The sequence below is a fragment of the Gopherus flavomarginatus genome, chromosome 7, assembly GCF_025201925.1.
Source record: "Gopherus flavomarginatus isolate rGopFla2 chromosome 7, rGopFla2.mat.asm, whole genome shotgun sequence".
Lineage (NCBI taxonomy): Eukaryota > Metazoa > Chordata > Testudines > Testudinidae > Gopherus > Gopherus flavomarginatus.
Genome location: NC_066623.1, coordinates 96,567,060 through 96,711,238, shown reverse-complemented (window position 1 = coordinate 96,711,238; position 144,179 = coordinate 96,567,060). Strand labels below are relative to the sequence as shown.

Sequence of the window (144,179 nt, the reverse complement as noted above, 5' to 3'; positions counted from 1 at the left end):
CCTGGGGTGCCATTTGATCTAGGGCCAGCCTTGGTGGGGGTAATTAACCAGTGGAATAAATTATCTAGAGACATGGTGGATTCTCCGTCACTTGAAGTCTTTAAATCAAGACTGGATATCTTTCCAAAAGATGTGCAATAGCTCAAACTGAAATGATGGGTTTGATACATAAACTACTGGGTGGGTTGTACGGTCTGTGTTACGCAGGAAGTCAGACTGTGACTCTAAAACTCTGTTATCTTAAGATATGGTGTAAAAGTGGAGGCTGGATTGGGGATGGGCTGGAGATCTCCATGACATAGGTAATCAGAAAGAGAAAACCTCCACGCGTCTGGGCATACATGACTAACCCGTGTCACTATATGGACATAGTCAGCTTAAAACCACTTGGCTGGCTGAAAACTTTTCATGTACTAGTATTACTGGTAACATCTATAGAAGGGGGACCAAACTTACTGACCCTCCAAGGCGCATATGACAACCTTCAGTTCGAGAGCCAGAGTGCACCTGCCGGAGCTCGGTGCTTGAGCCCCACGGGAGGCATCTGATGGGGCTCAGGGCTTCAGCCTCACTCCTGCTGAAGCCCCTATCCCTGGCAGGTACACCCTGTGGTGCTGAAGCCCCAGACCCCTTTCCCCACTGGGCAGAAGCCCCTACCCCATCACCCCGCAGCAAGGCAGAGGTCCCAAGCTCCCCCCCTGCACCAGTCTGCTAGATGGAGAATGGGGAAGGGGCTCTGCAAGCTGCACGTTAACAGTAAAAGAGCCACATGTGGCTCAGGAGCCGCAGTTTGGCCACCCCTACTCTATAGTTTCCAATAACAGAGAGATTAAAGGGGGAAATAGCTCTGTATTTTCAGTTTGTTTACATTATGCATTTGACAGTACATTGTGTATAGGAGTTTCTCCATTCCATTCCCCTGTTCTTTGTATGGGTCTTCCACACAGCAATAAAGGAGAAAAAACATAAACAAAGATAAGAAAGTGAGATTGTGAAACCAGAAACTTTGGCAGGGGGATTCAGGGACTGGAGTAATTCCTGAAACTGCTCTGAATCTCCTCTTTAAACTCACTAGATTTTAAGCTGATGATGATGTCCCTTCAAATTCTCTGGGCCTAGTCAAAAGGCTGGACTTCATACAGAGTTATAGCAGTTTAACCAAAGGTGTGGTTTTAAACCAATTTAATCAAAACGCTGTGCAAATACTCTAATTTTGGTTTAAACCAGGTTTATTTCAGGTAAACTGAAACAAGAGTGTCCAAGCAGCCTTTTGCAACGACATAACAAATCTGGATTTAGGATTCATTAACACTATAAGCTAGGGGTGTTCCTAGCTCTCACTGAGCTAATGCAAGTATCAATAGCAGGTTAGCTGTGGTAGCATTGGTAACGGCAGCAGAGGCATGGCAGATCTGTGCCCAGTATAAACCTGCCTGAAATCGGTGGGTTTGTGCTCAGCATGGCTGAGCTGCGCCTCCGCTGCCAATGCCTGTGCAACCGCCCTACACTGCTGAGATAGCAGGGGTCTGTGTACAGGAGCAGGGGAATCACACCTCTAGCTTGTAGTGTCAACATTGCTCTAGTTAGCAACTTTCACCTAGAGATAAGACCTAAGCTGATGTAACTTACATCTTCTTCTGGACCCGATGTATCATGTGAGTTATACCAGCTTAGGCCTTGTCTACGCTGAAGAGTTTTTGTTGGCAGAAGGCAGCTTCTGGCAGCAAACCAGTGGAGTGCAGTACACACTGCAATACCATTTGTGGTGACAAAACTCTTCAGTTTTGGCAACAAAATAAAACCGCCTCGACGAGAGACATAGGGCTTTTTGCACAAAAGTTTTGTGAACAAAGTGCCAGTATAGACGCTGCCATTCCTTATGTAAACATGACTGGCCTTCCCCACATCCCACAACGCCTGCTGTGCTCACTTTTTTGAACTCAGCTGCCCTGCAGGCATGCACCCTCCTCTTTCAAAGCTCCAGGAAGCTTTGACATTCCTCAACACAGAAAGCTCACAGAGCTGCTCAGGATGCAGCTCCCGGTAGCTGAGAAGGATGTGGGAGAACTGGAGACAATCACAGAACCACAGGTAGAGCAGGCTGCTGCTGATGCAGAGTGGAGGGAAGAAGAGACTGCTGTGCAGAGCTGGGGGCTAATGTAGGAGATGTCCTCCTCCCCATAGGCGCCAGCTAATTTTCCCAGCTCCCACTCCACCCCTTCCCCCAAGGCCCCACATCCACCCGGCCTCTTCCCACCCCCACTTGGCCCCATCTCTTCCTGCCCCCTCCCCCAAGCACACCCCATCCCTGTTCCTCCCTCTCCCTCCCAGCACCTCCTGCACCCCGGGGAACAGCTGTTCTGTCCTGTGAAGAAGGCACTGGGAGGGAGAGGGAGGAGTTGATGGGCAGGGGCCACCGGCGGGTGGGAGTGAGGGGAACTTGGCTGCAGGTGGGTGCTAAGCACCTGCTAATTTGCCCATGCTGCCCCCCTGCCTCCCAAGGATTGGCTGTTCAGGTTGCTATCTGAAAAAGTGATAGCACACTGACACACTCACTCTTCCCCAACACACACACCCTGTTTCTGTCTCTCCCTCCAACACATACACAAACACCCTGTCACACACACTCCCTCTTCTCCTCCCCTACATACACTTCAGTTGAAAAGCAGCTGGCAATCTAGTAGGATGTCTATGGATAGATGGGATTGAGCAACCTGCATCATGTAACTCTGTACCTGCTCCATGAGGCATTGCAAACCCTTCCCTAAGCACCTTGTGACCAGTTGCACACTGGAATAGCTACCACAGTGCACTGCTTTCTGTGGCGATGCAAGAGCTGCTACTGTGGATCCGCTCTGAGCATAGTGTGGACATGCAATAGTGGTTTAATTTAAACGCTTTAATAAAAGCACCATAACTTTTGTCGACAAAACTCTGCAGTGTAGCCAAGGTCCTTGATTCTGTTAGGCTGAGAGGGCCAAATTCACAGGTGATGTGTTAGTTACGTGATAGCAAATGGGTGTGAATCTAAGGGAGAATTAGTAGGTCTCATTTACAAGCATGAAGGGGCTAGAAAAAGGCAAAAAGTTACCTCAGCTCAGAGCTGCCTCTCAATCTGTCTCTCTGTGTCTCAGTTTCTCATCCATACAACAGGGATGTTAATACTGACTTACCCACCTGACATGGGCGTTATGAGGATTAATTTATTCATGCCTGGCAAAGGGCTAATTATTGCTATTAGATTTTCAACGGAGTGGTCCTTCCAGGTCAGTTCTGAGTCACATTGGTGGGGCAGTGTGAGGAAGCTTGCACTCCTGCTGGCCGTGCAGTACGTGCACCTCTGGGTACACATAAGACTCGTGACTCCAGTGTAGTCCTTTCCTGGGAATTAAATTAACTGAAAACAGACGAGCCCTCACTTGGCTACTAAAGGAGCATTAACATCAGCAGTGAGTCGAATGCAGAGTCATGAAACACTGCAAACTCGCCCTCATCCTGGCAGACTTCAGCAAATCATCACCTGAAGACTTGGCCTGTGCGCAAGGGTGCACAGAGGAGCTCCTCTACAAGGGGCATGTGTGGAGAAATACTCGAGCAGATGCATCTCAGGCTAATTGCAGTTTCTTGACAGAGCTATTAGGGAGACCCATAAAGAGGGAATTACAAGCATCAACCTGGCAAATTATGAAAGTAGGGATTAAAGCTCAGAGTTTGTGTGAGAGTAAAACGCCTTCAGCACTTTTTGGCAGGAGATGAAAGGCAGATTTAGTGACAGCTGCCAGATGAGAATCAAGGGCCAACTGAGTCCATATGGATCCCTAGCTTGTTGGCAAGCTCTGAATCTTCTAATGTATCATAGTGGGAGTAATGGGGGAGCCTGACTCAGATAGCGCTTCAGGACAGTCAGGATCACATCAGCCAGAACCAATTTAGAAACACTCCATCTAGACCAGCTGATTTTAAGACAGCACTGAGTCTACCCTTCCCCCATTCCCTTAGCCACTTTTACAAGATAAATCTATAGGCAGGTCACAAAACAGAGGAATCCCAGAATACTGAGCCAGTTGAAATACATTTAAATGGAAATTGATTAAATTAGGTAACGACAGTACCTCATAGGCCATCCATGTGTTCACGGGGGTGAAAGAACCCAATGATCTAGTACATCAGGCTGGCTGAAAAGCTGAATTTCTGTTCTGTGGGAAATCCTGACATTTCAAGATTGGTCCAAATCAGAACAAAACAACTAAAATTTCAAATTTCCTGCACAATGAAATTTCAGACAAATTTTGTTTCTGAAATATCAAAATGACCTTATCTAAACATTTCCTTTTGATGGGGTCAAAGCACTTCACTTTGAGTTAGAATAGCCTAGAATAGAAAAATCGAAAGAATAAAGTCAAAACAAAACTCTTTGATCTTATCAAAATAAAATGGTTTGCCATTATCAAAACAAAACATTAATAATTTTTCATCAAAAGTTTCCGTTAACTCAATATGTTCCTGTAAAATGTTTTGATTTTGTGGAATCAGCATTTTCTGAAATGTTCCACTGGAAAATTTTCAACCAGCTCTAGTCATGCCTAATAATACAACGAAAATAAAGAAGGACAAGGTGAAACCACCTATTTGCTGTGGCAGTATTTACAGCCCCGTATCAGTCTGTCTTTATGCTGTGTCTACTTCTAAAAATAAGTGGGAATTTTCATATGAGCAAAGGTAGATGGGATGCATTGCTACGCCTTTCCCTAAAACCTTGCTCATAAATCAGCAGGTCTGAAAGGATCTTAGTCGATACAAGAGAGAAGGGGGAGAGGTCTTTTCAGCAAAACAAATAGTGCATCTAAGTACACAAAGAGATGCCACATTCTTCAAGGGGAAATGAATTATCTTGGCCAATATTTGACCCAGGATTAAAAATAATTGAGTAAGCAATGAGGCTGATCATGGTCCATTTGACAGAGGGCAAGGGTGCATCTGGTTTATCACTTTAAGTAAATCTGTTTTGGGAATCAACTTGAAAGTTTCCCCAAGTTCTAGCCAGCAAACTCAGCATGAGAGGGGGCCCTGATTCTGAAAATGCCAGGGTAGGGCTATAGTGGAGAAGGATGAATCTGTGTCACTGTCAGAGCTTTTTTGAGCTTATCAGTAAAAGAACGGAGGAGAATTGCCCTGTGTATGAAAATCCTGAGAAAAGACACATTTTTACAGCCCTGCAGGGGGTTTCTATTGTCCTGGCTTCAGGGGGTTACTGACACCCAGAAGAGAGAAACCGGCGTTGACTTTAAGACAGATTGGCTCTACAAGCAGTCACAGATGGACTTGCACTGACAGTTTGTCTGCAAAGTTTAAACCTGATCTCAATCTCGTGCAATGAAGTCTGAGATTTTAGTTGCTAGGGACATGTAAAGATATAGTAAATTAACCGAACTTAATTCAGATCATCATCAAACAATGGTTCCACCTGTTTTGCTGTTGTCTTACCATCTGCCATCCCTCTACCTGCTGCAAAAGAAGCTTTTCCCTTTCCCCATATGTGATACATATTGTTAAGTCACGTCATGTCACATCTGATACACTAAGTGCCACCTTAGAAGTGAGAAAAGGACAATACAATATGCAGGCTGAGCTAAGCTAGTGAAATGTGCCCACAACTGTTTTCTTGCCCATGTCAGAAGCAATTAAAGATCTACAAATGTTGTATTCAATTACCCTTTTATATTATGCTATGGCAGATAATAAGAGCTGAGTATGAAACTAGCAGATGCTCAGATAAATGGTTCTCCGTACAGCATACAGCATAAACCTTTACCTCATTTCGCTGCGTGCTTCAAGCTATGATTTCAGAGGGTTTCAGACATGCATTACACTAGATTGACTTAATGTTCTGAAATCCAAGTTGCCATTTATAGCAAGCAAAAAGCAAATCTGAAAACAAACAACAAACCATATTAAACCACATTGCCGAGAAATCTTTAATAGATTGTTCAGGGCCAGATCCTTAGCTGAGGTCTGTTGAAGTCAAGGGAGCTATGCTGTTTTACACCAGCGGAGGATCTGACCCTCCAGTTCTGTGTTTCTGTAGATAATGTACAATGAATGCAGGTCTTCTGGAAAAGGGAGGCTTGCTTCTCGGGGCAGCAGCTGAGAAAGCATGATCTCTGACATAGTTCTGATTATAATAAACCCTCCCCTGTAGGTCTTACAGGGTGAATGGGAACATATGGCAGCAAAAGTTCAAAGAGAAGCACTGGGCTGACTACTGTCCTTACAGGTCAACTGTAGAATCTGAAAGCACAATCTACCACGTTACAGAAAGCCAGTACAGTTTACCAAATGCAGGAGTAAAGCCTAATAGCTAGCCAGAGAATAGCCTGATAGAAGTAGTCTGTGTTAGCTAAAGATGGTGGATTATCTTCTCCAGGAGCCTAAATTATAAAGTTTTCACAGAAGGTAAGCAACTAGAAGATAATAAGATAATAAGTAACAGTCAACATGATTTGTCAAGAACAAATCATGTCAAACCAACTAAATATCCTTCTTTGACAGCGTAACAAGACTTGTGCATAGGGGAAGAAGCAGTAGATGTGACATATCTTGACTTTAGTAAGGGTTTTGATACTGTCTCACATGACCTTCTCATGAGCAAATTACAAAAATAAGCCTAGACAAGCCTACCATAAGGTGGGTGCACAAGTGGTTAGAAAACTGAAGGATAGTTATAAATGGTTCATAGTCAAGCCGGAAGGGCATAACAAGTGGGGCCCTGCAAGGATCTGTCCTGGGTCTGATTCTATTCAATAGCTTCATAAATCATTTGGATAATGGAATAGAGTGTACACATATAAAGTTTTCAGATGATACCAAGCTGGGGGAGGTTGCAAGCACTTCAGAGGACAAAATGATCTTTACAACCTAAAGAAATGATTTGAAATAAATAGGATGAAATACAATATGGACAAATGCAAAGTACTCCACTTAGGAAGGAAAAATCAAGTCCACAAATACAAAATGGGAAATGACTGCCTAGAAAGGAGAACTGCAGACAAGTATCTGGGGGCTATATTGGATCACAAACTAAATATAAGTCAACAATGTAATACTGTTGCAAAAAACCCCAAACATCATTCTAGGATGTATTAGTACATCTGTTGTAAGCAAGGCACGAGAAGTAATTCTACTGCCCTACGCAGCACTGATAAGACCTCAGCAGAAGTATTGTGTCCAGTTCCGGGCACCACACTTCAGGAAAGATGTGGACAAATTGGAGAAAGTCCAGAGGAGAGCAGCAAAACAGATTAAAGCTCTAAAAAACATAACCTACAAAGAAAGATTGAAAAAACTGAGTTTGTTGGTCTGGAGAAGAGAAGACAGAGGGGGGACATGATAATAGTCTTCAAGTATGTGAAAGGTTATTAATAAAGACGGGGGATAAATTGTTCTCCTTACCAACTGATGACAGGACCAGAAGTAATGGGCTTAAACTGCAGCAAGGGAGATTTAGGTTAAACATTAGGAAAAACTTCCTAACTCTAAAGATAGTTAATCACTGGAACAAATTTCCTAGGATGGTTGTGGAATCTCCATCTATGGACGTTTTTAAGAAAAGGTTAGACAAACAACTAGATAATATTTAGTCCCGCCTCAGTGCGGTGAAAAAAAACCTATTGAGGTCCCTTCCAGTTCTACACCTCTATGATAGGCAAGTATCAGATAAAAAGGCGATATATAAACTAAGCTTCCAAATTGGACTAGTTAAAATAGATAAAAGAGTTGCTCTAGCGTAGAGGGTAGTGGGAAGTCTCCTCACCCCCAACTGCCCAGACCACCATCTCCTTTCCATCAAAGCAAGAATTTCAATGGAAAACAATCACATGATTTCTCTACATCTCAGTAATCACCAGCAAAATGAATCCCAGCCCCTCCTGTAGGGAAATAAGTGGCAAAGGTGGTGGCAACCTATTAAAAATACAAGTATAATTCAAAGGTAAATCCAGCACCTTCCTCAAAGCCAGGGGAAAAAAACAAAACCCCAACAGGTTAGCTACGGTAGAGAGTGAAATGCAAACTTGAGCCCCAGATCTCTGTCCAAGCTGAGCAATATTCCGTGCAGAACAAGAGGAGGAAGAGACATAGTTGGTTTTAAGCCACTTATGAATGGGGAAGTCTGAGATTGTATGCAGCCTTTTGTTTAGCTGCATGTAGGAGTACTTCTTAGGAAGTCCAAAGGTAAAGTATACATGTAAATATGTGGTGTAATATTACAGAACAGAACAACAGAAAGGGACAGCGGGTTTTGGTGTGGTATGGTTATACGTAGCTATGTGTATAGCTATTGAGTTTAACTATTGTATATTCAGAGGTATTCAGTGCAGCAGGGTTATACACAGGTAGGGTAGGTCTGAGATTGTTATACCCAGATACATGGCTGGTTTGTGCAGCACTGTGTTCAGGCTGAATTTATTCAGTGATTGATATTTTTTGAGAGATAATACAGTGGAACTTTAGCCCTGAGGCACTGCCACTTGTTTCCTATGTGTTAGCTCTTCAAACAAGTTACAGATTGTCTGATTTAAGAAGAGATATTTTCCCTTTCCTCTTTTCATATTTCGTTTAGCTATGTTGTAATTTTCCTATGAGTCACAGTCTTTGCTGTTTCAGTTAATATCTTTTGTTGCTTTTTTGTAGGTTTGGGGTGTATCTCCGGGAATGTAGCAGTGTAAGGTTAGTGGAGCTGCACTGATTTATACCAGCTGAGGACTGGGCTGTGATTTTTTATTAATCTCTTTGGTTTGTCAAAGGTTTTATAAAGTCTGATTAAAATGGCTGGATTTGGGGGCAGTGCTAGAAAATGTGTGTGTAGCAACTGAAGATGCCATCCAGAGCTTAAAGAGACAAGACACTGAACAAAATGGAAGGCTATTCACAGTACCTTTTAGAAAAGTTATTTTGTTAATATTGCAGCGATTGCAAATAACTACCTGGCTTTTGGAGAGAAGTATAGCCTGAAGGGCCAAGCCTCAAGTTTGAAGTAACTAGATTCCCTAGAATGAAACGTTCACCTCCCATCAGTTCTACCATAGATCAGTTTGGTTCCATGCAGCTTGTTGTGTGGGGTCATTCGGGTCAGGTCTGACAGTATGTATCCACCTGTGAGAATTACCATTTATTTGGGCTTATTTAAACCATACATTTAAAAAGTGCCATGCTGCTAGGAGGAGGACCCAACCCTAAAAACTTCTGGAATATGCTGAGCAGCCTCAAATCCCACTGAGGTAGGGTGACCATCCGTCCCACTTTTAATGGGACAGTCCCGTATTTAAGCCCTGTTGCAGGTGTCCCGCCTTTTTTTAAAAAACGGGCAAATTCTCACGTATTTTCTGCTCCCCGTGCTGGTCAGGCAGTGGTCAGTCAGTGCAACCCCATCCATGTCTTGTTTGTGGCTGCTGAGTGAGTGTGGGAAGGCGGTGGCTCATCAGTGAGAGCACGTGGTGGCCTCAGGCCGGGTGGAGAGGTGGGAAGATGACACATCAGGTAGGACAAGAGGCAGCCCATGTGTGAGGAAGTGGGGGGGTGTCACCCCTTGCCATGTGAAACCTTAAGCAAGGGTTCTCAATTGGGGTCTGAAAGCACTTTCAGGGGGGTCACTGGACGCCAACGCTGAAACCCAGAGCCTGATCTCCAGCGTCCCCCATGGGGCTGCAACCCTGATCCCCAGCGCCCACCATGGGACTAAAGCCAAAGCCACAGGGCGTGGGGGGTTACAACCTTGATTCCCAGTGCCTGCTGCAGGGCTGAAGCCAGAGCCGGGGCAGGGGGCAGAAGCGGTGGGGGGAACCGAAGCCCTGTTTCCTAGTGCCCGCCATGAGGCTGAAGGCAGGAGCTGTGGGGCTGAATCTTGGATCCCTGGTTTTCTCCATGGGACTGAACCCCCTGGGCCCATGGGCAGAGTTGAGGGGCACCAGGAATGTTGCCACCCCAAATGGCAGCTCCACACCCCCCACATCTACTTCTCTCTCTTCCCTCTGGCCAGTTCAGAGGTGGGAAACTGGAGCTGGGCAGTGCGGGGCAACTGCTCCTCTGGCTGGTGCCAAGGAGCAGGCAATCAAGATGTTCCCTCCTCTCCTGCTGGCTGCTCCTCAGTTCCCAGCCCGCTTTTCTCATGCAGCGGGTAAGTGCCGTAGGGGTGGGGCTGGCAGAACCCTCAGGGAACAGTGACTGCTCCCTGCACCCTGAGCTACCTCCTGCCTGCACACAGCCTCTAGCTATCCCCTCCCTGCACCCTGAGCTACCCCTTCCGCCCGCACTGTCCCCAGATACCCCCCTCCCTGCACCCTGAGCTACCCCTTCCGCACACACAGCCCCCAGATACCCCCCTCCCTGCACCCTGAGCTACCCCTTCCGCACACACAGCCCCGATATACCCCCCTCCCTGCACCCTGAGCTACCCCTTCCGCACACACAGCCCCCAGATACCCCCCTCCCTGCACCCTGAGCTACACCTTCCGCACACACAGCCCCCAGATACCCCCCTCCCTGCACCCTGAGCTACCCCTTCTGCACACACAGCCCCCAGATACCCCCCTCCCTGCACCCTGAGCTACCCCTTCCGCACACAGCCCCCAGCTACCCCCTCCCTGCACCCTGAGCTACCCCTTCCGCACACACAGCCCCCAGATACCCCCCTCCCTGCACCCTGAGCTACCCCTTCCGCACACACAGCCCCCAGATACCCCCCTCCCTGCACCCTGAGCTACCCCTTCCGCACACACAGCCCCCAGATACCCCCCTCCCTTCACCCTGAGCTACCCCTTCCGCACACACAGCCCACAGATACCCCCCTCCCTGCACCCTGAGCTACCCCTTCCGCACACACAGCCCCCAGATACCCCCTCCCTGCATCCTGAGCTACCCCTTCCGCACACACAGCCCCCAGCTACCCCCCTCCCTGCACCCTGAGCTACCCCTTCCGCACACACAGCCCACAGATACCCCCCTCCCTGCACCCTGAGCTACCCCTTCCGCACACACAGCCCACAGATACCCCCCTCCCGCACCCTGAGCTACCCCTTCCGCACACACAGCCCCCAGATACCCCCCTCCCTGCATCCTGAGCTACCTCCTGCCCGCACACAGCCTCTAGCTACCCCCTCACTTCACCCTGAGCTACCCCCTCTGTGCACGCAGCCCCTAGCTACCCCCTTCCCTGCACCCTGAGCTACCCCTTCCGCACAGTCCCCAGCTACCTCCCTCCCTGCACCCTGAACTACCCCTTCCGCACAGAGACCCCAGCTACCCCCGTCCCTGCACTCTGAGCTACCCCTTCCGCACACACAGCCCCCAGATATCCCCCTCCCTGCACCCTGAACTACCCCTTCCACGTACACAGCCCCCAGCTACCCCCCGCCCTGCACCCTGAGCTACACCTTCCGCACACACAGCCCCCAGCTACCCCTGTCCCTGCACTCTGAGCTACCCCTTCCGCACACACAGCCCCCAGATACCCCCCTCCCTGCACCCTGAGCTACCCCTTCCACGCACACAGCCCCCAGATACCCCCCTCCCTGCATCCTGAGCTACCCCTTCCGCGCACACAGCCCCCAGATACCCCCCTCCCTGCACCCTGAGCTACCCCTTCTGCACACACAGCCCCCAGCTACCCCCTTCCCTGCACCCTGAGCTGTTTTCAAACTTTTTGAGCTGAACCCCCCTCCCCCTGCCCACCTTTGAGTTATAATTTTGGTTGTCCCTCCCTCCCGTCACAACCAAGAAAGGCTGGGTGGCCTGCTGAGGTGAAAGGCCAGCTCCAGACACCAGCACGTGCTTGGGGCGGCACTTTGGGGCTCTGGAGTTTTTATAGCATGTTGGGGGGGCTACTGCATAGTTCTGATTAATTGCTGTTGAATACGAGCAATTTTACAAGGTATCCCATATTTAGCATGGGGAAATATGGTCACCCTACACTGAAGCCAATGGGAGCTGAGGTGTGGCTCTCAGCACTTCACAGTTATCAGTGGTACCTTATCAGCAAGGGGCAGATATAAAGTGTAGCCAGGATGTCCTCTGTAGAGACAGTGTTGTTATTTTAAGACTCTGTGCCATATTTAGGGACCCTGTGCCCTTCAGAGCCCAACAGATCCAAATTTATGTGCATCAGAGAGTAAAGTATTCCGAATCCAATAACTGTCTAAGACAGAAAGCATGTTCTCTAGGAGAAACATCTAAGGCAACTACCAGCCCCAAGACTCTCTGTCTAACCATCTGATTTACCACACAATTTAGTACAGGAAGCTTCCTCCAGTTAAAATCTTTGGTGAAAAGATCACACCAGGCACATGCACGACTTACAGAACGTGCAGGACAGAGTTTAGCGATGGCAGATGACACAATTACCACATGTATAATTAAAAACCATGTTATAACAACAACGAGGAGTCCAGTGGCACCTTAAAGACTAACAGATTTATTTGGTCATAAGCTTTTGTGGGTAAAATCCCCCCACTTCTTCAGATGAGGTTTTTTACCCACAAAAGCTTATACCCAAATAAATCTGTTAGTCTTTAAGGTGCTACTGGACTCGTCATTTTTGTGGCTACAGACTAAGATGGCTACCCCTCTGATGCATGTTATAATAAAAGTTATAGACACGAGAAACCTGTAGGTGCCTAAAAACAAACCCAAATGTTCCACAAAGTCACTGACAAAAGCTCCTATATTCTTTGGAGGACGATGTATGGAGAGGACATTAACCCCAGCACTTAAATGCCTAATAAGGCCAGATGTTCAGAAAGCCATCAAGGCTGCGGGATAGGCTGCATTGTGTAATCAGGATATACAGTATCTGCTGCACACACGCCCTTTCCACCTTCTTTTACTCACTCTTGGCACTTTATTAGTATAAGTAATTTGAATTGCTGCACAATTAAAATGATAAAATAAGCAGAGGGGATATTTCTTTACCAGCTTCTTGGAGAAAAACAGACATAAACCTATTAAGTTGTGGCTGCATCTTTCACTTCAGAGTTGCCAGCTCTCTGTATTGTATTGGAAGTCCTGCAATATTTTGTGCTTTGTTCTTAAAGCCCCAGCTGTTGGAGTCAGATTATGACCCGAGTATCTCAACTTTCATTAACAAAAGCAAAATAAGTCTCTACCCCCCCCCCCCCGGTTGTGAAGAATAATTTGAAATATGTGACCTGAGTGTACCCTAAAGGCCTAGAAACGATGGCAAATTAAAGAGAAGCGCAATTTTATTTTATTTTTTAAAATTCATTATTTTTAAGCTAGTGTTATGGTTGGGGGGGGGGCTGACTTGTGATTTTTGAGTGCTCTGGGTTGGCACTATTGCACTGAAGAAATTCTGATACAGAAGGAAAAATGATATCATTGGGCCAAATGCTTCTCTCAGTTATCTAAGTAGAAACCAGAGTGACATCCTCAATCCTGGTACTAAGCACATATCAAACTAACTCAGCCTAAAACATTCCCAGTTATGCAGCGAAATGCAGCGCCCAATGGCCTCATTTTAAGCACCAACTCACCTCCGTGCCACCCATAGTTTCTATCTCACTTTTATCACAGTGAATTATTGACATAATGCTGATTCATGCAATGGATATGATAGAAAACTTTGTACCTATGCTAAATCAGAGGCACCTGAATGTAATGTCACTGAGAGCTGTATTGGCAATTGGCCAAGGGGATAGACCTGGCTTGCATGTACATTTATCCCCAGTAGACGATGGAATGTGGGCCTTAAAATGATATGAGAGTCATTTCTTTTCTCAGGGGCTGCTCACTGTGTGACACAAAGCCTAAAGTGTGATTTCAGTCAACGAGCTATCACTGCTCCCCTCTCAAGGAAAGTACAAGTTCAGGCACTTACTTCTAATGGTGACATGACTTCATATTTTTCAGGATTTTTTAAAGCAGATCCAGCCCTGACCCCAGCTGATTGCCAGCACAGATGTTACTGACTTTACCTTTGGGCACCTTCTTGCTTTAGCCAATAACAGCAACCCCTTCCCCCTACATATCCCTGAACCTCTCCCCACTGACCCCTATGCCCAGCACCACCTGCCAAGAGACCCCTCCACTGAGTGGGGACAGGAGCAGAGCCCTGGGCAGGGGTCCAGGCAGCAGGGACCCTGCCGTGCAGGGCCGTATGGCAGCCCCAACCTGCTGGACCCCACCACGTAGGGCTGGGTGGCAGGGCAGCCAGGCAGCAGCCCAGACCCCGACCCCACAGAGCTGGCCAGCATCCCTGATGCCGACTCCAGACTCCAACCCCACAGGGCTGGCCAACAGCCTCAGACCTGGACCCTCTGGGGCTGTGTGGTGACCCCAGACCTCTGCTGTGTGGGGCTGGGCAGCGGCCTTGGAGCCCAGACTCCCGCTGTGCGGGGCCTAGGGTGACCAGATGTCCCGATTTTATACAGAGAGTCCCGATTTTTGGGTCTTTTTCTTATATAGGCTCCTATTACCCTCCACCCCCATCCTGCTTTTTCATACTTGCTGTCTGGTCACCCCAGCATGGCCTGCCGGTAGCCCCAGACCACGCTATGTGGCCTGGCAGCCTTTAGCACACAGCTGGACCACAGCTGTGCAATAATTGGACTGCATGCAGGCCAATGAGCTGAGAACCGCTGGCCTAAAGACAAAGCTTTCTGTCATTTCTACTGCATGAGTCAGCATAATCTTACGTCATTAACTTACTGTAATAAATGTGAGATAACAGATTTGGGTGGTACAGAAGTGAATTGGTCTCTAAACTGAGGAAGAGTTGAGAAATGCATTTCAGTGCACGAGTGGGAATACTTACAGTGATTTGGTCTAATAGGCACTTACCACTTACTTATTTCCAGTCTACTGTTTTTCCTCCAGTTACCATCCCTTAACTAGGGAGATCAGATTTCTGAAGTGGAAAACCAGGGCAGTTGCCATGGTAGGTTGTGGATGGAGAGACCAGTGCTCTGCCTGGACATTAAGAGGCACCTATGACACTCCCCTCCAGAGCTAGCCATGTGTCCCACCTCCAGAAGAGGAACCAGGACTGTTACCATAAAGGATGAAGTGGGAGAAAACAGTCCTTATATCCCAGTGCTCCCTTTAGTCAAGGCTTCAACAGTCTCAGCCCCACCTCTTGCAGGCTTTGCTCCCTTTTTAATTTAGTCCAACCTTATTTCCTTATTGCTGTTCTGAGTTTCTGTCACCCTAAGTTCTTGGTGCTTTATCTTCTCTCTCTGTTCTCTGCTCCCTGTGCTTTCCCTCTTCCTTCAACCAGCATTACTTACACAGCTTTCCTCTTCTCTTGTACCAGCTCTCCCTCAAGCTTCTTCTCAGTCTCCCACTTATCCTCCTCCAATGTCTCTTTCCTCGCTCATTCTCTTCCCACTTCTTGGCAAAAAGAGAGGGGAGACATCTTGACAGGGGAATGGGGTACCTGAAAGTAAAAAAGGAGCTGTTGGAAGGGGGAGGGGGAAGGGCAGAAATCAGAAGAGAAGTAGCTGGAGAAGGTTGGAAGCCAGAAATGGAGGCCCTAGTGTGGAGAGAAGGAATCTAAAAATATGCCTGGAGTCCAACAATAGATAGGCTGGGCATGAGGGGTGCAGGAAAGTGACCTAAAGTGGAGACAGGAGACAGAAATGGAGCAGCTATGCAGCAGGCAGGAAATTATGTCAGAGTGCACAGCTGAGCAATGGTCCTCAGGAGCTCCAGAGCAGCACACAAGGCCAATGAGGCAGCCATGTCTTCCAGTACTCACTCAGAGAAACTGAGACTAACCCAGCCAGCAGGGGAAGACAGGTCTTCTAAACTGGAAAATTGCCAGTAACCCAGCTCCCCCTGACTGTAACCATAATGCTGGCTAGCCAAGGGTTGGATCTGCCAGATCAGCATGCTGCCCCTGACCTAGAAAAGGACATGCTTAAACATTAAGTGCTTTTGTGGATTAGTGCCAGCGCATTCAGCACCTTGCAGCATTGAGCCCTCAGCGGGTGTTTGTGAGCGTTGACAATTTTTGGCTTACTAAGCCTATGGAGTCCTGATTTTTAAGGTGTCAAGGGCCACATCCTGAGCTTGTGTAAATCCACAGTTACTTTGAATTAAATGGAGCTATGCCAATATATATCAGCTGAGAATCTGGCCCCTACTTGCTAGTTACACCTGCTTCACAATCATTGTCTTATATTACAAGTGACTGGTGACCTCTCTTCTGATGTTAATGAACACTAGTAACACTTACAATGGCATTTTTCAAACGTATGTTAAAAATGGGTATGCCTTAATAATAGGGTGACCAGATGTCCCGATTTTATAGAAACAGTCTTGATTTTTGGGTCTTTTTCTTATATAGGCTCCTACTACTCCCCACTCCCTGTCCCAATTTTCCACTTGCTGTCTGGTCACCTTACAGAATAATCACACTCCCCATAATACTGTTTTGTGTTTCCTAAGCACCTTCCATCTGAGGTCCTCATACAGCTTTCACCAGCATTAATGAACCAAGTCTCACAACACCCCTCTGAAGTGTTCAGATGGAGAAACTGAGGCACAGAAACCAGATTTTTTTTTTTAAACGTGCACTGGGCACCCTCAGCTCCCATTGCAAATCAACAGCTACAGGGAAGTCAAGGTGAGCAGGGGGTACTTAGCACCTCTCTCAATGGAGCCATATGCACGCCAAAGTCATACAGCTGCTGAGGCGGATACAGAAACCAGGTCCTTCCCCTGCCCATGCCCTGTGACATCTGGGTGGCAGGTCACACTCCCCACTACTGAAATGCTTCCCCCTTGTACAGCCGGCAGCACCTCGCAGCACAAGGCAGTTCAGTGAACAGCAGCTGGAAGGGACAACGTGCTGCACGCCAGCAGCTACACTTGGCTTTTCCAACCTGCTTACTAACAACTACTATTGTCCTGGCGCTTTGCGAGCGCTAAGCCCTGGCAACAGCTTTGCCCAGCAGCCCCCTCCCCCACACAAAGGGGGGGAGAAATGTGCACCGACCAGAAAAACAGCTGAAGCAGCCCGCTGCAGAGATGATCGACAGCGCCCTGCCACCGCAGACCCCGCCTCCCAACCCGTTTGCCCCGCCAATCGGCAGCAGCGGAGCCCGCTGTCGTCCCGCGCCCGGCTTCCCAGCCCCATCCTTCCACCGGCGGGGCCCGGGCAAAAGGGGCAAGCGGGCCGCGAAACCATATTTGCATGGCCCAATGGGGCGCCCGCATGCAAATGAGGAAGGAGACGGTTGGCTGGATGTTGGCAGGATAACCCCGGCCGAGGCCGCCTTTGTCCCTCAGAGGCTGCGGCGCTGCTGGCGGGTGTAGCCGGCGCGAGTTCGTGTGAGGCTCGCGGCAGGGCCGGCACGCTCCGGCGCCCCCCGCGGCTGCGCTATGACTCTGGAGGAGCTGGCTGGAGAGCAGCAGGCGATGGGCAGGTACGGCGGGGCGGGGGGCTGCTCGCGGCGGGGCTGCCTGTCAGCCGATCGCACCGCCGGGGGGACGCGGGGATGCCGGGGCGGGCGCCGCGCGGACTCTGCCCGGGGGCGGCTGACAGGAGCCGCGGCTTGTTCTTGCTGCTCTCAGGATGGAGACGCCGGGGAGCGCGCTGGAGGAAGTTCTCAGCAAAGCCCTGACTCAGAGGAGCGTCACCGTCGGGGTCTACGAGGCTGCCAAGCTGCTCAACGTGTAAGTGAGGAGGCCAGAGGCCCCCGGCTGCCTTCTGCTGTTATCTGGTAATCCCCGGGCACAGCCTGCTGCCAGTCCGTGCGGCATGCCGGGGGGGCTAACCGCCTCACACGGCTGGTGCGCGGGGAGCACACCTGCGTGTGCGTGTGCAGCCGGGCCGAGCACACCTGCGTGTGCGTGTGCAGCCGGGCCGGGGGGGGGGGAGCACACCTGCGTGTGCGTGTGCAGCCGGGCCGGGGGGGGGGGAGCACACCTGCGTGTGCGTGTGCAGCCGGGCCGGGGGGGGAACACACCTGCGTGTGCGTGTGCAGCCGGGCCGGGGGGGGGGGGAGCACACCTGTGTGCAGCCAGGCCGGGGGGGGAGCACACCTGTGTGTGTGTGTGCGTGTGCAGCCGGGCCGGCGGGGGGGAGCACACCTGTGTGTGTGTGTGTGCGTGTGCAGCCGGGCCGGCGGGGGGGGAGCACACCTGTGTGTGTGTGTGTGTGCAGCCGGGCCGGCGGGGGGGGAGCACACGTGTGTGTGTGTGTGTGCGTGTGCAGCCGGGCCGGCGGGGGGGAGCACACCTGTGTGTGCATGTAGAGCGGGGCCAGAAGTACACCTGTGTGCATGTAAAGCTAGTAAATAGGGATGCATCTGGATTGACTACATGTATGTACTGTGTGTACACAGGCCTCACCTTGTGAACATATGTGTGCATTTGGTTGCTTGTCGCTCAGACTCATACCATCAGCCTGCATAATAGCTTCTGCATATGTATAAGCTGTGACATTGTCTGTTTCATCCCTGTGTGTCTGTGTTAAATATGTAATTGTGTGTTAGCTGTGACTAATCAGGTTGTATTGTTTCATCCTTCAGGGATCCAGATAATGTGGTGCTTTGTTTGCTAGCAGCAGATGATGAGGATGATCGGGATGTTGCTTTGCAAATCCACTTCACCCTGATCCAGGCTTTCTGCTGTGAGAATGACATTAACATTCTGCGAGTGAGCAACCCAGGCCGACTGGCTGAGCTGCTGCTTCTGGGGGCAAGTGGGGGAGCTGAGCAGCCTGCAGACCTGCACTGTGTGCTTGTCACAGTAAGTGACTATCCCCTCCTTTCTCCCTAGTAGCAGGAGCACAAAAGATTCACTGGCACAGAGCTCCCTTTCTGCTGCTTAAGCTGGGTCTCCGAGGCCTGTTTCTCACCTGATTACAGTTGGGTTTGCTTTAGAGATAAGCTAAGAGATGCATTTTGGTAAGATATTGAACACACCCACAGCTTTATGGAGTTTGGAATCTGGTGTGCTGCCCATTATAAATTCAAAATTGGGTTTATGCCCTCACCTCCAGATCTGGGAGCACTCGGATCTGAGATTTGGAGCAGGCCTATCTTGAACTTTCTATGGGGAATGACATACCCTTTTCCCTACTTAGTTATTTCCTGTACTAAGGACATTGCATCAGAGCTGTTCCTGATTTGATCATAAAGGTTTTCCCCAAATGGGCATGTTCAAGATCCTGCTAGCAGCAGAGAGATCCTCATGAGTCACCTTGCTACAGCAGCCTCCTCTATTTGTTTTTCCTTATTACAGATTGGCTCAGAGTAGAGATTAGATAGAACAGGTTATTTGCTTTTAGAGGGGGAAGAAACGTTCATTGACGGTTTTGGCAAACCTGAACACTTGAATAATTTCTTAACTCTAGCCCATCGTCAAAAGTTACTGTGTACATTTCTGTGGAGAAAAATAGGGAAATAATTTAACTCAGTTGAAATTCATCTGCTCTTTAGAGAGACAGAGCAGGAACTGGATCAATAAATTTGTTTAAAAAGTAAAGACGTTTATATGCATGCAGCTCCTGTTTTAATATTTTTCGCTATACTAAAAGTAATCCTCAAAACACTTGTTCAGTATCTCCATTATGCCCATACTGCAGAAGAAACATGAAAGGAATCTTAAGTGTTTGCTTTGTTGTTGTGGGTTATAGGTTTAGATGCAATAGTATAGGTGCAGTCTAATGTTAAAGCTATTTTCTACCACTTCTCTACAATATCCTGACACTCTCATGGAACTCACTGAAATCAGTGGGAGTTATAGCCCATCATATATAATCCTGTATTTTCAAATAAGAAGCCAGATTATTAATGGTTGTGTGTGTTTTTCAGCAACATTAACACTAGAATGAAACAATTTCAAGCCATCAAGAAAATGCCAGTACATAAAATAGGAATGTATTTAAAATGCTCTGACCCCTAGATCACACCTCCACCACAGCCAAATTCTGAAGCCCTTACTCAGCTTTTAAATGTTGAATCCCTGTTGCAATGTAGTCATGTATATAGCATAGGATTTCACAAAACTTCTAAAGGACTTAAGGAGACTATTTGTATCAAACTACACTCTGGAGTTCAAGGATCCACTTAGCTTTGCATTTGGATGTTAGTTGTATGTTAGTTAGTAGCATTGTCTTTTTGCACTAGTGATTTAAGACCATTCGGTTTTGTTTTGAACAATTTTTTTTTCCCCAGAATCCCCATGCATCTCAATGGAAGGATCCAGCACTGAGTCAGCTCATTTGCTTTTGCCAGGAAAGTCGCTACAAGGATCAGTGGGTCCCAGTGATTAATCTCCCTGAGCGATGATGGCATTTGGATGAAAACTAATTGAACAAAATTGCACTGAAATTTTGAAATACTTTAGCAGTTGGTCAGGAAGTAAATCCCTATACCTGACGAATGGATTACAAACAACTGATGTCAAGTGGGTAGACTGAGATTGAACAACATGGTGTGTGGGACTGAAGGAAGTTGACTTTGCAGCCAGAAAGTTGTGGGAATGAAAAAAGAACCTGTGCAGAAAGTTATAAGCAAGTGTGTCACTAAAGGAATTAAAAACCAGACAGGAAGATTTTAAGAAGCTGCATGGTTGAGTTACTTTCAAAATGAACCAAACACATTGAAGTTTTAAAAGTGCAACTAGTAGTTTCTGGTTTAAAACAGCTTTAACAGGAAAGAGCAAAAAGGTTAATCAAAACTTTTTAACAAATTTATTGTATTTTGGGACGTTGATGCTCAAAGTTTTATTCTAAGGTATACTAAGTTATTTTATGATATTGATGAAGATTTTATTTATGCTATGAACTTCAGAACCAGAATACCCTTAAGCAACTGGTATACAACTACACCACTTTTTTTAATAAAATAAAATGTTAAAACAGCTACATTAATATAATTGGTTTGAAACTGGATGGTGTTTATTTTACTGAAATAAAAATTTAAAAACCTCAAATCCTAGTGTTAACTTTTACTTTCTTGCCAGATTCAATACCCTGCGATGCTAGGGGCTGATTCTGCAGCTATAGGTCATTTTAGCAGACAGGTATTTTATATACACAGAAGTTACAGGACCAAGCCTGAATGTAGGTTTAATTCCTAAACCCCATCATGGTTCCAAAAAAAAAAAAGTGAGAGTGGGGCATGTTATGTATTATTCAAGCACTTCAAAAGCATTTAAGTAACTTAGGAGCCCAGGTCCTATTGAAAGTCAACAAGATAGGTGCTTTTGAGAACTTTACACCAAGGTTCCTACGCTGAAAAGCAGTTCATGTCTTGGTCCATGAACCACTTAGCAACTCCTACCTCCTTTGTAAGGGTAATACTGAGTCAGCAAAACCCACTTAAGACTTTCCCTGCTGGATCAACACCTGTTAGCAGGATGGAGAGATTAGGAGAAACACTGCCAGTTCTGTTACAAGGAATCTATGCTTAGATGGTATGAAGCAGCCACCAAAATCAAAGAGAGACAAAAGGGTGGGGGGTTAGCCATTAGAATATCTCCATCATCAACATACTCCCATATTCCTTACAGCCCAGCTGTACAGGACCTGACGAAGAAGGCCTTACAGGCCAAGAAGGAATTTAGAGGCTAATCCATGTTTGACCAGGGTCATTGCCCAGAAACCCTGGAAGGAGTGTCTTTTAGCATTCCTACCTGGGAAGACTCTCCTCATGCTCTCTCTATATGCTGCTTCTACCTGGTTTCAGGCCTAGTTACACTTGACCTTTGGACAGCAGGGCATCTACTTCAGACACATGGCCTGAGGGTTACATAGGCAGCCAATATAACCTTGCAAATGGCATTCTTTCTGCAGCAAGCCTTGTGTCCAGATTAACTGCATGCAAAAGACGACTGACAGGCAATCCACAGAGTCCAACCAAATTTTGCCCTCATTTACACCTGTGGGTTCCCCCAATGACCAGACTGAGTTTGCACTATGGGTAAAGCAGAGTAGAATATGGCCAATTTTAGTATGGTTCTGGGAAACACAGACTAATTGTAGGGCCATACTACATGCAATACAAAAGTTTCATGTGCTGGTTCATATTCCATTAGGGTCAGTTTTTGGTGGGAGACAACATCTGATACCTAACTTTAGAACCTTTTTGATGCACTTGCTATCTCAGCGTGTGAGAAGCTTGCACTATAAGACAGCTGTTTTTAGCTAATTGCAAACTTGAGCCCTGATCCAGCAAATGTCCCTACACACATTCTTTACTTTACTCCCAGAAATGGGACTCCTCCCAGGATTAAAGTTATTTACATGCGTAAATTTTTGAAGGATTAAGGCCTCAGTGGGTTCACCTGCCCCACTTAATATCCCTTCTGATTACTGCAGCAAAGAATATACTCCCTCCATGCCTCAGAGAAGTTCCCTATAAACATCTGCAAAGTTACCTCATAATCCACTTTCAAATCTCACCTCAAAACTCTCCTTTGTCCCAATGCCTACACAAAAATTGACAATATTGAGACCACAGGTGTTCTGAGACCACTACCTGTCATGCTAACGAATACTGTCTCATTGTTTCCTTATACTTCCCATCTGTTGTCTTGTCTTCTACTTTTACTGTAAGTTCTGTGGAGCAGGGACTATCTTTTTGTTCCATGTCTTTCCAGCACCTAGCAAAACAGAGTTGTGTGCCATGACTAGTCCTAATGGCTACAGTGATACAAATAATAAAGTTAAAAGGAAATGATTATGGCCCCCATTTACTAATTTTTTTCCAGACTTAATAGAAACGTTTTGTTATTTGAAACAAAGCCAGTAACAGTTTTTTAGTTCAGGTTTAAACATTCCCCTGCAGTGTCTGCATCCAACATATTACGTAAGTGCAGGATCACCAGAATGTGACAGTGATTCTAACCACAAATGATACAAATTTACACCAGAAAGGGTGAAGAGTAAATAATTCTAAGATAGCATTAGTGACAAAGGAAAGGAATTTTTGGAAAACATTATTTTTAACTTGACAATGTCTCTTTAAATTCTGATTTGCTGCTTTACCATGGCATTTAAATTTACTATCAGCATTTCAAACATAAATACACACTGAAGACTGAAATGTGTTCAAGATTCCCCCCCCTACTCATGCCCATCTCAAAACTCCCCTCTCTTTCTGTTGTGCTGGAGGTAATTTAGAAGCAGAATTGTAGATATTAAGGAAACAGTTTAGTCATCCCTTAAATATATGTGACTATAAACACGTAATTGGAGGTTGCTGCATCTTTAACCTTTCTTCAACTCCATGTGCCAGGTTTTGTTCCTAGTTCCTGAGTCAATAAGGTAAATGGTGTAACGAATGTGGGAATCAGTATCTGGAGGGTGTTATGTATCAGAGGGGTAGCCGTATTAGTCTGGATCTGTAAAAAGCAACAAAGAGTCCTGTGGCACTTTAAAGACTGACAGATGTATTGGAGCATGAGCTTTCTGGGCAACACAAAAGCTTATGTCCCAATACATCTGTTAGTCTTTAAGGTGCCACAGGACTCTTTGTTGCTTTTTACAGTATCTGGAGGATTAGCTACGATCCCTGTCTGTCCCGAGCCAGTAGCTTCATTTTATCCTGATCAGGCATTAAAGCCCCATCTACACAATCAATCTAATGGTGTGAGCGGAAATTTGTCCAGCACTCTTAGGAGCATCCACTTGGTCTAACACTGTCTTTTTTGTTGGTAGTGTTATAAAATATTATTAGAGAAGCACAGCACAGACTGACAGTGTGTTAGAATACAGACACTCCTAACTGTACCAAACCACTATGAGTGGGCATGGATAGACTTGTAGCATATTTGGAGTCTCACATTAACAGTGCCCAGACAACATGGCAACTGGCACAGTATAAAAGCATAGGTAGAAAAAAATAGCATAGATCTTAAAACTTACTGCTGTGTGAGATCTGCCCCAATCACAAATCTGAAGGGCATGGGAGCAGAGCTTCCATGTCCAGCCACTTTTCCCCAGAGTTGGAACGTAAGAATGGACATACTGGGTTAGACCAATGCTCCATCTAGCCCAGTACCCTGGCTTCCGACAGTGGCCGGTGCCAGATGCCTCAGAGGGAATTAACAGAACAGCGCAATTTAGCAACTGATCCATCCCCTGTCATCCAGCCTCAGCTTCTGGCAGTCAAAGGGTTAGGGAAACTCAATGCATGGGGTGGCATCCCTGACCATTTTGACTAATAGTCATAGATGGATCTATCTTCCATGAACTTTTAAAGTTTTTTTTTGAATCCAGTTATACTTTTGGCCTCCACAACAGCCCCTGACAATGAGTTCCATAGGTTGACTATCCAAGTTAGTTGTTTTGTAATCACACACAAAAATCTCAATTTCCCACATAATGTCAATTGTAGCAGTTATTCATTTCACCATCTGAAGCTTGTGCAGTGTTAACTGATGCTGAATAGTTGCCCTGTTCCAACTCTTCTCAAGGCTGTGTTTCAGCAGAGGAGATGGAGAAAATGGTTACTAACCTCCATAATTATTATTCTTCAAGATGTGCTGCACATGTCCATCCCACCCACGGTGTGTGCGTGCCCCGTGCACAGCCATTGGAAATTTTTCCCTCAATGGTATCCATCGGGGGCGGCTCAAGCACCCTCTGTTGCTACGCGCCAGCAAAAAAGGGCCTAGTTGCTCCTGAGCTCCCTCAGTTCCTTCTTGCCAGGCAACTGTGATGCAGAGGAGCGGGTCATGGAATGGGCATGTCCAACACATCTCAAAGAACAACAGCTACAAGAGATTAGTAACTGCTTTTTCTTCTGAGTCATTGCACATGTGCATTCCACTCCTGGTGACTCACAAGCTGTAATGTAAAAGGAGGGATTGGAATTCACATCCACACAGACTGTAGTACAACTTGGCCAAATTTAGCATCGTCTCTGGAGTACTGAGTAAAAGCATCATGGGATGTGAAGATGTGAACTGAAGACAAGGTTGCCGTGCTACAAATGTCCTGGATAGGGACTTGTGCAAGACTTCCCTTGAGGCTGCTTGCAATCTTGTGGAATGTGCCATCAGCGTGCCCAGCAGCAAATATGAATGCAGGAAATCATCCAAGATGAAATTCTTTGCGAAGAGACCAGGAGATCCTTCATTCCGTCTCCTAATGCCACAAATAGCTGAGTCTGACAAACAAAACTGTACTGTCCTGTCTCTGTAGAACGCCAACACTCTTCTAATGTCAAAGGTGTGCAGATGTTGCTTCTCTCTATTCACATGTGGTTTGAGATAAAATGCACATAAGTAAATTGACTGGTTAATATGAAAATTAAATACCACTTTAGAGAGACACCTCAGATGAAGGTGCAAGTACACCTTATCCTTAAAAAAGATCGTAGAAAGCATTTTGGATGTCAGAACATGCAGTTTGGCCACTTTCCTGGACAATGTGATAACTACCAGAAATGCCTTCTTCAGAGACAGGTGTAGTAAGGAGCACATTCATACAGGCTCAAATGGTGGCCCCATGAGCTTCAACAAAATTAGGTTAAAGTCCTTCACAAATCTGATTCTCATATCACTAGAAAACACAGAATGGGTATCCACATGGGGATGGAAAACTGTTATAGCTGCCAGGTTGACCTTGATAGCAGATATCACTAATCACTGCTGTTGTAGGTGCAACAGATAATCCAGGATATGCATGGTGGAGAACTGCATTGGCAAGACCCTGGATTGAGGAGACCAGATAGAAAAACACCTTCGTTTTGATATGGAAGCAGGCCTGGTGGAGGGCTTTCTACTATTTAACAAGACACGGTGAACTTGCTCCAAGCAAAACTCCTCCCTAGGATTTAGCCATAAAGCCTCCAGGCCCTTAAATGAAGGTCCCACAGGTTTGGTGGAACAGCCAACTATGATCTTGGGAGATCAAGTCTGGGTGCAACAGGAGTGAAACTGGAGGTGCCACTGACAGATCCAATAGAGTGAGTCCCAGTGCTGTCCTGACGATGCTGGGGCTATTAATGTAACTCGGGCCTGGTCCCACTTGATCTTTAGCGCCACGCTGTGTAGAAGTGGGATTAAAGGAAAAGCATAGTAGAGCTTGTTCATCCAGGAAAGCCTCTGTGATGGAACTGGGACTGTTGCCTTGGAGGGTGCAAAATTTTTGGCAGTTCCCATTGGCTTTGTTTGCAAACAGGTCTAGCTAGGAGTCCCCACTGTTGAAAAACTTATCTGGCTACATTCAGGAGCAGAGACATCTCATGGTGGTTCATAAATGATCTGTTTAGGCAGTCTGCCAGCTTGTTCTGCACCCCTGGAAGGTAAAAGGCTTTGAGATTGATGGAATTGGCCCACACAGGCTGAAGCGGCTCTTCCTCCACTAGCTGTCCAGCAGGGTCCTCCTGAACTACCTCTAGCTGCTCGGTATCAGGCTATAGAAAAGGTAGTGCCTGATGAGTAGGTGCCCCATGCCTCTCTGAGGACAAAAAACAGGAACGTCTCATGTATGGCCTAGAAACCAGGAGGAAAAACCACAGGTTCCAATAAGGCTGAACTGGTAGTGAGTCCAGTGACCTCCTGGCCATTCACTTGATGGTACTACTCCTGCTGAATGTTCCCTAGCAGGGGAGTAGTGCCTTAGCTGAGAGTAGGGAAAGCAGCTCCAGGGCTGGGAAACATAAGAGCCAAATCTCCAATTCAGAGGACGACTCTCCCTCCCCTGACTGAGGAGGGGCTGCTCCCTGTGATGTTGGAGTCCAGTGCAGAGTTGGAAGTAGCACCACCAACATTGCAGGCTTCCCTTTCAACAGTACTGGTGGACGTGCAGTTTGAGGCAACAGAGGTTGACATGGTACCAAGCACTGCACCGATGCTGCTGCTGCCCTCCTGCATCTGCTCATATTTCGAGCGCGGGCTCCTGCACCGCTGGGCATACTGGCACTGAAAGGCTAAGCTGCTCTCTTGCTGCAGCAAATGCCGCCCATTTTTTACCGGCCGTAAGGGCGAGCGATGGGTGGAGAGGACGAAGAGGAGCAAGCGGGGAGCGTGGTCTTGAAGGCAAGAGATGGCACAGGAGCAGGGCCTGGGCCTCAGGGGAAAGGCCAGTGTGAGGTTGGGGCTCAGCCTGGTGGGTGGGACCACAGTTTGGGCACCTGTGGCACCCCCACTTTTAGAGTGCTTCCGCCGCTCCTGTATCTTCCACTAGGCCGATGCTGGTCTCGGGGTGGTGAAGTGCCATAGATGTAGAAGGCACTCCCTCATTCTCTGAACAGGACTGTGCCCACCTCACTGCCAGAGTTAGCTGTGCCAGCTTGAAGAGGAGTGCTTAGGTGTCGGCTGCACTTTACTCTTATGCCCATTCCTAGATGACTTCGGTACCAGTGACTATCCCCTCTTGGTGGTCTGCTTACAGATCTTGTACCTCTTCTTAAGCACTAAGGAGGGTGAGCAGTGTCAGGACTCAGGCCAGCTAGTAGGCACACGTCTAAACAATGCTGAGGCATTTGCTGCTGAGCCTGATCAATCAGACTCTGACAGAGGTCTCAAGGCTGCCTTCATGAGCAAAAACTTTAGCCTGGCTTCTCTGTCTTTCCTTGTCTGAGGCTTAAAGTCTTCACAGATCTGGCAATGATCCTGAATGAGAGCTTCACCTAAACACTTCAAGCAGTTTGAGTGTGGATTCCTTATGGGCATTGGCCTAGTGGAAGATACAGGAGCAGTGGAAGCACCCTAAAAGTGGGGGTGCCACAGGTGCCCAAACCGTGGTCCCACCCTCCATGCCACCCCAAGCTCCTGCCCTCACCCCTTCTCCCCCAGGTCCCAACCTCACACCACCCCTTCTCTCTGAGACCCTGCCCCTACACCACCCCTTCCTGAGGCCCCGCTCCTGTGCCATCTCTTTCCCCCCGCTTCAAGACCCCACCTCCCACTTGCTCCTATCTGCCCCCTCCTCCCATCACTTGCCCTTACAGCAGATAAAAAAAATGGGCGGGGGAATGGACATTATTCCCCCCGTTCTGGTGCCACCTGGCAAGAGATGCAGGCCTTGAAGCCCAGTGACTGAGGCATCCCTCACTACTGAGTACCAGAAAAACACTCCAGTGGGGACCAAGAGAGAAAATAGTGTAGATGGTATAAGTTTAACTACATGCTATCACTATAAACCATCTACAATTAATTTATAATGAACACACAGAACACTTGCTAAGGCAAGCACAGCAATTCCAACAACTGTCATGGGTGGTAAGAAGGAGCTGAGGGCGCTCTGGGGAAGCTTGGCCCTTTAGGCCAGCGTGCAGGGGTGTGCCGCAGCAGGCAGTGCTTGAGCCACCCCAGTGAGGGGAAAACATTATGATGTGTGCAAGTCCGGTGTACATCAAGAGCAGAATGAGTGTGTGTAATCCCTCGGTGAACAGGAAGTTTTTTGTGGCTCTTCTCACTGAAAGGCATTTTAGCATGTATACAAATATAAGCTGTTTTCTGGAAAGGTATTGTATAACCGTTGTGGCTACCTGCAGCATCACTGCTATCGCTTTGCAGCACAATATAGCTACATTGAACTTTGTGGCAAGAGTAGGGCTCTAACACACATCCTTCCACTCCAGAAACACAGATCTCTAGTACATGATCTAAAAGAGAATCTCTTATCCGTTTGCAGTACATGGCCTATGACACAACTGAATAGTTTGGAACCCACCCCATACAGGCCAGTGGTACACAGAGGCTAATTCATTACAAGATGGAAGTTTCAGACTAATTATTACAGATTCCACATCCTCCCAATCATTGTGAAATAATGTCATGGAAAAAGACTTAAGCATTCAGGTGGGCCTATTAGTTTCTATATGACATCTAATGATTAGAGTACAGGTCTGGGAGTCAGTATTCACAGATTCAATTTGCTGGCTCCAACCTCGACTTACTAGGTGACAATGGGCAGAACACTTTCTATTACTAACTGTAAGCATGCAGGCGGGAAGAGCTGATGTAGGACATTTTGGATCATTCCTGCAGAATCCTAAAGTCTTCTTTTATTTATAATGATGAACTTAACCACACTCCGCCTCCATGCATGAAATGAATGTATTTCTCCTACATGAGTACTATTGGATTTAGTGTGTGCGAAGCACTTTGCACTTATCAAAATTCTAAAACCAAAACTTTTGGCTGAGAGCAGTAGAAATTCTAAACTCTTTCATGGCAGGCTCAGGGCTCTTACTTCATAAAGCAATTCCAAGACACTTTCTGACTTGGATGAAACCCTTTGGCAGGCACGATTTCTCACTTTCCCATGACTCACAAGGCATTAGATGTGCCCACATGCAAAATGACCAGAAAGCAGCACAGTTAAAGCCAAAATAAACACATCCTAACCCCACTGACATCAATGGAACCAGGTTTTCACCCTTTTTGTGTCCCCACCTATGATTTCCAATCATTTTAATTGGAGAGAGTAAGCATCAACAAATAGTAATTAATCTGCAGCATTACAAAATGCCCAAGTGAGTTTGTGAAAATAGTAAAGTAAGTAGACCCCCCTTAAGTGTAGAAACATTTTCCATTGCATTATATGCCCCAGTCCTACAATCAGGCCCATGACAAGTCCCACTGAAGTTAGTGGGACTCCCTGCAGATGCAGGGATCTGCTCACATGAGCCATGATGTGGAATGTGTCATATTTGCAAGTGTCATGCCACCAGCAGTTTAAAAGGAGAGCACTGTGATAATGGCCTGATCCTGCTCTCACTGAAGTCAACAGTAGTTGTACCATTGACTCCTATCCAAACAGGACTGGCCATTATGTCAGATCTCTTATGCTCAGGGACACTGACAGATTGTTTTGACTCTCTGAGCCTGAACTACCATACTGAAACATTTTCTTGATGTTAAAAAAAAAATCCAATCGAACAGCTTTTCGTTTGGATTTAAACCTCCTCCTTCTGTGTTTGGAACTCAAACACGGAACCAGTGCCTGAGAACCAGAACCAGACTATAAAATGATTATAAAGTAAAGTAAAATGGGACTACTCTTCTGTACTGTACAAATTGAGTGAAATACAAGGAGCAAACAGCAGAAATACACCTCTACCCTGATATAACGCAGCCCGATAAAACATGAATTCGGATATAACGCGGTAAAGCAGTGTTCCAGGGGGGCGGGGCTGCACACTCTGGTGGATCAAAGCAAGTTCGATATAATGCGGTTTCACCTATAACGCGGTAAAATTTTTTGGCTCCCGAGGACAGCGTTATATCGGGGAAGAGGTGCACTGTGAAGTTGAATCATCTTTTTTTAAAAAAAAATCAGTTTTAATAACGTTGGGCAGTAATTCTATAGAGAAGTATTTGTTTTAAAATAGTATTTTAACTCAAAAGAATTCCTTTCCATTTGAATTTCTGCTGTCTCATTTCTGCATGCTGCATCACACGGGGGCTTTTGCAGGATCTGTGTAAAGGAACATTAATAGCCCTTAGGTACTAGTCTAGATGGGGCCCTGTAACTTGCCTTAGTGCTCTGCATGCGCTCATTGATGAAGGGCATGCTTGAAAGTTCCCCTCAGTGCTGTGTTTATCATCATCTGTATAGCAGTAGCCATGTTGTGGCTGCCAAGTTGTTCAATGAATTTCAGCAGCTGCTGCCTCCTTCTGGAATGGGCACAATCTGTGGCACCAGCACAGCAGCCCCAGAGGGAACATTAATGTAGAGGAGCTTTTTCTATTAACATATATGAATGACACATGGATTTGGGATGAAGGAAGGATGGTGTTCTATCAGCGGGGTAAGACATGGGAGATCTGGATTGTAAGCATTCAGGAGACAGAAGTGCTTCATACCTTTGGGAAGGTGAGAATGATTCTTCCCGAGTCCCCTATTCCAACGGGAATATGGAGTTTATTTCTAGCCTGGGCAGACTTTGAGACATCACCCCTTAAAAGTTAATAATTTTTATGGATTTTAAAAGTTTACTAGTTATAATTTCTCTCTGCCTCTGAGGGCTGTGCAACTGGACTAAGACAGACCAGTTTTGCAACTGAAAGGACATGAAAAAATATTAAAAAATTGGTATGTACTCTTACTTTGAGTTTTTAATAACAAATAAGCATCTCAACCAATTTTCCAGTAAAATATGTGGCATTAACAAAATGCCTGATGGTTTGGCATGAAGTTTTTACTACTGGCAGTCAGATGCGATGATTTGCATAGCCCACTGGTGCTCCCAATGCTTGGGCCAAACAAAACATTTATACAAACCTGCTCATTGAGAGTGTGTCAAAGAGACAGATCACACTCACACAGGATAATCAGGAATACAAATTATAGCCTCAAATTCTATTTCACGATAGTAGAACCTCAGAGTTACAAACACCTCAGGAATGGAGGTTGTGCGTAACTCTGAAATGTTTGTAACTCTGAACAAAACTATATTAGTTCTTTCAAAAGTTTACAACTGAACATTGACTTAATACAGCTCAAAACTTTATTATGCAGAAGAAAAATGCCCCCCCCTTTTGTTTTTTAAAAAATATATGTTTAAAACAGCACTGTACTGTATTTGTTTTATTTTTTTTTTTTTTGGTCTCTGCTGCTGCCTGATTGCATACTTCCAGTTCCAAATGAAGTGTGTGGTTGATTGGTCAGTTTGTAACTCTGGGGTTTGTAATTCTCAGGCTCTCCTGTCTGAAAGACTTAATAAAAGGGAACTAGGAAAATAGAAACAAGATTTAAAGAAGCCCAATGGGTAAATTTCAAGGATATCAATAAGCCTGTCTTATAGTCATGTTTGGGTTTTGTAGAAAGACATGCTGTCATGGTACAATTCCCCACTCTGAACCTTAGCGTCCAAAAGATGGGGTACCAGCATGAATTCCTCTAAGCTCAATTACCAGCTTAGTACTTGTAGTGCTGCCACCAACCAGGAATTCCAGTGCCTGGTACACTCTGGTCCCCCCAAAACCTTGCCCCGGGACCCCCAAGACCCAGTCCCTCTGGATCTTGACACAAGGAAAGTAAACCCTTTCCCTCACCGTTGCCTCTCCCAGGCTTCCCCTCCCTGGGTTACCCTCAAAGATCACTGTGATTCAAACTCCTTGAATCTTAAAACAGAGAGAAAAATTCACCTTCGCCCCCTTCCTTCTCTCTCCCCCCCCCAGACTCTCCCTGAGAGAGAAGGTAATCCTAACACAGAGAGAAATTAACCTCTCTCTCCACCTTCCCTCCTTTCTCCCCACCAATTCCCTGGTGAATCTATACCCCGTCCCCTGAGATCTCACACCAGAATAAAAAAACAATGAGGTTCTTAAACAAGAAAAGCTTTTAATTAAAGAAAGAAAAACAGTAAAAAGTATCTTTGTAAATTTAAGATGAAATAGGTACAGGGTCTTTCAGCTATAGACACTGGGAATACCCTCCCAGCCTAAGTATACAAGTACAAATTAAAATCCTTTCAGCAAAATACAAATTTGAACTCCTTCCAGCCAAATACACATTTGCAAATAAAGAAAACAAACATAAGCCTAGCTCGCCTTATCTACCTAATACTTACTATTCTGAACTTAGAGCCTGTATCAGGGAGATTGGAGAGAAACCTGGTTGCACGTCTGGTCACTCTCAGAACCCAGAGAGAACATCAACCAAATTCTAACAGCACACACAAAAACTTCCCTCCCTCAAGATTTGAAAGTATATTGTCCCCTGATTGGTCCTCTGGTCAGGTGACAGCCAGGCTCACTGATCTTGTTAACCCTTTACAGGCAAAAGAGATATGAAGTACTTCTGTTCTATTAACTCTCACTTATTTGTTTATGACACATGCACTGACCTACATGTCTCCCTCCAGAATTTAAGCAGAGGTCCTTATAGCTCCAAAGGGATAATACTGAGCAAGTTAGAAATACTTTTGAGCCAGGGGAGCATTTGAATCAGAGATCCTCATGCAGGGCTGAATCTGGGCTGGCACAACTCTACTGACCCCAGTGGAGCTCCGCAAGAATAGAACAGGAAAAAACAAAACAGTCCTACTCTTCCTTGCTCTGCCCACCTGAGATACCACTCACTAGAAAAGCATGCAGATGTTCCAAATACAATCCTCCATGCTCTGCTGGGCTATGACTTGGTTTCCCCTCCGTGCAGATCAGGTATCTATTAGGCTCTGCTAGCTTAATGGGCTTGGCTCCTCCTCGATTGTGGAGTTAGGAGGGGAGAGAGACACCAACTCTTCCAAATGTTACCAATTAATGGCACCACACATTATGTCACTTGAAGTTCACCATGCGGATCTTCATAACATGATCTTCCCTCTCCTTCCCTACAAGCTTTCATCAACAGTGAAAGACAACATTCACATTTAAATTTATTCTCATTCGGCAACCAAGTTAACACTCCTTTGAGATGAGCAGTCATCGTTTGAGTTTCTCTCAGAGCTTTTAATTCAGGTTCTCTGCATGAACAGGCAGAGCTCTCTATCTGCTACATTTTCATGTTTTTTGTTGTTGTTTTGTAACCACAAGGTGAGAGAGACTTTTATAAAAAGAGAAAGCTAAGACTTGGCGCATAAGATTACAGTTGGTAGTAACACTGCACATACACAGCCAGCCTCCCAATTTAAACCCTGGTGCTTAGCAAAGTTGACCTACAGAGTGAGTCATTCCTTTCCCTCCACCTCCACCCCAACCCCAAATTTACATCTAGTCTGTCTTTCTTCCAAGAACATCGTCTTTGTCAGTGTTTGACACCATTGTGCTGAAAGACTTCGGACCCTCTGGATGGTTGACATTTGTCTAATTCCTCAACAGGCTCTGTGCATTGGAAAGTGAACTGAACTACAATGACAAGCTGAGACAATATACAAAGTAGTGATATTTTTAATAAAGTATTTCATATCCATGATATTGAACATTAGCCATCCATCAAATTCTCTTGGTTAATAGTTTTTTCTCTCATAAGAAGCCCTGTTCCATACAAAGACCACAATGAACTACTTTAAGAGGCTTACTGGTGAATGGCAAAATCATGTTAGAGAAAACAAAAGGATTTCATAAAGCCATTTGTAAGTCAAAGGCAAATCATTGTGACAACATTCATGTGAATCTGAAGTTACAATTACGATACAAAACAACAGTATTCAAACAATCAAATCAGTAAACCTAGGTGGGGAAAAAACCAAGCAAATGGGCCTTTTAGTTTAAGAAAAAGAACCCTAAAATTTTCTGGAATAATATCAGGTTCATTTTACATCACAAAGATTTTACATTTGAGGTATCTGCACTCAGAGCACCAAGTAAGTTGCAGTACTGTGGTTCCGGTTAGCTAGCCTGGCCAAAAATCATTCCTGCAACCTCCAGTATCCCAACAGGTATGAATTTGGGGTGGTTTGGTTTTCATTATTTCATCTCACTAACTAGAAAGTCCATATATCTTCACAATTCTTCCCAATCTGCATGACTCATTCTCTTCACAAGTTCATCAAACAAAAAGGTCTACTTTATACTGCATTTTGTATACTTAAAGAGTAATATTATAAAAACATAAGTAGCTGTTTGAACCTTCAGATGACACTACATACTGTGTTTAAAATACAATACACAGAGTTTATTTAAAAACCTACACAAAAGTAATCAGAAGCAGTCAGTTGTATTTTACTGTTTTATTATAGTTTCTGTGTGTTTCAGGCTAAAAGTTAGAAGGCATCTGAAAGAAGTTGGCACCTTATTTCTAATCATATATATATGTGGGTAAAAGGGCAATTATGTTCCAATAAAACTCTTTTGCTATTTAAATGCGTAAGTTTAAGAAGGAATTAAACCGCAGCTATTTGTCCTTGCATTGCAAAGATGTCAAAAGTGTATGAAAAAAGTAGAAAAATACACTTCAGATTAAACTGGGGGAAATAGATCACTATTAACTCATCCTTTAAAAACAAGCATACATTGTGGCACTACGAACATTTAGAATCCTAATATTTATGAAAATGCTTTCAACAGGTTACAAGTACGGTATGCTAGTAATCCCAAGTTTCATCATCCTTCCACTGAAGTCAACGGCAAAATTCTCATTGACTTTAATGGGCACTGAGTCAGGCCCGAGTTTATGAAAATATTTCCAGTAGTGTATGTTTTATGGCAACATGTTTGTGATAATACTTTAAAATGTATCATTTACATGTTTTGATTCAGTAACTTAAAAAACACAATCATGGCACTTATGACTCCAGTTGTAAAAATACTGAATAGATTTGGATATGGAAGTCGTAACTGAACAAAATGGATTCAGGTCAAAAGAAAATCTGCATTTTAAAAAAGTCTGCAGTTAAACTCATTACTCAAATTAATGCAACGTAAGTAGTTATAAAACAAGTTTGTAAAGTTCTAATTTAGCTGAATACTTCTGACATGAAATTCTATGCGTATGAAGGATCATAAACCAATAGCTTAGAAATGGCCAAAGAGAAAGAGCCAGGTATCAAAATGACCTTTGTATCACCATATGTGCACACAGTACATTTCCATATATTCATTTGGGTTCTAAATGGTTCAAACATTTAGCCACAAATTGCTGACAACACGGGCCATAATAGATCAACAGAAGGGCAATATTTTGGTTTTAAAAAGTTACTTTGAAAAAATCAAGATATTACGGAATTGAAGAAATACAGCATGACTGCGGCTAGTAACTCAGTTATGAAAGCATATAGCTAAGTTAATTACTGTTTTTAACAAGACGCATTACAAAATGACTGAAATATGGTGAATAAAATCAGTGAAAATCTAGATTGTTTTGAATTTATTAGAAAAATATTCTAATTATAAAAATAATTTGAATGTCAGCACAGAACAATCCGTGCATTTATTTTTTCTTACAGGAAGTCTCAAAATTAGATTTTTGAAAGGAGGTGTGTTAAAAACATAACATATTATTAGTAGTGTCTATATAATTTAATACAAAATTAGACACATGCAACATAAAACAGTAAATTAAAAGTGGTTAATAATTTCTGTAAATATCATTACAGAAGATCACAATTGCAGGTATTGTATAGCTGGCTATAGGGAAACACCCACACATACAAAAGAACATTGGTAACCTACTAGAAGTCAGTATTGTTTTCTTTCCACTCATTTATTCCATCAATACACAAGACTTGTATATAAACTTTATTAGGCTATTTGTACTTCAGTGATGTTATGGAAAGGCCATCCAATTACAATTGCTTGATCATAATCTGGATAGGATTTGGCTTCTTTTTCCTTAAAAAGAAAGGGGAACTCAATTATTAAAAGAATCAAATCCTGGATCACTGCACAAAACCTAAATGAGACTTGCACAGGTGACCCATGTGGCTTGGAGTGATAGAATCCTCCCCCTCACCTTAGCCGTGGGGCAAGAGAAATGCTAGTTCCAAAGTGTTGGAGTCTTACTGTAGCCCTATTAAAGGAGCTACATTGATCATAATTTGAGGAGAAAATTTAGAGGGGCAGAATAAAAGGATTAAAATTCTCCTTTATTAGACCCTCTCAAAAATGAAAAATTACATAAATCATCAGAAATATATGGATTCTTGACACAAAACCAGATTTTTCACTTTTTAAAGAGTTAAGACATAACTGAAGGTAAAGACATGAACCTATGGAGTTTATGTATAATTGCAGCAGCTGTTTGCAAGGAGTCTTGTCAGAGAATGCACTTTGGAATGTGTATATACATAAACACACACACACACACACACACACACACACACACACAACACCAATACATAAATACACTAATTGAATACAAATACACTATTTTAAATAAGCTACAGTAAATTAATCTTGAATAAGAGTCGAATTACTTGTCTACCTTGCTGATCTATAGGTGAAGATCAGGCAACTTTGGTCTTGATTGTGTAGCCTAACACCTTAAACTGAAATGCAGATATTACTCATTTTAAAAAAGACCTTCACCTCATCCAGCCCTCTCTTCTTAGGGCTAGTCTTCACATACAGCACTGCAGCAGATCACTTTAGGGTAGTTAATCCAACTCCCAGAGAGGCAGGAACAATGTTGACGGGAGAAGTTCTCCCGCTGACAGAGTTGTCTACCCAGGGGGTTAGGCTGGTATAACTACGTCACTTGGGAGGCATGGATTTTTCACACCCTGAGCAACATAGTTATATCGACATAAAAGCCAACACAAGGGAATTACCAGCTGCATGCCACAGACCCCATTCCATTTTACAAGAAATAGGATAATTTAGTTTACAATCTTCCTACCTAGTAAAAGATACTATAAAGAAAAAAATAGTAAGCTTAAAAATTCATTTACACACATAGTAAATACACTGCTGTTTTACACCGCTGATATCAGGTGACCATAAGGTTATTTCTCTAATAATTTGCTTGTAGTCTGTTTTGCTTGGGAAAGCTATGGAGGTACTTACTGCTCTGCTATAATATAATGCATGTTTTTTTATCCTTGAAAGGGTTTTCAGAAGCAGGTATGCCCATTAGTAAAGGATCTTTCCTGGCATGTTCTTCACAATAGCACATGAGATCTGCTGATGCTTTTGATACCTGGCAAAAAGACACAATATGGTAAATATTCCCAGATCATTTGCAATAGGATGGAATGGGCTGTGGGATGCATCCATAGCTACAGTGAATTAGTTCTGCATATGGAAAACAGAGTTTTAGGAATCCATAAAATCTTCAGGTCCAGAGCTAAGGCCACCGAGCATAATGCAAAGGTTTCTGTGCTTTGCTTCTTGGACTGGCTTTGGTGAGGTTGGTAGAATGGGAAAAAAAGTAAGCAAAAACAAGGATAAACCAGGATGCTGTGTCTTTAAAGGTAATTTGGGGTTAGTTTGGGAAGATAGGCATGAGTAACTTTACATTTTGCTGAGATTTGAACAGCAAGTTCAGAACAATCGAGCAGGCTTCTAGTAAAAAGATTTTGTATCTTTAGACATCATTGTTAATCATCACTGAGACGTCATCAATTGACTTACAGTTTCTAGGAAACTGATTCAGTCATTTCCTTGCAAGACATTGCATGTTCCTAATCTGTAGCTGACTGTAAGAAAAGTACCAACGTCAGGTGTATTAACCAGTCTGCTGACCTTTGGACAGTTGGTAGACTGCAGAGAGTATTAATAAAATGAAGAATGAAGGCAAGGAAAGGTATGGTTAGAACAACAACAAAAAGCCAAATCTTAATAGGTGATATTTTAGCTTAATCAAATTCCTTAACCACTGGGGGGGGGGGGGGCAGCAGGGAGAAGTTTGGGCTCCTTGTCCACCATAATTTAGGTGCATCCTGTCTCAACTCTTCCTCTTTCAAGAGGGCTACAAACCCTTGATCTACTTGCAAAGATATATACAGTAAAATTTAAACATTCAAAACTAACATGCTCAATTGGAAATAAAACTGTTTTACATAGCATCTCATCTTCCACCCACTACATATTATAGATTTAGATTATAAACTCCCAGTAGCAAAGATCTGGTCTTCTCACATGTCCATAAAGTACGTATTATACTGTTGGTACAATTTTTTCTATAACAACAACAAGGAAATCTGTAAAGTTCAGTACCATAGGTATGAGTGAAACTACCACATTCAGAGATAACCTCTGTGACGTACACTGCATAATAAAAAAAAATATGTACATATATATTGGGAGTTTAGTAAAATATACATGCAGTAATTCACATGGTTCATATTAAAAAAAAAAAGAGAGAAATATCAGTAAGAACGTTTCTCACCTTTATTCTTTCGATAGAAGCTTCAATTCTTAACTGCTGTACAGTTCTTCGTGCCTGAGCTATATTGTTTGTTGTGCTAGTTGTTTTGCTAGTCATTTTCAATGAAATCTCTCAAACTCTGTTAAGAAAAACAATTGGTTATTTTTCTAAAAACTGCATCCCTGTATAGAGGCAATGCCATATGCTGAAAAAGGAATTTTAGTTCTTTTATGTGAAATGTTGACAGATCAGATATTGTACGTAGAAAATACCAGCAAGAAAAAAAGTGAACACTGTTGAAGCTTTTATGTATCTTTTTTCTCCCTAATTCCAAGCCCATTAATATGAATACAGCCTCCACTAATAGTTTCTCCACTTGTACTTCCCCCCAACCGCTTTTTATTAATCTATTTATTCCCTTAAAGTTGAAGACATTCATAAAAGTATTCCTATGCTCATTTTAAAAACAGACATCTGCAAGAAGATTATGGAAAGTTGTATACTGGGCCAGATACTAGCTTTAGAGCCACACATACCTCTCCAAAGCTAGAGTATTATTACTGATTATCATGGGATGAACTTTGCCCTTAGGCACAGCCCTGAGCAAGGGGAGGTTGTGGAATCTAGACTGTGCCAGGAGGCACTATGTCAGAGACAGATGCCATTTCTCTCCTGCTGGCCTCTGATTCTCTTGTAGGAGGAGGAGTATTTTACAACCGTCCTTACATGGCACAGCATCCTTTCCCCAGGCAGATCTATAGGTCAGCAGAGAAGGAAAGGGGCAGAGAAATGGCCCACTTGCTCATTAGGAGAGAGCATGTCATGTGTGCACCTCCAGCACCCCCTACTCCACCGCCCTTTGCCACACACCCACATAAGGTTATGTTTGGATTTAGTAGTGACTTAAGAACAATCTTCCAGCTTCTCACAGAAATCAGACATAACAGCTGCCAAAGTCCAGAGAAATACTGCTACTCCACACCCCAATACCCCTCCCAACACCGCCCCCCCGCCACCCACATGGCTGGCTCAAAATGTGTTTTTGGTAAAAAGAGTGAGCAGCTTTGAGACAGATCATACTTTTCTTCTCAGGATGAGAATCTGAAGCAGCACTCATGCCACACAGTTTTAACAGTGCTGCACTTGGAAACTACCCGTTGTGTTCAGTTGATCTCAGCAGCAGCACATGACTGCAATTTGATCAAAGCTTTTGGACATTGACTCTATAGTGTGTAAAGTTAGCCTCTGTGAAGGCATGTGAGTGATTAGAGTGCAGGTTTTGATCACAAATAGTTCAAGCCTGTGACTAAACCAGTGCCACTAAATCAGAGTCATGCTCAGAAACACCAGATTTGCTCTCAGCATCACAGACAACCAAATCCTAAGAAGTAGTTAATGAGAACCCTGTGTAAGGCCACACTGCGACAAGCATGAGAGCAAAACTGTCACTGTGCCAGATCCAACTCAATGATAATGAAGGAGAAAAAACGAAAGAAAACTGCTGTCTAAATCAAAATTGCTCCAAAAAGTAAATAATTAAGCATAACTGTTTGCTCAGACTGGTGTTTTCATCTGGCAGGCATAATGGTGGTCTCTTTACAAAGACTCTTAAAAGATTCCACTATCATGGCCACAGACGTGTATTTCATAATGTCTGTCTGCTCATGATACTACTCTGTCATCTTGACACCATTCACACTTCAATAGCTATCAAATCACAAGGTGGCCTCTGACAATTGTGTAATAAGCAAGTTCGAAAGACATCATGTAATCAAGTCACTTTCAGTTTGTTACACAGGCAGGCAGGACTACAGAATTGCAGAGGACTTCACTGCTCAACTATTGTTTCCCCAGCCTCCATACAGGGGCAGCTCCAGGCCCCAGCATGCCAAGCACGTGCTTGGGGCTGCAAGCCATGGGGGGCACTCTGCCGGCACTGCAAGGGCGGCAAGCAGGCCGACTTTGGCAGCTTACCTGCGGAGGGTCCGCTGGTCTCGCGGCTTCAGTGGACTTCCCGCAGGACCAGCGGACCCTCCCCAGGCAAACCGCCAGAGGCAGCCTGCCTGCCGTGCTTGGGGTGGCAAAATCCCTAGAGCCGCCCCTGCCCCCATAAGTCCTCCTGAAGCATAATCTTTGCAAAGTCTTCCTTCTAAAAGACTTCTGTACTTTGATTTACCATCATCACTTCCTTATTACAATAATACTGTAATAAAGGTGTAAAACACTGGAGTGCTGGCAAGAGATGGATCTTTGTTTCCTGACTCTCATCATAGGCTAGGGTCATGGCCACAAAAGGTAATACTTCTGTTACATGGCCAGGGTCAGTATCCACTCTCAGCTAGCTGCAGTTACACATTTTTTTTTTTAAATAAAGGCAAATGCAAATGAAGCATATCATCAGTCAAGACCAACCACAAAACAATGTGGCAAATTAAACAACACATGAAGAGAGACATCTAGGATGCATAAGGGTACTCTTAAAAAGATCAATAAAGATGGGTCCAAGGAATTCGCCTATTTCACGATGGATTTAATCACTACTGAGGCTGAAGTGTCATTTTTTGAGCAGAAAATTTTGAGGCTTTGCTAATGGTAGAATGTGCTGTACTGGAACTCATAGCAAAGAAAGACAATCCCGGCCCTTATGTTCAAAAAATTATCCTTGATGAGCAACTGCAGCTCCCATTGAAAATGCTGGCCTAAGGTGACGTGCCGAAAGCCTCAAAGTGAATTATTGGAAGAGCTGGGGAAAGATCGCTTTGACCTAGTTCTCCAGGTGCTGAACACAGTTCCTGTGCACTTCGGTTGGAGCTAGCTTGTGCAGCACTCCCAAAAAGTAAGACTGAATGAGTCCTGGCACCTAGTTCTCTGCTCTAACCACTAGACCATGCCATACATAGTAAGTGTCCTACATAAGAGCGAAATATAATTATTATTTATTTTAGGGCAGCAACATTCGTGCCATTTGTCCTATGGAATCTAAGTTGTTTCTCATCTCTGTAGGAAGTACAGCCTACACTTCAGAAACAGGCATTATTTCTGCTGAAACAAGCACTGATCAGAGACCAGCATGAGGATAAAAGAGGCAACTTGAGCAGTTGGCAGCATCAAATTTGAAATAATATGGTCATTCCACTAATTCCTTATGCAGCAGCCAAGAGATTAAACTAGTAAATTTTACCCTCCACAAATACTTCTAGAAAACAGAAAAACAAGTACAGTAAAACCTGCCAAGAGCGACCACTCATGTGAGTAAGCAAATGTGGTTGCTTGTAAGAGTGGTCTCTCTCCAGAGGTTTGCACACAAGAGAGCGGTGGTGTTCCGTGGCCTCTGCAAGTAGTCACTCGTTCCTTCATTTAGCCCCTCACACAGCAGGGATGACAAGTAAAAAAGCCAGAATTTAAAGAGGCACAGGTTTAGCTCTGTTTTTTATAGCCAAAGGGTATTTCTTCTGCCTAGTGAAGACCTTAGCCTGTGGGTCATTGCAGATGGCAGTTTGGAGAGGGTTGGACAGGGAAATATTAAGGTAGAGGAGCACAGCTAATAGAACAAAATCAAAACAAAAAGATATTTGTTTCAGCAGTGCTACGGCAATATACTGAATATGCCTTTACGGTGCTTCTATATCTAGATAAGCAAAAAAGAGGTAGTTAGGACAAAGCCACTGTGCCAGGCTGTAATTTAAACTATGTCACTCTTCTATGAAAATACTGGCATGTCTCTAATTGGATTTGTATACAAACTCAGCAGTGACAGTCTTTATTCACCAACATCTGTGGAGAATAATCAACTACTGCTGTGCTGTGTTTAAATTCACTTATAGGACAACTCAAACATATTTAAAAAAATCACCTCCCAAAGACCCTAAATATAGTATATCAGAGGAAGTTTCATATTTCTCACCTTTGTGCAGCTATCCAGACAACCCCATTTTCCCCCCTCTTGAATCTTGCACTTGACTAGCCAAACAAGCATAGCATTATTTTATTTTATTCTAACAAAAAGCATACCCCCCCTTTTTTTGCACATACTGTAGTTTTCAGCCTGTTCAGCAGCACCCTGCTTTTTAAAAAGCCCTCTTTGCACAGAATAGTATAGAACATTCTCTCCCTCTCTGAATTTAAATAATATCCAGTACTTTTTAGATTTGATCAAACAATTCTACACTGCAAAGCAGCTACGACATATCAAGATTTAGACACATTAACAATAGCTGTGATATGTGCAGAAAGTATATGAAGTTATGGTATTTCAAAACTCTCCTTGCTAGCTTCTTGCCAGATATGTACTCAGAACTCCTTACAGTCAGGGCCAGCTCCACGGTTTTTGCTGCCCCAAGCAGCAAACAAACAAACAAATAAAGCAGCAACTGCGATCTGCAGCTCTACCACCGCTACTTCATTCTTCGGCGGCAATTCGGCAGCTTGTCCCTCGCTCCGAGAGGGAGTGAGGGACCTGCTGCTGAATTGCCGCCAAAGACCTGGATGTGCCACCCCTCGCTGTTGGCTGCCCCAAGCAGCTGCTTGCTGGGCTGGTGCCAGCACCGCTTACAGTGAAAGCTGGGCAAGCAAGCAACAGGCTCAGATCCTGTCCCAGCGCAAACAGTCTCCTCCCAACTCCCTTGGCCTCTTCATTAATGTCACTGCTCTTCCCAGACAGTGACATGAATAATTATCCTGTATTTTCCATTAATTGTGAATTCCACGTAATCAGGACTAAAGGCCATCTATAGTGGCATTCTAATTTAGCTGATTCTACTATAAATAGTTAGCTGAACATATATAATAAAGATGTAATAACACTGAGGGCTCCCAGTGACAAAAAAGGAGCAAAGAGTGTGTGTTATGTTCATGCCATGAGTACAAAGAAAATATCAAAAGTAACTAATCTTCATTTACATATATTTTGATAGCTTCTTGTTTAGTAAAATACAATCACTAGTAAAGAAAAAACACTCTTTACAAGAGTAAAGAAGGTCTTGTGGCTAAGGCACTGAACTGGAAACCATAAGATCTCTATTCTGTTCTGCCATGGACTTCCTGAGTGACTTTGGGCAAGTAACTTAGGCTACGTCTTCACTACCCACCGTATCGGCAGGTAGCAATCGATTTCTCGGGGATCGATATATCGCTTCTCATCTAGACGCGATATATCGATCACCAAACGAGCTCCTATCAATCCCGAAACTCCAACCCGAACGGCGGTAGCGGAGTCAACATGGGGAGCCGCGGACATCGATTCCGCGCCGTGAGGATGGTAGGTAATTTGATCTAAGATATTTCGACATCAGCTACGTTATTCACGTAGCTGAAGTTGCGTATCTTAGATCGATTTCCCCCCATAGTGTAGACCAGCCCTTAATCTTGCTGCACTCAGTTTAAATAGTAATACTTCCGACCTCACAGGGGTGTTATGAATGTAAATTTATTTTTTCAGGTGTACAGATACAGTGAATGCCACAGAAAGGCCTATAATCATCATATCTAGCTTTATTTCCCTTAGAATTTATTTGTATTACCGTGGCACCTGGGAGCTCCAGGCATGAATCAGGACCTGACTTTGCAAGGCACTCCTCAAACACAGAACAAAAAGACAGTCACTTGCCTCAAGTCACTTACAATCCAAGGCAGCGATGCCCAAACTTTTCCTGTTGCACCTTACCAGTAATGGAATCTGTCCATGCTTCCCCTACATTACTGCACAACTGGCTCAACAGAAGAGCTAAAATTGAATCATAGAATATCAGAGTTGGGGAAGGGACCTCAGGAGACCATCTAGTCCAATCCCCTGCTCAAAGCAGGACCAATCCCCAACTAAATCCTCAAATGGGCCCCTCAAGGATTGAACTCACAATCCTGTGTTCAGTAGGCCAATGCTCAAACCACTGAACAAGCAGAGCTGGGGACAGAACTGTGGCTGAGGGAGGAGCTGGCACAAGAGGCAGAGAGGGAATGAGGGCAGAGAAGGGTTGGGGGAGAGGGAATGAGGGCAGAGATGGCCCCGCCCACTTCTGCCTCCTCCCCCAAGCGTGCCGCCTCCCCACTTCTCCTCCCAGCGCTTGCCGCCGCAAAACAGTTGGTACAAAAATGTGCTTTCAATAATTAAGTGCCCAGTTTAGCTGCTAAAGTTAAAGCAAGGAGCCCCCGTAGCCATTCTTCTGCCTAGGAACAGTAGAGATGTCACCACTTTCAGGGAGCCATGTGGAGTCAGGTAGGGAGCCTGCCAATCCTGTGCCAACCGGACTTTTAATGGCCCGGTCAGTGGTGCTGACCGGAGCCGCCAGGGTTCTTTTTCAACCAGGTGTTTTGTTTTTTTTCAACCAGGAGAAAACTGAACACCTGGCAACCCTACTGAAGATCAGAAATGTCAGTTTATAAAGCTTTCCGGCTGATAAAGAGCCGGATAACACAGCATTTACTGTATAATCACAACGATGAATCAGGAGACAATGCAAAGATCATCAAAAGCCTGCTGCCATTCCCACTGAAGTCGGGAGCAGAACTCTCATCAACTTCAGTGGGAGCAGGAGTATGCTGCACGTAAGCAGAACATAAAAAAGTGAAACAGCAGAGTATAGAGCTTTAGAATGAATGCTGTCAGCCTTCAACAAGCTACACACAATACAAAAGCTTTTCCAGCTGGAAGAAAGCCAAATGCACAATGTGGAAGGACTCTACTTAGCATGCTGGTGATTAGCTTAATTAGAAAATGACAGACAGTGCCTCCTATTTAAAAGCAGGCAGAAGGGACATTAAATAACAGATTTCCAAGTATCATTTCAAACTTATTTCCTGGATCATGCATGTTAAAAAATAAACACACTCATAAATCTCACATATCTAGATGAATCTGGCCATTTAAATAATCACCTGCTTTCACAACACTGACCTACTTTTCTAGTAACTCCCTTATTTCCATCAGGGAAAAGGAGACTAGAGAAGAATGAAACAGAATAAATTTAAATGATGCTACCACTCTAAATGGCTGACTTTCAGCAAATATGACTGAAGGAGTTCTATAAACCATCATGACAGTTCAAAGATTAGGATAGTTTCTAGTGCAGACACTGCATGCAGTATTTTCAGAACTGAACTGGCTGTGGGTTGCGTACTATCCAATTCACACAGTATTTCCATCAAGGGTTTCTGTATTTCAGCTTTCCTTGGCAGAGCTGGAGCAAAGATGGTGCAATTTGGAAAGAAAATGTATCTCTCACGGTTGTATGCTGGGAAGGCAGAGCAGACAGCACACACTGCCAGTCCTTTCAAACACAGATCACTACCAGAAGGAAGTCATCCAAATTCCGTGATAGGAAAAAAAATTATTAACTGATTAGTTGCAGTACAGGTTGCTCCCTCATCTCCAAAGTTTACTGTATCGCTGACTGTCCCTAGACTTTTTTCAAATTTATGAACACTCCATTTTACAGAAACTTATTCAGCTTTGACTGTCCTCAAGATAAAATCTTTCCAAGACAAAAACCCAAATGGTGATAGTGCTTCCTTTGAAACAGTTGTTTTCAAGGGTTTAAATGTGTTATTTTTTGTAATACAATAGCATCTAGAATCCCCAACTGAGATCTAGTCCTATTACGCTCATATTGTGCACTGCCCATACACATAGTAACAGACAGTCTCTGTCTTGAAATTCTGAAGCATCGTCATTAATCTGCAGATGAAAATCTGGTCAAGTAACAATGCATTGTGACCATTTTTATCCTGAATACAGAGGTGTGATCCACAGAAACTACAGCATACAGTGCTCCATTTGGGATGGAGAAATGCATGCTGGGACGTGCTATCTCCCCAGGTAAAACTTTCCCACTTATGATGAGTGTGACTACAATAGGTTCCATCTTTTGCAAATCAGCAGCGCCTATCAGGCTCCTGTAAAGTTGTCAATGTGGCCCAACTCCAACGCCCAAACTGATTTTGTCTTTTCATTTGGTAAATATTGATTCTTTCCTCATTTGCAAAAGAGCTGAAAATCAGCGCGATTTCTGGACCAGGGTGGGGAAGGGAGGGATGGGATGGAATGGAATGGGGTGGGATAAAGGAAAGGTAGGTGGTGCAAAGCATTAATTCCCTAGCCTTTCAAGCTCTGTGGACCTATATTAAATTCCTGATTTAAGTCACATGAAAAGTGTCTTTGGTCACAATTGGCAGACAATGCTCAAAAGAGGTGCAGGACGGGAGTCGCTGAGGTACTACAGGTCAGGGCTGTAGTAAACTGGCAGAAATGAGTGGAGCAGCTCATACAGCACCTGTAAGGTAGAACTCACTCAGTCTGCCCAAATCCCACATTTACAGGAACAAAAGTTTATCTTCTTAAATTTAAAAGGAAAATAAGCCCGAGCATTGTTAACTGTTTAATCTGGTATAAGCAGTGTTTAATGTGCTCTGGGAACAGTGTCTGTTTTTGAGAGGTGAGAAGTCTTTATGTAATTTGGCTGTGCAGAAGACGGTCAAGGGTTCACAGATGGCTGACATATTATGTGCATCAACATTTTGACACAAAAAAGTCTAACATAGATACTAAATCACCTTCCAGTCTGGCCTACCATCTATACCATATTAAATTAAAATATCAGCACTATTTGGGAGACATTCCTGGTAGTAGTATACAGTTTGTGCACACTGAGGGAAACTGTGTTACCCAGCTATTAAAATGCTGTCAGTATGGCAGTATTTCTTTTGCAAAGAACTTGAGGAGAAGATTCTACTGAGAGATCAATTCATTTGTCTGAACATAGTGACAATTCGCATAAGAAAAATATTCACAAGGTAGATTTTTTTTCTTTTTGGCTGGGAAAGAGCATGCTACTATTTGAGCAGGAGTCTGGTTTTGGTGGTGGTGAAGTGTTTCCAGGTGCACTTTTTATTTTTGGAAAATACATCCTAACTGAAAATTGCTGAGAATTAAAAAAAGTCAAGAGACTTTGTTTTGGTTTATTATGCGGTGAATTAACCATCTGTTGACTCATCATATTTAAAGGCTCACACAGCAAACAGACTATTTTTTACATACAAGATAGTCATAGCCAGCTCAGTAAGGGATATTTTTAAGTGACATTGGTCATCCAGGAATATATTATATAGTCTATCACAAATATGGAAGAAGATTTTTAAAATGGGACGAAATAATTTAACACTGAAAACAGCTTAGTCTAGTTTAAAATCTTACACTTAACTGATGCCTAAGTGAAAACGTTTTAGTTCCACACAATCATAAAATAAGCTGTAGTTAGCAATCTAAAGAACTCATAATAGTTCAGATTTCCTGTTGTGCAACTACAAAAGAGAAGCCAGTCCCATGAGAGCACTGGCTGTTTTGTACCAGACATGTGTGAGCAATATGCTCTTTAAGAGATTGCTTACCAGAAACTTACAACAATGCCCAAATCAAAGTTCTTATGACACTATCGCCCAGACAGCACCTGAGCTGACATGTTTACAGCTCTGCCAGTAAAACTACTCACATGACATAGCTACACCACTGTCCAGTGAACTGAGCCAGGAGACTGGAACATTACTGGACAGTGACTCGCAACTATTTAAAAAAAAAAAGAAAAAAAAAAAAAAAAAGAGGAGTTGGCTTAAGGACTTAGAAAGCCAGAACTAACGTACAACAACAAACTGCCTTGGTTTTACAGCAGCATGTTTAAGATTAAAAACATCATTTAAAAATAAAATGCAATTTTAAAGAAAGAGAGAAAAGACTTCTGTTAGGGTCTTACTCAAAAACCCATACATCTCTCTTTCACCCATACAAAAAGCAATTAGAACTTATACTACACGAATCCACTAATACATTCAGGGCCTAAACCTACATTCTCTACTGAGTCAAAGTTCCCAAAGAGTTCAAAGAGGAGTTTTGCCTAAGGACCACAGGATCAGACTTTTAATTTATAAATTAAATAAATATAAATATAAAAAGAATCTTAAACTGTTCACTTCTACTGGTGCTGCAGTTATAAAGAGCTTACCAAGCTTTTTTTTTTTTTAATTTACACAAATCATTCCTCCTTCACTAGAAATGTTACAAGTAAAATTTGACAGTGAAGTTTTATATTTAGACGAAGCCCCTAAAACTAGGACTTGATCACTGACAGAACCTTAACCATAGCAGAACAAAAAGGCACAGCTATTATATCAGTTTTCCTTTTATATGGGTGGAGAGTTTACATTATTAATTTTTGATAGAAATTTTTGCTATGGGGCCGGGTTCCCCTTCACTAAATAGATTATTTCATCATACTGTGAGACAATCAGAGAAAGAAAAGAAACACTAGAGAGATACGACTCAGCTCCTGTGCTGGAAAGTAAGGCTGTTTTCTGCAAGTAGTCGTCATGTACAATTTCAAAATAATACTAATTGATTTCCCTGCAGTTAAAGTATGACATTTTTAAAGCCACCAACTCCCATTCAAGAGATTCTCTATGTTAATACTATTAATAATAGAAATAATACCCAGAGAAGATAGTAAAAATGAAAATGGACCAACACTGAAAATTAACTCAGCAAAAAAGTATGATAAGGAATATTAAAGGCCATTTTTTCCAGGTTTTAGTTTTTAATCAGAAAATGTAAAAGTCATACAGTAAGAGAAAGTAGGAAAAGTTGACATTAACAAAGAACATATTTATTTGGATAAATGTATTTCACACTTCAGGCAATCTCAATGCATTTGAAAAAGATCAATTGATATTACTCGTCAGACAGGCCAATACGTGTGTAATTATTGCAGAGAATGCATTTTTTATGTGCTACTATGTCTGCAAATCAAAAAACCCAAGATACACATCATATGTGGATGTTTTGAACTGAATAGAGATTGAGGTGTTAAAGATAAATCTCTGGAGCAAACAGATAAATTTAAGAGCAACAAGTCACCAGAACCAGCTGCTGTACATCCAAAAGTTCTAAAGGAAGTGAAGAGTGTGATGGCTGAATGGTTTGTAAAAATATGCGTGCACACATAAAATCAGCAACTGTGCTATAAGATTGGACACAGACTTGGGAGAGTAGTTTGATATTATGATTGGAGTTAGACAAGGCCATGAGTTATCACCAATCCTCTTTGGATTAGCAGTAGACTGGGTGATGAAGCAGGCAACAAAAGATATCATGGATGCTGTAACCTGGGTTAATGGAAATGAGCTAGATAACTTTGATTTTGCTGATGACGTTAATTTACTAAGTCTAAAATGGAACAGAATGACTGTCCTTGCATCAGAGGTAGAACAGGAAGCAGCAAAAATTGGATTGAAAATAAATGTAAAGGAAACCGATTTACAAAGGTAGGACAACGGATGCAAAAGGTGTATGTGGATGGAATAGAAATTGAACAGGTAGAAGAGTTCTGCTATCTGGACAGTGTGTGATGACATTCAAAAGTGGCTGTGAAAGAATAGGCATATGAGAGTAGGAGAAGCAAGCACCACTTTTGGAGGATAAACAATATGTGGTCAGACAGAGGTCTCCACACCAAACTGAAGGTCAATGCACTGTACTGAGCATGCTACTGTACGGAGCAGGGACTTGGCCAATGACAATCGCTAACAAAAAGAGATTGGAGGCTGCCCATCACAGATGGCTGAGGAAGAAACTACACATTTCGTTGAAAGACAACATAACAAATGGGAGTAAGGGGGCTAACACAGCAGGATGTTCAAAAAAATCGTCACAGAAAGAAGACTCAGGTAGTTGGGACATGTCTTCCATCTTCCATACGGTGTACACGCTAAACAAGCATTCAACTGGGTACCGAGGGAGGAAAGAGAAAGCAAGGAAGAACTAGCAGAAGACAATGAGATAGGATATTGAGCGTGCTGGCATCACTTGGGAAGTACCACAACTAGCAAGTGACTGTCATCAGTGAAGGAACTGGACTACCCAATGTGTCAGAGGTACAGGAGGAACTAAGGCCTAAGGTAAGGACTGTACTGAAAGGGTACAAGTTAAACGTAATACTTTTACACAAACAATGGCTGTTGTTGCCACAAGGATATTATGTGATTGTAAAGGGGCAGGGGAGTGTGGTCCAACTACATTGCCTGAGTTTGAGAACTCAGGTCCTAACTAGACTTCTCGCAGATTTTTTAAAAACAATTTAAAGAATCTAGCCAGACTGAGAGTTGTATTGTCTAGGTAAGTTATTAATTAATTGTCTTACAATAGCACCTAGAAGTCCCAGTCATGGGCCACAACCCCATTGTCCTAGGCCCCATGCAAATGCCTAGCAAAAACATGGTTCCTTGTTGCAAGAATAAAATGTGCTTGTTTGAACATACTGTTTTTTGTTTAAGACAAAACTTCCAGCTGCTAACCTGCAACACGTGCTGTTAGATAGGACAAGCAATACAGCCATTGAATTTGGTATTAAGTACATTATATCCATATTCAAAGATTTATTGGTTATCAACAGAGCAAACTGATAGTATATTTTTAAAAAAATGTTTGGAGTAAAGAAGAGGTATTTGCTAAGTGGTGTGAAGTCCTTTCCCAGAGAGCCTGGATCCATTCCAACAAATACAATCCGAACTTTGGTTCAATGCATCTCAATTTTTACTTAATATACTATAAAACTTTGTCCTATGTTTGTATAGTGCATAGCATGGTATCCTGATTCATGACTAATGCTCAGAGGTGCTACAACAATACAAAAAAAAGTTGCGGGGGGGGGGGGGGGCGGGGGGAAGGAAAATCTTTTCTTCTTAAAATGGAACACACACTTGATGATTTCTCTACCTTTTCCATTAAATCTTCCTTGGCCAAAAGAAAAATAGGTCAAAGAGTAGCTACTAAAAAGTTTAAGAGCTAAATTTTTCTCTCAGCTTCACTGATGTAAATCCAGATTAGCTTCATTGAAAAATAATTTCTCCCATTTAAAAAAATGGAGTTACACTGGATTTACATTGTAAAATTTGACCTTAAAAAGTACTGGACAAAAGAAAATTCTAATAATGACCTTATTAATAAGTTCCACTGTCCATTTTCTTAAATAGTTAGGCTTTTTGGTAATTCAGACATACAAGACATTCATGCCCTTTGGAAAATAAATTAACAAATTTGGTACTGAACCGATACTATTTCTTCGCTCATCTTCAGATAAACATAAGCAGTAGCACTACTTTACATAGTCCTCTCAAAACTGAGCAGATCTCTTCTGCAGATTTTTTGAACAGAATACAGACTAGTTAGGTGATTTTAAAGGTGGGCTGGCTGCCTACATAAATTCCTAATTTTAAGAGGAGTTTTAAACAACCAACCAGAGTACTACCCAATAATCTTCTTTTCCTTCAGAATCAAGGGGTATCTATACTACATAAACAGCCACAAAAATTCTCAATGGTAGTATTTGCCCTCTACTTCAGACTATGGTGATGAACGGTTTGCAACTTTATATACATTTTGAACACAACTCTGAAGAATTTATATATTTATTTGTGCTCAAAGTTTAGGAGAAGGATTTTCTTAACGGGCTATTAAGCAAATTATTCTTTAAAAAGCTATTCAAAGAGGTAGAAATAGGTCATGCTTCCAATTACCAGTAAATGTGCAGTCATATAGACTAAGACAGTGCAGAAATCCTTCTTGAGGCACTCTTTGCCGACAACAGTGCCCTCATGGCTCACACTGAAAATGATCTTCAGCACATTGTCAACAAGTTTCCCAAGGCCTCACAACTCTTCGGACTATCAGCCTCGGAAAGACAGAAGTTCTCCATCAACCTGTACCTGGATCAAATGCTTCTGTCCCAAGTATCTCCATTGATGGCACTCAGCTTAAAGTAGTGGAGAACTTTAAATACCTGGGTAGTGTCATATCCAGTGATGGATCACTGGATAATGAGATCAACGCACGAATATCCAAAGCAAGCCAAGCACTTGGCTATCTGTGTGTCAAAGTTTTAAACCACCACAACATCCGGATGTCAACAAAACTGCTTGTGTACAGAGCTGCTGTTCTTTCATCTCTTTTGTATACATGTGAAACATGGACACTATATAGGCATCACATCAAGCAGCTCGAAGCATTCCACATGCGTTGCCTCCGCAACATCATGAAGATCCGCTGACAAGACAAAGTGCCCAATCTTGAGGTACTCGAGAGAGCCCAGATGACAAGCATCAAAATGATGATCATGAAGTCACAGCTACGTTGGACCAGTCATGTCAGCCGCATGGATGCCAAAAGAATCCCCCACCAGCTTCTCTATGATGAGCTCTCCCAGGGCATCCGGCATATAGGTCGTCCACGAAAACATTACAAGGACACCATCAAAGCCAATCTGCAGTATAGCTGTATCAAACCCAGGGACCTTGAGGACACCGCCAGCGACAGAACACAGTGGCATGCAACAGTCAAATACCTGCATCGCCTTTGAGGAAGACCGCTGCGGGCATCTACAAGAGGCACGTGAATGACATCACAGAGCACCAGCAGCGCACAACCCACTGACTGCGAACTTCCCTGCACCATCTGCAGCCAAATGTGCACCTCTAGAATTGGCTTGTATAGCCATCAGAGGGCACACCGCGAGACCAACAATAAATGATTTGCTCAGATTTGTCATCATCGGATCGATGGACTACCAAGACTCCCATCAGCAGGTAGAGCATTACAGTACAAGGACAAAAACATCAGGAGATTCCAAGTTTTCCTAGTAATTTTCTCAGTAGAATACCCATTGATCTGTCATTTCCTGCTACATTTAGATTCACCTTACACCAGGTGGAGGGAGTTTTTAAGTACTGTGCTTGGTAGTGGTTTGGGTTGCACGTGGTGTAATTGGAAAGAACGGGTGTGTTAAATATACACCTCTACCCCGCTATAACGCGGTCGTGGGGAGCCAAAAATCCATACCATCTTATAGCTGAAATCCCATTATATCGGGGTAGGGGTGGCAGGGCTCTGGCGGTGATTGAAAGAGCTCCGGGCTCCAGCCGCTGCAGGGAGCCCCAGGCCCTTTAAATCATCCGTGGAGCCCTGCTGCCATAGCCCCAGACTAGGGGCGGCAGGGCTCCTGCGGTGATTTAAAGGGTCCAGGGCTCCCCGGAGCTGCCGGAGCCCCAGGCCCTTTAAATTGCCAGCAAGCCCCGCTGCCGCAGCCCTGGGGTAGTGGCAGCGGGGCTCCAGCGGTGATTTAAAGGGCCTAGGGCTCCCCACAGCAGCCGGAGCCTCGGACCCTTTAAAGCGCTGCCAGAGCCCCACTGCTACGCGCGAACCCATATATCGAGTCGTGTTATAGCAGGGTAGAGGTGTATTCTCAAAAGCTTGCTTGAACCCTGGCATTGTTGAAATGGACATATTGTTTTCTACTCATCAAGAAAACTTTGGCATCATTGTATTATAAAACATCTACATGCAACTGTAAAATTGGAGAGAACTTTACAGAACATAAGTAGGACACATTTCCTACCGCAAAGACCTCACGGTACACCATCAATGCAAGACAGTTATTATTTAATATAATATTGTGTTCGCACCTTGATGTCAGCCACGTAAAGTCCCATTCTGCTAGATGCTGCGCAAACATATAGCAAGTGACAGCCCCTGCCCTAAACAACTTGCAATTTAAGGCAATGTCTATACATACATCACTGCTGCAGCATATCTGGTGAAGATGTTTTATACCAATAGGAGAGAGCTCTCCTGTCACCATTAAAAAACCCACTTCCACGAGTGGCATAAGCTATGCCAGTGGGAGCTCTCCTGCCGACATAACACTGTGCACACAAGCTCATGTCACACAGGGGGGTGGAATATTCACATCCCGAGCAACATAAGTTTTGCTGACATAGGCTATAGTGTAGACATAGCCTAAAACATTAGGCATAAGCAGCAGATGAGATAAAGAAGTGAGTGGGGTTAACAAAAATGATACGATGCATGCAAGTTTTAGCCAGTCAGGAGCAGTAAACCAAGTCGCCACCTATTTAGCCATAGGTTAAGGACAACAATTGAAGAGAGGGAGGGCCTGGTCTTTACTAATGATGAGATGAAGGATTTTCTGAATAAGTGGAATTTAAAGAGGAATTTGAAGGAGAGTGAGGACTCTTGGTGGCAGGGAGCAAAGAGACTGCTGCACTCCTGGGGCTGCAAGAGAGAAGGCATGAAGCTGGAATTGGGAGATGGGAACAGAGGGAGGAGTAGGGAGAGGTTTGGGAAGAGCATAGGGAGTGAGATGTGGATAAGAGGAAGAGAGACCAGAGATGTAGGTAGGGACAAGATTACGTACAGCCTTGTGGAAGAGTAGCTTGAATGCATGTGATGAGACAGGAAACAAAAGAAAGGATTCAAGGAGAAGGTGATGTGGAATGCAAGCATCCTTCCCATTCCTACTCCCCCCAAAAAACCTGGCTAAACACTACCATGACATTCAATTGTCTTAGGGTTTGTCTGTGCCACTGCAGTACTTCAGTGTGGACACACACTACTGAAATAGGAGGGGTTCTCCCATCAGCGAAGGACTGTAAACCACCTCTCTCAGAGGCAGTAGCTAAGCTGATTGAAGAATTCTTCTACTGACCTGGTGCGGTCACCACCAGGGGTTGGATCAGCTAACCTATGTCGCTCAGGGGTGTGGATTTTTCACATTCCTGAGAAATGTAGCTGGGTCAACCTCACTTGTTAGCGTTGACCAGGCCTTACTTACACACTACAAATAGGAATAAGAGAATCAGGTTTATCTGTAACCTTTTCTGTCAAATGTGTTAAAGACAGAGCCCTTTCCGATATCTGAAAGGGCTCTGGAGACAATTCATCTTCCAATTTGACGATGATCATTTCTTGCTGGGGGCGGCAAATCGACATCAAACCAATCAGCAATGAAATCGTTCAACTTGGCCTCTTTAAACTGTGACTAACCTATACCCACAATCTGAACCCTCACACCACTCTGTTGAATTGATGCTCCCATTACTTCTGAACCATGGATCCTGAACAACCTTAATTCTCCAGCTACTCCCCAGAGCAGCATTTTCTACTTTCTTGTGCACTCTCTATCATGTTTTGTCCTTTTTAACCCTGCTGTCTCTTCCCCTGGCTCAGTTGTTTTCTCTTATTGCCTCCACACTTCAGCTTTATGGCTGAATGATGGAATCTACTACCCACTGGGAAGATGCCTTTTTTAAAAAAGTGCTCTGCTCCAAAAGAACCTGCCCTAGGGCTCATGATTTACAGAAATATTAAGCCCTTTTGAGCATACAGTTGGATATTTAAGGTCAAACATGGACACCAGGAAACATTTGTATAGATGTACTGGTCACACAGATTTTGTATGGAGCCATACTCAGCGATTGAGTACAAACCAAATCAACGAAAGAGTTCAGTCACATATTTGCACTGCAGTTGTTATCTGCATCAATCCGTCCTAAAGAAGTGCTTCCCTTAAAAAAATAAGAACTTTTGAAAAATAAAATAGATCACCTAAACCAGAAAAGAAACAAAGCTTGTGAAGGAAAATTAATCAGCACTAGAAACTAGCAAAATCGCCTGCCCTTTTCTACCTATTTCAGAACTATAGAAGTATCCACTGTGCTAAAGCTCTTCATTTAGCAAGAGAATAAACAAACACCCAGAGCACACCAGATCTGCCAATGTGCAGGCTTAACTCAGCCTCTGGGGAAAATGTCTGTTTTTTCCATAGAAAAATGAAGAGGTTTTAGTTTGTTTCTACAATGACCTCTACCAGGAGAGAATTACACTGGTAAGAAAAGGTTTAACAAACAGGGGAAAAATGTCTCTTTTAATGTGCATTTAGTGTGTTATGCATATTCACCCTTTTACAAGCGATAACAGAAAAACACATACACAAAGTTAAAACTTTTCTCCCCAACTAGAATGCATACACTATTTTCAATACATCATCCTGCTTCTTTTTGCAGACTTGGTTAAATGCCGAAGCTACAGTGCTGTAAGTATTTAAAACAACAGTCTGAGCAGGAATATGGCTCAGCCTTAAAGCCAAGTTCCAGCTGGGATCGTTAAAGGCCAATCTATCTTTTTTTTTTAACTGACTCTTAGATCTAGGATTTATGAACAACCTGCTGAGTGAAGTGTAATTAACTTACTCCTGTAAAAGTACACAAGGGAATTCCATCTCAGCATTCCTTTGTAGATAATTTGCTATTCTCTACAGTTGCATAAATTCAGCTGATGCTCTAGTTTTAAAAGAATACATCAAAAATTCTAGTCTAATAAAGACCTAAATAAAGGTTAAGAATAAAATATTGAGTAATTTGCCACTATTTCTTTTGACAGAGAACTGCTTATAAATTGACTAACTTAACAACACAGATCCAGCAATAAACCAGACTGAACATAGAACCACAGTGAGCATTACAGTACTTAACACATGTAATCTTAATACACCAATTAATGGTGATTTTATCACCATGCACTGTGTCAACCCACAGTATGAAGCCAACTGTAACATGTATCCAAAGTCACAGTCTATGTGTGGTCGCAAGTTTCTAAGAAATGTTTTTATACAAAAAGTAGTAACAGCCCGAAGTAAAACTAAAGGCCATACCCTACACTGCTATAGAAACACCACAGGTGCAGCAGAATTACCAGGAAGCTCTGGGATAAAGGTGTCCTTTGAATACACCCCTGAATACACTGAGACTCGGGAGGCTGCACGGTGGAAGGGGATACTGCCTTCAAATTGTGTAAATCCCAGGAACTGTGGGAAAAAGATACCCACATGATATGCTGCACCCTCAGTGTACTGCATGGCTCCCCATGACAGTGCACTACCTTGGCCATGCTGCTATTGGCTCCTCACTGAGGGCACGGGCGGCTCCAGGCCCCAGCATGCTAAGTGCATGCTTGGGGCGGCATGCTGCGGGGAGTGCTCTATCGGTCGCACGACAGGCTGGCTGCCTTCAGCGGCATGCCTGCGGAGGGTCTGCTGGTCTCGCGGCTCCAGTGGATCTCCTGCAGGCATGCCTGCGGATGGTCCACTGGTCCCGCGGCGTTGGCGGAGCCGCGGGACCAGTAGACCATCCGCAGGCACTCCTGCGGGAGGTCCACCGAAGCCGCGGGACCAGCAGACCCTTTGCAGGCACATCTGCGGGAGGTCCACCGAAGCCGCGGGACCGGCGACCGGCAGTGCACCTCCCGCGGCATGCCGCTGTGCTTCGGGCGGTGAAATGCCTAGAGCCGCCCTGACTGAGAGTATGTCTACACTACGAAATTAGGTCAAATGTACAGAAGTCGTTTTTTCAGAAATAGATTTTATACAGTCGATTGCGTGTCCCCTCACAAAAAATGCTCTAAGTGTATTAAGTCGGTGGACTGCGTCCATAGTACCGAGGCTAGCGTCGATTTCCAGAATGTTGCACTGTGGGTAGCTATTCCACAGTTCCCGCAGTCTCTGCTGCCCATTGGAATGCTGGGTTGAGATCCCAATGCCTGATGGGGCAAAAAACAGTGTCATGGGTGATTCTGGGTATATGTCGTCAGCCCCCTTGTCCACGAAAGCAAGGGCAATCATTTTGCACCCTTTTTCCTGGGTTACCTATGCAGATGCCATACCACGGCAAGCATGGAGCCCACACAGCTGACCATCACAGTAAGTTGCCTGGGTGTTGGCAGACATGGGACTGCATTGCTACACAGCAGCAGCTCATTGCCTTTTGGCAGCAGACGGTGCGTTACAACTGGTAGCTATTGTCGTCATATTCCTGGGTACTCTTTTAACCGACCTCGGTGAGGTCAGTCAGGAGTGCCTGGGCAGACATGGGAGTGACTCAGCCAGGTCATTACCATCTTCTGCCAAGCACCCAGGAGATGACAATGGCTAGCAGTCGAACTGCACCATTTGCTGACACCCTAAAAATGTAAAAGATAGATGGAGTGGATCAAAACAAGAAACAGACCCGATTTGTTTTGCATTCATTTGCTCCTCCCTCCCTCTGTGAAATCAATGGCCTGCTAAACCCAGGGTTTTGAGTTCGATCCTTGAGGGCGCCATTCTGCATGACAGTTGTTTGCATTTCTCCTTGATGCAAAGCCATCCCTTTTGTGGACTTTTAATTCCCTGTAAGCCATATAGTCAGTTGCCCCTCCCTCTGTCAGTTTAGACAATCGTGCTGCACCTTTTTTCAGCCCAGAAGCCATAGCACTCTGATCATGGAGCCCGCTCAGATCACCACGGCAATAATGAGCACTGTAAACACCACGCACGTTATCCTAGAGTATATGCAGAATCAGAACCTGCCAAAGCAAAACCAGGCGAGGAGGCGACGGCAGCATGGTGACGAGTGATGAGGACATAGACATGGACATAGACTTCTTGCAAAGTACAGGCCCCAGCAATGTGCACATCATGGTGTTAACGGGGCAGGTTCATGCTGTGGAACACTGATTCTGGGCCCGGGAAACAAGCACAGACTGGTAGGACTGCATAGTGTTGCGGGTCTGGGATGATTCCCAGTGGCTATGAAACTTTTGCAAGCGTAAGGGCACTTTCATGAAACTTTGACTTGCTTTCCCCTGCCCTGAAGTGCCAGAATACCTATGGAAGCTTGCAACACCAGATAGCTATCAGTCAGTCGGGCATCAATTTGGAGTGGGCAAATCTACTGCGGGGGCTGCTGTGATCCAAGTAGCCAAGGCAATCACTGAGCTGCTGATATCAAGGGTAGTGACTCTGGGAAATGTGCAGGTCATAGCGGATGGCTTTGCTGCAATGGGATTCCCTAACTGCGGTGGGGCGATAGTCAGAACCCATATCCCTATCTTGGCACCGGAGCACCAAGCCAGTAAGTACATAAACCGAAAGGGGTACTTTTCAATGCTGCTGCAAGCACTGGTGGTTCACAAGGGACGTTTCACCAACATCAACGTGGGATGGTGGGGAAAGGTACATGATGCTCACATTTTCAGGAACTCTGGTCTGTTTCAAAAGCTGCAGGAAGGGACTTTCTTCCCAGACCAGAATATAACTGTTGGGGATGTTGAAATGCCTATAGTTATCCTTGGGGACCCAGCCTACCCCTTAATGCCATGGCTCATGAAGCCATACACAGGCAGCCTGGGAAGTAGTCAGGAGCTGTTCAACTATAGGCTAAGCAAGTGCAGAATGGTGGTAGAATATGCATTTGGATGTTTAAAAGCTCGCTGGCGCAGTTTACTGACTCGGATAGACCTCAGCAAAACCAATATTCCCATTGTTATTACTGCTTGCTGTGCACTCCACAATATCTTAGAGAGTAAGGGGGAGACATTTATGGCAGGGTGAGAGGCTGAGGCATATTGCCTGGCTGCTGATTACGCACAGCCAGACACCAGGGCGGTTAGAAGAGTACAGGAGGGCATGGTGCGCATCAGAGAAGCTTTGAAAACCAGTTTCATGACTGGCCAGGCTACAATGTGAAAGTTCTGTTTGTTTCTCCTTGATGACCCCCACCCCCACCCCGGTTCACTCTACTTCCCTGTAAGCTAGCCACCCTCCCCTCCTCCCTTCGATCACTGCCTGTAGAGGCAATAAAGTCATAGTTGCTTCACATTCATGCATTCTTTATTAATTCATCACACAAATAGGGGGATAACTGCCAAGGTAGCCTGAGAGGGGTGTGGGAAGAGGGAAGCATCAGGTGGGGTTGGGGAGACGGGAAGGACAAGGTCACACTTTAAAACTTAAAACCTTGAAAACTTATTGAGGCCAGCCTTCTGTTGCTTGGGCAATCCTCTGGGGTGGAGTGGCTGGGTGGCCGGAGGCCCCCCCACTGCGTTCTTGGGCGTCTGGGTGAGGAGGCGATGGAACTTGGGGATGAGGGCTGTCGGTTACACAGGGGCTGTAGTGGCGGTCTGTGCTCCTGCTGCCTTTCCTGCAGCTCAACCATACACTGGAGCATATGAGTTTGATCTTCCAGCAGCCTGAACATCGACTCTTGCCTTCTGTCAGCAAGCTGACGCCACCTATCATCTTCAGCCCGCCACTTACTCTCTTCACGTTCATATTGTGTTTTCCTGCACTCTGACATTGTCTGCTTCCAAGCATTCTGCTGTGCTCTGTCAGTGTGGGAGGACAGCAGGTGCTCTCAGAACATTTCATCCCGAGTGCATTTTTTTCGCCTTCTAATATTCACTAGCCTCTGTGAAGGAGAAACATTTGTACTGGTGGAGGAAAAGGGAGAGTGGTAGTCAAAAAGACATTTTAGAGAAAAATGGGTACATTCTTTCACATTAAACTTTGATGTTCACATTACACAGCACATGTGCTTTCGTTACAAGGTCGCATTTTGCCTCTTGTATTGAGGGCCTGCTGGTTTGGTATGAGAGATCACTCATGCTTCACCCCGCCCCCCACCACGTGGCTAACAGCGGGGAACATTTTTGTTCAGCCACAGCCAAACAGCTGAGCAGGAACGGGTACCTCTGAAAGTCCCCTTAATAAAAGCACCCTATTTCAACTAGGTGACCATGAATGATATTCTCCTGAGGATAACACAGCAAGATAAAGAAAGGATGTTGTTTGAATGCCAGCAAACACGGGGACCACACAGCCACGCTTTGTTATGCAATGATTCCCGACTACATGCTACTGGCCTGGCATGGTGAAGTGTCCTACCATGGCGGATGGAATAAGGCCGCCCTCCCCAGAAACCTTTTGCAAAAAGTTTTTGGGAGTACACCCAGGAGAGCTTTATGGAGATGTCCCTGGAGGATTTCCGCTCCATCCCCATACACGTTAACAGACTTTTCCAGTCGCTGTACTGGCCGTGAATGCCAGGGCAAATCAATCATTAAACATGCTTGCTTTAAACAATGTGTAACATTTACAAAGGTACGCTCACCGGAGGTCCCTTCTCCGCCTTTAGGGTCCAGGAGCAAGCCTTGGGTGGGTTTGGGGGTTACTGGTTCCAGGTCCAGGTTGAAAAACATATCTTGACTGTTGGGGAAACCAGTTTCTTCGCTTCCTTGCTGTGAGCTATCTTCCTCATCCCCAAAACCCACTTCCCTGTTGTGTGATTCTCCATTGACGGAGTTAAAACACAGGGTTTGGGTAGCGATGGCTGCACTCCCTAGCATGCCTCTCTGGTTTTTACATAGGCTTGCCTTAGCTCCTCAATTTTTATGCAGCACTGCTGTGCGTCCCTATTATGGCCTCTGTCCTTCATGCCCTTTGAGACTTTTTCTAATGTTTTGGCATTTCGTTTACTGGAACGGAGTTCAGCTAGCATGGATTTGTCTCCCCATATGGTGAGTGGATCCTGTATCTCCTGTTCGGTCCATGCTGGAGCTCTTTTGCAATCCGGGGACTCCATCATGATCACCTCTGCTGATGAGATCTGCACTCACCTGCACCTTGCCACACTGGCCAAACAGGAAATGAAATTCAAGACTTCGCGGGCCTTTTCTTGCCTACCTGGCCAGTGCATCTGAGTTCAGAGCGCTGTCCAGAGCGGTCACAATGGAGCATTCTGGGATAGCTCCCAGAGGCCAATACCGTTGAACTGCATCCACATTACCCCCAAATTCGACCCGGCAAGGCCGATTTCAGTGCTAATCCTCTCGGAGGTGGATTTAAAAAAAATCGATTTAAAGAGCCCTTTAAGTCAGAAAAAAGGGCTTCGTCATGTGGACGGGTCCAGGCTTAAATCGAGGTAACGCTGCTAAATTCAACCTAAAATCATAGTGTAGACCAGGCCTAAAAAAAGTGTACGCATAAAACAGGAGTTAGTGATTTTGGAGTAGTATTAACTTTTGCTCAGAGATCTATGCACTTCTACAGGAAACAAGCCCCAAGGAGTGGCTGCCCCCCCAATTCACCACCTTCTGAACAACAGAGCCTCAGCCTTGTGGAATTAGGGTGGTGTAGCTTCTATGGGACACGGGGAACAAACTATGGAGCCTACAGCCTCCTTCTGTATGCAAAAAATGCATCATCCGGCTGCTTATGTTAATGAAGGGGAGCATATTTTAATTAACTTTACATTTTATTTATATAGGCGAGTCTCATCTTACACAGGGGTTCCGTTCCGCAGTTAGCACGTAAAGCGAAAACCACGTATAGTCAAAATTACATTGAGTTGAATGGCGGCTGGAATCGCCTGCACTACAGGTACAATATTAAAATTTTTATTTCTCTCTCTTTTTTTTCGGCTGACCACGTAAAGCTGAAATTGCACATGTTAAATGTGCGTAAGATGCGACAGACCTGTAAATATGCACCCATTCAATACTATATCCACAATCATCATAAATAAGTTTCTCTTTAAATCATAATAATGAAAACCAATGGAAAGAACACCAATCTCTGGAATTCCAATATACTTCACTTGCTCTGTGTGACAAAGTCAGAACTGGCAGCTATAAGAGTGTTGGAAAGTTGGTAGGTCAGGCCTTGAATGGTGAAGGCCCTTTTCCCCATAAGCTGAAATGAGATTACCTCAGGTTAATTAGACACACCTGAGTTCAATTTAATGGCCACTAGGAGTGACCTTTAAAAATCTCTCTTTAGTGAGGGGAGGAGGAGGGATGAGAAGAAAAGCTGCAGCAGGGAGAAAAGGCTGCTCCTAGGTGGAAGGCTGTTCTTTCTATAGGGGAAACAATCAAGTTAACGTCTGTTGGGGAAAGGATTGGTGACCAGAAGCCAACACAATAAGGCAATACCCTGGAGAGGGGGCGGGACACATACGTATGTTTTGTGCATTGTGAGTTTGTTTTTTGCTTAAGAGAACTACTCAGGCCTACCCCTGAGGCCCACCATGTAAATACTGAAAAATAAACCAAAGTGAAGAATTGAAAACCTCTGGAGTAGAACTGATTTACTCCAGGCCCCCACCACCAGAGGGAGAAATGCTGAGGCGAATGACATTCCCTGCCAGACTTTTTTTTTTTTCCTTTTTGTAATGCAGAAAACAATCCTGCTAAACCACTTTGTTGGGGTCAAAAGTAAATTAAACAGCTGAACTAAAAGCCTTTCAAAAGGAGATTTACCACAGAAACATGGATTCAAGATCTATTTTAACTACAGAGTTGCAGTAAAGTATTATATATTCCCTTTGTCCATACTTTCTCAGAGTACATATTTTTTATTAATTCTTCATCTTATAAAATGTGTAGACAATTTTTTCCTGCTACTGAGATGAGGATGTGAACCTTTAGTATATCTCAAACAGGATGAATTTACTAATACACTGATGGATATTTAATGCACCTTATCTAACTTTCCAGAGAGAAGCTACAGCCTAGAACAGGAGTAGCCAACCTATGGCACCGAAGGCAGGGCCGGCTCCAGGCACCAGCCGAGCAAGCTGGTGCTTGGGGGGGCAGATTCCAAGGGGCGACAGATTCCAAGGGGCGACATTCCGTCCAAAGCCTTTTTTTTTTTTTTTTTTGGGCACTTTGCCACTTCCGCCGTCCCTGCAGGTTTTCTTCTTTTTGGCTTGCTGCTCCTGCCACCCTGAGGGGGCGGTGGCGTGGAGAAGGGGAGTTGCTGGGAGCGGTGCCAGGTCTGCAGCAAGCCCCGCACGGTAGCCCGCCCACCGGAGCAGCACGGAGCCCTCCCAGCAGATGGCAGGGCAGGAGGGGCCGCATGGTGAGCACCCCGCTTCAGGAAGCCCTGGCCACCCCCTTTCTCTCTCCTCGCCCCTCACTAGCTGAGGTGTGCACTCCGCTGCCCGGGGTCTGCAGGGCTGCGAGTACCCCTGCACCCACGCTCCCACCTTCCCGCAGGTATTTTTTCTTCTTTGGTTTTTTGTTTTTCGTTTTTCTTCCCTTCACCAAGCCGGTCGGGCAGTTTGTTTCGCGCCCCTACCCCTACCCCTTTGCTGCTCCAGCCAGCCGGCAGGTTTGTTTCCCGCCCCCACCTCTTTGCTGCTCCGGCCGGACGACAGGTTTCCTGCTCCCCCCATACCCTTTCGCTGTTACGGCCGGCCGGTTGGCTTCCCACCCCATCTTTTACTGTTTCGGCTGGCTGGCAGGTTTGATCGCCACCCCGTTGCTCTGACCGGCTGGCAGATTTCACGCCCCCCACTTCGCTGCTCCGGCCGGCGGGCTTATTTCACCCCCCCCCTTTGTTGCTCCAAGCAATCGGCAGGTTTCCTGCCCCCCCTTTGCTGCTCCAGCCAGCCGATTGGTTTTCCATTTCCACCCCCCCCCTTTGCTATTTCCACTGGCTGGCAGGTTTGTTCCTGCGCCCTCCCACCCCCCACTTCACTGCTCCAGCCCCCGCACATTTTTTTTTTTTGCACGCTTGGGGCAGCAAAAAAGCCAGAGCCAGCCCTGGCCGAAGGCGGCATGCAAGCTGATTTTCAGTGACACTCACACTGTCCGGGTCCTGGCCACCAATCCAGGGGGCTCTGCATTTTAGTTTAATTTTAAATGAAGCTTCTTAAACATTTTGAAAACCTTATTTACTTTACATACAACAATAGTTTAGTTATATATTATAGACTTGTAGAAAGAGACCTAAAAACGTTCAAATGTATTACTGGCACATTAAACCTTAAATTAGAGTGAATAAATGAAGACTCAGCACCCCACTTCTGGAAGGTTGCCGACCTCTGGTCTAGAAGATCACCTTTAACTTAAACCAAAAACTCACCTATCATCATCCTCTGAGCCAGTGTTTCCCAAACTTGGGATGCCACTTGTGTAGGGAAAGCCCCTGGCAGGCCAGGCCAATTTGTTTACCTGCTGCGTCTGCAGGTCTTGCCAATCGCAGCTCCCATTGGCTGCGGTTCGCTGCTCCAGGCCAATAGGAGCTGCTGGAAGCGGCAGCCAGTATGTCCCTCGGCCAAGTTTGGGAAACACTGCTCTGAGCCATGCCATATAAGGTAATCCACATGCCATTTTAGGTCTTAAAATTACTCAGCATGATGTGATCATCTGGTATGTACTCACTGTTGTAGCCACTCTGAGCTAATGAAAGCATAAACAGAAGAGAAATGATTCTTAACAGTTCCATAGAAAAATATTAAGCCTGAATATGGCTACATGCTTCGGAGAATGTTGACATTTTTGCATTATCAACTACTAATCATACCATCAAGGCAGCTAAATGTAAATAGCACTTTGCCACACCACTTTCCCCACACTTACATAGGATTTTCCATGAATGATTCACCTGCATCAAGGTGATTCACCTGAAAATAAAGTCAACAAAGCAGGTGATGTTTCCCACAGTTCTTCACTGTATTTAGTGACCTTTCACAGCACATTTTCAACATCCATACAACTAAGATTAAAACAAATGAAAATAAACCTGTGTTAGAATTTAAGAACCCAATTTTTAAATAGGTCTCAACATGGCCTCTAATATTTTGGACATATTTAGTGGTTCCTACAACTGCCATACATTTATTATACTACAACAACTAAATTATAATAATCTTTGCATTTAACTAATATCTTCTGAGAATTTCATAGTGCTTTGCAAACATGATTAAATTAACTCTCACAATACCCTTATGAAGATGACTGGCATTTCATTCAATGGCATTTCTCTGTTTGTCTGTAACATGACAACTTTGGAATTGATTGGATGTGATGTTCAAAAGTATTTTGTTTCTTTGATGGCATTTCTCTGTCTGAAACACCACAACTTTGGAACTCCACATCCAATCAGACACCTTTTCTGTTGAACGTGGATTTCACTACCACCTTCTCTGCCTTTGTTACCTCAAGATTAGACTACTGTTATGCTTTTACATAGTGCTGTACCTAACAACTATTCGGAAACCAAAGTTAGATCAGTTAGACCTGCCTGTCGCCTAGTGTGTCAGCAGCATATTACACCAATACTCTGAAATTCTGCATCAGTTCTTTATTAGAATGTAATTACCATCATAAAAACTATTTCTGATCTGAAAACTGACTATAAAAATGACATTGTAGAGTTCCATGTTTATGGTCTCTGATTTCATATGAAATGTGCTCACTTTACAAGTGAACATTTTTTCAAACTGCCAGCTCTGCAAACTCCGCAGTATGGGTTCAGATGGTTATCACCATCAGCAACAAAGGTTCTGCAGGACAAATTACACATGTACCACCCCTTCATTTCTAAGTTGCGCTCTCAGGGATACCTGTACAATGACCTTATCTTCCAATTATGTTCTCAGTGACACATGTGAACCGCACTGCCCTTACATGAAAATTTGTAGACAAACTGGTAGATGATACACAAGGAGGAATAGAATCCAGCTCAGTCTCTCTTTCGCTGCTTTGACTCTTCAGAGCTAACAGGAGTAAAAAGCAGTGAACTTACTGTCACTTAATTCATCTATTTTTCTTCTGAATACTGAGAGAAAGTAGATCTGTTGAGTAAGCTATGTTTCACAATACATCTGCTCCTTTCAGGCGTTGGTTTTGAGCTATACAGCCACCTGCTTCTCTTGAGAGAGTCTGCCACAGCTATAATTGTTGGAGACACTTGAGCTGGGATCTTGATTAAGATGGGAAGGGCTCCTGACAATGTGTTTTTTATGAAAAGGACCTGGACTTGGAATTCACCTGAGCCTCTGGGTCTGAAACAGCTCAAGTTTATTCCCTGGAAGGCATGCTTCAAGACAACTATTTTTTCAGGCATTTGGGGTCTTAAAAGGTATGGGGTTTGTTGGGAGGGAGGGAGAAGTGTTACTTGAGTGCTGGTTAGTTAATTTAGCTATGGGGGTTCTGGCTGAGCTGCTAACAGGGAGTTTCGCAAAGGAGTTCTCCAGGTGAGTGAGGAGCAAATACAGCATCTGTGGGGTAAGTGACTGTCTGCAGTGTGTGTGTTTGTGTTTGGGGGTTACTTGCTGTGTGCTGAGCTTGTGTTTGTCAGTCTGGTTGTTGTGGTGGTTTGTTTGTTTGAAGGACCGTGTGCTGTAGCTGGCAGTTGGAGGCTGAGCTACCAAGGAAGGTTTGAAAGCTAGAAGCCTCTGGTAATTGGCTGAGCCTTAACCAGTGGGCGGGGCATTCACTCTGGCCAGGGCTTTATAAAGCTGTGCACAAGCGACCAGGAGCTGCTAACAGGGAGTTTCGCAAGAGAGTAGGAAGGGAGTGGGGGTCCCTTGTCGGTCTCATCTGTGACCCATTGGTCCCCTGAACCTATAAACCAAGCCACATCCAAAACCTTTCTGTTTAAAGCAGAGCAGAGCGGACAGGGAGCTGCAGAAGGGAATTTGAGAGAGTTTGACAGAGGGAGGCTTACGATGACCCGCAACACCTGTGGCAGCACTGCTTCTGTCTCTTCCACCTGCGCCTGTAGCCAGACAGAGCACCAAAGCATGGATGCTTTTACCCAGATTCTGGTGTGGGTTTGCAAAGACTGTAACTTGCAATTTCCACTTACTGATATCCAGGCTGGGGGTGGCATCCAATGTGAAAGGTGCCTACTGGTGGAATCTCTCAGGCAGCAGGTGGGAGAGCTACAAGAGGAGGTGGCTAGGCTGAGGAACATCCGTATCCATGAGCAATTCCTGGACAGTATCCATGTGGAGACAGCTGATGTAGCTGTCTCAGTTCACAGGACTACTGACACACCAGTGGAGGAGGAGATGGCTCAGGGTGGACACTGGCAGCTGGTTACTTCTGGCAGCAGGCAGTGCTCCACCCCTGCTGAGAACCCTCCTGCTGTGGTCATAGATAACTGTTATGCTCTTCTTGATACAGGAGAGAAGGAATCACCCCCAACAGTTAAGGAGGGGAAGCCTCGTACCCCTAAGGCTGTTCTAGATGAGGTTTGCTATTTTAAAATGAATTGTGTAATTTAAAAAAATTGGCCTCAGCCAAAATTTTCAAACTTGAGAGGCAAAAGTTAGGCACCAAAATCCACAGTTAGGCACCTAAAATAAATCACACAAAACACTAACTGTTGAGTTTTGTCATGAAACTGTTATGACCCAAAACTAACATATCTCCATGTCATTCTTGACTGCTCACTGACTTTTCATGGCCACCTCAAGAAAGTAGCCTCTAAAGGTAAGATCTGCATCAATATTATTCAGAAGTTTGTGGGAACAAGCTGGGAATCAACTGCCTCAGTGCTATGAACATTGGTCTCGGCAGAGTTGCAGAGTACTGTGCACAAGTGTAGACAAGAAGTTGCCATACCCAACTTGTGGTTGAGCAGCTGAATCAGACCATGCAAATCATCATGGGAACTTTAAAACTGACACCTCTACTGTGACTTTCTGTATTAGCAAACATTGAACATCCAGCTATCAGCCGAGATATAGCCACAGCATGAGAACTTAAACGTGCCAAAGACATCCCAGAACTTCCGATCCAACTGGTTATGGATAACATGCCCACAAAACACCTGAAATCATGAAAACCACTGTGCACCACACATGACCACCTCATGTCTCTGGATCTGGCCAGAGAATGTCACACTTCTTACAAGCACACTTGGAGCAGCTAGAGGCATTCCACATGTGCTGTCAGCACCAAATCCTCAGCATAAAGTAGTTTGATTTAGTGTGAAATGTCATAGTTCTGCAAATATCTGGCCTTCCTCCAAGCCCTTGTTATATCCAAAATCAGCGTTACTTGCTCTTCAGCCACACTGCCAACATACCATGCTTTCACACTCTCCATCAACACGTGTAGTGGTGCATGCCCTGACACTTCCTGGTGCCACCCATGGGGCCTCCCCAGAGTTTCATGGATTCACACGATTGACTCCTATCTGGCAACTTCACCACACACCTGATGTGGCATCATCCACCACAGTCACTGTCACTAGTGTAACAGTCTTTAGTAGGCTATGGACATTTGATAATGACTCCCCCTCCAAGCTAACAGACCTCTTGCATCCTCTCAAAGAAACCTCTGTTATTTCAAAGCTGAACATCAGATTCAGGCTTGCTCAGCTGTTGCATAGCTAGCCTCATTTCTAATTATAAATGCAGACAGAAAATCTTAAAAACAGTTAGTTTCTCTCTTACATAGGATTCTCCTTCTTTCACTTCCTTGAAAACTCAAGGGTTTTCACTGCCTTCCTAATATTAGAACAAGAGTGACACCTAGTGGACAGCAAATAAGTCAGATGTATCAGACTATCAACAAAGTTGATACTTGGAATTTGTAGTTCTTTATTTTATATTTTTATTTTGAGTTACATTAAAGAGATTAGTGTAATAGAAAAACTGTGTGTTGAGAAGAAACCTTAAAGTTTTGTCCTCGTCAAGAAATACAGGACATGATGCTAAAATAAAACATGGATTAAAAAACAAGATGCCTTACAATCACTTGGATTATGAGCTATTTGAGATGGGATTGTCTGTTATATGAATGTACAGCTCCTAGCACAATGGAATTTAAGGGTGAGATTCTGTGCTGTGCCAGAACACGCAGCCCTGCGGAAGGGAATAGTTAACGTGGCCTTGAGTCACCTTTCTGCCCTCCTGATCCTGCATTGTTTTAGGAGACAGAGGTCCTAGAGAGTAATTTAAGACAGCCCTTGAGGCCTATTTTTCAGTAGCCTCTCTGGTTGTCTTAAGGGCCACAGTGCTGCCTAGAAAATACCACGCTGCATGCTGTGATCCCACCCCGACACACTGACTATGCTAGGGCTTGCAGTGGAGTCTTCAGAAGGTAGCCTTCTGGTTGTCTTCTGCATTGCCTCTGCCAGGACTTCTATAGCCCCTTTATGTCACTCCAGCTGTTTTACCCCATATAATGGGGTGAGAGCAGGGCTGAGGACCTCACCCCTCCTCCTGGATTCTTGGTGCTTCACCAATACAATGGATTATTAACAATAATGCCAATGGTTTACTAGTGGGGATTGAGTAGACCGATGTTTTTTGAATGCACGCTTTTCAACATAAAGCTTTTATAGCTAAATAAAAAAAGCTCTAGAAAATCCGTGTTGTTCTGCATCTTTTAAAGATTTTCCATTTTCTGTTTAACAGAAAAATTTTACACGCACAAATTATTTTTCATATGTCCTATGATTATCCCAAAAGGATTTCCACTCTAATATAATATGTACGGTACAGTATAAAAGACTGTAAATTTCAGTATGCAATGTAAAACAGAAATACATGAACTGAGATATGGTTTTATACAAGAGAGAGTTTAAGTCAGTGGTTTAAGCATGGGACTGGAATATTCATTTACATTTTGCTTAGATTCTGATGTATATTAATACATTTCACAACCACTTCCATAATAAATAGTACAACACTTAACTCTTGTATCAAATTTTTCATTTCTGGATGTCAAAACACTTAAAGGAAAAAGTATCATGTTCCCCACATTATAGATTGAAAAATCTGAGGCACACAGAGGTACAGTAACTTTTCCAAAGTCAATCAGTTCAGTGCATGTGCACAGTGAGAGAGATCCCTTTTTAGAAGGAAACAGTTTTCCGATTCTTGCTTTCGAGAGATTAGTCAGAGTGAGTACATTTAAAAAAAAAAGTTAAGCACCATTTTCACCTATCTTTTAGTTTGGCTATATTCCTGAACAGCATAAAAACCCGTACTAAGGTGTAAGGAAGTGAAGAAAAGCATAAGGCATTTACTTCCAATTTTCTCAACAGGATTCAGCATACTGGATACTCAGTTAAGGACTGATTCTTCAAAGCCTTACTCCCAAGAGTAGCTCTTATGCAAGTAGTCCCACTGACTAATGGAGTTACTTCTGTGATTTAGGCTTTTTAAGGTCAAGCTCTCCTTTAGTATGACTGGGGGATGAATGGCATGTGCAATTCTGTCAAGCACAACTGTTTGGTGGAGATGCAAATAGTGGAGAAAATAGGTCTTTTTCCCCCTCCATTTTTACTGATCACATTCCGAAAACTCAGACCATTACAGTAAATAAAAGTATCAAAATGAAAGTTGACCCCTAGACCTAGTTACTTTGAAACCACTGTAAATTATCTCATTCAGGTAATATCAACAAAATGTCATTTATAAGAACAATTAGTACTTCTCAAATTACAGTGAGATTTCTCTAAATCTCTCTCTAAGGAACATACCAATTACCTTCCTGATGGTGCTGTCAGCCTAATCTACAATTGGAAAGTTTTCCGATCATCTAAAAAGAAGTCTCTTTCTCCATCAAAAATAGCTTACCTTACAGCATGTAGAGCAGAGATGGCCCCGTGGTCAAAACACTGGAGTAGGAGTCAGGAGATCTGTGTTCGGTTTCTAGCTCCGCCACACAGTGGGTGTGTTACTTTGGGCAAATTCTTTAACCTGTAAAATAGGGATAACATCCACTTGAAAGGGCTGATGGGGGGCTATTTGTCGAGTATTCAAGGTCCTTGTTTGGAAGGCACTACATAAACGCAAAGTCGAGGTTTTATGAATTTATCAAAGCTTTTATTTTTGACCATTTTATTGATTCTGTGACAAGGAAGAGAAACCCATATAGAAAAAAGTGTTATATTTCAAGACTGTCAAACAAAATTAATTTATTTTAGCAGACAAATCAGGAAGTCATCTGCAACTGACAGACTGCCAGTAAACTGAATGAGCAAACCAGAAGCATAGGTGCTGACTCCGTGGGTGCTCCGTGGCTGGAGCACCCACGGGGAAAAATTGGTGGACCAGCAGTCAAGCTCCTCACCCTTCCCCTTCTCCCTAGCTCACCTCCACCTCCTCCCCTGAGTGTGCTGCAGCCCCGCTTCTCCTCCCAGGCTTGCCACCTGTAACAAGCTGTGGGAGGGAGGGGCGGAGGAGCGGGAACATAGCACACTCAGGGGAGGAGGCGGGGATTTGGGGAAGGGGGCCCAATAGGGGCAGGGAAAGGGCGGAGTTGGGGTGGGGACTTTGGGGAAGGGGTTGAAATGGGGGCGGGGCACAGGCAGAAGAGGGCAGGGCAGGTGTGGAGAAGGGATGCAAGCACCCACCAGCACCAGGAGAAGTTGGCACTTATGACCAGAAGGAGCATCATTTGACAGCTTGGGAGAAGAACCCCATCCAAAGTAGCAGATGACACTCAGAAATTACCATTATAAACACTGGAGTAGGGATGTAGTTTCCTGAAATTCAGGCATCAGAGCAGCACACAGAAAAATGAAGTACAGTCCAGGTCATTACATTTTTATTCAAGCTGAACTGGTATTGATCAAATGTCTGACATGCCTGCTTCTGCGCATGCTCTCTTACTCTCTCTCTCTCATCTGCCTCCCCAGAACAGCCATCACTGCTGGTTTTGGAGGTATGGTCCATAATGCGTAATGTATCTCGGTTTTTATATAGTCTCCATCACTGTGAGTGCTTCATTTCACATGAGATAGTACCCTAACAAAAATCATTTGCCAACTTCTGTCTACCCACTCCCCCTTAGGAAAACCAGACAAACTGACTCTCGTCCACCATGATCACACCTACCCTCTACTTATGTGAATTAACAACACACAGTTTCAGGGATTTACAAATAAATGGGCAACCAAGTATCCCTGAAAACTGACAAAGTCCCTGTCGGTTTTAGAGAAGATATTGTTTAGTCTTGATTTTTGTAAACCCCAGTAGATTGGATAGATAACTGAATTTTTGGAAATGAGAGTGAGCTGGGAAACGTGCACATTTCAGGGACCTCCACAGACTTATCACATGATCATATCCCCACTCAATTAAGCCTCACAATCAGCAATGATTCTGGGATGCATTAACAGGTGTGTTGTAAACAAGACACGAGAAGTCATTCTTCCGCTTTACTCTGCGCTGATTAGGCCTCAACTGGAGTATTGTGTCCAGTTCTGGGCACCACATTTCAAGAAAGATGTGGAGAAATTGGAGAGGGTCCAGAGAAGAGCAACAAGAATGATTAAAGGTCTTGAGAACATGACCTATGAAGGAAGGCTGAAGGAACTGGGTTTGTTTAGTTTGGAAAAGAGAAGACTGAGAGGGGACATGATAGCAGTTTTCAGGTATCTAAAAGGGTGTCATCAGGAGGAGGGAGAAAACTTGTTCACCTTAGCCTCTAATGATAGAACAAGAAGCAATGGGCTTAAACTGCAGCAAGGGAGATTTAGGTTGGACATTAGGAAAAAGTTCTTAACTGTCAGGGTAGTTAAACACTGGAATAGATTGCCTAGGGAAGTTGTGGAATCTCCATCTCTGGAGATATTTAAGAGTAGGTTAGATAAATGTCTATTAGGGATGGTCTAGACAGTATTTGGTCCTGCCATGAGAGCAGGGGACTGGACTCGATGACCTCTCGAGGTCCCTTCCAGTCCTAGAGTCTATGAGTCTATAACCCTATGAGCCAGCTCTTCCTCAGATATAGGCCCTTGGCTATTCTATGGAAATCTTCCTAAAGTTTCCCACCATTGCTGACATCTGTTCAGCTCCACTAGTGTTAGCATCACTGGAAGTCTTAGTATGGATGGGATACCAGCTGCTGCTGATTCTTTTATGATTAATTATTATTAACAAACAAGTGTTGATTAGAGCTGCTCTGAGAAGAGTTATGACACTATGTTAAAGATGCCAGCAGCCCACCTATACCAAGTTTCCTAATATGCTAACGCCAGTGAAGCTAAACAAGTGTTAATTATCGTGGAAAGTTTTTAGAAAGTTTGCATAGCACAGACAAGGCTGTACAATCAGATGTGAGCAGAGTCTGAGACTCTGAGCGCTGCTGCAAATCGCAAGTCTACAGGAAGCTTGGCTGTCATGCAGGCAGTTACTGACCTAGACTAGGAAGTGCCATCCATGCTTCTGTTCACCTCCCCTGCACCTTGTAAGCACTGGACTGTTGCTGGGCATTAGGGATGATTGTGGCAGAGCAAAAGGGAGAAAAAGGATTGAGAGTGGATGTGTGAGAGGATATTTTGCAGAGGAAAGACATGAGGAAATAACTAAGGAAGGAAGATGAAAAAGTCTGAAGCAAGGGAAAAGACAGATGAGAAAGGAACAGAAGAAAATGGAGAAATTAGAGAAGATAAAAGCATGGAAAATATGAGGAAAGAATGAACATCCAAATACATTTAATTTGTTTAGTAGGTTCTTCATAATAAAGAGAGATTCAGTCGCTACTATTGCCTCCCAACCAAGCAGGATACGCAATTTATTCCAGAGCAACCAGACTGTTCAAATTCAGAGCCAAATATAAATACTGATTATTTATTTTACTCCAGAGTAAAATTAAGGCAACTTGGTTTGAGAAATTGAATATCATGCCTTTGTATATTTTGCAATCAAAACAGAAAAGGGTGTGTGCTGAAAACTTACCTAGACAAGCAGTCTTTCCACTTGTCCTAGCTTGTTCAGGTTTAATCAGCGTAGTAAATCTGTAACACAGTAAAATTCAAATATAGATAAACCCATAGTATAAGAAAGCCAAAGATTAGAATCGAACACTAACATTTCTTATTACAAAGACTACAATATTTTGAAAGTTTCTTTATATACAGGCAAAATAAAAAAACATTAAAAAAAAAAACACACACACCCCACATGCTGTATTCACTCCCAAAGCATAAACCCAGTAGTGGCTATGGCCACAGCACAGGAAGTTTTCCCAAAGATGAATGAAAAAAATCAGGATGTCTCAAAGAAGCTGCCAAGAAGAACAGTTTTACATCTCTGCTCCAGACCAACTTCTACTGTTATGTCTACAAGAAACCAGAACAGATTTAGCTAGCCAACAGATAACAGCTAGAAGAGGGCCAGTGAGCATACATGGTATCTACTTAACAAATAATCCTTCCTATGTTTTATCTATCTCCCAACTCTTCATACTTTTCTTGTCTTTTCCAGCTGAGAGCCCTAAGGGGCAGGAACGGCATCTTGTGTTTGGAAAGTGCCTAGCATATAGGCGACACTAAAGCAATCATAAATAAAAAATAGTACTTCTATAATTCTGAAAAATGATCTGAACCCAGACCTCTTTGAAAAGTCAACTGGAGCTTGGCATAGCTACATCAGTCAGGGTTGTGAAAAAAGTCACGCCTCTGTCTGACAGCTACGCTCAGAAAACACCCAGTGTAGAGACAGCTCTGTTGACAGAAGAGTGTTTCTGTCAAGGTAGCTAACACGGTCTGAGGCAGTGGTGTTCTTGCACTAGTAGAAATAGTCCTTCTTTGGGTGTACACTGAATCTATATTAGGACATTAGCCAACATAGCTATGCAAGCGTAGGCTCCGTGTTGTACACATAGCCTCAGCGTCTGAAACTCTGGCCCCCATTGAAGTCAATAGCCGAACTCCCATTCACTACAACAGTGTCAGGATTTCATCCCTTTTCCTGCTCCTGTTTATTGACTATCGAACCTAATTGTAAAGAGAGTCTCAGCCCCTCCCAGCATCAGGCCTTTAGCATCAAGCTACTCACTCCCCTAACACACACACACACACACTTTTTTTACATATTCAGTCTCACTTTAAATATTATGATAAAAATGAGCAAAAAATTTAAGCTTTTGGCTAAAAGATTTTCAAATGGTTTAATGTGTAGAACAAAACAATTATATTAATTTTTCATTTGGGGAGAGTATTTTTAAATCAAAGAAAAATGCATAAGTGCACAATAAAAGTGTGTGCTAGAACAGGGTAGAAACACTTCTAGCTAGAAACCTAGAAATAATTTTTCTGCACTATCAGAGCAGACAGAGCCAATAAATCTCAGTGCACAAGCAATGGAAGAGGGAAAGATCAGTTTCAGGCATCCCAGAGAAGAGGGAAAGGTTGGTTTCAGGCATCATCAGTGAGAAAACCATGATTTATATAATTGGGAGAGAAACCTTTTTAGAGTGTCTTACATATTTTTTGTTTTCTCACATCATAACTAAGGATCATGGGTATAATTCTTCCCCCTTTGCTTTTGGTATAATGTTCTTGGCAAGTTGCTGCACTCACTACCGTTCTTTGTTTTTTTTTAAAAGGAGGAGGAGGAGGAGTAATAACCCTCTATTAACATTTTAAGGAAATCAAAATTTTTAGATGCATAAAAATTTGCCCTTTCTGAAGCTCACTGCTCCCAAAGCTGAGTTCCTAGAGAAGGTGGAAGGTTTACTGGCTTTGTCTAGCCTAAGATTTAAAAGTACATTGGTAGAAGGTGATAGGGAACCCATTCTAGCTGCCTAGTGTAAACAAGGCACGCTGCTTGTAAACACACGCTAAGCCGGTCAGGTTGAAGTGGGGAACCTAAGTTTTAATGCCATTTTAACCCATATTAGGAGTATGCAATGTTTTGTCCATGCTAGAGATTTTCAAATACGTTAATTAAAAGATACTGGCTAACGTCTTCTAACAACATTCCCTTAAATCCTCATCTAGACCAAGAGGTCTCACTAGAAATTTTTTGGTGGTGCCATTCTGACAATTTTTCCTAAAATACTTAATTAACTTTAAGAAAAAAATGCACATATACAAGTCCAAATCATAATTAAAGTAGGTTTTTATTGCAGACTCAATCATGTACAGTCATCTCAACTCTTTACTGGACCTAAACAGAATAGAAACAAATGTGATTTGCACATTCTTGGGGTTTTTTGTTGTTGTTTCTTACACTTTTTTTTTTTAAAAGACTTGCTAGCTAGCAAGTCTGTTTCTGTGAAAAGTGTTATCTGTATGTTTGTTAACACTGCTTTGCCTCCCTCCCCATCATTTCCTAGGAATCTGTGGCCGCACAAAAAGCCAGTAGTGGCCAAATGCAGCCATATTTGAGAAATGCTAGACTGTAGACAAAGCCTTAGAGTATGTCTATACTGCAATAAAACACCTGCAGCTGGCCTCTATCAGCAAACTCACAAGGCTGAGGGGCTATAAAACTGCAGTGTAGATATCTGGGCTCCAGCCACGCCTGGGTAGTGGGACCATGTGAGGTGGGAGAGTCCCAGAGCTCAAGCTCCAGCCCAAGTCCAGAAATGTATACAGTAACTCCTTGCTTAACGTTGTAGTTATGTTCCTGAAAAATGCAACTTTAAGCGAAACTATGTTAAGCGAATCCAATTTCCCCCTAAGAATTAATGTAAGGGGGAGGGCACGTTTAGGTTTTATATATATCCCCCCTCCACACACACACACAAAGTTTTAAATAAACAATTTAATACTGTACACAGCAACGATGATTGTGAAGCTTGGTTAAGGTGGTGAAGTCAGAGGGTGGAAGAGGGTGGGATTTTTTCCAGGGAATGCCTTACTGCTAAATGATGAACTAGCATTCGGCTGAGTCTTCAAGAGTTAACACATTGTTGTTAATGCAGCCCCATACTCTACAAAGCAATACGAATGGAGGGAGGGGAAACAGCACGGCAGACAAAGACAGAGAGACACACCCTGCGAGAGAGAAATCCACATTGCCCCTTTAAGTACCCTGACACCACCCTAAGTACATTGTCTTTTTAAGTAGATCAGGAAGTTGAGACAGCAGCTGCGGAGAGCAAGCTCCCTCTATTCTGAGCCCTGTCATGTCCCCACCCTGCTCTATGGAGAAAGGGTAAGCAGGGTGCAAGAGCAGGGGGAGGGGGACACCCTGATATTAGCCCTCCTCTTCCCGCCTCTGCCTCCCTGCCCCCGGCACAGCAAGCAGGAGGCTCCAGGGAGCAGCAGAGGGCAGGAGCAGCACAGGTCTGTGGGGGGAGGGACAGCTGAATTGCCATCAATTGATAGCCTGCTGGGCAGCTGCCACACAGGGAACTTAGGGGAGCAGGGAGCTGATAGGGGGCTGCCTGTCCACCCTGGTTCCAAGCCCCCAACAACTAGTTCCAATAGGTTGCTCTTTCTGCAAGCCGTGGACAAAGCAGGCAGCTGCCAAACGACGTTATAAGGGAGCATTGCGCAACTTTAAACAAGTATGTCCTCTAACTGATCAGCAATGTAACAACAAAACAATGTTAACTGGGACGAATTTAAGTGAGTTACTGTGTACTGCAATTATATAGCCTCGCAGCCAGAGGCCCTGTGAGCCTGCTGACATAGGACAGCCGCGGGTGTTTTATTGCAGCATAGACATGCCCTTGCAGTCCCAGTTTCCTCTAAAGTCCCATGATCCCAGAAAAGAGCTCTCAGAGTCTTGGAGACCTAAGATCCATTGGATCTCATTGCAACCAATGTTCACTACTGCAAGAATGGTGAATTTTGGGTATGATTACCTGATATTGTATTTAACATCAATCTCAAATGTTTGCTTCACTGAAGATTTATTAATTTAAACTTAAAACTAAGACTTAATCACAGCTGCTAGGAGATGGTGATTTAATAAAGTCGTTCTTGAAAGAAAGGTAATGGGATCAGGTATGATTCAGAAGTATAATTTAGCTGAGGCCTCAATCGAAAATAAAAGAAAAAGTTGTGCGCAACAACATGAATGACTAGATCTTTTCTTTATTTAGGTAAACAAATCTGGGTGTCAAATTAACTGAAGACTAATATGGCACTTTCATACCTTGTCGATAGTGCTTTGGATAACAGAGAGTGGTCAAATACAAAAAGTAATGAAACTTTTACTAACGAGGACTATATTACAAAAAGGTTACAAATGACATTTATTAATACTTTACACTCATACTGATTTGATCCCAGAAGTTATGCAAGTAGAGCCAGGTATAATTAGTACTTTTTCAGTAACATATATTGAAATAGTTCTGTAAAAGAATGAGAATGTTATTTTTTCCAGAGTTAATTATAATGTGCTTCAAGATATCTTTCAGTACTAGTCATATACTGCAAGTTATGTATGTAATTTTATGTATGTATTTATTATCAGTACTGATATGTTATTTTCTTCTTAGGGCAGGTCTGCACTACAGACTTGGATCACTATAACTACGTTGTTCAGAAGTGTGAAAAATCCACAACCCTGAGTGACACAGTTATGCCGACCTAACCCCCAGTGTAGACAGTGCTATGTCATCAGGAGAGCTTCTCCCATTGACATAGCGAGGTGAATTAAATATGCCGATAGGAGATCTCCTGTCAGCGTAGAAGCATCTTCACTTAAGCGTGTATAAAGTGTAAAAAAAGAGCTTTTTCATATATAACCCTTTATAGCCCAATGTAGATGCCCTCCATCAAAAAACACAGGATGTATACTACACACATTTGATGACTATTACATTGAAAATGTAGATGAGCAACAGATTATTCATTACCAGAACTGAAAGAAGCCAAAGGATCTGGGGAACTGTCGGAATTTTTTGCAATTAAAACAAGAAGCCTGTGCCAGTGCCACTGGAGAGCTGGAGCAGAGCCATGGCTCAGTGTGGTGACTGACAGCTTAATATAATTAGCTAAAGATTTACACTTATTGCTGTGCATGAAATGTAAAACAAGTTTCCAGCACATCAGAAGTGGAATGATGCGTAAGTACTGACTATTAAACTAAAAACAGATACATAACTCCCTCCTCTAGCTAGCATTTAAAAAAAAAAAAAGTTAAATATAATGCTAACATGTTAAGGATGAAAAGGTTTAGAATGTAGTAGACCAACTGTTTCTCTTGCTCGAATCCTTTTTACTCAATAAACTGACACTTAATTGTGTATACTTGTGAGAGCACGATACATTTTAAAGCAAACTTTTAAAGACTTAGGCTTTGTCTACACCAGCACTTTTGCTAGCAAAACCTTTGTTGGCCAGGGTGTGGAGGAAACTCAACAAAAACATGCCTGACTGATAAAAATTTTGTCGATAAAAGTGCTGGCTATGGACAGCATCTGCCACCGACATAGCTACTACTACTCAGTGATGGTGGTTTAATTATGCCTACGGGTGAGCTCTCTCCCGCTGGCACAGAGCGACTACATTACAGACCTTACAGTGCAGCTGTCCCCATTGTAAGGTGAGTATGTAAGACTGTGTCTACATTACAGAACTGTAAAAACGAATGGCCCTGCTACTCATTCTCTCTGAAGTAGTGAGCAGAAGAGCTAAGAAGTGTAAAATGAGTCAGAAAATCCCCTAATAGGGAGCCTGAAAAAGTGCAGAGAGGCTGAACCTCTGGGCAGAGACGTGATGTCCCGCCTCATAGCCCCCAAAACCACCTTCCTGAAGAGGGAATAATCACCCAAAGCTGTGTGTACACAAAACCTTGCTGAGTTTCCTGGGCTCTTGGCGTTCCCACCCTAGGGGTTCCATCTCCCAGGGTGACCGGGTACAATATAGCCCAATATAATTAACAAAGAACAATAAAAATGCTATTAATTCAGTATTGAAGGCAAAAAAACATTGACTAGCAAAACTCGAAATTATTGTTTGCAGTAAAAAAAATAAATAAAAATCCAAAAACGAAAAACCCCAAAGATTGCTGAATTGCAACAAGTCACTTGTACTTTCTCTCTCCTGGGCTTCGGCTTCAAATCTTTAGCAAGCAATCTTTATCTGCTTTCTGACAGCTGAGGAAAAACAAAGGAAATCACTAATGTAATGACAAAGAAACAGATACTTCAGGAATTAATCTGGCATTACCAAATCACATAACCAGTAGTATGAACTGAGAGTTTTGCTACACAAGTTGCCATATATATTTTGAATAATAAGCATGCTAGGGAATTTTTAGTTTAAATAAATATATAAATAAATACTGCCACAAATTAATGGCCATTTTCCACTCCAAAAATGTAATAATTCAAAGTTCTTATCAAATCAACCAGTAATTAAAAACCATTACTAGTATAACTGTGATATAGAAAGCAGAGCAGAACTCCCCTAATAAAGCTCCCCTTCCCCAAAGATTTTCTTGTGAAGCTTTCAGAATAAACCCACACATGGGGGGGCAGGAAATGAGGCAATGATGCTGTAAGATTGACACCACTACTCCATCTCTTCCACTGGCATAGTAGCTCTCCTCTACAGTTCTGAGACTTGGTACTCCAGGATCTGTGGGATGGCAGAGAAAGGAAGCACCTACTTTCCACATCCTCCACTTCTGCTGGCCCTGTGACTGTATGAATAGGAGTACATGTTGCTTCAAACCACAATAACTCTTTCCAGGTCTCTCTGTGGCTGCTACTGAGCAGCTGGTGGGGGAAGTTACCTGATGGCACATGGCAACATGGTTATAGGAGGATGAGCCAGCAGAGTAGCTGTGCATAAACCGAGGGGCTTAGTGTATCTATGAAGATCCATATGCAGCCCCACTGTCAACAGAACAATTTCAAGAAGAATCCTGAAGTTTCTCTCCCCTTTTCTGCCCTTCATGACAGATCCATCTGACTGAGGTTCCCTTCACTTACAGAAACAAAGGGAATGATTGTAGTCCAGAGTAATTTTAAAAATCAAATATGCAAGTTACAGTACAGCTGCATAAAAACTACTTGAGGCAAAATTACAGATATACAGCAATATAGGTAGTAAGGGCATGTCTACACATGAAAGCTAAATCTGGAGTAAAGGAGGGTGTGAATTTAACACAAGATAACTATTCCAGAATAATTCCATGTGTGGATTCTCTTATTTCACAGTAAGAGTGCCTTTTTCCAGTTTAGTTTAAACCACTTCCAAAACAGTGACAACTAACAGGAAATCTAGAATGATTTAGTCATAACACAACAGATACTTAAATAAATATTTAGTAAGTCATGAAGGTATTTTTAAAAACATGTTCCAAACAGCTTTTATAAATACCCAATGCTACTTCAGTATGAGGACTGCTTTTCTACTCACTGGGGGCTGCCATTTCAGTACCAATCCCAAAAGGTGGCTCAAATCTGTTGATGCAGTATATAGTCAGAGAATCTACTTTACCATTTGCACGCACTGAAAATCTAAGCCTTTCAAAACGAAACAATTGTGAAGTAGAGCTTTAGTTTTAAAAATTATTTTGATTAATTTCCTAGTTGTTCATTTAACTGTGAAATTAACCAAAGCCTTTTTTTTTTTTTTAAAAGAAACAGAATTTACCTAACAACATTTATGAAAGGCTGATTCCAGTGCTTGAAAATGATGGAGGAAATTTTAAACTTTGGCTCTGTCGTCACACTGTCAAAAAAGCAGCTTGCTTCTTTAATATTTGAATAATACTGGAGACTTAAACCTAAAAACTTTAAAAAAAACAAAAAGACTCTTACTCTTCTTTATTAGGTGAGAATATAATCTACAGGAATGAGCACAGGATTGGGAACCAGGAGCTCAAACAAATCATGGTCTGCCATTGATGTACTATAACCAATTCATGTAATACTTCTATTTCCCAGTTTCCGCATCTATAAAATGATATATACTTGCACCAGTCTTTACAATATCTCAGTGAGATAGGAAAGTCTGTACACTGCTGTGAACATTCAAAAAGCAATTTAGGTATCAAGTATTTCCATTAGACTAGCAACCAATATAATGCTTGTCTCATACTTTCCACTGCCCTCCACAAAAATCTGAAACATCACTCTTTCCTCTCACAGAGTCTTTCATACATTTTGGACACGTATTTAAATACTTACATAATAAATAATATGAATTTTTTTTGTGCAGAAGTAGAGGGCACTCACTTGGGAAGTACAGTATGCTACTAAGCAAGTGAATTTTGGGAAATTTCAGATCCATGTCAAAATTTTGAAGCTTAGATTCCATTTAAGAACCACAGGCACATTCAGGTAAAGTCTACCTGAATGTGCCTGTGATTCTTAAAAAAGTTCCAGTTAAAGAGGAATCTAAGCTTCAAAGTTTTGACATGGATCTGAAATTTCCCAAAATTCAAAGATGTTCAGATCTGGAGTTTGGAGCCATCTTTAATTCTCATTGTGCCATAACTCAGAATTCATCACACAGTTCAGCTGTTGTTACAGAAAATGAGAGAACACTGAGAAACTGTGTAGCAAAGACGGAAGTAACAAGAGACTTTACACACTGAAGTGTCTCTCTGAGCCATTCCATATAATTTGCTTTTTTATTTTGTTAGTCCATGTGCACAGAGTACAAAAGGACAGTATTTGTATCTCATGAATGGAGCCCATTTGTTATGATCTCCGAGTAACCACTTGTTCTCCCTTGCCATTATTTCTGCACCCTTGGGCAACATCAACCTGATACTAATGGATTTGTTTCTTAGCACTATTAACTGATATCTATGCACCATTCACTTTTGTTGGTCATGCCTAACATGGTACATAACGTTAGAAATCTGTATGAGAAGATTTTTGGCATTACTGCTCTGCGTTTCTAGCTCATGCAGCCACCCTAATTCTCACTGTGATGTGGCATCAGATAGTTGATACAACAAATTTACATGAGTTGAAGGACACACTCAAACCACTACATTTATGTCCTTTTGATTGGTTAGAGGTTTTTCCCCTAGTCATCTTTAATATGTTTTAAGAAATGGCTAAAAGGAAGAAAATGTGCTCTGTGCCACTCAGTTATGTAGTTGATGACTGGTCCTTTTCACTCTGCCAAGAAGACTTGCTGTACTTCCAAGAGAAACAATGGCTTGTTTAGGACCTCTCCCATGAACTCCTAGTGTCAATTATTAAAAAATGAAAAATTATATTTTTAATTAAATTTCTAGCGCTTATGGTAAAGAAGAAAACCTTCCAAATGTGAAGTGAGTGTGAACCAATGCATTGTTTTTTTTGGCAAATCTGCATATAAACTGCACCAGTGAGAAAGACCTCTGGGCAGGTTCTGTGCCTATTCAGAACATTGTCATTTCAGCAAAAATAGGTTTTCATTGAAACCAGAATGTTTTGTGAAGATGTATCAATCAGTTTCCAAGAAATGTTTGTCAGGATTCTGGAAGGTCTTTAGGTCTGGTGCACAGGAAGGGTAGGGGAGAGGGGGAGGAGAGATGTGAACAACACCTTTATTCACTGTAAAATAAATCACATTTAAATACATTCAAAATGTCATTAAATATGTTAAATATACATAAAGAAAGGAATAAATAGCAATAAACCCCCCACAAACAAACATTACACATGGATCACTATGGTGTCACCAGAATCAAGTTTGCTCAAGACATCATTAATACATCAGATCAATCAAAACATATCCAGACTTCAAAGTGAGCTTATAAAAGGTAGCAAACCCACAGCCAGGCAACAATCAGCATGCAGAACATCATCCTCCAGCACATCACGCCCCTTTACCCCCATCACTTTGTCCTTGGGAAAGTTCAGAATGACCAGTTTGGCCTGATACAGTAACACCAGCACACATATAATAATAATAAGAACAAACAAAAAAACCATCCAACCAAACAAAAAAACAGGCTGTGTATTGCACTCCCAGAATAAACTCAAGTTTGGAGAAAAACAGTTCCAAGCCATTGAAAAGCTACCGCAAAAAAACCAAAAAGAGATCAATCAAATGGAAACAATTGAGGAAAAAATGAAACACTGCATCCAAATAGGATAGAATAGGATCTTGTAATTGGGAAAGAGAAGGGAAATAGGTCTCCAGTTCTGCACATCATGAAGGTCCCATTTCTTGGGCAGCAGGGTAATTACTATCCCATGACAACTGAGGGACAGCTCCTTCCCCTGGAAGCACTCCAGAAACCACTCAGGAAAATATCAGGACCAATAAGATCCTAGAAATATTTATAAAATGTAGACAACAGCCCATCTATTCCTGAGGCTTTGCCTGTAGAGAGCTGCTGGACCACAACAGGAGCTCCTGCAAGGACAGAAGGGCTCCAGACATTGTTGTTCCTCACTAGCGAGACAGGGCAACCAGTGGTGCAGCTCCACCATTGCCAGCATGGTCACAAGACTCAAGTGAGTACAAAGTACCACAGAAGGATACAGATGCTTTCTGGATTTCCACAGAATCAGATGTCAGACATGCCCTGGGCAGCTGGAGACAGTGACCCTGCTGACAGTCCGCAACGTTCCTCTCCAAACCAAAGAAATTTCTCATGTCATGCAGCTGAGGGAAATGGGCCCAAACCAGAGCTCCCTGCAAGGTTCTCCAGCAAGCGCTCTGGAGGCTCGTATTTTGGATATCAGGTTCCCAACATCAAGGCTGCCATGAAGATCCATGATGCCCCATTCCAGGGCACATAGCATGACACAAGGCCCTTACAGCAGCCTGGGTGTAATATTGGCAAAACAATTGGATTTGGACCTCATGTCCTGCCACTGTCTCAAGGACTCCTATAAGAACTTCTGCTGCTGCCGCCAATGCTCCCAAAATACAGCTAACGCCTGGGTGAAAATTCAGGTCCTGAAACAATTTGGTGATAAAAACACCAATGGGAAGCACAAGCAGGATAGGGGAGAGAAACACTGACAGAGACATAGTGATGGTCAGCCAAGTGAGTCGGAGACAAGCAGAACTGAAACAATCATACTGGACTTTACAGCATAAAAGCAATCCAGTCGAGCCCCCGAGATGTGGTTGAGGTGGCCTTTGAGCCAAAGTACTGCCTAACTCCCACTATCCACTACACTGAACACCTGTTCTTCTACTGTTTGGCACTGCTGAAGTACAGTACCTGCCACACTGAACTCCAAAGGACAAGGCTGCATATGATCCCTGGACATACACAAATCTTTAACTGTCCCAGGACCACACCTCCTCCTGTAGCTTTAAGAAAAACACCAAATATCACAAGACTCAGATAAAGTCAATAGAGCAGGCAACAATGCAATGGTAAACTTTACTTTGCATTCATTAACAATGGGGGCAAACAATGCTTAAATTGTCAATTGATTGTGAGTCAAGTGTTAAACACTACTCGTCCTCATCTACACTGACAGCAAAATCGTGCCTAGGCACCTAAAGGTTGTATCCTGGTACAACCAAATATTCTAGTGAAGACAAGCTCATATCAACCTTGCTGGAAGTTTTAAGGAAGAGACCAACTTAAAGAAAAAAAGTGCCATCAAGACAGGAAAGGAAAGCAGGTGTAACAAAAGCAAGAGGGAGAGAGCAAGTTGGGTTTTTTTTTAAATGTTTTAAATAGAGAGTTGACTGATATATTAGTTGCAGGGTGTATAGCAGCATCAGTATTTTTCACCCTGGCTAGACTTACCTAATATCTACTAGCTTGAAGGTTAAATTTTCAAGCTCTATAATAAAGAGGTTAAGTGAATTCTTATTTTGCTAAATCTTTATTATCTTTAAGAACTATACTGCACTACCATTTTAAAATGGTACGTTAGAGATACGTTTACGCTGCAAAATACCTGTGGTGTCAAGTCTCAGGATATGTCTACACTGCAATTAAAAACCTGTGGCTGGCCTATTCCAGCTGACTTAGGTGCATGGGGCTCAGGCTAAAAAGCTGTTTAATTGTGGTGTAGATATTCTGGCTCAGGCTGGGCTCTAGGACCTTGCAAAGCTTGGAAGCCCAAACCTGAACATCTACACCACAATTAAACAGCCCCTGAGCCCAAGCCTCACGAGCGTGAACCAGCTGGCACAGCCCAGCCGCAGGTGTTTCGCTGTGGTCAGAACTATCCTCAGAGTTCGAGTCAACTGACTCAGGGTCACAGGGCTAAAAACAGCTGTGTAGATATTCATGCTAGGGCTCTGACACTTGCTGCAGTGTTGTATTTATTTTTCTGTGTAGATGTACCTTAAAGTATTATAAATAACTATAATTGTCAAAATAAATGAATAAAGCACATTGTGTCTTTAGCATTAGCCTTCCTTTATAACATTTGTTCCTTTCCCGATTCATAAAATTCAGGGATTTTCAATGGTCTCCCCAATCATTAATGCAAATTATTGAACTGCAGTCGTATGTGTGAAATTTTATAACAAGAATTCATATACATACATATGAGGTAAGTTTACACATACAAACTCATGTCTATATATTTATTAGGGCTGTCAATCGCAGTTAACTCGTGTGATTAACTCAAAAAATCATGATTAAAAATTAATCATGATTAATCGCACTGTTAAACAATAGAATACCAATTTATTAAATGTTTTTGGTTGTTTTTCTACATTTTCAAATATATTGATTTCTATTACAACAGAATACAAAGTATACTGTGCTCACTTCATATTATTTTTATTACAGATATTTGCACTGTAAAAATGATAAACAAAAATGAGGTAAATTGAAAAATACTACCTTATTTTTTACAGTGCAAATATTTGTAATAAAAAAATATAAAAATTAGCACTATATACTTTGTATTCTGTGTTGTAATTGAAATCAATATACTTGAAAATGTAGAAAACACTCAAAATATTTAAATAAATGGCATTCCATTATTGTTTAACATTGCACACTTAATCTTTTTCATTGCCACTTAATCGCGATTAATCTTTTTAAATGTTTGACAGCCCTAATATTTCTTTTAAAATTATATACTTACTAAAACCCATTCAATTATTTTTGCAAGTTTATACAAGTGCAATACTTTAAATATGAAAGCAGAGTTATTTTGTGAAAGACAAGTCAAAGATCTTCAAAAACTGTGCATCCAGAGTTTTCCAAGTTATGCTACACTACTGCCACATTAGTCTATTTTAACTATCCCTCTGTAAACTCAAAAGAAAAAAAAATGACTAATAATGGACTATTAACTATGTAAATCCAGCTCAGCAGGCTTATGCTATTAACACGGCATATGCTGCTTTGGGCAGATCCCTCTGTAGTCTTCCCTTTTCTTGAAAGAAAAAGAAAAACAAAGCAGCTGCAATGCAACACAAAATATTAACTCTTCTGCACCAAGTGTGGCCAAGGGGACTGCTCATGAAAGGCTTATTAACTTGAGTAAAGATTGCACCATTATTTCTGTTGTGTATTAATAACTCAAAGCAGAAATGAATTTGACAGCCACAGATGAATCTATACATTTCAGATGAAATAATATGGTCAACATTTCCATCTACTTTTACATAGATTCATATCAATCAAATGTGAAAACAATAGAACAAATAAATATTTGATAAGTGTAATACTTCCATTTTGCGTTATGCAAAATTCTCTAACTAAACTCCTGCTCCCTTAAAGTTATGTTTGAGAAGTTAAGAGACATACAAACTGACAGTATATATCAGGGTAAAATACCTGCCACACTTACTACAGCTAAAGTTTCTTTGCAAACATCCTAAAAACATACACAGTATTATTGCAAAAGAGCATCTTCCACAAATGCTTATTCTTTCAATTTAGGCTGATATGGACTGCTCTGCAATAGAATTTCATTTATTCCACTGAGACACAAAAGTCTAATAAATTGTGAATTCCTGTTTATGTAAGCTTAACTTAAAAAAATATAGAACGGAAATTTTCTTCCTGAAAAGCTTCATTACTTATTGAAATGATTAATGACTTAAAGCAATGAGCCAGTTTTAAGGATTTAAATTCATAAACACAGACAGTTCAAATAGCATGTAACTGTATATTCAACCAACTGTTAAGAAAATTTAAGCATGAAAATGTAACTACACAGAACTGAAATCTAAACATATCCTATTAGGGATAGGCAGTTTACAGAAAACATTTCTGGAGACTTCCTACAGTGCATTTAATTTTTAAATAAAAATGTTACAATTGATTTAAATGACTGGATTCCTGTCTGCTATGTACAAACAATTTAAAAAACAAATATGCATTTGACAAAAAAGAAAAAAGATAATTTCTAACATCTAATTCAATTGATGGTCTCACGCCTAGGATTGCAAGGCAAGACGTCATGAACGTGAAATAAATATATGAGTTTGTTCCACATTAGGATAAGATCCTGTAAATATTAACTGCCAAGTAATAGTACCTCCATTTAACTTGTTCACAGGATATGGCTTGCAGTGTTTTTTCTTCATCCAATGCCTACTAACTATCCACCAAGTCACCTTCTCTCCCCAGACTCAGTTATTAGCTACAGTACACAGTACTTTGGAAACCAATCCCTGCACCATTGCTCGCCTCCCACCCACCTACTATTTATCTAGATGTTGCAGGCCAACCAACACTTTAAGATGATCCAATCCTTTAAATCTAAATATGTAGCGTGTGCTGTGTAGGAAGGGAGCATTGCCTATTTTGGAAAAGAATAGAGTAATTTTGGATTCTAACCTTGGCTCTGCAACTCACTGGGTGACCTGGTAGCCAAATGAAAACTTCTCCATCTCTCAGCTTCTCCACCTTTAAATCGGACAAAATAAAACACATACTATACAATTTAGTGCATGTTGAGATCTTTTGATGAAAGGTAACATACAAGTCTTATATTATTCCATGCAGGGAACACTGGGCACAGCAAAATATGGGGATTGTACTGGCTGCTGTGCACCCAAAGAATTTTTATACCTTTTAAAAGAAATGTAATTATATGTAAGACATCAGGAGGTTCTGATGGGAGTGAATGTTTTTAAATTACTATATATTTATGTCTATAGATAATGACACTGTTCCTTTAAAAAAAGAAAAACAAAAACAAACAAACAAACAAAAAACTTACCTCCAGGAAGAAATAGAGAGGATACTCTACACTTTTAGAGAGACTTCCACCCAGGAACTCAACGCACTATGAGTATCAGTGAACCAAGCTGCACTACACTCCTTTGAGTTAGGGAGGTCTCATGTGCAGGAGAGGAAACTGAGATGCAAGGAGGTGCACAGTTCTGTGCCTTAACCACACACAAAATACTCATAAAATGACACACCCTACCAGAAAAGCAGTTTTGGCTTCTCAGATGAATATGTAATTGATGCAGGATGGTGGAAGTGGACTAGTGTTCATTTATAAGCAATTAGCTCCCATCATTTTATTAAAGCACAAAGATGAATGTCAACCTGGATCAAATTAGAAAGAGTAAGACTAGATGATATAACTTTGATACTTCCACACAAGAACACTTATGCATTGCACAGTACATTTTCTTCTGGTTTTGTTCAATTTAATTGTAAAGCGGCCTTTCTACCACTTCCACTGGATGACTATTCTACACAGCAACAAGTCTCCTGGTCATAAAATTCCACCTGATATTCAGCCTGCATTTTCCAAATGATACCCAATTACTCCAATTATAGCCCCTTGAATGATAAAAAATTCTTTTCCCTCCTTGGTATTGACACCCTTCAAATACTTGCCTTTTTAGTATTTCCTCATTCAGGCCTGATTCTGACAGTAGTAATTTACTCTGCAAGCAGTTCAATTCAACCAGACTACTTGCAGAGCAAGGTGCTACTCAGTGGGAGTGAAGGTATCAGAATCTGGCTTGGAGGAAATCAATTCCTCTAGAGCCATAATAATTGTGCCCCCCTCCCTCGAGTTTCTAGCAGTGAAAGGTAATTAAGGTTTATTGTTTGTAGTTAATCCTATATCAATACTAGGAATAGTATAACTCACCTTTGCTATTTTGCAAAGGTGAGTTATACTATTTAATCTCAAATAGTTAAATGAAATGTACAGTTGCCTTTGAGCCTCAATAGAAACTGCCCAATCTCCACCCATGTGAGAAAAGTTGTTCCAGATATTGTTTTCCTAAGAACACCTATCTGCAAATGCTAATGCAGGTAACTATCTATTAAGAATGCAAGATCCAGCAGGACTTCATTTAACATGTTACAACTCCCTGTTTAACAAGGGTGGGTCACAAACAGCAAGAGGCTGATTCAGCAAGGAACTGAAAATACCAGTCTCTGCATCTGTAAAGTCAATGTTTAAATACCAGCCCATATGAAAGAACGGGTTTTCTATATACATTACCCACCAAGATAAGATTCAGTTTTACATTCTCCAAACATCCAAGGATCTCACCCTTCACTTTAACTGTCAACTGTTACCAGATGTTGTATGACAGAACAGTTGTACATTAAGCAGAGTGAAAAAATTGCGCTAAGAACAAGTTTATGACTAAAACTGAAACTAAATCATGTCAAAGTGAAATGTTTGTACTGCAAGTTTTAAAAAATATGGAAAAAGGGATGGACAGAAAGATGGTGTAAACAGAACCAATTTGCTTTCTATTGCACAGCAGCCCAGCTGACGTCTAAATGGCAGGGACAAAATTATTGACCTGCACATACGCCTCATATTAGTATACAGTACCAAAGTAGCACAATTGTGTTCTGACTACCAGCAGCCCTCCACAGCCTCCTTTCTAAACTTATTATTCCTGCCAGGAACATGCAGCAATATGTGGTGGTGTGTCCAAGGGACAAAATATCATCACCTATTAATGTAATGTTACTTAGGCTATGTCTACATTGGCAATTGAACAACAAAACTTGTGTATTTCAGAGGGTTAAAACACCATCCCCTCATCCCAAAAAAAGACATAAGTTTTGCTGCAACAAGTGCCAGTGGGAACAGTGCATTGTCAGCAGGAGCACTCTCCTGCCAAAAACACAAACGCCGCTTATTGGAGGTGGAAGTTTTTTTAAAAATCAGCAGGAGAGCTCTCTCCTGCCAATGAACAGTGGCTATACCGCACGACTTTTAGCAGCACGGCTGTCGCGACACAGACATGTCACTAAAAGCTGTGTAGTGTAGACATAGCCTAAGCAAATGTCCATTACATTAGAACATGATTAGAGCAGACTAAATAATCAATTTTTGGTTCAATGGCTGAACTGAAAAATCAAAAAAAATGCTGTTAGTTTCCAAACTAAGCTGATTTGTTTTCATTTCTTCCCCTTGCCAAAATGAGTGAGAGAAGGGAAGGGAGAACTCATTCAGGTCAATTTAACTCAATGTAAAACAAACCAACCAACCTGTCAATTTGACTTTTTTTTTTTAAATCCTCAATTTTTTATTAGTTGAAACTGCAGTTTTTAGCAAATTTACCATTTGCCAAAAATGTTCACTCAGCCCTAAATGCAATCTCTTCAGGGCAGGGTCAATCTCTTATTAGGTGTACGTACAGCACCTAGCACTACGGAGCACTGATTTCAACTGGGGACCCTAGACACTACTATAATACAAATTATCATGATGGTGAAAAAGTAATTACTTAGGTCATATGTGCATATCATGTGAAATGAGCAGCTGTGCACATATACTGAAATGTTAGGTCACTTTACAATTTTCAAGAACTCTGGAGACTGGACTTTTCAATAGCAGATCTAGAGAGACTCTATTCTCACCAAACAATAACTGTCACTGTGTTTCCTTTCCCAATGTAATTGTGGATGATCCTATCATACCCCCTTTTTATGTGGATAATGAAACCATTCACAGATTACTAAACCCAGCAAGAGGCCACTTCAGCCAATAGGCCCGGGAACTAAGGCGGGGGATGCTGCAGCACCACCAAGGTTTTGTGCAGGGCCCCAGCCCCAGCTGTGGTCCCAGTCTCAGGCCCCTTACCCTATCCACATCCCCCCACCCTCCTGGAGCCACAGCCCAGTCCTGGCCCCAGGTCTGGGGAGAGGGGGCACGGACGGGGTAAGGGAGGTGCAAAGTAAAAAGTTTGGGGACCACTGGCTTTCAGCACCCTCACTGTAAAAAGTGTTCCAGTGCCACTGGTGCAGCAAGACACTCAACAGGTACAGGTTCGCGGTGACTATACATTTGGAAGACAAAACAAGATGGAGAAATCTGCTAATCCACAAAGAAAATTCAGTGATTCACATAACAATTATATTAGTTGCACACTGGATTTAGTATAATGTATGTGAAAGGTGAGGTCTTCGGTAAACAACGGAGTGAAGAGGCACAGGAACCTGCAACATTTCCTCTCTCACAGTTTGCCATTTTTAGTCAGTACATATGACACTGCTCAGCCAATGGGTGTGCATGCCAAACTGGGCATGTCCACACTGATCAGGAACAGTAGTCCCTCCAGAGGGTCAAAATGCTCCACAGCCAAGACTTAGCAGCCTCAAAGATGAAGCATCCCTATTAGCAGGTTTTAGAGGTGGATCCAAACAGTTATGAGTCCACCTGTCTCTCATCTTCAAAACCTACCCCTGCACAAGAAAGTATAGAGCCCCAAAGAGCTGTAAGTGCAACAGGTAGGCACTGCAGACTGCACAGGGTTCCACTGCATTCTGGATCTTCTGCACATCCAGAATGGAGGGAGGAAATCTGCCTATTATAGAGGAAAGCAGAGGCAGACATGGAAAGACAGACCATAACAGCAGTCTATAAGCATTGCCTCCCTTTACCACTTTCTTGATATCCTCTATATTATTTTTCCAGTAAGAATTTTATATCCCAAAGTTTGTAAATGGGCTCCTAAATTTGACATTTTGTTGCCAACTGTCATCATGAAACAAAGCAATTTGTTCACACTATCCCCTCCAACTAACTTAGTTGTTCTTCTGTGGGGAAAAAAATAAATCCTGAAACCCTCATTTGTTATATAGATACACACACAAAACACTACTACTATTGAAAGTCACTCACGGTAATTTTCATTAATCCTCTTTTAAACTCACTGATCGTTCTTATTAATCCTTGGAAGCCAGACACTGAAAAATGTTCAGTTATCAAGCAAACCTTCCGTCCCCCCCCACTCATTTACACATCCAGTCACATGTACATACTGGTTTATAGTTAGGAAAAGAGGAATTGCCACATTGGTTACAGAATTATCCTATAGTCCATCTGAAATACCATTATGAACTCGGGCTAGGACTTCTCTACATGGGGAGTTATTCCAGTATAGCTATTTCTCATTTATTCTAGAATAAAGTTATCCACATATAGAGTTACCATGTCCCCACATAGATAGATAATCCACTTTAAATTCCTAAATTATTCTGGATTAATTTTCATATGTAGACAAGTCCTTAGAGAGATTAGGTTTAGTCCATGCAATATCACCACACTCTGAGGGGAAAAAAGCTGCCCGAGTCCAGCAGTAATAAAACTGGACCAAATCCAGAGAGACGCCAAACCACCTGCCGGTTTGGTTTCACAGGGAACTGCAAGTTCTCAGCCCAACTCAGGATTTGAGGAAAGACCGTGCTCCTTGCTCTCATGGAAGTTAATACATTTTATTATTGATTTCAATTTAAGAAGGTTCAGGCCATTGGTCCTTTATACACTAAAGCAAGAGGGCCGATTGTCATTTTTATCCTTTATTTTACAAATGCAGATGCTAATTTCCTTTCTAGATGGCTCTAATCCTTTTATGAACCTTGCTAAAGTTACTTGCTTATTTCTGTGGCAGCGAGTTTCACAAGTTAATTTTATATTGCATAAAAAGTACTTTTAATTCATTTTAAAATTTGTCAATTTCATTTAGTCTGTGTTTGTTCTTGTATTATGAGATAGAATAGGTCAGTTCATTAGAACCAGGCTGCTGGAATAATTCCTATTGGTTTGCTTCCACTGCAGGGTCTAACCAACAGACCAAGCATCAAGATTTGGGGAGCTTTGCCTGTACAGCTACTGCCTTCTATAAAACTTATGTTGTTTAATATCTTCCAAGACAGACCCAATATCCCAAGAACACATAAGCCTGCTGTGGAGCCAGCACCCAAGATATTCCACAGGTTGTGCTCTTAGAGTCACAGACACATTGTTTATGAGTTAGGCTCCAAGGTCCTGAGCTTTTGCAGGATCAGGACCGAAGACTTCAGACCTTTAGTACCCACAGAATTAGTTACTACATAATTACAAATCTGAATTATACATATTATTTAAAATGAAACCAATAGCTGAAAATGTATGTTTGTATAACTCAGTATCTGTGCTAAAAGATTAAAATAGAATTAATTATGTATACTGTGAGACAGAAATGTATCCTAAAGAGAGTTGAAGTTAGAAGTCTCAAAACAATTTTGAAGTGTTTCATTACTAAATGCATGTACCTTGATTAGCTTTATAATTGTCCAGATAAGATTGCTTTATTGCACTACTTAATTTCTAAGGGAAAGCAATTCATGAAATGTATTCTGACACTTTAGCACTAGATTAAAGAGCTCCCAAATTGTTCTAATATATACAGTTGGGGGCAGAGGGGGGAGAAAGAGATGAAATAGGGGATTTAGAAGTCATTGACTGTATACTAATCCTTTAATCTCATTTAGTTTGTGATGAACCAGCACAAAATACTACTATACCATACTGATCACTTACTCATGGTGTTTTATTTTCAAGCTGATCTGCAATTAGCATAAATATAAACTAATAACCTATTATGATTAGTTCTAAATTAATTGCAATATTGGGGAAAATGTGATAAATCACTTTAAATATTATTCTATACATAATGCTAAAAATACAATTCAAACATTATCTAGATGGATGTTAAAGCATTTATCTCATTAAAAACATCATGAATATTAGCCTGGCATATGATATTGCAGTTTAAGAATACATATAAATTCATTTTAGTCATAAGACAAGTCACAAGTTTTGGTGAGGCACATTTTGATTAATAATGTTAATATAACATGTTTCTACTTCAGTGAACTAATTAGACCCAATCTGCAACTTGTTGCATGAAGACAGACTATGGGACCAGCATAGAGCCCCAATTAAGTCCTTGTCTGCCCACACAAAGAGTTGCAGGACTGGGGCCTTAATCAGCACAACTTTCCTTTGTGGAATTTTGTGATTCCCACTTTATAGATGTGGAAAATGAGACACAGCTTTAAGTGATTTGTTCATGGCCATACAGCAAATCAGTGTCAATGCTAGGATTAGATTGCAGCAGTTTCTGACCCCAGCCTCATGCTCAGATCACTAACAAACACTATAAATACATATAGAATAAAAATTAATCACAATGGATGGACAAGGACACTTACTCCAAATATGTTTTTGTTTAATAAGAATTTTTATAGCGACATACTCAGTGTATTTTTTTAATAAATGAGTGAGGGTTTTAGTAGGGATATGTAACTAACTGAAATTAAATAAAATCAGTCTAAATATATGTTGGCTTTAATGCAAAGTTGTTTTAATGAATTTGTGGGTGAAGTTAAAAAAAACCCACAAACTTGCTAACTAAAATGTTTGCTGATTTAGATCTCTCATTATCCGATTTATCCATTCACTTCTGCAGCTGAAACACCAGAGACTGCTACCCACAAGCATAAGATGATGTGCAATATTTCAAAGGTTTAGTACACTTTAAAGGCAGAGCCAAACTTTTTCTTAAAACAAATACACTTTTTGACATCAGCTAAGATTCTCTATAGGCAGTACACCAGCCTCTAAACAACTGTTATTACACTAGTGACTGTAAACATTATGTCCTCAAAAGCAGCACAGGGCATAGGGGATAAAGAGGTAATAAGGATGAGAAGTAAGATAACAGAGTTTAGAGCCAGATGGAATTTTCAACAAGTTACATGTTTCCTTCCTTCTCAGCAGCAAACAAGCCAAACATGGCAAACACTAAACATGATAGGACATGTTAATTAACTCCCTTCTTTCTTTCTGTTACCATATTTCTCTTAAGACTAGTTTTGCTAGTCTATTCACCTGGGGAAAAATATAGTAAATATTCAATAATAAAGTGGCAACTATCACCAGACAATGTATTCTACCATAGTTTTAAGTCCTGTCATATCTTGGTTGTCAATGGGAACAATTATTTCCTTTTCCTACCTGTAACAGTATCAAGGACTATTACAAAAACAATGAGGAGCTCGGAGGCACCTTAAGGTGCCACCGGATTTCTAGTTGTTTTTGTGCATAAAGACTAATACAGATAGCCCCCTCTGATACAAGGACCATTACCTGATAAATGTAGCAGTATCACAAAGATAGGGCAGAAGGTGTTTGAGCAGGGCTGATTCAAATCTAAGGAAGTGGCTGAAGAGTCAGCAGCAAGTGGAAAACTAGACTAGCCAGCCAAGATAGGTGCTATTTCCACACCTGCTGGGAAGTTCCTGTAATAAGTCACTCCCAGTACCCTGCCAGCACTTCCAACTCTGGCACTCCTATAAGCAGGCGCAGACTCCATGCAGGGAGAGGAGTTCAGTAATCATTTGCCCTGGACTAACCACACTGGAGGAGCATGTGAATATCACCCCTCGCTCTCGCGCGTGTGTGGGTGTGGGTGTGGGAGGGGTGTCTCAGGAGTCACCTCGGCTCTCCCCCAATGCCAGCCACGCTGGGTGTCTCAGGAGCCACCTTCCCCAGGGCCAGCCTCAGCAGAGGAGCGGGTGGGGGGGGTCTCAGTCACCCACCACACCCGCCGAGCCAGACATGCCCGGGGAGGGCCACAGCGGAGAGCGGCCGCACGGGCACAGCGCGGGCCACTGCTCTGCTGGGCGCCGTCAGCCGCGATTCCCACCCCGCCCCAGCGCCTACGGGCGGGGGGGCTGCCCCGAGCCGAGCCCTTCCCCTGCCCCCGCGGGTGGGCCGCCGCACTCACCGCCGGGCGCCGCCGCCGCCCTCTCTGCCGGGACTCACCCCCTGTGGGCGACCAGAGCTGGCCGACCTCTCACCCGCTCCTCCTCCCGCTGCTGGCTCCGCCTGGCCCCAGGCGGGGGAAGCGGCGGCGCTGGCCGGGCCCGGAGCTCTCCCGCCCGCCACAGGACCCAGGCTTTGCCGTCGCCCGAGCCAGGCAGGGGCACGCCCTCGCTGTGCCCCTCGCTCAAGGGGGCGGGGCGCTGCCTGCTGGCCCCCTCGGGTGGGAGCTTCACCAGGTGACGCGGCGCTGCCCCCCGCCCCCACACCGCCCCGGTACCAGGGATCCCTCCGCCCCCGTGCCAGGGAATCCCCACCCACCACGGCGTCATAACCCCGGCATCACACGGCCCCTTTTCTCACTCCTTCATATCGCCCCCTGGCGCCATCCCCTTCCCCGCCCTCATATTGCGCCCCCGCCCCAAAGTCTCGTACCCCCTGCCAGGGCACACCCGCCCACGCCCCCACACAGCCAGGGCGGCTCTTCCATTTAGGCCAGCTAGGCGGTCGCCTAGGGCGCCAGGATTTAGGAGGGTGGCATTTGGCGACTCTCGGGGGCAATTCTGCAGGCGGGTCCTTCACTCGCTCCGGGACCCGCCGCTGAAGTGCCCAGAAGACCGGGAGCGCGGAAGGACCCCCGCGCCCTCCCCGCCGCAGAATTGCCGACGAAGACCGGGAGCTCAGAAGGACCCCTGCCTAGGGCGCCAAAAACCCTGGTGCGCTCCTGCACACAGCTGCAGTACCAAAGCATCACTCTGCCCCTCCACCCCCTGCCACCCCCACACACTGCCCCACATCACACCCTCATACTGCCCCAGTGCTAGAGCATCACTCCACACACACCCCCGACATGGTCTCACACAACCCGTGTCAGGGCAGCCCACACACTACGCCAGTGGGTCACACTGCCCCATCACACTGCCTCACATCACACCCTCATACTGCCCCAGTGCTAGAGCATCACTCCACACACACCCCCGACATGGTCTCACACAACCCGTGTCAGGGCAGCCCATACACTACGCCAGTGGGTCACACTGCCCCATCACACTGCCTCCCATCACACCCTCATACTGCCCCAGTGCTAGAGCATCACTCCACACACACCCCCGACATGGTCTCACACAACCCGTGTCAGGGCAGCCCACACACTACGCCAGTGGGTCACACTGCCCCATCACACTGCCTCCCATCACACCCTCATACTGCCCCAGTGCTAGGGCATCACTCCACACACACTCCCGACATGGTCTCACACAACCCGTGTCAGGGCAGCCCATACACTACGCCAGTGGGTCACACTGCCCCCAGCTGTGCTCTCACACCACCCCAATGCCAGGGCATCTCACCACCCTCCACCATGCCCTCACACCAACCCCACTGCACCATCACACTGCCTCAGTGCCAGGATTCATACCACTCTTCCACACCCTCAGACCACTTTTGTGCCAGGGCATCCCACCACTCCCACAACACCCCACACCCTGCCCCAGTGTCGGGGTCATACCACCCCCACCACCATGCCCTCACACTGCCCCAATGCTAAGGCATGATAGCGTGTCCCGCCCAACGCCATTATACCACCCCGGTGCCAGTATGCATCTCATTCCCCTATATCCTCACACTGCCCCAGTGCCAAGGGCATTACTCTTCTACCATGGTTACTGGTTCTCTGCAATATTGCTCTGCCCAGTGTTCGCAGAGAGGAAAGCATAGCAAAGCTTGCGACGAAATTGCATGATATGCCACATCTACTATTAAATAAAGACTTGTTTAATCCATCAACTGGGCGTCTGCCCTCACGTTGCCCATTGTGGATAAGTTTACCTGGCAAGGGATTTATAATAGAGGACGAGTGGTGAGCTTCCTGGTCCACAGAGAAAATGACAATTATCTTTTCTGAGACCCTACTCAACGTCAACCCAGGGTTGATTTACCACCAAGTCAATGGAGCATTCTGAGCCAGTTTCACACTGGACATGGAATTTGTGCTGCAGCAGAATTTCAGCCGTGTTTCAGAGACAGTCCACTATGTCAATGTGGGCAGCCCCAAACCATGACACACATTGTTGAGGACTACTAAATGACTCAATTTACTAGAGGTCTTTGTGCCTTGAACATAGTTCATAAGAATGCTGTGGCTTGGCTTGACCAGATTACATACATCAAATAATAATAGTGCCAGGGTGTCACTCCATCCCACACACACCACCCCTATGCCAGGGTGTCACTCTACCCCCCTCCATGCCCTCACACCACCCTGGTGCCAGGGTGTCACACTGCCCACTAGTGTGTGTGAGAGAGACACACAGAGAGAGAGAGCACACTTTTCCTAAATCCTGTCACTCAATGAAGCCAAATTAATTGGAGCTGTAACTCAATTGTTTTCAATGCAGTTAGAACAAGGATTATTTCCCTCCATATGTTCAAACAAATTTAGGGTTGAGCAATACAGAAGGGAAAATATCCAGTTGCTGCTTTTAATTTAGCTTTCAACCAAATCACTAACCACAGCCCAAATAAGTCTTTGTCTCTGCTCTGGAAGGACCTAATTCTGAGGAGATCAGCACTCTCAACTCCCACTAATTTAAAGGAAAGTTGATGGAATTCAGCACCCTACAGGAAGTGCTCAGCACCTTAAAGATTAGGCCTGGAATGTGCAAGGACTTGTCTACGCCCAAACTGGTAAAACTTGCCTTTACTTGTGATTAGCTACTTTGACACTATGAGTTACTCAAAAATACATTTGTTTCCAGAAGCAAGGAAGAGCATCTGCTTAAAGTTTTCTAAAAAGTTATCATTTGCAAGCCAGAAGCAGGCACGTTATAACACATCACATTCAAAGGTGGACCTTCCTTAATACTATATCAAAATAGAAAAAAAAAAAAGTTTGTAAAGAACACCCAAAGATGTATAGTTTGATTTTTACACTTTGCTATTAGAAAAGATATTTATGTTTTGAAAGAAGGCTTCTCTCTCATGGCCTAACTAAGCCTTTTGTTAGGTCCTGCAGGGAAGTCACAGTCCCTAACATTAAAGCTGAAATTGCCACATACTGAATTTGTGACATCACAATACATTTTGTATCATAGGCCAAATTCTGCCCTGATTTGCACCCACGCAGCTTCACTGGGAGGAATTTGGCACTGTGGGTAAGATGAAGGAACAGACAAGTTGTGAAGGAGAAAAAGCTTATTTTACTACAAATGGCTTCTGTAGTTACCAAACAACATCATGTGCAGGATAGACTCTGCCACTAGAGAACATATCAGTTGTGAAACAGATATTTTAGCCAAAAGGCGAATATGAAATTAATACAGACTGTGTCCCTAACCTGCCTGAGAATGAATCCATCAATAGACTCCTCAGTTGTGGTGGGCAGAAGAAAGCACTGAGTTTGCAGCTATGGTGTACACTTAGTTTGAAGGTACGCACCCTACAATTTGTCAACTCAGTTTGTAGTTTAGGACTGTTCTTAGATTCCTCACTGATGCTAAGATCTCATGTAATTGAAAGTATTGCTCATAGATGCTATCATTTTCAGCTGGCTAGGAGACACCATCACATCCTGACCTTGGTTATTCATACTTCTGTCATGTCCAGTCTGGACTACAGCAGTGTCAGAGAGTTTGGGGTGCAATCCAGACCAGTGAGGGGTTGTGTTACTTCTTACCCTGTAACCCTGAGTATCCCACAATGCTTTGCCTCTGTAGCTCCCAATCTAGGAGCCATCCGCTGACTTTGAGGCAGTAGGTCAGAGCCCTCTTTCCTAGAGAGGGCATCTGCCGCCATAGTTTTTCCCCTTTATATAGAAAAAACCTGTTTGTCACCTTTGTCTGTTTATAGTCTCCTGGACATATCATCAGAGAGTACCCATGATTTCACCTACCGAGGTGTTACAAACATTTTACAGTGACATTAATGGTCAGTGCGCTATTAGATTTAATTAGCTAGACATAGTATATTACATGTCACCTTTTAACGAAATATCATGACACCAGTGCATGAGGTGTAATGAGTATGTCAGGCTTGACAAGAGTTGCTAACATGGAGTACTGAACCACAGGCGGGCCTGTGTGTCACCAGCTGTGCAGTGCATTTGGACATGAAGTCATCAGCTCTTAGGAAACTCCAGCTAGAATTTTCCTCAGCCACTACATCAAACCCGTGCTCTGCTCTCCACACTTCCCATAGAACAGTGAATCAAATTCAAGATCTTGGGCCTTATCTTCAAGGTGCTGAATGCCCAATATAACTAAAAGATTGCCTAAAGCTCCGGGATGAAGGCTACAACTCCACTTTTCAGACACAATGGAAAATTCTACCATAAGGATAAAGCTCAATTGTGCGAGAGACTGTTTTCTTGGGGACTGGTCCACGACTGTGGAGTGAACTCCCACATGAAGTAAGGACCATCATAAACTTCACCACCTTCAACTTCAAGCGCAAGGCAAACTTAATTGATCTGCCTCATCTAACAAACACACAGCAATGTGTATATTAAAAAACAAAACAAAAGAAAGCCCTACAAAACCCATAATTCTCCTTCTGGGGAGAATTTGAAAGGCAGAGAAAGAACCACATGTGACAGATGCTAAACATGTTGCACTACTGGAAAGCACTCTGATATTATTCTGTTCTGAAAAGAATAGAATCTCAGAGGCCCCAGATTTCTCTCTGGATTAGAGCTATCAGGAATAAACACATCTGACCACCAGAAGGCATTGTCATCATGAAAAATCACCCTTGGGAACATTTGTTTGACAGTTGTGAAACAACATAGGATCAAGTGTCAGAGTGCAGTAATGAGCTTTAAGGGAATGACTCAATAGACACTGAAAATTGATGATTTAGATTTTAGAGAGTTAGGGCTGGTCTACACTGGCAACACTAAAGCCAGGGCTGGCGCTTCCATTTAGGCGACCTAGGCGGTCGCCTAGGGCACCAGGATTTGGAGGGGTGGCAGTTTGCCGCTCTTGGTGGCAATTTGGCGGTGGGGGGTCCTTCCGCGCTCCGGGTCTTCGGCGGCAAGTCTGTGGTGGGTCCTCCACTCACTCCGGGACCTGCCACTGAAGTGCCCCGAAGACCGGGAGCGCGGAAGGACTCCCCCACCGCAGAATTGCCGCTGCCAACCGGGAGCGTGGAAGGACCCCTGCTTAAGGCGCCAAAAACCCTGGCGCCGCTCCTGAATAAAGCGCTGCTGTGGCAGCACTTTAATGTGGCTTGTGTGATTGTGGCACCACTTCCACGAGGGACCCAGCGCTGGTGCCCTGTCTACACTGGCAATTTACAGCGCTGAAGCTTGCTGCGCTCAGGGGGGTGTTTTTCACACCCATGAGCAAGAAAGTAGCAGTGCTGTAAGTTTCCAATGTAGACAAACCCTTAGATTAGTGGATTACCTCAAACCTGAATGCTGAATCTAGGCCTGAGGTGATCTTTTCTTCTGAACCTTTTGACCAAGATCAACAGTATTAACAGTTTAATAGCTGTCATCAGGTAATTTTGGTAATTTCCTGCTTAAAGCCCTGTCCTGTGGACTCTTGTTCAGAAGTCCAGTTAAAGCTGAAGGGCGTTCTATGCATGAAGGATTTGCAGGATCAAGCCCTTAATCCTATGTCTATATGAGCATTTCTCAGGAAATCTCTCACCATTGCACACCATCAGTGCAGCTCCATGAATAATATTGCCAGCATAGAGAGGGCACAAGTATTATTACTACCATGCCATCTAACCCTGCTCAGAGCAGATCTGTATGTCATGATGGTTTAAAATTGCCTGTGCCTTTCAACACTACCACTCCTACTGTTACCATCACCCTGAAAACTGCACCGTTGGGAGATTTAAAAACAAAGATCAAAACCAAAACCCTAGAGTAGATGAGGCTCTATTGTCTATGTGCCAAATATTTGTCAAGTTTTGTCTTCACTGTCTTCACTTGTGCTTTTAGATACATTGATAGCAAATATTGAAGCAATTCAGTCAGCAGTTACATTCTATAATAAGACAACATGTACTGTATAAATACAATGTCGACTTAATTTGATAAAAAAAAAATCAGACCAAGTTATTAGTTTTAGTTACTGCTGTTTTCTTTTGGTTACTCTGCCATCACATTCATTTCTAATTCAGTGTCCAGGGCATATTCTTTAATAATTAAATTTTTAAAAAAAAAACCCAACCCCCCCCACCTTCCTGTCTTTCCCCTCCCCCCACCCCAGTTACACTTGACATCTCCATGACACTAATTCAGCTGAATTATAACTCTCCTCGGCATAATCAGCTCTTAATAATTGATGTTGATTCATCAATCAGGGTATATTTATAGTAGGTTTGCTGGCTAGGCTTCTACATTTTGTTTGTTGCCATTTCTATTATATGTTATTGTCATAAACAGATAGTTAAGAGTTAATGCCTCTTCTACCTGTAAAGGGTTAAGAAGTTCACCTAGCCTAGCTAACACCTGACCAGAGGAACCAACAGGGGAACAAGATGTTTCAAAAGGAAGGAGGGAAGTTTCCTTTGTTTAGAGTCAGGTTCAGTTTCAGTTTCAGTTTCAGCCAAGTGGAAAAGATCAAGGAACCAGCCTCTTATCAGAGTAGTAAGTTTTAGACAGGAATAAATAGCTTTATGTTTATTTTCTTTTGTAACTTGTCTTTGTGCAATTAGGGGAATTATCAAATTGAGTATTCTTGTGTGTATTAAGGTTTTGCCCAGGGGAACATCCTGTGTTTTAAATCTGTTGTCTGTGAGATCAGCTTGTATGCTGGCTCCCAGAGGTTTTTTTCTCTTACCTTCCTTTTCTTTAATTAAAAACCTTCTTTTTAAGAACCTGATTGATTTTTCCTTGTTTTAAGATCCAAGGGGATTGGATCTGGACTCACCAGGAATTGATGGGGGGGAAAAGCGGGGGGATGATTAAATTCTCCTTGTATTAAGATCCAGAGGGTTGGATTGGTGTTCACCAGGGAGTTGATGAAGAATTCTCTCAAGACTATCCAGAAAAGGGGGCTAGTATTTGAGAGTGGTGGCAGCGAGACCAGATCTAAGCTGGTAGTTAAGCTTAGAGGTGTTCATGTTATAGTTTACTAATTTATATGCCAGAACACTTCGATTCTATTAAAGAAAAAGTGTTTTACTGGCCATTCATAAGATTGTCCATAGCAGGGTTTCCTCAAACTTCATTGCACCACGACCCTCTTCTGAGGACAAAAATTACTACACAAGCCCGGAAAGGGGGACCAAAGCCTGACCCCAACCACCCAGGGCAGGATGGCCAAAGCTAAAGCCCAACACCTGATGCCTCAGGGGGCACCAAAGCTTGAAAGCTTCATCCCTGGCTGGTGGGGCTCAGACCTTGGCTTCAGCCCCTGAGCCCCAGCAAGTCTAATGCCAGCCCTGGCAACCCCATTAAAATGGAGTCACGACCCACTTTGGGATCCTGACCCACTGTTTGAAAACTGCTGGCCCACACAATACTGCATTGGGAATATCATGTTCACTAGTTCATTGTTTAAACAAAACAGGGCACAGATTCTGCTTGCCTTGAGGCCTATGGGACTACTCAATATAAGTAAGGCAAGCAGGATTTAGCTTGAGGTAGGTAGTGGATGTTGCTTGTTTCAATCCAGTTCATTTTCTAGTAATAGGTGTCACTACAGCTGGAAGCTTGTTAACAGTCTCTTCAGAGAGGCCAAAAATTGGCTGGACATGAAGATTGACCTTTTATTACACTTAGCATGATTCCACCAAGTTCAAGTTGAAGCACACTGCATAGTTCATATGGCCCCTGTTGAGATTTTTCCGGGGATAGAAAACTTCATTCTGTAGGGCTGCCAACCTACCACTTTCACAAGCACCAAGCTCACATAAAAATGTTATAAATCATTGAGAAAGTCTAGGTAAGCAATCATATTTTATCAAACTAATGCTAGACACATAAGAGATTTTTATCCAAGAAAATCAAAGCACTTTAGAAAGGTGAATATTATCTCCGTTTTGTAGAAGGGTACATTGACGCCCAGAGTAATGAAGTTTCTTGCCCAAGGCCATACTGGAGATCTGTGACAGTTGTGAGCAGAAACCAGATCTCTTGCCTACTAGTCACTTTCTCTAGCCCCAAGGTGACATTGCCATTTTATAAGGGTGGCATTCAATTTATTCTGTGATGGACACTCCAGCCAGCCCTTGGGTTAAGCCCTAGAGCAGACCTTGGCATGTAACCAAGTATGTGTCTTTTTTGACATTTCAACTACTAGACCATAGGGCTCTGGAAGCTGGTGGATTCCCCATGAGCACTCCTACACACCTCCCAAATGAAAGGATTTGCTAAGGGTAGCAGAAAAGACAGGATACCAATACACTTGGTACAGTCTCAGCCAACAACAAGTAAAGACAAACCCTGTAATTTCTAACTCAGCCCCCTACTGAGCAGTCCCATAGAGGGGTACAAGGGCAAATTTACCTTATGGGGTTCTTAGGCCTAGTACTGTGATGCCTCTTCTAGTTCATCCTTCTGATAGCAATTAAGTCTAGGTTAGGGTTGCCAACCCTCCACGATTGGCCTGGAGTCTTCAGGAATTAAAGATTCACTTTTAATTAAAGATTATGTCATGTGATAAATCTCCAGGAATACATCCAACCAAAATTGGCAACCCTAGTTGCCCCCTTAAGATGTTTTGAGGTCTGCTATTCTGTGCTCCAGACAATCCCTTTCAGGCCCCTCTCAGGTTTTAGCTGCTGGGCCTTCTACCCCCAGCCTCTTTTCCTAGTCAAGAAAGGGCCTGTATCCCCCTTGGAAGGTTAATGCCAGACACTGTTGGCCTAACTTTCACAGGTTAAGAGCACCCACAGCTCGACCAACTTCAGGACATTTTAGTCCCCATATCTCTAAGGGCTTGTTCCACCGACGGGAGGTTAGTTTGGCAAACGCACAAACAAGGATCTTTTGAACAGTTAAAAGTAGTTATTGCTAAAAGCCAGCCATATTAATTTTTACTTCTTTAAAATATAGGAGGCAATGTTTATCAGATGGAAAGTATCAAGATTTTTTTTGGGGGGGAGGGGAGGTGGCGAAGAGAGAGAGAGAGAGAGAGAGAGAGAGAGATGTGTGCATGGAAATAATTGAAAATGTAAAGATTTGATTTTCTTTTTGTCACAATAGCTTGAGTTACACTTAAATGGCCATAACTTTAGTCCTGCCTTCTGTGGGACGATTCCCCATGCTTAAAATTAAGCAAACGCTCAAGTATTGTGATATCAGAGCCTAAGTGGGTAACTAGTGGAGCTAGCTGAAATTTTTTCCATCAGAAAACAACAAAAATATAGCTTTCAACCTCCATTAAAGTTTCCACACAAAACTTTCATTTGGGTCAGAATTCTCAGATTTTAATGAAAAAACAGAAAGTGAAATCTTTTCAGTAAAATTTTTCAGAGTTTGGTTTCACACAAACTGAACTTTTTTTAAGCCAAAAAATGGTTTTCAATCATTGACACACTTTTTTAGCTTAGGTGTTTCATCAAAAATCTTAACATTCTGAAGAATCCCCTTCTCCTTCCTCTTCCCCCCGCCCTTGAAATTTCCCACAAAAACTGGCATTTTTCCAACCAGCTCAAGCAACTAGTCATTTGGGTTGAAAGGACCATTGCTCTCTAGTGGACAAAACAGATAATAAATATAAATAGATAATTGGGTGACTGATCTATTATGACATGCATTCTGTGTCACTAAATCTCTCAACATAATATAATTTTGAAGAGAATGTCGGAAAATAAAGTGATGGTGAAGCTAATGGGAATTTTCACCTACTCAGTCAGTTCCGGATCAGCACACAGGTCCTAATCCTGCAAACATGAACATTAGTAATTACATGTGTTAGCAATCTCAATACACAAGGTTGGGAGGGGAGGGTGGTCACTTCATCTCTCTGTACCTCAGCTCTCTATCTGCAAAATGGGGATATTAATATTTCCTTTCACCCATCCGTACTCCTCTTTTTAGATTGTAAATTCCTCCTGTGTCTTTACAGCACCTGGCACATTGGGGATGGTTATGGCTTTATTATGTAATACAAATACATAAACCCAAATATGAGGGAGTCTCAGTACAAGATCTTATATGAAATCTGTTATTCTGTCCACAAGCAGACAATGCTTACAGTGTGATTCTGTACTGTTGTTCTCCTTCATGGGTATCATAATGTCTCTCTACACTTGTGGTTATATGCAAACCAGATTTCACTCCTATTTTACAGTCTGCATAAAATGCTTCCATCTCATATCCTTGCATTATAAATGTTGCCATGAAAGTTTTATGGGAAACGTGAACGGTAAAATGTAGTTTCATCAGGTCTTCATGTTCATGTAACAATAATGAAACTGATCAATTGTTTTACTTATGTCTGGTTTAGACTGTGGTTGATAGTTTTTGTAGATAGACTGTCAATGTCTTTTTGTCTGCTTTGAATGTTTTTCAAAGCTAATAAATACAATTTCCAGAAAATGTCATTCTTGAATTTTTAAATCAAAACTAAATAGTGCTATTTAAATAATAATGCATTATTATTCTGAGACTGAAAATATAATTACATCCAAAAAACATGCCAGATGCAATTTGGGGCCAAATCCTCAAATCTAGAGGACTTTGGATACAGAAGATATTACAGTTCCACTGTTCATGAGAAAGTAGGGGAGAGTAGATTTCCAGGTCTGTGCTCTACCTTATGAGTCACAGGCATTTGGTCCCAATGCTCTCCTGGCTTCAGGAGGTGAGTGGAAGGCTGAGGATCAATCATTATAAAAACCATTCAAATTGTTATAAGCTCCTAGAGGTATCAGCCAAGTTGGTGCCCCATTCTGCTAGGCAGGTAGGCACTCTACAAACATACAGCCCCTGCTACAGATTGCTTATGGTGTGGACATACTAGCCATTACATCCTGCAGAGGCAGAGCATCTACTGAAGTGATTGTATCCATTAGGCTGGATTAGTGGCTTTGAAGCAGCTCTGCTAGTACTGCTCAGTAACATGAGGGAAAGATTCCTCCCTCTTCTGTTACGTAAATTGTTTGCAGAAGACAAGATTTACTCCTTAATGTTAAAATGTAATAAGCTCTATGTATATATTTAAGGTTCAAGTTTGACTTCTTCACCACACCCGCAGATACAAAATGAGAGAAGACCCAACATTAAGTTTGGGAGTTCGTAAATTACAATCGTCCCAAACTGAACCCTATTAATGTAAATCAGCTTAGCTCCATTGATCCCAGCTGAGAATCTGTATCTCTCTTTTTGGAACAGGTTCATAAGACTTTTTGCTGACACATTTGTCTCTGTTACTTTTTCTGAAGATGTGCCTCAAAGTTTTTAGGTGCATTACAGAAAAACATGGCTGGATCTCTGTGTAGTTGGCTGGGACTCATACAAGCAATAGTCTCCTTTAGTAGTAAGGAGAACACAAATGTGTTCCAAGATTACTATTCTTGAGACATGGGACTGATACTGTATTCCTTGTGTATCAATTAAAGTCAGCCCCTTAGTCACAGTGACACTCACTCCAGCAGAGGAGGGGGTATTGCAGTATTGTCCATAGCCAGTGAAAAAAGTACTCCACAGATCTTACCATAAGTGGGATTGTGGCTTGGGAAGATGTGCAGCCACTTCTGCCAACCTTCTAGACTTTCTTCTCCAATTATTGGAGCACCAAGCTACCTTACTACTGAAGTCAGCTTAACCGGCTACCTCTATCCCGCCCAATATGTTGTCCTCCAGCCTGCCTTCCTCAGCACATCATTTCCAAGTCTTGGTTATGAGACTGTCATTAATCTGTCCCCAGCACCCTACCTAAGTCTGCTGAAAAAACAGGACTGTTAGTCAGACTGAGGTGCACGTGTTATCTATTGTCCCATATGTGATAATCTCCCCAGCCCTGTTCTCTTCAACTCTTGCAGTATGATTTCAAAGTATAAATCAGTGAACTCATAGAAAGCCAACAATCTACACAGGATAGCACTGGAATGAGAGGATAATGATCTCATTCCCAGTTTCATAACAGGGAAGTGGAAAATCCTCTATGAGCCAACTATTTTCTAAGTTTAGGAAACTGTAGTCAAAGTCTGATTTTTTTAAACTTGACCAAATATTATTCAATGTTTTAAAAATTATATAGTACTGACCAGTTGGATAATATGATGAGCAACAACAAAATGTACTGAACAAATATTTTTTCCGGTGTTTGACCAGTTCTAATATATATCTTCTGACAAAAGATCTAAATAGATAGTTAATAGTTTTTGGAAAGGTAAAATGAAAAAAACCAGATGTTTGAAAAGATGACTAAGATAGTATCTAACTGTTTGTACAATACATAGCTCAATAGGATCGTAATCATGGCCTTTGGGCACTACTGTAATATTAATAAAGACTAAAGCATCAGCATTAACCCCCCAAAAGTACTGTAATAGCATCACTTCCATCTCTGAGTGATTCTTTCTATTTATCACTAGTGCAAACATCAAAACTTCGTCAAACATCAAAATATAATCCCAACTATACATATAAAATGATGGGGTCTAAATTAGCTGTTACCACTCAAGAAAGAGATGTGGAGTCATTGTGGATAATTCTCTAAAAACCTCTACTCAGTGTGCGTGGCAGTCAAAAAAGTGAACAGAATGTTGGGCATCATTAAGAAAGGGATAGATAATACGACAAAAAATATTATATTGCCTCTGTATAAATCCATGGTGTGCCCACATCTTGAATACTGCACGCAGATATGGTTGTCCCATTTCAAAAAAGATCTATTAGAAGGAAAAGGTTCAGAAAAGGGCAATAAAAATTATTAGGGGTACAGAACTGCTTCGGAAGAGGAGAGATTAATAAGACTGGGACTTTTCAGCTTGGAAAAGAGACAACTAAGGGGGGATATGATTGAGGTCTATAAAATCATGACTGGTGTGGAGAAAGTAAATAAGGAAGCATTATTTACTCGTCATAACACAAGAACTAGGGGTCACCAAATGAAATTAATAGGCAGCAAGTTTAAAACAAACAAAAGGAAGTATTTTGTCACACAACACAGTGTCAATGTGTGGAAGTCTTTACCAGACGATGTTGTGAAGGCCAAGGTTATAACAGGGTTCAAAAAAGAGGTAGATAAATTCATGGAGGATAGGTCCATCAATGGCTATTAGCCAAGATGGGCAGGGATGGTGTCCCTAGCCTCTGTTTGCCAGAAGCTGGGAATGAGTGAAAGGGAATGGATCGCTTCATGATTACTTGTTCTGTTCATCCCCTCTGGAGCACCTGGTATTGGCCACTGTCAGAAGAAAGGATACTGGGCTAAATGGCACTCTGGTCTGACACAGTATGGCCATTCTTATGTTCTTATTTAATGAAGGAGGTAATAGTTTCATTTGATTTCACTGTCAGCCTTGGGCAGAAAACTAAACAAATAAGGTGGTTCAAAGTTTTTAAAATAAACAGCGGAATTAATTTTAAGTGTATTTTCACCCTGAAAATAGAAATACAAAGATCATACAATTCTAATATAATGCTAATAGTTGATTTTTTTTTTACCCCTTCTGGCAATTCCAAAGAAATTTTAAAAAATCATTTTGGGTCAACCTGAAAATAATTTGGTGGAGGGGGGAATACTCCAGCAACTGAAAAGTTACAAAATAACTTTTTCAGACATAAAGTATCAGGTCAACAAGGTGTTTCATTGTACTCAATATAAGATTCTTTGTATCAGCTTTGGGCATCTTTAACTTGAAAAATAAAGGCTAGATTCACAAAGGAGTGGTGGTGCCCTGCCCAACAGCCAGGGGTTTGGGCACTCACCTGGAAGGGGAGTAAAGTCCATGCTCTAGAGTGGGGATTTGAACCTAGGTCCCTAGCCACTATGAATGCCTAACCACCACCCTAGTGACTATTCTGGAGCAGAGTTAGTCTCTTCTGTTGAGCTGTTCCACTACACTGGAAATACTCCCCTAGAACTTGATTAGATTGAGTGAGAATGACCACACTGCAAAACACTATGTCCTTTGATTAGCAGCACAGATTGATTGGATTAGCTCAGTGATGGGGACACTACTATACCTTTTTCCCACCTGTCGTTGGTCTTGTCTATTTAGACCGTAAGCACTTTGGGACAGGCACTGTCTCCTACATTTTGGTACAGTACTTAGCACATTGGAGCAAGGATCTCAGCTAGGATTGAATCCAGGAGCTACAGTACTACAAATAGTTTTTCAAAATGTTATTTTGAAGCCAGCTTTACAGGTTGGAGGGGCACCAGAAAAAACAATATTCTCACCCCTTCCTTTCCTATTAAGTCACCTTTCGTAGTCATTATAATGAATTCCAGTGCAACAGTGCATTCAGTCAATGAGCCTGAAAAGATTTGCTGGTTCAGTTTAGTTAGGACATTCCCAGGTTAAGATCCTTATTTGAACATATCTGAACTGCATTAGGATCCAATTCCATTGGATGTTAAGAGCCCTTAGTCTCCCACTGAATTCAAGAGGAGTTGAGAAGGCTGCATCAGGCTCTTAGTCACCAATGTAAAAATCAGCCCCATTGAGGAGAGTCCCAGAAGGTCATGGTTTTAACAGGTTCAGAACTAGCACAAGAAAAAAGACCTCTCAGTTGTATAATTATTATTTCAAAGCTAATCAAACTCTTTTGAACCCTAAATAGGATTCAGATTGTGTATGAGTTTCAGATACAGCTACACCCATTTCTAGACATGACATCCCTCAGTGAGATGGCTCAAGTGTAGAAATGTTTGGTCAAGAGCAATCACTCATTTTTTAAAATGGATGGCCTGGCTGCAGAGACAATAGACCCTCAGCCCACAGTGAGGTCCATTTTAATCCAAGCAGCCTGCTCCTTATTAGAAAGGTGAGAACAGCCACAATCTACTCCATTTTAAGTTATGAAGAGCCCTTGGGCTCCTGCCAAGTTACCAGTGCTGCCATCAGTTGGGTAAATTGTGGATGCCCACACTGAATGCAAGTCCTTGTGTCCTCTCCCCAAGCATCACTGCCTCTTACTGGGGACTTGTAAAAGTTCTTTCCTGGATTGTACATCTTGGCATGTTAATCAGATGCTTTGTTTTACTGCAGGATGTTCCAAAGTCTTTAACATTCTCTGCAAGTCAGAAATGAAATAAAACTGGCGTAGGTGGAGTGTCTGGGGAAATGAGACTGCTCTGGCACAAAGAATTCAAACAAGTCTGGAAGGAGAACAAGGGAGGTTTCCTTCTGACATAACCAATAGCCATGAAAAAGTAATTGTTTTAAAAAATTAAAAATACACCACCTGTTGCTTTATTTAATTATGAGTTTGCTGCTGCTACTGCATTGGAAATCCATGTCTGGTCTCCCATTCAGTTTGACCTGACAGTAACAGCTTTGCTTGTGTTATTCATTACCACAGTTACACCTATAATTTACAGTAGTTCATTCAGTGAAACAGAGCAGTGCTCAGCAAATTAATTTGAATCTGGTCTATATAAAGATTTCAGACAAGTTGAGGACAAATGACCACTCCTGCTCCACCTCCTCAGTGGGGTTGGGGTTTGATTGCTGAACTGTTTTCATAGCCCTGCTGAAGTATCCCAGGCAGACAGTGCAGGAGGGCATGGGAGAGAGGAGACAGGGGCAGGGGGAAAATCACTTATGAAATAAGCAGGGCTCAGAGGTTCCACTACAGAAGATTTCTGGGGACAATGAGTGCAGGAAACAAGTGCAAAGCAGGGCATTTTTGAATGTGGAGTTTTTCCATAGATTTGCTGTTAATGAATAGTTAGAAATGCTTAATAGCACCTGGGCTTTGCCTACATTAACAATTAGTCATCCTTACAACATGCCTGGGAGAGTGGTATTTAATCACCTCTATTATACAGATGGGGAAATGAAGCTGTGGACGAGGGGGTGCCGGGGCTCAACCCTCCCTGGGGAGGAGGGGAGCCACACCGGCCTCGTCCCGTCGTCCGAGGGCCTCTGCCCTCGGGTTCGCAGTCCGCTCCGGCGGTTCGGACCCTGTGTGTGGGACCGAACAGCTACACAGTTAAATACTAGGGGCCCAGCCCTTGGTTATCAGCTCTGGCCCTTTGGAGCAGGGCAGAGCAGTGGCAAAGTCAAAGGGGGCCCAGCCCTTGGTTCGGGCGGGGCACCAACTACAGTTCAGCTAGCTCTGGCCTTTGGAGCAGGGCAGAGCAGTGGCAGGTCAATAGGGGCCCAGCCCTTGATTCGGGCGGGGCACCAACAAACACAGTAACAGTTAGCTCTGGCCCTTTGGAGCAGGGCAGAGCAGTGGCAACAGAGGGGGAGAGTCTGCTACCTGGTTGCAGGTGGCAGGGGGAACACAGGCCCACCCACTCCTCTGCGTTCCAGCCCGGGGCTGACACCGCTAGTGGCGGTCAGTGGGGAGGTCCTGACCGAAACACGCTGACATAGGCGCAGGGCCTTCTGCAGCCTGACTATGGTCAGCTGCCCCCGGGCTACTTCCGGCCTCCCCCCTGGTTCCTACCTGGTCCGTTGGGGTGTCCAGTACCATGGGCTCTTCCCAGTCCGGGCAGGGCGGTAGGTCCGGGAATACCTCCAGGACAGCGGACCAGGTCTGGTCTAGCGGCTCCTCGGGGCCGTAGTGACTGCGGGGCAGCTCCAGCAGCTCCTCGTCATAGCGACTGTGGGGCAGCTCCCACCGGCCTCGGGCCTCAGCGGCTTCCCGGTGAGGAGGGTCAGCGGGCACGTCTGCTCCTGCCGGCAGCTGGGCCCTGACTGAGGGCTGAGGCCCGGCTTTTATCCTTTCGGGTCGCTGCCTGACCCTTTGAGGGGCGGGACTTCCTCCCAGCGTTTCCGCCCTGGGGGGTGATTGACGGGGCTCAACCCTCCCTGGGGAGGAGGAGAGCCACACCGCTTTGCTACACACACCCCCCCTCAAGTCCGACCCCCGTCGGTCGGGGTCAGACTGCCACATTTCAGCGAGGCGGGAGAAGAAGTCCGTGTTGATGTGGTCCTTGCCAGCCCTATGCCAGATGGTGAACGCATAGGGCTGCAAAGCCAAGTACCAGCGCATAATGCGGGCATTGTCATCCTTCATCCGCATTAGCCATTGGAGTGGGGCGTGGTCGGTGACCAGAGTGAACGGGCCCCCCAGGAGGAAGAACCGAAGAGCCTCGCAGGCCCACTTGACTGCGAGGGCCTCCTTTTCGATCGTGGCATAGCTCCGCTCCCGGGGGAATAGCTTGCGACTCATATACAGGACGGAGTGGTCTCCTCCGGCCCCTTCCTGAGATAAGACAGCCCCTAAGCCCACATCCGACGCATCCATCTGAAGGATGAAGGGTTTATCAAAGTCGGGGCTATATAGGACGGGCTCCTTGCACAGGCAGTCGCGGAGCGTCTTAAAGGCTGCGTCACACTCCAGTGTCCAGTGCACATTTCGGGGGCTGTTCTTCGTCAGTAGCCCAGTCAGGGGTGCGGCAATTGACGCGAATTGGGGAATAAACCATCGGTAATATCCTACGAGCCCCAAGAAGCGCCGTACTTGCCGCTTTGTGGTCGGGGTGGGGCACTCCGCCAAGGCTTGGACCTTCCCCACGAGGGGCTTTATCTGCCCCTGCCCGACAGTGTAACCGAGGTAGTTAGTTTCCTCCCAGGCTATTCGGCACTTCTTGGGGTTCGCCGTTAACCCCGTCTCCCGAAGGGTTCAGAGGACCGCCGCGACCCGATCCAGATGGCCGTCCCAGCAGCAGCTGTGGATCACGACATCGTCCAAGCAGGCGGCCGCATACTCCTGATGCGGTCGCAAGAGGCGATCCATCAGCCGCTGAAAGGTCGCGGAGGCGCCATGGAGGCCGAAGGGCATCCTAGGAAATTGATACAGCCCGGACGGGGTGGCAAAAGCAATCTTTTCCTTGGACGCCTCCTCGAGGGGGATTTGCCAGTACCCCTTGCTGAGGTCCAGCGTGGTAATATAGTGGGCCTCTCCGAGGCGGCCGAGTAACTCGTCGACCCGGGGCATCGGGTATGCGTCAAACCGGGAGATGGCATTCACCTTTCGGAAGTCTATACAGAAGCGCCGGGTGCCGTCCTGCTTAGGTACTAGGACCACCGGGCTGCGCCAATCACTCTGGGATGGCTCAATGACCACTAAGGCCAACATTGCCCGAACCTCCTCCTCAACCTCCGCTCGCATTCGGTATGGGATAGGCCGGGTAGTCTCCCTAACGACCTTCCTGGGCGCTGTTTGGATCGTGTGGCAAGTGGTGTCCGTGCAGCCCGGTAGCGCTGTGAAGGTCCGATGGAAGGCCCGCAGGAGGCACTTGGCCTGCTCCCGTTGCTCCTCCGTCAGGGCGCTTCCTAATGCGGGTTCTGACACCTCCCCCGTCCGGGCCCCTTCCGGACCCAACTCTGACTCTGCCAGGCATGGGTCCATCAGCAGGCCCTCCCGGTCCTGCCACGGCTTCAGCAGGTTGATGTGATACAACTGCCTTTCCTTGCGGCGGCCTGGCTGGCGAATCTCGTAGTCAACGGTCCCCACCCTCCGAAGCACCTCGTAGGGGCCTTGCCAACGGGCCAGCAACTTTGACTCGCTGGAGGGGAGGAGTAAGAGAACCCGGTCTCCGGGGGCGAACTCTCGCATTTGCGTGTCCTGGTTATAACCCCGCTCCTGCTTCTCCTGGGCCGCCTTAAGGTTCTCCCTCGTCAGGCTTCCGGCCTGGGTTAGGTGTTCCCGCAGTTGGAGGACATACTGGAGAAGCCCCTGGGTCGGGGAGGCCGACTGCTCCCACGTCTCCTTCATGAGGTCCAGGAGGCCCCGTGGCCTCCGCCCATAGAGGAGTTCAAAGGGAGAGAACTTGGTCGAAGCCTGAGGAACCTCCCGGATAGCGAGGAGCAGCGGCGGGAGGAGTTGGTCCCAGTGGCGAAGCTTGTCTGGCGGGAACCTCCTGAGCATGCCGTTGAGGATGCAGTTAAAGCGCTCCACCAACCCGTCCGTTGGAGCTGCTTTATCCCCAGGAGTCGGCAGACTTGTTTCAGTAAGCGGGACGTGAAATTCGTGCCCTGGTCCATCAAGACCTCCTTAGGCAACCCCACGCGGGCGAACACCTTCACTAGCTCGCCCGCGATGGTCCGGGCCGTGATGCTCCGCAGCGGGATGGCCTCCGGAAACCGGGTGGCATAGTCGATTAGGACCAGGACATATTGAAATCCCGCCATGCTCCGGGGAAGTGGGCCCATCAGGTCCATGGCAACCCCCTCGAACGGTGTGTCAATCAGAGGCATCGGGACCAAGGGCGCCCTCGGTGTCCGGGGTGGGGCGGCCAGTTGACACCCCGGGCTTGAACCACAGTATGGCTTCACATCTCCATCCATCCCCGGCCAATAAAATCGAGCCCGAATCCGTGCCAGGATCTTCTCATGCCCTAGGTGTCCCGCTGCTGGTATGTCGTGGGCCAAGCTCATTACGGCCCTTCGATGGCACCGGGGCACGAGAAGCTGTGTTCAGGGCTCTTGCGTGCAGGGGTCCCGCTCGACCCGATAAAGTCGGTCCCAGTGGAGCTCGAAGTGGGGCCACTGCGTAGCCTGGCCCGGGTCGATGACGGACCCGTCGATGGCCGCAAGCTGCTCATAGGCCCTTTGGAGAGTGGGGTCGGCCCGCTGGTCCCGACAAAAGTCCTTGTCAAAATGGGGCGTGGAAGGGTCCCCTTCGGTCGAGACCCCGGCCTCCCCGGTTTCTGCCCCAGTTTCCCCAGGGCCCTCTTCGGTCCTCTCCAGTGGTTCCGGGGTCTCGGCCGCCAGGGCTGGGATGGATCGGAGGAGCCCCTCAAAGGCCGGCCAGTCACGCCCCAAGATGACCGGGTAGGCCAGACGGGGGGCCACCCCGACAATTAGCGACCGGGTGAGGCCATTGCCCGTCAGCCGGGCCTGGGCGCTCGGGTAGGGCCGAACGTCCCCATGGATACACTGAAGGTGGATAGGTCCCAAGCCGGGGTCGATCGGCAGTCTGAGGGCCTGACAGACCAACGTTTGGCCGCAGCTGGAGTCGACCAGGGCCATCGTGGCCTGGTCCCCCACGACCACCGGGATCATGAGCTTAGGGGGCTGGGGTCATCGAGCCCGGCCTTCTCCTGTGCATACCTGCCCATAGTCACCCTCCCTCACGGCAGTCCCGAGAAGCTTCTGTAGCTGGCTCCCCAGTTGCTGGATAAGCTGCTGCTGCTGCTCCAGCTGGGCGGCGAGCTGCTGTTGCCGCTGCTGGAGGAGGGCGGCATGTCATTGCTGCTGTTCCTGGCTTTCCGCCAGCAGTTGGAACAGCCGTTCCAGATCCATTTCTCGGTCTGGGACACGCTGGATATCTTAGTGCTCCCACCAGCCTCTTCTCACAGGGGCGAGGGGGTCAGCGGTCCCTGGTCAGGCGCCAAATGTGGACGAGGGGGTGCCAGGGCTCAACCCTCCCTGGGGAGGAGGGGAGCCACACCGGCCTCGTCTCATCGTCCGAGGGCCTTTGCCCTCGGGTTCGCAGTCCACTCCGGCGGTTCGGACCCTGTGTGCGGGACCGAACAGCTACACAGTTAAATACTAGGGGCCCAGCCCTTGATTCGGGCGGGGCACCAACAAACACAGTAACAGATAGCTCTGGCCCTTTGGAGCAGGGCAGAGCAGTGGCAAAGTCAAAGGGGGCCCAGCCCTTGGTTCGGGCGGGGCACCAACTACAGTTCAGCTAGCTCTGGCCTTTGGAGCATGGCAGAGCAGTGGCAAGTCAATAGGGGCCCAGCCCTTGATTCGGGCGGGGCACCAACAAACACAGTAACAGTTAGCTCTGGCCCTTTGGAGCAGGGCAGAGCAGTGGCAAAGTCAAAGGGGGCCCAGCCCTTGGTTCGGGCAGGGCACCAAACACAGCAGTTGGCTCTGGCCCTTTGGAGCAGGGCAGAGCAGTGGCAACAGGGGGGGAGAGTCTGCCACCTGGTTATGGGTGGCAGGGGGAACGCAGGCCCACCCACTCCTCTGCGTTCCAGCCCGGGGCCCTAGTAGCGGCTGACGCCACTAGTGGCGGTCAGTGGGGAGGTCCTGACTGAAACACACTGACATAGACGCAGGGCCTTCTGCAGCCTGACTGTAGTCAGCTGTCCCCGGGCTACTTCCAGCCTCCCCCCTGGTTCCTACCTGATCCGTCGGGGTGTCCAGTACCATGGGCTCCTCCCAGTCCAGGCAGGGCGGTAGGTCTGGGAATACCTCCGGGATGGCGGACCAGGTCTGGTCTAGCGGCTCCTCGGGGCCGTAGTGGGGACGGGGCAGCTCCGGCAGCTCCTCGTCATAGCGACTGTGGGGCAGCTCCCACCGGCCTCGGGCCTCAGCGGCTTCCCGGTGAGGAGGGTCAGCGGGCACCTCTGCTCCTGCAGGCGGCCGGGCCCTGACTGAGGGCTGAGGCCCGGCTTTTATCCTTCCGGGTCGCCGCCTGACCCTTTGAGGGGTGGGACTTCCTCCCAGCGGTTCCGCCCTGGGGGGTGATTGATGGGGCTCAACCCTCCCTGGGGAGGAGGGGAGCCACATCACCTCGCTACAGAAGCGAATAAGCAACTTGCTCAAGATCAAAATTAGTGAGTGCAGGAATTCCTGGCCCTCAGTCCCATATTCAAGGTAGATCTTCACTGCAAAGTTAATGTGGGAGATTGGCACCTATTACACATCCAGGGGTACCCAGGGTTGTGAGACACCTTGCTACCACCTGCCCTTTGCATGAGGAAGCCTTGTCTTGTCAAGGGTCAGCTCCCTGACTCCACCTGCCATGGGCAACACCAGCTCTCCCATCTAGGCCTACACAAGCCCTACTCTCTCTGAAGGTTAGCTATAGGCACGCTCCAACTCCTAAGCATCTCACTGAAGCATCCAACCTCTGTTCCACTGGACCTCACAGAATTCACAGATTCGCTGCTTCCAAAGAAGCAGCACACCCAAGTTTACCAGTTCCACCTCAGATCAACCACTCTGCTTTACACATGACATGTAGATAGGTTTATAGTGAAAAGTAGTACAAAAAAAAGTTTTTAAACAAAGTATAGCGATTCAAATGACCTCAGGTAGAAGTAGTGGAAACAAATGGCTATACATAAAATAGAATCATAACATGCATTCTAGAACCTAGACTTACTTAACTAGATACTTTCATGTCTTATACGGCTATGCTAACCCAGCCTTATTCTAGCGTTTTACAGCCAGGCATGGCTGTGACTCTCCATTCATAAGACAAACACACTTTAGCATGCCTCCTCAGTGAAGGATCCAGGGTATACCTCTGAATCCCCCAATATACTCCAGCCATTGTCTTTATTCATAAAGCGGATCCCCTCCTGTGTTTGTCTCTTCTTGTATTTCATCTTAAAGATTTCACAATCTCTTGATTAGCATTCAACTCAGTATGTAAACAGGCATCCATTGTGAGACATACACAATGCCCAGTATGCTCATGACCAGACACAGAGAGAAGCATCTGTTACCTCCTGAGTGAAAGGAACCTGTATGAGACATGTTCCCTCCTGGTTACCTGCATTTAAGAACATAATTTTCAATATAGACATAATTCCTTAAATATTATCCAGACATACATTCACAATGGGATCTTGGTAAAGACCTCACCTGCCACCCTATAGTGAATTATTATGCATATATTGACCCATGGGATCCCTGGTAAACTTTATGAACTCCTTCATGCCCTCTTCTAGTTGGTTCCTAATGATTCCTGGGTCACAGCACCCACATTAGCCTAGCCACAGTGTGAGCAGCGCTGCATTCCTGTGTGTGTGTCACTAAGACCTGTGGAGGCATAGCCTATGTGCTCTTTGTGCTGCAGTAAGCTGAGCTGCTCCATGATTCTCTCACAGTAAGTGGTGGGAGAACCTGTGTCTCTGGGCACACAGGGGGATTTGTGGGAAGGCATGGGAGGACTATCAGCACTTGAGTGGTTTAACCTGCATCCTCACTGCAAAGCAGGTGGGTTACCAGCCTGAATTAAAGTGGAACCCAGCTCTAGTCTATAGCCCCAGGCAAGCCAGCTAGCCCAGGTTGAAAGTACCACTCAACTCTGGTCAGAGGTTTGTGCGTGTGGCTGGAAGCTGGTTTGGGGCAACCCAAACTCTTACTCAGATATTAGCCTCAGACCGAAACCCACATAGGTTTCCATTGGAGGTTGGCTGGAACTTCAGGAAGGAGGCTAGCGAACAGGCAGGGTGATCACTAGTATTCAGGATTTAAAAATAAAAATAAAAATTGAATCCTTATTCCCAAGACCATTTGTGGCCTCTGCAGTGAGATGGACAATTATGCATCCTTTGGTCCCACTTCTCCACAAAGTGGAAGCAGACAATTGACTGAAAGCTTGGCTGGTTGCCTTAGTGCAATCCCTACTGGACAGGTGCCCACAATTTAAGTTTTTGAAAGTGCCTAAGTGATTTAAGTCTTATCTACACATAAAAGTTGTATCGCTTTTAATTAGACCAGTCTAGCTAAAGTGATACAACTCTCCTAGTGTTGACAGTTCATACCAGTAGAACAGTTCTTATATCAATGTAGCTTATTCCCTTCAGGGAAGGAGAATAAGATATACTGGTATGAGGCATTTTTATACCAGTACAAATGCATTCGTGGTATGGAGTGTACAGGTCTGTCGGTAAAATTTTTGTTTAAAAAAAAAATACATCTAAACTAAATAGTTAAATCTATACAAAAACTGCATAGCTCAGGCCTTAGAAGCAGAAGTTCTATTGACCTCAATGACTATGACAATTATAATAACCATTAACACTATTTTGCACTCTCAGAAGAGGCCAGAGATTCGGCCATCTAAGGAGTTCCCTTCTCACAAAACAGGATGGGTCCCTTCACATCAGGACTAAAGCAGAAAGTCAGGGAAGTATGGGAAAGCTTGTCCTGCTGCCTTACCTTTTCTATAGCGAAATCGAGGATACCCTTCTCCAATTATGTCAAATGCTAAATCTAGATTTGTTTGTTTTATAGATCTTAGTTATAGGACAGTCAACAGTGGGTCCAGAACATTAAATTCCTCTGGGGTAGTAAATAAATGCGATGAGACTTATATGTTTATATAAAAGGCCATAATGTCTCAAAAGGAGTCTTATATAATTTCAATACCTTTTGAAAACAAAGAACAAGAAAACCGCATAAAACTACAATGCATAGTCAATAACTTTATAGTTCTGACTCCAGACAACAGAAGTGAGGAAAGTTAACTATAAGGCTCCATTTTATACTCCAACTGTTGGGCTTTTCTTTCACAAGGATCCCAGTTAAGATTCAACGTGAGGCATCAATTTTTTGTATTTCTTGGATTTTGATAAGATTGTGACACCAAAAAACCTATTACTTAAACATAGTACATTGCAACTTTGCCAGCTATCCTAGAGAGACACACACACAGCCCAACTCTCCCTAGAGTTACGTGACTGCAACTTCCCTTTTTCCTCCAAAAACAAATGTTAACATTTATTATTTATTTGTATAAACAATAGCACCACTCAAGTTCAACATTGTGCAAAGCAATACACACACACACACACAGAGATCCTGTCCCAAAGATCCTGCAGTCTAAATAGATAAAGGATGTGAAGAGAAACAGAGGTGAAGTGACTTCCTGCTCAAGGTCATACAACAGGTCAGTAGCAGAGCTATATAGAGAACCCAGGACACCTGACTCTTATCGCAGTGCCTTATCCACTAGCCTACATGATCTCCTAATAGTTTAATACTAAGTAATTTCTCCAACAGGGACTGATTCAGGTGAAAAACAAACAAGCAACTAGATAGAGATTCATTCCCATAGAACCATGGTCCATTACTTATTACTTGACATTTCCTTAATATAGAAAAAAATCCTAACTTCAGTCTTCCGCTTTTCTTAAGTGAAATTTCTAAATACTTGCTATGACTTAAACCTGTTTAAGGAAAAGCAAACAAAGCAAAAAATTATTTGTTCTCCCAACTTGCCTCTAACAAGTGGCTGTATTTTAACTTAGGCAATGGTGAAGCCCTTTTATTACTATTTGATTTTTCTCCAACTTTGCCCTCTTTAGCCCATAGTGAAATGCATGAAATCTGTTTTGAATGTGAATCATTAGGACCAGCAGCGCCTCTAGGATTCAGTGCTCATCCATAATTCGATCTTTTCCTCTTTAGTGTGTTCAGTCACATTTGCTAAGTCCTTATTACTTCACATGTAACAAAGTTTAGAGTTCAGCCAAGGGACATGCTGCAGTAACAAACCATGAAAATAAAAAGGTCTAGTCTCAGCAATGCAGTTTGGTCATGCTAATGCTACGGGGGTTTTGTTTTGTTTTACATATCAACTTTAACTGAATCAGATACAATGCATCAGAAGAGTAAATCTGTTGTAAAGTGTAGATGATCTAATTCATAAACAGTTAGACATCTCTACAGTGCCCTAATAAAGAGACTAAATAAATTTCCATTAAAGGAGCGGCAGTAAGAGCCTTTTAAATCTTTCTTACTGAGATATCAGATATTAGAGACAAATTTCTTCAAGAGATTATGCTTTTGGACTGAAAACTAATTAAGATCTGGCTTTGTAAGCTAACTGGGGCATCTGTGTAACAAGGCCAATTGTTTACTTTCTGAAAAGGCTAAAGAAATGAAATTCACCACTCTGGGTACATGAGAAAACCTAAGAGTATCGAGCACTGAGGTCATATCCTTTCAGCCTCCTGTCCAGCCTCCCTTCCTCTCCTTCCAAGGAAAAGGTATTTCCAGGAAAGTACTGGAAACAAAAAGATAGGTTTGTGTGGCTTCTGGGAAGGCCATCAAAGCATCAACCATTCTGTTCAGAAGCTTCTTCCCAGAATGAGGTTCATTGCACTGTTCAGAGTACCTATGCTAAGGAGAAGTAATATTTGCCAACTGCCTTCTCTGTCACAGGGCCCCAATATTAAGAGGTGCTAAGTAGCTACCACTACCATGCAGGTCTAAGTCTTTAAGCAAAATAAAAAAAATTAAAAATGCATTTAGAGCAAGCCATCTGTAACTATCTAAATGAGAGAAATATGAATGATTGCTTAAATCTCCCATTAACTCTGTTAAGAGAACTGTTAGATGAGGAGCAGCCAAAATCTGAGGCAGCCAATGAGTGCGTGACTTGCAAATAATTACATTTCTTGGATGAGCATATTGCTTTTTCTCCATCAGAGAATGAGACAGCACTTTATACAATACAGAAGCAATAGACCTTGAAATGAAAAGTGGAGTGCGGTAGCTCTAGCTAATCAGTTCTATAGTACTGGAAAGCGCTTCCAGCGTTGCTGCAATCAGGTGGGAAAATCACAACCACAATAACATTAACATGACTAAATTAACATTAGCATCATCTTCTTGGTTCTCAATGAGCCATGAAAGAAGGTCACTGCTTGAATGTGCTGCCTAGAGGAAAGGATTGCACAGAGGGAACTTAAGTGACCTTCCACTGTCTTTCAGACAAGGACACAGCCTTAAGCTCGAAAGCTACCACCAGCAGGGCTCTGCTACCTGGACAGCCATCAACAATTTTTCACTCTCACCTAGTCCGTTTACAGAACCCTTTGTGGCATTTTGAAAGCTACCATGCAGCTGAGGACAGTTTAGTCTCTACTTGAGCCACACAGGGCTATTGCAGGTCAGAATTCAAGCAGAGCTGTGGTGCAGAAGCTTACATAGTACTCACCTGACCTATGCCTGGCTCTCACCAATCCCCTTATCCCATGCCCCTGTGTCATACTTTCAGGAAGGTACATTAAGAAAGAGTTTGAGTCTTGCTAGGGTTACCAGCTAGCAAGTGTGAAAAATCAGGATGGGGGCGGGTGGGGTAATAGGCACCTATATAAGACAAAGCTCTGAATATTGTGACTGTCGCTATAAAATTGGGACATCTGGTTACCCTAAGTCTTGGTGACAGATTAACATATCTAAGCACTGATTTTCCCATGGAGTTGTGTTCATTTTCAGGGGGCTTTGATTTATTACTCATCCCTGACAATTTCCCTCTGAGAGGAGATAAGAAGCAACTATTTTGGCACCTTAGCCCTAGGTTTGAAAATGCTCTTCCAGTTACCTATCTCATAGAGCTGGAAGGGACCTTGCAGGTCATTGAGTCCAGCCCCTGCCTTCACTAGCAGGACCAAGTACTGATTTTTGCCCCAGATCCCTAAGTGGCCCCCTCAAGGATTGAGTTTACAAGCCTGGGTTTAGCAAGCCAATGCTCAAACCACTGAGCTATCCCTCCCCCAGTGCTTGTTCTCCAGTTACCTCATAAGGACAGCAAAGCAGTACAGATGTTATCTCCCCAGAGACAACTAGGATGCTTATGAGAGCCACAGACTGAAACCTTGACTTCAATTCCAGGAAAGCATAGTTTGCACTTTCCTAAATTGTTACTCCAGAACAATTATTAGAGATGGACCTGAACCAAAAGCAGTCTTTATTGGAGTTTGGATCCAGATTCAACATTTGTACCTGGTGCCCATCTGCAATAGTGATTATTTAATACCTATTTCAGCATCATTTTATCATAGGAACAATGCTGCCATCTTACAAGTGGTGAATTCATGCAGTATATTTTCATTGTGACCTCTGCTGAGTGTCTCTAGCATGTGCGATACACTTTGGAGGCCCTGATTTAGAAAAGCATCCCTGTTCAGGACAGCACCTGAACAGGTGCTTAATTCCAAGCACATGTTAAAGTCCCATTGAAGTCAATGAGATTTAAGCACATAGACTAAGCATGTTCTTAAGAGCTATTCTACACAGGAATGGATATAAGCATGTGCTTAGGTGCTTCCCTGAATCAGGGCTAAATATGGAGATCTGTATTTTTTTAACTGGTTGCACTTTATATTTACTGGGAGTAAAGTGAAAGGTCTCAGCTCTGTTCTCAGTGTGCATCAAATGTTACCCAACTCAGGGAGTTCCTACTACAGGCCAAAGTCTATTACCCATCTTCCCCTGGTATTGAAAAAACAAGATATTTTAACTTACCTGTCAAATTACTCATCACAGGTTGGTGGCTGAGGAAAATTCTGCAAAGCTACTGTCTATATAATCACGTGGTATGTTGTCTCCTCCATCACAAGTCATTCAAAGCTACTGTTTCTTGTACACAATGTACATAATTGCATTACCTTGTGACATGTGTGATTGACAGGTTCGGTCACAGAGACCCCCTTGGTACTGTCACCTGATGTGCTGAAATTATCTCTGAGCCCATTTTCCCTGCCAGCCTGGGACTTCCAGAACCCTGTCTTGTTGGGCTAGATATGCTGGCCTGCTGCAACACAGACCCAGGGTCTGGTCCATGCCTCCAAAGCTGCAGACTTAACTGAAAACAGCTCAGTAAGTTACCTGTCTCCAGCACCCAGACACCCACTTCCCAATGGAATCCAAACCCCAAATAAAACCGTTTTAGTCTGTATAAAGCTTATACCGGGTAAATTCATAAATTGTCCACCCTCTATAACACTGATAGAAAGATAAGCACAGTTGTTTGCCTGCCCCTCCCGCAGTGTTAATCACTTACTCTGGGCTTATTAATAAACAAAGGTGATTTTATTAAGTATAAAAAGTAGTATTTAAGTGGTTTCAAGTAATAACAGACAGAACAAAGTAAGTTACCAAGCAAAATAAAGCAAAAACGCACAAGTCTAAGCTTAATACTTTAAGAAACTAACTACAGGTAATCTCACTCTCAGAGATGTTCCAATAAGCTTCTTTCACAGACTAGACTCCTTCCTAGTCTGGGCCCAATCCTTTCCCCAGTACAGTCTTTGTTGGATTCAGCAGACCTCTCAGGTGGTAAGCAGGGGTTTTCTCATGATTGGCTGTCTCTTTTGTCCTGCTCCACCCCCTTTTATAGCTTTGGCACAAGGTGGGAATCTTTTGTCTGTGCTGGTCCCCACCCCTGCCTCATCAATGGAAAAGTACAGGGATTAAGATGGATTCCAGTAGCATGTGACATGGTCACATGTCACAGTAAGACCCCTCATCTCCATTCTTCCTGGGTTGGCCCGCACATACACAGGAAGGCTTGCAGGTAAATAAACTATTTACAATCAATTATCCTAGTCAATGGAAGCCATCAAGATTCTAAATCATCATTAATGGCCCACACTTTGCATAATTATAATAGGAGCTCAGAGTTATACGTCATATTTCTAGCTTTAGATACAAGAATGATACATGCATACAAATAGAAGGAATATATTCAGTAGTTTATAACCTTTGTTATGATACCTTACAAGAGACCTTTTGTATAAAGCATATTCCAGTTACATCATATTCATACTCATAAGCATACTTCCATAAAACATGGAGTGCGATGTCAGTGTGACCTGGTTCTTCTATTTGTTTTAGCTATAAGCCATTTTATTTTGTAAGATCTTAAATCTGAACCTGATCATCCCTCCCAAAAAAATTCTGGACTCAAGGACTCAGAACAAAATCCCACAGCTGGACACCCTCCCCAAGTTTTGGGAGAGGTCAGATGCAGCTCTTTCTGTGGTGCAGGCCCAACTTTAGGAAAATTAGATATGAGGGGAAAAGACTGGCTACTATTTGCCCTGATTTTAAATGCTATATAAACTTACATTTGACAGGCTTCACATCAGCACCCAAATTAAAAGATCTTGTGATAATTCTAAGGATAATAGTACTTTTTTTAGTGCATGGAAAATTTTTAAACTCACAAATTGAAACGATTACTTGTATTGTGGCAACATCAAGAGTCCCACTCATGGATTAGGTCATTGTAGAAAGACAGAACAAGAAGACAGTCTCTGCCCCAAAGAGTTTAATTGCATAGTGAGAGTGGTGACTCAGGGAACTATGGAGACACATGTAGAGCAGACCATAGTTTGATTCAGAAAAAAGTGTATTGAAAATTCAAGCACATATCTGTAATAACCACCACTGGATAAGACAGTCCTGAATGTACTTTTTCCAGTCGCTCTCTGGGGCCACGTTGGCAAAAATAAGGTTTAGCATATATAGATATAATGTAAAGGTTGCAGCTACCAGAGATGGGAATCATTTTGCCACTAGATCCTAATCTTGCCAACCAGCTCTTTCTGTTTACATTTATTTGTCACAAGACAAATACAGTTGCTTTCTTGGTCTACCATGGATTTCTATGGAAACATTACCTTTAATTTATCAGCGTGTGAGGCATGGTGTACTCGAACACACCAGACAACAATACCTATTGCCTTGTATCCAACACAGTCTCTGTGATAAATGAAGTGTGTCTGGGGGCGGGGGAGAGGTAGCTCCCTTTGAAGGACACCCAGCCAGCCAGTTAGCTGTAAAATCCCTCTTGGTAGCTGTTCTCTGCTTGCTTTACCTGTAAAGGGTTAAAAGTCCCCTAGGTAAAGAAAAGGAAGTGGGCACCTGACCAAAAGAGCCAACTGGAAGGTAGCACTTTTTAAAATTGGGAAAGAATCTTTCCCTTTGTCTGTTGCTCTCTCTGGGCTGGAGGGACATGGAGCAGCAACATTGTAAGCAGCTTTAAGACAGGTATGATTACAGATTATCAGTTCATACCTCGAACCTACTTATCTGAAGTCTCAGATATGTAAGTAAAATTAGGGAATGTCTAAAAAGATGTGATTAGGTTTATTTCTGTTTATTTTTTAAGGCTTGTGGACTCCTCTGTGCTAACTCCAGATGCTTCTGTTTGCTTGTAACCTTTAAGATAAACCCCCAAGAAAAGCTATTTTGGGTGCTTAATTTTTGGAATTGCTCTTTTAAAATCTAGCAAAAGCCTATGTTCCAGATGTATTTTCCTCCTTTTTGTTTTTAATAAAATTTATCTTTTTTAAGGACAGGATTGGATTTTTGGTGTCCTAAGAGATTTACGCATGTTTGATTATCTGGTAGCAACAGCTAATTTCCTTTATTTTCTTTCTCAGCTCTTCCCAGTGGGTGTGTGTGAAAGGGCTTGAGGGTACCCCACAGGGAGGAATTCCCAAGTGCTCCTTCCTGGGTCCAAGGGTTGTGGGGTTTTGTTTTGTTTTGTTTTGTTTTTGCATTTGGGTGGTGGCAGTAATTACCAAGCCAAGGTCAGAGAAAAGCTGTTTAATACAAGCCTGGAGCGGCAAGTATTAATTTTAAAATCCTTGCAGGCCCCCACCTTCAGTACTTAAATTGACAGAATAGTGATTCAGCCTTGACAGTCTCCTTCAAGATCTTTGTGGCTGTTTATATCTGGCCTTCAGTGACACGTCAGGCGAGTAGCAGCCAGTTGTGGTGAGTGGGCATAAGAAGGGCGAGACAAGGGATCAGCCCCACAACATTTGAAGAATATAATATGGCTGATGCTCCATTGCCCTCTGCCTTGTGCAGCCAGTTATATCAATGAAAGGCGGCTTAAAGGCCAACATTCTGATCTTGTAGTGTTTTTACACTACTCTGGTGGGAATCATTGCAAAAGGCACAGAGCAATGGACACTCAGGCCTAATGTCTATTGGATGCAGGCTTCTGCTCCCAGTCAATCCAAAGTATCAAGAAAAGATTTTTCACAGCCATGTTCTAATTAAATTCAACAGAGAGATTCAGGACACCACTAACTAAACTCAGAACAACACGGGGAGGACTTCCTTCAGTCCAGGTTTCTCTCAGTAACAAAAAAGTACCCAAATCCAATATACCAGATAAGGCCCTTTGGCTTATAGGTAAAGTTTCTATTGGCCTAAGCCAAGCCAGGCACTGACAGCAAACAGCAGTGGTATTCTACACTCACAAAGAGTAGTAATAGTCTTCTTGCCCACCACTGGATGGAATCTGTTCACCCTTCAGACCTGTTCAGCGAAGAGTGGTTTTCACAGGAAAGGGAATGGGGTTTTAGTGATATTTTCAGAGTCTCCATAACATTCTTTTATTGACCTTTTCTAAAGTGTAGAAGCCTAGAGGAGGTGGGATGTGAATAAAAAGGGAGAACACCTAGGGAAAGACATGCTTTCAGCCTATCATTGCCATTCAGTTTAAGTGTGTAAATAACAGGCTACACACTGTGCAAATATAAGAAGTTCCCACTCTCTGTTATTTGTTTTGAAGCAAAAATAAAACCCTCAAGGAGGAGAGCACAAAAATGGATTGTCTAAATTCAGTTAAGACCGTAGATGTGGCCAGGGGACCTGTATTGCTGAATCAAATGCCTGCTGACTGGAATTTCTTATTTTGTGACATGACCAAGATCAAGGTAATTCAAAATCTGAAATAAGAGTTGCGTTTATGTCTGAAGGACAGTGGCTGAGGGCCTGATTCTGACCTCATGGCAGTTTTACATCAATGTGTAAAGACTCTACTGGGTCTGATTCTCAAATACTTTTCTCCAGCATTTCACACTTGTGCAAAATGCTGCCATTCTTATTTGGGAAGCATTTCACATCCATTTTGCAAACTTATAAGTGATTACACAAGGAACACAGCAAGAGGAAAAATCAGGCCAGTTGACCTGAGTGGAGTTAAACTGGAATTCCATCAGCAGCTGACATATGAATCAGATCCTGTGTAATACTGATGAGAAGACTTCTCATGGAAATGCTGCCCCTGAGATACTCATCACATCATAAGAGTAGGACAAGTTCCCATGCAACCCTTGGAGACACAACAGCCTTGTAGTTTCAGATGGACTTCCTCCCCCTCCCCCTCCAACCTCCTGAAGTATCAGGGGTGGGTAACAGTTTAGTCACAGGCCGATGACATGATAGTGAATCCAAATGTGCTCTAATCTACACTAACCACCAGTCAAGGTCAGCATCATGCCAGCTGATCCTCCCTGTCAGGGCTCATTCTAACACAAGTCCTGCCATTCCATGCTGACAGGCAATTGCTGAACTCACTTTGCTGGGCTGAAAATTTTACAAAAGTTACTTTTGAAATACACATTATGTTCCTGACATGTTCCTCATTATTCTTAGTCCTTGTAATAGACATAAAACTGCGGTGAAACTTGTCAAAGTCTGCTTTCCACATCAACTGATTTGAGATGCAAGATCTAAATCCTTCACTTGGCTGACACATATGCAACATATTTTCTCACCCATAATGTTAGACATATTGTACTATAGGGACAAGAGAACTGGCAAAACTCATTTACCATAATCTGCACTGGATTAAAGCAAGGGATTCAGGTCAAGAATTTGTCAGTTGCATATAAAGATCTTAGGTTCAGCTCTGGAAGCTGCCTACTGCTCTCCCCTTCTATTGGCTGTGCTGGGAGTTTAGGGTACTCAGCACTGCTCAGGGTTGCACCCATGGTAAGCTAGGCATGAGGTACTTTGGCAACCATTCTTCCTTCATATCCTTCTAGTTAATTGAGATTGTCTGGGCTTACCCTGATAGGGCTGGTCTACACTAGCAGGGGGGGTTCGAACTAAAATATGCAACTTAAGCTATGCTATTCATGTAGCTGAAGTCGAAGTACCTTAGTACGACTTACCTGGCCGTCCTCATAGCGACGAGTCGACTGCCACGGCTCCCCCATCAACTCCACTTATTCCTCCTGCCGAGGTGGAGTACGGACATTGATTTGGGGATCAATTTATCACATCGAAACGAGACACGATAAATCAATCCCTGATACATTGAACACTATCTGCCGATCCAGTGGGTAATATAGATGTACCCTAAGTTTCTATCAGAACTGCTTTGGGGGGGCTCAGCCTACTCAGTTCACAAAGATCCCAACATGCAGATATCCCTGGAGTCCCTATGGGGCTCACTTTACAACTGTTCCAGGAAGGTCTGTACAAACTGACCATTTCCCCCTCACTTTCCTTCCCTTTGTTTAGAGGATTTCTTTTTTGCCCAGGTATTTTTGTGGCTTCCCCCTCACCAGAGATTGAGCCCAGTCTCCTTTAATTTTGCTTATTGCACAGGGTCTAGGCTGCTAGTTAGAGACAGATGCTTTGTAAATAAAATAAATAGGTGTCCACAGCCAGCAGCTAAGCAAGGACATTTTCTTCTTTGAGCTTGAAGACAATAATAAATTCTGCTCATAGCATCTAGAAGGTGAACCAGAGGCAGAAGAAACAATGAAATGAAATTGACAAGTAAGGGTTCGTGAAGTCTTTTCAGCTGACGTCAAAGCCTTCTTACATGATTTATACCCTGATCCTGCAAAGTCATGCAGCGGCATTGAAATCAATGGGACTATTCATAGTAATAAAATTTAGCACATATGTAAATGTCTTGAATAAGATCCTGACCCCACGACTCTTTGTATATGATGCAGACCAAGATGAGATGGTGAAAAATAGAGTCTCAAAACACAGCCACTAACGACACATGCCATAAGTGTTGTATCAAAGAGTTGAGTGGAGTGTTCAATCAGTTAATGTACTTTTGGCTCACAGGGCCTATTTTCTTAGTGAGGGATTAGTGACTTAGACCTACTTCTTTCCCAGTCTGCCTCATGCCTACGTGCAGGTAGAGTCCCCATGGAGCATGTACACTTGAAATAATTAAAATATATAGATAGATAGATAGATATAGATATATGCAGTGTCATTCTGCCCTTCCCATCCTGGAAAAACTCCAATGAACTTGTGGGAATGTTGCCAGTCACGGACTGAGTCAATATTGGGTGTTTGTTTCATTTTCTTCATGTATGTGGGTATAGATACTAAGCTCTTTTGCGCAGTAACTGACTTCCTGGTCTGTGTTTGTACAGGTCCGAGCACAGTGGAGTCCTACTTCTTTAGTGTAATGTAATACAAGTCATTCAGAGAAAGCTGCTGATTAGAAAATATGTTAATTTTCAATGAAAATGTAAGGCTCTGTGGCCATTCAAACATAACTAATTTGGTTATTAGGCTCAGAGGCTTTCACCAACATAAGGCCTCAGCAGTATTACAGGCCTGACTACAGCCATTGTTCTAAATGAAGGGATAATACCTGCCACTACCTTTATTATTGACCCCTCCAAGTAGTACTGTCTAGTCCAGGTTAAGATAAACAGAGGCACCGTATTTATTTCCCTCCTGCTACAGCTATGTACATCTTCAGTGAATCCTTTTGATTGTATTCAGCCAATATATCTAGAAAGATTTCTGTGAGCAGAAATGGGAAGGGACTTTACTGGTGTCTTGATTAAAGAGGACTCAGTTTACAGCTGCCTGCCTTCAGAGATAGCTGTGTAATTAAAAGGCCACCGTATTTAAAGCTCTGTTCTTGAGACTCATTTCCTGTAGCTATCCTGCAGTGCTGCTATTCCATACTGTGTAAAAATGGGTCTGAATGTGGCATTCACACAATGCTGATGCTTTGCAATAGAAAATTGCTTTGTCACAGGGGCTTGACTGTCCAGACATACCCAGTAATTTCTGCCACTGATGGCCTGTACTGCAACATGATCCACTGTTTGTAGGCGATCTTTCTTCCCCTTGCATTTTGTCATGTAAAAAACCAGCATGATCATATAACTGGCATTTAAAGAAAAACAAAGGATGTTTCATATACATAATCCTGCTTCCCATATTATTTCAAAGCAGCTGAAATCTTGTGGCCCAATATGAATTTAGTGACTGATTATTCTTGACAAATAGGTAATAAATGGCTGAATGGATTTCAGAGGCAGATGAAAGGGAAATGTGACATCTGTATAAGCACCATGGAATAGCAGTAAGAGACAATCAAGCACAAGGCAGGCAATTACAGTGGTAATTGGAAGTAAATGAAGAGTTACAGCAGTGAGCTTTGGGGAAAGCCATAGTACACATCTCAGAAAATAAAATAGCTTTCAATGTGGGAAAACAGACAGCTAGAAAGGGAGAACAAACTGCATCATGTACCTATAAAACATGGCAAAAGCAACAGCCTGGTGCTGTTGAAAAGGTGCTGAAGGCACAATTTTAAATCACCACAAACTGAACCCTCATATTTATATTTCTTAGATGTGTGAAACCCCATGAAGCTTCAGATTGAGGGTGGGTCATTGCATTCTAAGTCAGGACAAGGAGTATTGTACAATGGAGAACCATAGTGCTGCACAGTCACAGATTTCATGGCACCTAGCTATTCGCTATAAACTGGCTCAGTGGGCTCTAGCTACACGGTGGTGTTGTAGGGCTTAACCAGGGTAGCAGGAGGCAAGAGTTCTGTTTCTATTTCCAGTCTTGCAGTACTTGCTCTGACCTTGGACATGTCATTTAAGACTAGATTTACAGAACTGGTCTCTCATTTTGGGTACCCAACTATAGTCAGATGTTGAGTGTTGCTAAGTACTTAGACATCTAATTGAAGTCACTCAGAATGGTGGGAGGAGGCAAAGGTGGCTTAATGTTACTTTGGTACCTCCCAAATCATGGGCCAGAGTGGGGTGCCCACTCAGCAGCTTCCCACACTTAACTATGGTTTGCTACACTGGTCCAGAATAGCTAGAATGCATTGTTACCTGGCTACACCCCATCCCTCACGTCCCTGACTGGGGGGCCAGGCAGGTGCTCTCCTCATCTCTCTCCACTAGATTGATTCCCTGTAAGGGGAAAACTACAGTGATGTGGTCAGAGAGCTATGCTACAAAGAGGGAGCAAAGTCTCTCTGGACTAGGTATCTCATGCAGTCTTCCAATCCACCACCCACACTGTGCCACTTCCCCAGTGGCTGGTAGCAGAACCCAGTCCAGGGGCCCTATGACTAACAACACTGTGCACAACCCCAGACTCCATTGCTGTTTCTCTGGACTGCTGCCCACCTTTCTTCTCTAGCTTCAGCCCCATGCCCCCATTTACCACTGGAGTGCTCTCTGGTTATTTCACCCTTCTTGAGCTCTTGCAAGAGTCTGTAGCGCAGGCCAGGATCCCAGGGCCTAGTGTCTCCCTAGATCTCCTCCTCTCTTGCTAACACCCCTACTGTCAGGGCAGTGACTGCAATGCTCCTTCCTAAAGCCCCCTTCTTATGCTCCACTTCCTGGTGTTGTACCAGTTAAGCTTACCTCTGCACAGCTGGGCTTCATCAATTAGACCTTTTCAGCCCAGATTCTCTTCTAGGTGCAGCCTGTCACAAGGTTAATTGGCCCTTTTTACTTACTGAAGCCTCCTGTAGGATAAACAGCCCATCACAGGGCCACATAAGGGATGGCATATGACTATTAAGCCAGTCCTATACTCAATTACTTTGAAGGGGCTGCAGTGGAGCACAAAACTGGGGCTCATGTGAGTTTATATAGTGCCTAGCAAAATGGTCCCTAATCCAGATTTGGGTCACTGTGCTACAACAAATAGCCCATCAGTCTCACAAGGAAGTGACTTTGCAAAGTCACAAGTGTGGGTATTTAGGGTCAGATTTTCTAAAGCACCTAAGGGATTTAAGGATACCATTAACACGCCTTCATATGCATCTATGGGTATGTCTACACTACGGGATTATTCCGATTTTACATAAACCGGTTTTGTAAAACAGATTGTATAAAGTCGAGTCCACGTGGCCACACTAAGCACATTAATTCGGCGGTGTGCATCCACGTACCGAGGCTAGCGTCGATTTCCGGAGCGTTGCACTATGGATAGCTATCCCTAGCTATCCCATAGTTCCCACAATCTCCCTTGCCCATTGGAATTCTGGGTTGAGATCCCAATGCAAAAACAGTGTCACGAGTGATTCCGGGTAAATGTCGTCACTCAATCTTTCCTCCGTGAAAGCAACGGCAGACAATCATTTCGCGCCCTTCTTCCCTGGATTGCCCTGGCAGACGCCATAGCATGGCAACCATGGAGCCCATTTTGCCTTGTCACTGTCGCCATATGTGTACTGGATGCTGCTGACAGAGGTGGTACTGCAGTGCTGCACAGCAGCATTCATTTGCCTTTGCAAGGTAGCAGAGACGGTTACCATCCCTATTGCACCGTCTGCCATTGTAAATTGGCGATGAGATGACGGTTATCAGTCGTTTTGTACCGTCTGTTGCTGTCATGGGTGCTCCTGGCTGGCCTCGCTGAGGTCAGCTGAGGGCGCATGGACAAAAATGGGAATGACTTCCTGGATCATTCCCTTCTTTATGTTTTGTCTAAAAATAGTCAGTCCTGCCTAGTATATGAGGCAAGTGTACTAGAGAACCAGAGAGCACAGCCGCCCCGTGTCTGAGCCCCAGAGATCCCGCAGAAATGATGAGCTGCATGCCATTCTAGGGAGTGCCTCTGCAACAACCCCACCCGTTGCTTCCCTCCTCCCCCAACCCTCCTAGGCTACCGTGGCAGTGTCCCCCCATTCGTGTGATGAAGTAATAAAGAATGCAGGAATAAGAAACACTGATTTTTTAGTGAGATAAAATGAAGGGGAGGAAGCCTCCCGCTGCTATGATAGTCCAGGCTGTACAGAATCTTCTCTTCAGACATGAAAGGGGGGGGGGGGGGCTGATAGAACTCAGCCTCCAGTTGCTATGACGAGGATGGTTACCAGCCGTTCTGTACCATCTGCTGGGAATCATTCCCATTTTTACCCATGCGCCCCCGGCCGACCTCACCGAGGCCAGCCAGGAGCACTCAAGGGCTGCTGCTGCTGCTGCTGCTGCTGCTGCTGATGATGATGGATAGCAGTCATATTGTACCGTCTGCCACAGGGAAGGGCATGCTGGTGTTCAGCGCTGCAGCACCCCATCTACCAGCAGCATGCAGTAGACATAGGGTGATGTAGAAAAAAGGCAAGAAATGTTTTTTTCCCCTTTTCTTTTGGGGGCGGGGGGAAGGGTGTAAATTGACAACATATACCCTGAAACATCCAGGAAAATGTTTTTGACCCTTCAGGCACTGGGAGCTCAGCCAAGAATGCAAATACTTTTCGGAGACTGCGGGGACTGTGGGATAGCTGGAGTCCTCAGTACCCCCTCCCTCCCTCCATGAGCGTCCTTTTGATTCTTTGGCTTTCCATTATGCTTGTCACACAGCACTGTGCTGTGGACTCTGTATCATAGCCTGGAGATTTTTTTCAAATACTTTGACATTTCATCTGTAACAAAGCTCTGATAGAACAGATTTGTCTCCCCATACAGCGATCAGATCCGGTATTTCCCGTACAGTCCATGCTGGAGCTCTTTTTGGATTTGGGACTGCATCGTCACCCGTGCTGATCAGAGCTCCACGCTGGGCAAACAGGAAATTAAATTCAAAAGTTCGTGGGGCTTTTCCTGTCTACCTGGCCAGTGCGTGCGAGTTCAGATTGCTTTCCAGAGTGGTCACAATGGTGCATTGTGGGATACCGCCCGGAGGCCAATACCGTCGATTTGCGGCCACACTAACCCTAATCCGACATGGCAATACCGATTTCAGCGCTACTCCCCTCGTCGGGGAGGACTACAGAAATCTGTTTAAAGAGCCCTTTATATCGATATAAAGGGCTTCGTTGTGTGGACGGGTGCAGGGTTAAATCGGTTTAATGCTGCTAAATTCGGTTTAAAGGCGTAGTGTAGACCAGGCCTATGATACATGACTTTTCAACTATTTTCACATGGCTTAGATCCATTACAGTGCTTCTGATGCTGGCTGCTATAGGATTATCTCCTAGCAAAGTCTATTTAGATTGCTTTGTCTGCTTAGGAAGATGTGTGCACATATAGGGAGCAAACTATTATAGTCAAGATCTATTATGTGACTCTGAGAGGAGAACTGTGCCCTAATGCTTGGGAATGACTAAATGACTAAGTGGTGTTATTAGCTAACATCTCATCAGCATGCAGCATCACTTCTTCTCCATGCTGTAGCAGAAAATGCAAAAATGAGAAGGAGATAAAAGGATGGGGGAGGAGGGAGAGGGAAATGTGGTACATTTGGTCATCCACAGCCTCATCTGATGTAAACCAACACAACTCCTTTGAAGAAAATGGAGCTACACTGCTGTACCCCAGCAGAGGCTTTGGCCCATTCTTTCTTGTGCTGCTACCCTCATATACATGGGGCACATACTGCCAATGGGTCAGCAGTGACATTACTTACAGCAGCCTGTAAGGACACACAAGCATTTAACTTTTGCATTTTCTAGACAGCTAACAGAGGATTTGAACCCCACAGTTCTTTCACAAAGGCCACTGGCACGAATCCTTCTCAGTAGGCTCAGTGCCCAAAACAGAGCTACTGCTCCCCCACACCATCCCCAACTATGAGTCACTCTGACTGTGTGATTCTCCCTGCTTGGCAGCAATTTCCCTCACCTTTGCCATTAGCCCCCTATTTCTAAGTGCTTCCCCATTAGCAGCTGTTAGAATTAACAGTTAATTGAATCTGACCTCTAAAAGGAACTGTTCATTTGACAGTAGTAGTGTGGTAGCCATGTTGGTCCCAGGAGATGAAAGAGAAAGTGGGTGAGGTAATATATTGTATTGCACCTAGAGCTCTGTGAAGCTTGAAAACATTTGAACCAACAAATGTTGGTACAATAAACGATATTCCCTCACTCACCTTGTCTTTGTTCAAGTCAGAAAAGAATTCGGCGGATTTTTCAAGAGTAAAGTGAAAGATAGAATTTGAAATGGCTGCTCTCAACAGGTTCCCTCTTGGGTCTGAGGGTATCTTGACCTGCCTGTTACCCAAAGACAACAGGGGGTTGTTCAGAACATGAATTAATGACCCAAAATGAGCATCTTACCCATTCTGTTGGATGCTGAATAGACTCTGCTAAAGGAGAAAGGATGCCAACATAGAAATGGAGTGGATGAGGGAAGTGGTGCTTCTTAAATCTGCTGTTCATTTCTTCTCCAGTAGATCACCTCTCCAATCCAAGCACAGCAAGTGGCAGGGGCTGTGATCTGTCATAGTACCTATCAAGGTACCTGCAGTGACTTAAGTACCAAATTCAAGGCACACTGTTAGGAACCAGGGCACAAACTTCAAAATGGGGTAAGTTCTATACTTGGATTTCACCAATCAATTATCAAATGTTAGGCATTAACAGCTTAATGAAGGAGTCACAGACTTGTGTACTCTGATCTATGTTGCCACCCAGGTAAGATCATCTTTGTGATCCATGCTCCCTCACAGCAAGGATCACAGCAATATTCAGGTTATTCCCTGTCAAAGAACTGCTCACTTTCCCCAGGTCAAATTGCACTTTAGCTCTCACACCAAAGACAAAGCTTGCAGCCAGTACTATAACAAACTATGTAAAGGTTTATTAAATAGGAAAAAGAAATGAGATTTACAAGGTTAAAGCAGGTAAATATATACATACAAATGACTGACAAACATTATGTAAATGTGGCAATGGTCCCGCTATTGTGGGGAACTTTCCTAACTTCTGCACTACCCTGGTGAAATGGTCTAGTGGAAGGATTTGAGTCCTCTCTCCCATTTCCTTTATCCAGAGGCCTCCCTGCCTTTGAGGACTCCCCTTGCACCCTCCTGTCTAGCAGAGTCCTCGTAACCCCAACAAGGCGGGACCCAGGATTCCTGGGGGGTTTGACCCCCAATCCTACTGTGGTCACCTAGGTCAGGGGCTAGGGTATCCCCACTCCAGGATAGTCTCTCTGCACTGGATGCTTTCCTGACCCACTGATTATTACATATGATTTAAAACAATACAGTTTATTTAATTAGCAATTAGTTTAAAAAGGAATAAGGAAAAATGGGAAAGGTTAAAGGAAACACATCACCCCACTCTGTGGCAGGGAACATCACAAACAATGTCTCTGGAATGTCAGGGCAGTTCAGTCTGTTCCTTGTAGGTCCCAGGCCTCCTTCTCAGGCCCTGGCTGTGCTGCAGGGATGCTGTGCATCGGACACTTGCTCTGGCAGCGGCCACAAGCTCTAGGTGGCAGGACCTTTCATCCCAGCGTTGCCCCCACCCTGTCAGGGTTACAATCCCCCTCCAAGTCTGGCCTGCAGAGCCTCTTGGCTGAGGTATCTCCCTGTGCTGGGGCCACTACCCAGGGTCCCCCTCGCTCTCCCCAGCAGCTCACCACACCTGGCTTATGATTGCTCCACTCTGCCTCAGCATGGCTGCTGCTGCTGCTGCTCTGCCTCTAGCTCCCTCGGCTGCTTCTCTGGCCCCTCTGGCTCTGGTTGCTGCAGCTCTGCTCCCAGGGCAGGTCTGCTCTCTCTGGGCTGTGCTCTGCTCCCAGAAGCTTAGCTTGGGCCCCTGCTCTCTCCTTAGCTCGGCCCCACTCTGTCTGACCCAGGCAATTCCAGCTCACATGGAGGAGGATGGGACTCCCCTGGCCTCCTGACTCCTTGATTAGCCTGCCTGCCCTGTCAATCAGGCTGACCTGGAGCATTGGCCTCTCCCCATTGCCCTTGGGGACTGTCAGTCTCACTGTCCTGATTTCCCATCGACCCTTCCCCCTTTGGTACTGGGAGCTAGCCAACCAAAACCCCACTGAATGTTAGTAAGGGGATAACAGTCCCCTACATTAAGTTTCAAAAAGTAATGGAAGCTTCTACAATAAGCAAGCTGTACATGTCCTGTAGGGTTAACCCAGGCTAAGCAGCTGGGGACCTCTTGCTTATGCCTAGAGCCCGGCATGGATACAAATGTATATCTGCGGATGCAGATATCAGTGGATATAAATTGGTATCTCCAGAACTGCAGGGCTTTCCTGGGAACCACAGCAGCGAAAGGAACGGAATGCGGGACCTCCACTCCCAGGAGTCAGCACCCTCCGTTGCAGCTCCTCCAGCATGGATGCACCGCCTCCAGCCTTGTTCCCAGCCCCTCCACACAGCTGTCTGTCTCCCCTCTGGGGCAGGTGTACGCCGCACGCACACACTAGCGCAACCAGGGACAGCTGCTGGTGAGCATGGTGCCCGCCCCAGTGGGTGTGGCTAGCAGCAGTCAGAAGAGCTGCCAGTGTGGGGCATTGGCTCCTGGGAGCAGCGGCCCCACATTCTGCTCCTTTTGCCAATGTGGTTCCCGGGAGAACCCTGCAGCTTCACGGATACTGATTTATAGCTGCGGATATCTGCATCTGTGGGTATACATTTATAGCCTCACAGGGCTCTACTTATGCCTAGAAAACCTTGCCTCTCCATGGGGGGCGGGGAGAATGTATTCTGTCCTTTTTAGTGTTCCGCAATAGTAAGACTAGTGTCCACAGAGCTTTCCTGTTGGGCAGAACATAACATGATCTGTTGGAGAACAGCAATTCCCAATAGTTAATGGCTCCCTCCTGTCTGGTGATTGACACAGTCAGCAACTTATAAGGTAATATCTGAGTGGCTGTATTGCAACATCTGTATTCCATGTTGTAAGTGAGATTAATGCATGCAGCAACTCACAAACATTCAATAAATCTAACCCCCATACACATGCTATAATTCTAATTATTTTAAGAAGACCAACAAGTGAACCAGAGAGATTTCAGCCATGTATTTGTCAGTGTTATGAGACACAGGGACCTTGACATGAGCTGGCACCTGGTCTTCACCGTATCTTCAGGTTTCAGAGTAGCAGCCCTGTTAGTCTGTATTTGCAAAAGGAACAGGAGTACTTGTGGCACCTTAGAAACTAAAATTTATTTGAGCATAAGCTTTCGTGGGCTACAGCCCACTTCATTGGATGCATGCAGTGGAAAATACAGTAGGAAGATATACACACGCACACACACACACACCATGAAACAATAAGTGTTACCAAACACACTCTAATGAGAGTTATCAGTTAAGGTGAGCTATTATCATCAGCAGGAGAGAAAAAAACTTTTTGTAGTGGTAATCGAAATGGTTCATTTGCAGCAGTTGACAAGAAGGTGTGAGGAACAGTATGGGGGGAAATAAACATGGGGAAATAGTTTTACTTTGTGTAATGACCCATCCACTCCCAGTCTTTATTCAAGTATCTTCAGTGACAGTGCAGTCATGGAGGACAAGTGAAGGGTGACAGGAGCAGTATTAACTCCCATGCGGATAGCTACATAATTCTGATGGCACTATGCTCTCTCAGCCCTGACCCATCCCACCACAGATATGGCCCTGCCTGACCTCATGGAATGGGACAGGGGATCTTCCACAAGCTCTAGGGGAGGGGAAGAGCATGCCAGGGAGGTGCAGCCTCCTGCCCAGTTACAATGTAGGGATGAGAGGTTAGGAGAAGAAAATAAGTCACAGACGTGTTCTCTTCTGGCTTTGATACCACCTTGCTCACCCAGTTCTCTGGAGAAATATCAGTCCCAGGTCTCTGGTGAATTAGGTCCAGAGGATTGGTTACATCCCTATTTGCTTTCACAGTCTCTTTCTCTTGCAGAGAGCTGTGTCCAAGATAAGCCCATAGTGCTGGGCTGGTGGGATCAGCCTTCATTGGAAAAGACTGTACAGAAAAAGGACAAGTGTAATACGTCACAAGATGTCCCATAAAAAAGCCTTATCTTATGTAGTGTACATTAGAAAGGCATCTATGCACTGTGCAATAATAGCATAACATGCACAAGCTAAAAGTGACTCTCAAAGTCCACCTTTCATATGTATCATTTAACTCAAAACATACAACCAAACTAAAATGTTACATCAAATAGTGCATATAAATAGAAAAACTGACCTAAATGAATTCTCCTCCACTAAAAAACAAAAATCAAATAAAATTATATTTAATTTTATATACACATGCTTGTATGAGATGGCCAGTGCGGTGTTTGACTATTCTGATTTACATACTGCATGTGAAATTTCCCTTCCTCTCTATTTTGCTTCTAAACTGGGCATGTTAGTAGCTTCAAAAACAGACAAATTAAATCCATATCTATTGTGAATAGACAGGAGAGATGGTCCCTGGGTGCATTATATTATATTAGCACAGAAGTTCAGGCACCATTTGATAGGCAATGTACGAACACCAAAGGAGACAGTTCATGCCCTTGAGGCTTTGCAATCTAAGGCGACAGAGGAAGTACTTCCCCCATTTTGCAGATGGAGGAAGTGAGGCACAGAGATTCAGTGTCTTACCCAAGACCACCCAGGAAGTCCATGGCAGATCTGGGACTGGAACATACCTCTTAAGTCCCAATTTAGTGCCTTAACCACAAGACCATTCTTTCCCTCTACAGAGAGGGCCAGCCCAAAAATGCTGTTGCTAGGGTAATGAGTACCCTTTGCTATGTTAATGGCCACATAAGCTATCCTTCTCTAAGCATTACTCATTTTTATGAGGGTCCAGTGGCCACAATTGAAACACTTTTTGATTCTGAGGAGCAATTGATAAAAAAAATCTCTGGTGAATCCATGGCAAGAATTATGTTTGTAGCAAAGAGTATTTTATAATCTATACAAATGTTTTCCATTTGTGTTCCATGTTCTGGATAACTTCCAGTTAATTAATAAATCAGCCTAGTTAATACTTGTTCAGCACAGCTGGCAGTCAGTTTACCAAGGGTAGTGGGGGTTCTCCATCACTGACAATTACAAAAAATAAAAATCAAGATTGGATGTTTTCTAAAAAATATGCTCTGGGAATTATTTTGGGGAAGTTCTGAAGCCTACGCTCTGCAGGAGGTTAGACTAGATGATCACAGAGTCCCTTCTGGCCTTAGACTCGTTGAAAAAACATCTCACAGCAGAAATGGCTGAAATGGCCTGAGAATAAACACATTCTCCTTCTGGTTTTCCTCCTCCCCTTTTGCTGGCTGTCCTTCCTAGTAATGAAATGTTATGAGTCATTAGCCTGTCCTTATACATTCATAACTATATTGTAATAGTCAGTTGGAGAGAAAGGATAATTCAACTCTCTGCTTCCCCGGCTTCCATTTAAATCCTAAATATTGAATCTATAGCATCCTGTTTGCTATTTATCTTCTCTTCTCACTTACCCTCACAGTGACATTTCTTGGAGAGAACTAGTTCTGGGCTGCAGCGTGGCAAAGTGATTCCCTGCAAAAAGATACCATAGAAACATGTCTGACTTATACTGTTAAATACCATTTTATAATTTTTTTTTCTGGGCTTCATTGCTGGATCACTCTGAACAGCTGCATCTGGCCTTGGCTAGTGAGTCACTGACTAACCCTTTCCATTCTCTGATCATTGTAGTGGCCCACTGCAGGGCATGTGTCTCACTCACCCAGTACATTTTATTTGCAGGACATTGGTATAGAAAAGGTGTAAAATGTTGTGCATCTGTAACACCGACAGACCCCAGTTATCGGTGGGTGGGATCAAACCTGGGACCTCTAGAGCTAAATACATGAGTCTCTACTACATGAGCTAAAAGCCACATTGCCCTTAGCTAAGGCTGTAGAGCTGACTCATTAATTTTTCTCTATGTGGTCTAGAGGGGACAGAGCACCACACCCAGGAAGTGTGTGTGTTACACACACTCTGCTGGGTTCAGCTAATATGTGGACTAGCCACTGCCTCCTCGGTGGAGCAAGTCCTTCCAAACCCTCCAGGATTATTAAAAGTGATAAATAAATGATCTAATGAAAACATTGGTAACAGTGAACTCAAGGACAGGGGATTTTGTAAAGAACCAGAAGTGGA

The 144,179-nt window shown here is 43.9% G+C and overlaps 2 protein-coding genes across 6 annotated transcripts; one reads left to right on the top strand and one right to left on the bottom strand.

The window, feature by feature from the left end:
- Positions 1-17,284: 17,284 nt before the first annotated feature.
- GADD45A (growth arrest and DNA damage inducible alpha) lies at positions 17,285-20,952 on the top strand. Its single transcript, XM_050960917.1, has 4 exons — positions 17,285-17,435; positions 17,584-17,685; positions 18,543-18,762; positions 20,193-20,952. The coding sequence occupies exons 1-4, from the start codon at positions 17,392-17,394 to the stop codon at positions 20,304-20,306; spliced, it is 480 nt and encodes a 159-aa protein (XP_050816874.1). The 5' UTR covers positions 17,285-17,391; the 3' UTR covers positions 20,307-20,952.
- A 12,843-nt stretch (positions 20,953-33,795) lies between these two features.
- On the bottom strand, positions 33,796-98,015 carry GNG12 (G protein subunit gamma 12). Of its 5 annotated transcripts, XM_050963676.1 has the most exons (7): positions 97,702-97,914; positions 74,807-74,865; positions 71,699-71,821; positions 65,736-65,779; positions 38,693-38,810; positions 37,369-37,501; positions 33,796-36,195 (listed from the first exon to the last, which is right to left on the bottom strand). In XM_050963676.1, exons 5-6 carry the CDS (start codon positions 38,786-38,788, stop codon positions 37,376-37,378), a joined length of 222 nt encoding a protein of 73 aa, XP_050819633.1. In that variant the 5' UTR covers positions 38,789-38,810; positions 65,736-65,779; positions 71,699-71,821; positions 74,807-74,865; positions 97,702-97,914; the 3' UTR covers positions 33,796-36,195; positions 37,369-37,375. The 5 variants fall into 5 exon arrangements, 3 of the variants coding, with proteins under 3 accessions (XP_050819633.1, XP_050819632.1, XP_050819634.1); XM_050963675.1 differs by lacking the exon at positions 65,736-65,779 and having other exon boundaries at positions 97,702-97,907; XR_007775684.1 differs by lacking the exons at positions 33,796-36,195; positions 37,369-37,501; positions 38,693-38,810 and adding exons at positions 60,208-60,803; positions 62,056-62,337 and having other exon boundaries at positions 97,702-98,015.
- Positions 98,016-144,179: the final 46,164 nt, after the last annotated feature.

Bases quoted from the DNA above. Each gene is read 5' to 3' on its own strand.
- GADD45A (XM_050960917.1), top strand. From the start codon at position 17,392: ATGACTCTGGAGGAGCTGGCTGGAGAGCAGCAGGCGATGGGCAG. The intron at 17,436-17,583 runs GTACGGCGGGGC...TGCTGCTCTCAG, and splicing joins GAGCAGCAGGCGATGGGCAG to GATGGAGACGCCGGGGAGCG. The intron at 17,686-18,542 runs GTAAGTGAGGAG...TTCATCCTTCAG, and splicing joins GCTGCCAAGCTGCTCAACGT to GGATCCAGATAATGTGGTGC.
- GNG12 (XM_050963677.1), bottom strand. From the start codon at position 38,788: ATGACTAGCAAAACAACTAGCACAACAAACAATATAGCTCAGGCACGA. The intron at 37,502-38,692 runs GTGAGAAACGTT...TCTTTTTGCCAG, and splicing joins CTTCTATCGAAAGAATAAAG to GTATCAAAAGCATCAGCAGA.